General features: G+C 37.0%; 9 protein-coding genes across 20 annotated transcripts; 5 read left to right on the top strand and 4 right to left on the bottom strand.

Annotated features, from left to right (window-relative positions):
* Positions 1-297: 297 nt before the first annotated feature.
* LOC104878825 (cyclin-A3-4) lies at positions 298-3,861 on the top strand. The gene is made up of 8 exons (XM_010649649.3): positions 298-657; positions 1,440-1,672; positions 1,766-1,841; positions 2,164-2,240; positions 2,355-2,388; positions 2,474-2,623; positions 3,040-3,177; positions 3,431-3,861. The coding sequence occupies exons 1-8, from the start codon at positions 424-426 to the stop codon at positions 3,500-3,502; spliced, it is 1,014 nt and encodes a 337-aa protein (XP_010647951.1). The 5' UTR covers positions 298-423; the 3' UTR covers positions 3,503-3,861.
* Positions 3,862-9,667: 5,806 nt separating this feature from the next.
* On the top strand, positions 9,668-19,542 carry LOC100255906 (TIP41-like protein). 2 transcript variants are annotated; one of them, XM_010649650.3, is made up of 8 exons: positions 9,668-9,975; positions 10,602-10,787; positions 14,068-14,158; positions 14,407-14,520; positions 14,619-14,678; positions 14,779-14,820; positions 15,074-15,202; positions 17,531-19,542. In XM_010649650.3, the coding sequence occupies exons 1-8, from the start codon at positions 9,836-9,838 to the stop codon at positions 17,630-17,632; spliced, it is 864 nt and encodes a 287-aa protein (XP_010647952.1). In that variant the 5' UTR covers positions 9,668-9,835; the 3' UTR covers positions 17,633-19,542. The 2 variants fall into 2 exon arrangements, with proteins under 2 accessions (XP_010647952.1, XP_019074561.1); XM_019219016.2 differs by lacking the exon at positions 14,619-14,678 and having other exon boundaries at positions 9,694-9,975.
* A 406-nt stretch (positions 19,543-19,948) lies between these two features.
* Positions 19,949-21,673, bottom strand: LOC100264703 (zinc finger protein KNUCKLES). The gene has a single exon (XM_002270498.4). It carries the CDS (start codon positions 21,039-21,041, stop codon positions 20,334-20,336), a length of 708 nt encoding a protein of 235 aa, XP_002270534.2. The 5' UTR covers positions 21,042-21,673; the 3' UTR covers positions 19,949-20,333.
* A 5,089-nt stretch (positions 21,674-26,762) lies between these two features.
* LOC100260985 (uncharacterized) lies at positions 26,763-30,756 on the bottom strand. Of its 4 annotated transcripts, XM_002270398.5 has the most exons (4): positions 30,490-30,732; positions 30,015-30,133; positions 29,655-29,725; positions 26,763-27,133 (listed from the first exon to the last, which is right to left on the bottom strand). In XM_002270398.5, the coding sequence occupies exons 1-3, from the start codon at positions 30,636-30,638 to the stop codon at positions 29,703-29,705; spliced, it is 291 nt and encodes a 96-aa protein (XP_002270434.1). In that variant the 5' UTR covers positions 30,639-30,732; the 3' UTR covers positions 26,763-27,133; positions 29,655-29,702. The 4 variants fall into 4 exon arrangements, with proteins under 4 accessions (XP_002270434.1, XP_003631688.1, XP_010647954.1 ...); XM_003631640.4 differs by lacking the exon at positions 29,655-29,725 and having other exon boundaries at positions 30,490-30,756; XM_010649652.3 differs by lacking the exon at positions 29,655-29,725 and having other exon boundaries at positions 29,973-30,133; positions 30,490-30,736.
* A 945-nt stretch (positions 30,757-31,701) lies between these two features.
* On the bottom strand, positions 31,702-46,638 carry LOC100266190 (alpha-L-fucosidase 2). The gene is made up of 10 exons (XM_010649654.3): positions 46,009-46,638; positions 45,138-45,283; positions 35,881-36,782; positions 35,343-35,475; positions 34,687-34,845; positions 33,924-34,148; positions 33,715-33,816; positions 33,449-33,584; positions 32,962-33,157; positions 31,702-32,254 (listed from the first exon to the last, which is right to left on the bottom strand). Exons 1-10 carry the CDS (start codon positions 46,226-46,228, stop codon positions 31,951-31,953), a joined length of 2,523 nt encoding a protein of 840 aa, XP_010647956.1. The 5' UTR covers positions 46,229-46,638; the 3' UTR covers positions 31,702-31,950.
* Positions 46,639-53,639: 7,001 nt separating this feature from the next.
* On the bottom strand, positions 53,640-55,366 carry LOC100243866 (uncharacterized). Its single transcript, XM_002270060.5, has one exon. The coding sequence runs from the start codon at positions 55,287-55,289 to the stop codon at positions 53,709-53,711; it is 1,581 nt and encodes a 526-aa protein (XP_002270096.1). The 5' UTR covers positions 55,290-55,366; the 3' UTR covers positions 53,640-53,708.
* A 991-nt stretch (positions 55,367-56,357) lies between these two features.
* LOC100242420 (LYR motif-containing protein At3g19508) lies at positions 56,358-57,287 on the top strand. Its single transcript, XM_059735727.1, has 2 exons — positions 56,358-56,705; positions 56,814-57,287. The coding sequence occupies exons 1-2, from the start codon at positions 56,445-56,447 to the stop codon at positions 56,865-56,867; spliced, it is 315 nt and encodes a 104-aa protein (XP_059591710.1). The 5' UTR covers positions 56,358-56,444; the 3' UTR covers positions 56,868-57,287.
* Positions 57,288-58,538: 1,251 nt separating this feature from the next.
* LOC100249018 (transcription factor bHLH113) lies at positions 58,539-61,270 on the top strand. 3 transcript variants are annotated; one of them, XM_002269952.4, is made up of 5 exons: positions 58,539-59,421; positions 59,530-59,658; positions 59,762-59,827; positions 59,937-60,053; positions 60,454-61,270. In XM_002269952.4, the coding sequence occupies exons 1-5, from the start codon at positions 59,134-59,136 to the stop codon at positions 60,604-60,606; spliced, it is 753 nt and encodes a 250-aa protein (XP_002269988.1). In that variant the 5' UTR covers positions 58,539-59,133; the 3' UTR covers positions 60,607-61,270. The 3 variants fall into 3 exon arrangements, with proteins under 3 accessions (XP_002269988.1, XP_010647962.1, XP_010647961.1); XM_010649660.3 differs by having other exon boundaries at positions 59,530-59,827; XM_010649659.3 differs by having other exon boundaries at positions 58,539-59,658.
* Positions 61,271-64,123: 2,853 nt separating this feature from the next.
* LOC100247553 (DNA repair protein REV1) lies at positions 64,124-86,921 on the top strand. 6 transcript variants are annotated; one of them, XM_010649664.3, is made up of 25 exons: positions 64,124-64,427; positions 65,069-65,213; positions 65,908-66,023; positions 66,101-66,177; positions 66,603-67,123; positions 68,175-68,318; positions 68,556-68,688; positions 68,783-68,871; positions 69,008-69,058; positions 69,144-69,347; positions 70,125-70,244; positions 71,981-72,073; positions 73,472-73,531; positions 73,732-73,818; positions 73,996-74,079; positions 74,173-74,245; positions 74,426-74,494; positions 74,674-74,778; positions 80,219-80,515; positions 80,642-80,712; positions 81,995-82,063; positions 82,154-82,752; positions 83,116-83,176; positions 84,646-84,846; positions 86,287-86,921. In XM_010649664.3, the coding sequence occupies exons 1-24, from the start codon at positions 64,225-64,227 to the stop codon at positions 84,700-84,702; spliced, it is 3,528 nt and encodes a 1,175-aa protein (XP_010647966.1). In that variant the 5' UTR covers positions 64,124-64,224; the 3' UTR covers positions 84,703-84,846; positions 86,287-86,921. The 6 variants fall into 6 exon arrangements, with proteins under 6 accessions (XP_010647966.1, XP_010647963.1, XP_059591918.1 ...); XM_010649661.3 differs by having other exon boundaries at positions 73,996-74,082; XM_059735935.1 differs by lacking the exon at positions 69,008-69,058.
* Positions 86,922-108,302: the final 21,381 nt, after the last annotated feature.

Raw genomic sequence — 108,302 nt, 5'->3', positions numbered from 1 at the left:
ATAAAATAAATTATAATAACTAATTGAAATGGTTAGTTTTTTCATCAATTTTTTGGTATTTGAGTAAAATAATAACATATAATATAATTAAAAATAAATAATAGTTACGATTGATAAGTTTCTAATCATACCCTAAATAAATAAATTCATAAGATCACAAATCTAAAGCACATTTCAAATACAAAAATAGTTCACAAAGGGTTATGAACCCTAGTCTTAATTCCATGCATTGGGTCAAACGACGTCGTATTTGGACGTAAACAGAAAAAAAAAACATAAAAGACTAAATAAAGCTGCAAATATGGGCGCTAAAACATCATTTCAAACCGCAGAAATGGCGGTATGTCTGGTGCCCTACAAATCTGAAACCCTAATTCACCTCAAATGCATTTCTTCTTCTTCTCTATCTGAAATCCTAGCCCAATGGCGGAGCAGGATAACTGTGTGCACACCCCCGGAGCATTCAGGAAACGAGCCTCTGATGAGTGCCCGCAATCTACCACAACGAAGAAGCGTGTGGTGTTGGAAGATATCACTAACTCACCCAATAACGAGTTGATTCAGAATTCTGATCGTGAATCCCAGAAGCCCAAACGTGGAATCAGGAGAACTGGCGGTTGTTCTTCTATCATGTATCAACATCTTCATGCCCTGGAGGTATCTTTTGTCACTATGTTGTTGGGTTGCCGAGAAAATTGAGGGAAGTGAAGAAAATTTATGGATGCATATTTTCTTTTCTTTTCTTTTCTTTCCTATTTTTTTTCCTTTTTCTTTTTTCTTTTTTTCTTGTTGTGGTTGGCTACGGTTTCTCTGCAACCAAAAATAGCAGTAAGTTTTATTCGGTTGCTGAGAGAGGGGGCGGAAGTGAATCTTGGAGTCTTACAAGAGGTTCAGTTGCAACCAAACGGGGTTTTAAGATTTGACGGTTCTTATTTAGGTTTGATTGCTTCTAGGTTTTTTTTTTTTTATTGTGAAGGTTGGGTTTCCACTAGTTCTTGATCAATCATCGGGGTAGGGATTCCGGATCACTAGCTTGCTGTTTGGGCTTTTGGGGTTTTACTTCGGTGCGATTGTAGAGTTGAATTTTGGTCTCTTCAAATTGGATTTGACGTTAATTTATTTTATCCGTAGGTCTGGTTTTCAGTTTATTCTTGATTTCTGATCTGGGTTGAATTCATTTTTATTGATTGAGTGTTTCTTTTATTAATTTACTCTCTGTTTGATTCCTTAGAAAGTAAAGGAAATGATATTGATATTTGAATCTTCTTGGTTTTCAGGAAATGTAAAGTGCAACTTAAATAAGTTTTTAGTTAGCTCTTTTTAAGTTTCCTTGTTGGAAAATTTAAGCTCGAAATTTTGGCTCTATTCTCTCATTATATTTTAGGGTTTTGATAAGTCTACAATGTGGTTGCTTAATTCTGTAATGTTTTGTCAATCAGATGGAGGAAAAAAGAAGGGCACGCCCTGATTACATGGAGAAGGTTCAGAATGATGTCACGCCAAATATGCGCGAAATTCTGGTAGATTGGCTGGTAGAGGTTGCAGAAGAATACAAGCTTGTTTCAGACACACTTTTTCTCTGTATATCCTATATCGACAGATTCTTATCATCACATGCTCTCAGGAGGGACAAGCTACAGCTTCTTGGAGTTTCTTGCATGCTTATAGCCTCGTAAGCACACAAACCTTTATTGATAAAATCCTTTTGTTGATCACTTTTTTGTTGATCCTCCTAATGAAAATTTGTCTATGGTTGATCATATAGAAAGTTTGAAGAGATCAGTCCTCCACATGCTGAAGACTTTTGCTACATAACAGATAATCATTACACAGCAGAAGAGGTGAGTTTCTATTCCTTCTCTTTTCTTTGTTTTGTCTTGCACATTCAGCTTCTTTGTTTCTCCATCTTTATTTGGAATCAGAGGAAACTGGGGTACAAAAAAAGGGAAATGTTTCTGCATTTTCCGTCTTTGTGCAGCATGGTTGTGTCTACCAAATTAGAAAAGCTAAATTTTAAACTAATTGCAGTTTTTTTTACCAATATTGACTTGACAACCAAATGGATAATGATACTCTTTTCTCGGTTTTTTGTATTCTTCTTCGAGTAACTTGTTTCACATTTACTAAACTAAGAAGACTTTTAAACAATGTTGGGGTGTATAGGTGGTGAATATGGAGAGAGATGTACTCAAATTTTTGAACTTTGAGAAGGTTGCTCCCACAACAAAAGTTTTTCTCAGGCAAGAACACTCTCAATGTTTTTCCATTATTAAGCATGGCAAGACTGCTATTTGTTTCACAGTTGCTGCCTGATTATTCGTTGGACTAAGAACAAATTTATTGGGTGCATGCAGGAGCTTCATGAGGGCTTCTGAAGAGGAAAGCAAAGTAGGTCAACCCCCTAATTTGATGTTCTTGTTGGTTATTCATTTTCTCCTTGCTCCTGATTCGTTAATATCTGTGCTTTCTACAGTCTCTCAGCATGCAGTTTGAAGCCTTGAGTTGGTATCTTGCAGAATTAAGCTTGTTGGACTATGGGTGTCTACAGTTCTTACCATCAATGATTGCTGCTTCTTCTATTTTTCTTGCTAGATTCACACTTGAGCCAAACAAGCATCCTTGGGTAAAGAATTGATTGCTTTCATTCTTGTGAATCCTATTAATGCATTTGCATGAAGATTCTACAGATAAAAACATTAAGGATAACTTTAATAGTACAAAAGATCTATATTTGCCAACTTTGTCTGATTGATGCAAAGAAGAATTAAAGAGGATTTTGTGATCTAAGTTTAAGACGATGCTTCAGATATGTAGACATAGAAGATAAGAAACATTGATGCCAGGATCATGTTTGCAGACTCAGGAGCAACCCAAGACAAAATTGTTATTCTGTCAATAAACTGTTTACCAGCACTCAACTATTTTTCCACACTCCAGGCTCAACAGAATCAATTGGGAAAATATCATAGGAAGCGATAGTCACTAAAAGTTTTAGTGAAGTTATTTTCTTCATGGGAGTGACTTTGCTACATTTTGCAGAGTTTGGCATTGCAACGCTATTCGGGCTATAAACCATCAGAATTGAAGGAATGTGTGCTTCTCATTCACAGCCGACAATTGAATAGAAGAGGAAACTCCTCTTTGAGAGCAATAAGACAAAAATACCTGCAGCCCATGGTATCTCTCCCTCAATTCATCTCTAATATACATGTTGATATTGCAAATTCAGCTTCTTAGTAGCTTCAAATCCTGTTTGTGGCTGCAAAGCACTGGTTAAAAAAGAGTGGCATTCTTGGGATCTGTCAGTGAACTTGCAGCCAAATATGGGATTGACAGCTCTTTATGACATGTCTTAGCCAATAATTGTTTTGCAGTTCACTTACAAATAATCATCTGATCTTAGGTGAACTGAATATTTTTCTTGAAACAGTTCAAGTGTGTAGCTGCACATGTTTCTCTTCCAGAGATTCCGAAGCATTGCTTTGAGGCCATAAAGGAATAAACATTCATGGGGATTCTTAAAGCAGTCAGAAATTCCAGCTTTTGAACTAATTTTCTCCAAGAGTCATTACAACAGACCCTATTTTCTTTTGTTCAATGGCATTCCATCTTTATTGGAGGTTGTTGGTACTCAAATCTCTGGACAAGGGCTTCTATGTTCGGTAATGTTGGTGGTGTCATAATGATGGAGAACTTTGTGCTGTGCAGTGCAGTATTTCAGAGGCAGCCATCAGTAAAGAATAAGTCTTTGGATCTTGTTTGTAGAGAAGAAAACAATTGTGTTTCCAAATCCCAAATCAACCTGAGAGGAGGCCCCATTGCTTGTAAATTCCCAGAATAAATCATTATACCTTTTCCCAAGTTGGTCTTCTTCTTTGGGCATTCAGTTTGCATTTGTCACTTACCTGTTGGATGCTGCTGGACCGGGCCTAGCTTAGTCTATATTCTTGAGGGTATCACATTTCTAGTAGTCTAGGAAACTCCATTAAGTAATTTTTCAACATTTAAAAGTGCATTCTAAGTTTTGCAAAAGGTAATTTGTGTAATTAATAATATTTATTTATATAGATTTATGTAAAAGGTAATTTTAATTATTTTTTATGGCAGATTAAATTTATGATAGTTTTATTAATATATATTTTACAATATAAATTTAAGGGAAAACACAAGGAAAAAAAATAAAGAGAGAAAGTGTAAGAAAAAATAAAGTTAAAGAAAATAAAAAGTAAGTTCAATTTTTAAGCTATTTTCACTTATTTTTCTTCATTATATCAAGATTAAATAATTTTAAAATATATAAAATTTTAATTAAATTTAATTATCCTTTTTTTTTCATAGTGAAATCAAGTATGAGAAAACCATTCCTATGCTTTAAAATTCCTGATCCATTGAGATATAAGATTAAAATATTCTTAATTTGCAAAAGGGGTATTTATATATGCTAAATATGTTAGAAACAAATGTTCAAGGTCATAGTAAGCCATTTACCCTACTTCTAATCCTTAATTTTGGATTTTGGAAAATTGTTGATACAAAAACTGGTTCTTAAAAGCTTTATTGTCCAGCTTGACTGCATTTTCAACAGGAAGTTTTTGTAAACTAAAGATTTTTTCAAAGCAAAGTTGTCCCGCCTGACTCCATATATTTTTCAAAAGTAAGGGCAGTCATTGAAAATTTTATAGTATGTTTTGAGAACTAATTTTAAAAGCAATTTTCTACTTTTTAAAACAGAAAATTATTACTCAAAAATATATTTGATGATTTTTTTTTTAATAGAAAACAGTTTTTAAAAAGCTCATTTTGGAAATATGGTATTTTATGAGAACATATTTAATTATTTTTAATTGTTTTCTAGTAGTTGTTTTAAAAAATAATTGTACAAATGATTGGAGCTCACATATGTTCTCTCATGGCACTTAAAAACTATGAAATTTGCAATATGAGATATTCAAATCATTTAACTTAACTTAAATTGATGTTAAAATCCGAGCTATGAGTTTAACTTCTATTTTGAAATTTATCTCAGGTTTAAAGGAAGGAAATGGTGCAAGTTGTAAAAATCATTTTTTGATGTTGGAAGAGCAAAGGAGTCAAACAGGTCTAATGAGATAGTCAAGACTTATGGAACACAAGGAAATCCAAATGAGGGTAAAGATGAGTGAATCATGGGTATGAAATATGAGAAATGAATGTTACAAGGGTGAGATAGAAGACAAACGACCATAATGAAAGAAGTTTGAAGCAAATGCAATCAAGTTTACACAAAAATTTAAAACTCAAAATCTAACAACAACACATTCTAATTTTGTAATATATTTAGGAGAAATTCCTAATGTTGTTTTAGGAAAAACTACATATGATTTCAAAACCGGAGAAGTCAACAATCTAGTTATTCAAATAGTTTGTAAATTTGAGTTGAAATGAGGAAGATATGCACATTTTAAACAAACCAGGTGATCATTGAATTTTTCTTGTATCAAAACCAAATTTATAACCCAATTCAATAATGCTAAAGTAACTTCTGCCCAATTAAAAATGCTTTTAACAAAATTTATGATAGGATAGCATCTTTAAGTATCATCTACTAGAATGACATATTTTTGGTAATTAAGGCTTGAATGAGCTAAAAAGAAATGGTCATGATAAAGTGAAAATGGATTGACAATTCATTATGAAACAAAATTGGCAATGAGTTCAAATTGGAAAGAAATATTCATTCTAAAACAATTAGATGATCAAAGAACTCTCATAATTAGGATTATTTAGAAAACAATTTCTAAGGTAAATAGGTATTGAAATCTACTATTCATCAAGTTCGATTGAAAATACAAATTTTCATCTAAACCTATTTTAGATATGATTTTTCTTCAAATTAGATGGCTTAATCAAAAGGATAATTTGAAACATATATTCAATTCATCTTACACCATCTTATAATGATTTTTACAATGCAACTATTCAATTTCTATTAAATCTAATTTTAAAATTTTAGTGAAAACTACAATCAATTTAAACAATTATCAAACAATGAAAGTAAAGAGACAGAGATAGAGAAAACAAACACTATATTTATAGTAGTTTGAAAATTGTTACCTATGTCTACTCTCCTCAAGTTCCAACTAAGTGAGAGTTCTACTATTCTTAAAGATTCAATCAAACTTCCAATTCTTTACAATTGGACTTCCATCTTCAACAGGCACTACACGTACCCTTCAAGCATACTTCAACTTGAAGCTTTTAATACTCAAAATCTTCAATGACAATAAATGTAAGCACTCTCAACCTAGCTTAATGAAAGAACAAGTTCAATGTGTTAATCCAAAGGTTCTCTTAATCCCGTTTTGATGATAACAAATCATAATTAAGTTACTAATAACTTTAAAATCAAAATAAGTTTTAAGTTATGATTGAGAAAATCTAATGGAAATTTAAGATAATTATCAAAGGACTAAAGGAATGCAAGTTTAAGCATGCATGGAGACCATTCAAACCTAATATATGGATGCACCTAGGTCTTTCATATTAAACCATGCATATCTTAATACTCGGTTTATGTATTAAAATTGAATTTTCATTAAAATCTGAGTATTCTCACTTGAACCTTAGGCAAACCTTTTCAAACTTACCTATTAACGTACTTAAAGACCTTGCCTAGGTGTTAAAAGCGAAAGAATTTGAAAAATATAGGTATTTGGGCCAATTTGGGTGAACCGACCAATGACCTGGTCAACTAGCTCAATCGGATAGAGAACAAGTTGATTGGTTACCTCTTCTTGATCGAGTATCAATTGTGGAGTACAAGTTTTCTTCTCTCTTTTCTAGTGAGTTTACATTCTTGATTGAGGGTGAAACTTTCCCGATCGAGGGGAAGGTCTTCTTGATTGAGGCTCGATCGAGGCCTAATGGTTACTTACTGTGTATTTAATGTCCAACAGCTAGTCAATTGATTGAATTGGAACTCAATTGAATGAGATCATTTTTTGGTGTTTTTGATGTCCAAAACTAGAAACATATAAATTGAGAATTCCACTTTATTTATGATAGAGAGAATACCTACAACTATTTTTTCAATTACTTGTTTCTCATTAAAAGCTCTCATTTTTTATAATCATTTTTTCAACCACTTGTTTGATTTGATCGATTGACTTATTGTTGAACATTTAATGCACTATAGGTGACCATTGAGGTTTGTCTGAACCTTGATTGGACAAGGGTTACCCTCGATTGGAAAGAGAAGCCTTTTGGAAGAGAGAAAATTTTTGTGTACCCTTGACCAGTCTTTGATTGGGAAAAGGGAACTAGTTGAACCAATTCCCAACCGGTTGAACCAATAGGACACAACCTTGATCTTTTAGACAGAAAAGGTTCGAAAACCTTTCCTTTTTAAAACCAATCTTTTCTAACACTTAGATAACATCTTTAAAAAAGTCGTATGACTAATTTTGAGAGAATTTGCCTAAGGTTTTTAAGAATATATTCGGGTATGATAAAACGTTCTTTTTAAGGAAAGAACTGAGTATGGAAAATGATGTATGAACAAGTTAAGATTTCTAGGTGCACCTAAGTATCCATCTTACATTGAGTTCCTAGACGTGAATAATCTTCATGCACACTGGATTTCATACTCTTTTGATCCTTTGATGAGTAAGTTGATTTTTTAATTGAATTTCACATTTAATACCTAAAACTTATCTTGATTTTAAACCATTAGCGAAGTTAACCATGATTTGTTATCATCAAAACTTACTTAAGGGAACCCTTGGACTAATAACTTCAAATAACATTTTTTAGAGACTTACAAATAAAAGCTATAGCCAAAATAGCGAACAACTTTTATAAGGGAAAACCATCTCCATATACTTTTTGAATGTTTTGCATAGGGTTGTGAATTGCGAGAGACGCAGTGTAGCCCATGTGTATACATTCGAAAGTCCACAATTCAAAGCCTTTGGAAATGGCTTTGAAATGCATTGAAGTATTATTCTCCACAAAAGCAATTTGCACCGCTTGAAAATGTCACCCTGTGTGGTTCACAAAATGACAAAACTTACCTATTGAGAATGTGATGACCAAACTTCAAGTAGTTCTTGACTTTTGTAATTTTTCACATGACCATTCACTTCAATGTTGACTGTCATATCTCCATGAATTTTATAAGGCACTACATGACAAACTCCACCTCTTGGAAATGTCTTCATGGTTCACAACATAGTGATGTCTACATGTAGAATAAGATTTCTGTGTTGAGGTCTTGCGTCCCAATGATCCACGTAGTTGCCAAGTGGACGCACCCTTTCAACCAAGATTGAGTTCTGGTTCAATCTTCCCTACAAAAGATGTCCGGACCGGGTGTCCGGACACACCCTCCGATGGTTTAGTTAGCCATGACTCAAGAGATTAAGCTATCAGGCTTTTTCAGGGATAGCAAACTTACCTTACTCCTTGTGTGAAGACTCTTTTATATAGTATCAGAAGCTCTGCCTCCCTCTTTAATGGTGGGAAGACTTTTTGGCTCGTCATGATGCCTCTAGGTGATGGTGGGGTCATCATCACCCTATAGACGGCTGTCAGAGATCGTGGGAGGCGACTTGCCATCATTCCTGTCCTTTCGCTCTGCAGGCGGCGGATGTGGGCTGTGGCAGGCTGTCGGAATGACGTAGCAAGGCTTGCTCACTTTAGTTTATGATCCGGACGACATATCCGGATAGGATATGCTATCGTCCGTATGTGATGTTCGCGAGTGCCCGTGTGCTTCTCCCTAAGGGAGTCCGGATAGGGGAGCGCGCCACGTGTCCTCTTGGGGAGTCCAGATGGAGTTTGCTCCGGATAGCAATGTGCGTCACGTGTCATCAGGGGGAGGGGTCCCTACATTCTGTATGAGCACTGACCCACAAATGCATGGCACTTTTGTAAGCTTGAGCCATGCAAATTCTTCCAGAGCCTGCTCTTTTCTCTACCATTTCCTATCCAAAATGCAATCTTTTTTTAGCCCTTAGGAAATCGCTTCTTTTTTTCTCCTAAGAGCTAGAAAATCACACAAACAAAGGATATTTGCACTCAGAAACAAAAAATTAAAACAAATAGAACAAGGTGTAAAATACATATTTTTTTTTATAAAAAAAATAGAACAATTGGGCTAATTAGTCCTTTTAAAATGAGTAAAATCGGTTTGAGTCTAATTGGATGAGTTTTGGACTGTTAGGCGGTTTAATAATAATGACACGCAATTCTAACTTAGTCTACTCATAATCTTACAAAAAAAATATTACCTAAAAATGATTTTGATAACATTTCTTAAGTCTTCTTGTATCTTATTCTTGATAATTCTAAAAAAATCTTCTTGACTATCGCACTAAATTATAAATCATTGAATCTAATACTTATTTTGTTATCATCAAAATATAAGATTAACCGAACTTCATCTAACATGAAATATTTATACCGTATTTTTAAAGATAATATTTGATTTCAAATACAAACGAGACACTGTTATATCATAGGTTTCATAAATATTTTATATGACTTATTCCTTTTTTTTAAGAATTCCACTTTTAGATCATTTTCTTTATTTCTTATTAATGAGGGCTTGGGCCTCCACAAGGCTACTTAGGATTTCAGTGGGCCCAGGCTAGTTGCATTGTTCGCAAAAGTTCAGATATTTAGCCGTGGGGACACTCTTGGGCCCGCTATGTAAATGGGCTGAGATGGGCCTCAGGCGTTGCAGAATTATTCACGAATATTTGACTCCGCCGATGAGAGATTGTTTGGACTCGCACGGAAGAAAGGAAGCGACTGAGAGAGACTGCTACCGGAAACCAGCGGGCAGCGATCGAAGATGGAGGTGGAGGTCGACGAGAAGGATCTGAAGGCTGCCGGAGCGGAAATGTTGACGGATGGACGGCATGGATTGCGTATCCATGGTTGGGAGATCGAGTCTCGCAAGCGTTCCATTCTCAACTCTCCAAACCTCCAACAGTTTGATTTCTCTATCTCCTTCTCTTTATATGTGTATAGGCTTTGATCTTTCGCATTTTGGAAGTATTTTTCTTCTTTTTTCGAAAGCAGATTGCCTTCCAAGGATTAATAAATTATTGCATCTGTGAAATGTAGTTGTCTGGGTTGTGAATTTAGGGTACTGTCCTCGTGAGCTATGTGCAAGTATTTTTTTTTTTTTTGAGAGAGAAATAGAGGAGGTTCGGCTTTCAAAAAGCAAGAAAATTGCTTCAAAGCGTCATGGATGGTGTGTATTTGCTGATTATTTTTTTTTCCCTTTTGATTTACCCTTGTATTATTTTCAACTTAGTGCCTGGTATCATCAACGTCGACAAACATATACACCATTCTCATGGAATCAACAATTAATCTTCACGATTGTGGTTTCAAGTGAAAATCTTGAAGCAACTCTATCAATAGTTGGTTAATAACAAAAGCGTTAGTAGTTGACATATGGCGGCTAGTGATATGTTGGGTTAATTGGCATGGGCTTAGATCATGCTGTAAAGTTCTTTCATATTTTTGTTTTTTGGGTAACTGGGAGATGTAACAATATTGAAACTTTTTAAATGCGATAAATGTTATATTGATTGTTGATAGTTTTTCAGGTGGGAGGAAAAACTTCAAACATCACACTTGCCGGAGATGGTTTTTGGGGAAAGTTCTTTAGTTCTTAAGCATGTGAACAGTGGCATTAAAATTCATTTTAATGCTTTTGATGCTCTAACTGGATGGAAGCAGGAAGCCTTGCCACCAGTTGAAGTTCCTGCGGCAGCAAAATGGAAATTCAGAAGGTTAGCTTCATCACCCATATGTTTGTCTTTATTGTAACATATAAATCTATTTATACTATGCATCGCTGGATGAGGTTAAAGCAGGAAGTTAGTGACTCGTAATCACTATTGAGCTAGAAGAGGGGAGGTACTGTTGAAGCCCCATCATTATATTTGTCCACTTTGATCACTTCTAATCTTACTTCTTCAAGATTGGTTCACTATGGACATATTTTAAGATCTGGATTAGTTATTTTTGTTAACTTATTTACGATTCTACTGCACTAGCTTCAGGTCTTGCATATGGGCTATAATTTGATTATTAGAATCTAGGGAAGGCTTAGGTGGAGTGTGGAAAAATTGTTAGAAAGTAATCACTCACTGGGGATGGGAACTTGTAGTTGGGCTTGAAGAAGCTGTTGTGTCTCCATAAGGTTTGCTGGGGAATGGTAAATGCGTTAGAACTAAGGGTTCACTCTCCTTGCTAGAACATCTCATATATTGAGGCTGGTCACAAACTTGATGAAGGATCCAGGAGTCCTCTAGTTGAGAGAGAGAGAGAGAGAGGTATCAATACGTGGTAGGTAAGCTAATTTACATATCACATAATAGACTTGATATAACATATGTTGTTAGTGTGGTGAGCCAATTAATGCACAATCTCAAGGGGGTTCAATGGAGACAGTTACTTGGATACTTAGATACTTGAGATTACTCACGGCAATGGTATTTTGTTTTAGAAAACTGGGAGGATGACACTTGAGGTTTATACAAATGGTGATTGGACAGGATCAATCACCAATAGGAAGTCAACATCTGGTATTGTATTTTCTTGGGAAAGAATTTGGTAACCTGGAGGAGCAAGTAACAGTACATGGTTGCCAGGTCTAGTGTTGAAGCAGAATTTCGAGCCATAGGTCTAGTGTTAAAGCAGAATTTTGAGCCATTGCATGTGGGCTATGTGAGCTTCTTTGGACAAAGATTATTCTTACTGATCTTAGAGTAAGTTGGGAAGGCCCTATAAAGCTCTATTGTGACGAAAAGTTGGGTATGACCCATAATCCATTTTAATATGATCAAACTTACCACATCAAAGTTGATCTTCATTTCATCAAGGAGAAACTAAATAGTGGGTTGGTATGCACCCCTTATATATCCTCAAAAAGACAGTGGACCAACATACTGACCAAGGGACTTGCAGCTCAACCATTCCAATCTATCACAAACAACTGGGAATAAGGCATATTTACTCACCAACTTGATGGGTAGTGTTGGAAAATCGGTGTTGTATTGTCAAATCATATAACTTGTATAGGCTGGGATTTACTTTGAATTTGTTTTTTTTTGTATAGTTGACTTAATTTATTTGCTATAATCTATGCTGCATGGGTTTGGTATGAGTGACGGATGTGAGCATGTGTCTACTTATCTAATCTTTCACAACTCAAATTTAAGGATATACTAATATAGTGACTTGGCTTAAAAGGAGCCAAAAAAGGCACAAGTATTGGGATAGGCATAATCAAAAAAAAAAAAATCAATTCAAAACAAATTGGAAGTGAAGATATCCTTTTTAAAAGCTCTTATCTTTTCCCTTTAATCCCTTTTTTCCCCCTTTTATCTCTAAATATTTGTATAAAAATTCAATTTTCATCTAACTTTTTTTTTTTTTTTTCTAATGTAATTATTACTAAGAAAGTTGAAAAAATAAAAGGATATTAACGAGAAAATCAAACAGTCAACTAAAGTAAAGTAAGAGTGTCCAATAGGAATTCCATACCTACACCAACATTATGTCATGTAGTGTCAGTCAATAGGGGTATGTTGAGTGAAATTTAAGGATCCGGTATCATAGCCTATAATCAGGGACTGATTTAGTTGCTGATTTATTTGTTATAATTAGTGGCTGATTTAATAAAGTAATTTTAGGCCTATATTAGTGTAAATTCCTTTTTTTGATAGGTAAGATCATAAAGTATATATATAAAGGGGAGACGTAAAAAAAAAAAAAAAAAAAAAATCCCCAAGTATATAGGAAGTATATAGCAGAAGCCTAAAGGCCCATCCAAGAGGGAAAAGGGAAGAAACAAAAAACATCACATGTCCTTTCTTAGAGTCTAACCAATCAATGAAACTAACAAAAGAATTAGGGCACATATCTACAAATACCCTAGACCAAGACCACAAATTACATATTCAGCCTTTGGACTGATAACTCCTCCTTGTCAAATGTTAACAAGTTCTTTTCCTTCCATATTGACCAAAAAATACATAAAGGAGCTACTTGCCAACCCTTTTTATGAACTTTACCCATGAAGGACCCATGCCACCCAAGGAAAGTCTCATTAATCGAGTAGGAGAGAACCTAAGATACCTCAAAGAGAGAAAAAAGTAGATGCCAAAGAACCTGCGACTTTGCACAGTAAAGAAGAATATGATCAATAGTTTCTTCTTTGGAGTGACAAAGAAAACATTTGTTAGCCAAAGAAAACCCCCTCCTTTGGACCTGGTCCAGAGTTAAGATTCTCCCCCAAGTCGCCTCCCAATCGAAGAAAGCCACCTTAGGAGGTGCACAAGATTTGCAAAAAAAGCTACTAGGGAACATCGGGCTCCAAAATAGAATAAAGAGATTTGACCAAAAAGTTCCCACTCCTCATGGCTATCCAAATCACCTTGTCATCCACATCCTTGTGCACCCTTGTTGCTTGGAGCCTCAATAAAAAGCGCTTCACACTTTCCATTTCCTAATCATTAAAGGGCCTAGAGAACCAAGGGGTCCAACCACCCCCTTCACCTTTGAGGTTCCAAACCTCTACCACCCAAGCTTCCTTAGACAAGGAGAAAGCAAATAGGGAAGGGAAAGAATCACAAAGTGGCTCATCGCCACACCACTTGTCTCTCCAAAATCTCACTCTCTAACCATTTCCCACTTGGAAGGACAATTTGCTACTAAAAAGATCTCTCTCCTTTCTTATGGCTTTCCACAACCCAACACCATACCTCTCTCTCACCTCACATGAATGCCTCCCCACAACATCTTCTCCATACTTTTGACTAATGACTTGCTTCCAAGGAGCCCCACTTTCATTGACAAAACACGAATTCCACTTGCACAAAAGGGCTGACATTAATGATTTGATTTTATACTAATTTGATCCATCATTTCAAACTTTATGTAACATATCATGAGTCTTTGATTTTATATTAATGATTTTTTCTTATCTTCCTCAATCAAATTGTTTAATCTGATAAAACCAAGACATATTGCTGGCAGGTCTGACATTCATTTTTTGAATTGCAGCAAACCCTTCCAGCAAGTGATACTAGATTATGACTATACATTCACAACGCCTTACTGTGGAAGTCAAACACTTGAGATAGAACAAGAGAAGGTGCATACTGAGTGAAAATTTTTCTATATGGTGATAGCATGTGCTTGTACTCTTTATATTTTGTCATGAGAATCCTTCCCCAAGTGTGCATTCCTTACATTTAGTTTCTTACATTTCAGGATGCAGTTAAACTACACATTTCTAAGAACATAAGGGAATGTGCTTATGGCTTTGAATCCAGAGGTTTACCACTATTTTGATAATGCTATTTTGATTGGCCTTCTTTCTTTTCTTCCTTTAAATATCAGCATGGAAGAGGGGAAGAATCACTGGGGAGCTGCACTCTTTGTTGGGAGGAATGTAATGAAAAAATTGATGTGGCTTCACTAGCATCAAAAGAGCCTATTCTTTTTTATGATGAGGTGTGCACCTTGGCTAATGACCAGGAGCTGTGAGATATTTCTGTCCCTTGTATGCATATTTATCTCCCATGACCAAAGTAACAATTTTTACTCAACAGGTAATCTTATATGAAGATGAATTGGCTGATAATGGAGTGTCACTTTTAACTGTGAAAGTGGTAATCTTGAATCTCTTACGATTTGTACCTGGTATGGATCTGATTCCTGCATAATATTAGGATGGCTGAGGACTGATCAAATTATTTTGTGACTTTGTAGAGAGTCATGCCAACTTGTTGGTTTCTTCTCTTGCGTTTCTGGGTGAGTTAGTCTCCCTTCAATTTTGTCATAGTTTTAAGCAAGGAACAGCTTCACTCAAACAATTTATAAAACATTTTTCTATCAAAAAAGGAGGGAAAAGGACCCCTTTTATAAAATATTTGTTGGCTCCAGACTTGAATCATTGAATAAGGGTCCTATCCTCCAATATAAAACACTAAAATATTTATTGTTAGACCTTGTTGCTCCGATATGACTATTTCTGCATCAGCCACTGATTCAGTTCTTCTTTCAGCTTAGAGTCGATGGAGTGCTTATGAGATTGAGGGACACTCGCATGCATTGCATTTTTAAGGATGATGCAAACCCCATCATTCTTCGGGAAAGCTGCTGGAGAGAAGCTACATTCCAAGCTTTATCTGCAGTAAGAATATGATCCCTGTGTGCGCGCAACATTCTATTCTCTTAGTTGAAATGATAGTCATATGTCTTTTCTAGTTGCTATCAAGAAGTTCTGCTTCTGTGGGTTTTTAGGTGGCCAAAGTAATCTGTGTGTGTGTGTGTGTGTGTGTGTGTGTGTGTGTGTGCTTGCAGCATTATATTCCCTAAGTTGATACTATAGTTGTATGTCTATTCTAGTTGCTATTAATAAGTTCCACTTTTATGGGTTTTAAGGTGGCCAAAATAACCTTTCTGTCTTTGTCTGTCTCTGTCTAAGTTGAGACAATAGTTATATATGTCTTCTCTAGTCTCTAAGTTGACTGAGACTCTCTCTCTCTCTTTAAGTTGAGACTTAGTTCTATGCCTTGTCCAGTCTCTCTGTAAGTTAAATCTCACTCTCCCTGCTGCTCTCTGTAGGTCGAGACGATAGTTATTTGTCTTTTCCTAGTCTCTCTCTAAGTTGACTCTCTTTCTCTTTCTCTGTCTCTGTGTTGAGATGTTAGTTATGTCTTTTCTAGTTGCTATTAAGAAGTTTTCCTTCTATGGGGTTTTATGTTGCCATAGTAATTGTTGTGTCTCCTTCTGGGTGTTATGGGAGTGATCACCTGGTTAAATTTCATGGACTTGTTAATAGCTGAGCTAAAAAACTTTGCTAGTTTGAGCCATGGAGGGTGAACATCATTATATATTTGGCCTGTCATGAAAAGGTTCTAATGTTCTCTTTGTAGGACTTGGTGAGTGATTAGAAAGCAGTTAAGGATGATTTGGGGAAAACCAACCAATCTTACCTGGATCTTGAGTTTGTTGCATTTCTGCATTAGCTTGTTTAATCTTTCTTCTGGGAAAGCACTGCAACAATCTTGAGGAATTCTTGGGGGATTTCCAATTTTGTTTCCAACTTTCTGTATGAAAGATTCTTGATAAAAAAAAATTGTTTAGAGCTTTAGTGGAACATTTAAAAGGAAAAAAAAAATTGCTCTTATTCAGGCTGCTTGTTTGGAGGATCAGAATTCATTTAGTGTAAATTCTTTTTGCAAAACTTTGGACTGCTTTTTGGATTTGACTTTGATTTTCTGTTCAAAAGAAGGCCCTTGAGGCCTGGCTCAAGTGATAAACGGATGGGGATAGTTTGTGGGAGGTTTCAAGTTTTCCCAATGGGAAAAAAAATTTACCTATAAAAAAATCTGTTCAAAGGAAGTTAAAACAAAAGGGAGACATTGAACTTCTTTAACTGCATTAGTGGGAAGGAGAAAAGGTTGAGCCTCTTTTGCTTCATAAGTGGACTTGGAAGTTCTAGAAGTATGGAACCAAATATCAATTCGAGTTATATGTGGTTTCAGAAATTTTGTGTAGGTGATCTCTTGTAGAGATAATCTTTTTTCTTTTTTCTTTTCTCTTTCAAATTGACTTTGAATTGTTGCTTAAGTTTTGGCAGCCTTGACAAAGGTCCAGTTTTGCAAATGGTTGTTTTTGATGTTCCCTTTGTTATGTGCCTCCCTTTTCTACGGTTGGCCAATAATATCTGGAATCTCCAATATCACCTGACATACCCGAGTTGACATGGCATGACAAGGGTGTGAGCATGAGTATGGGGTTCTTTTCCAATACCCTTGCTTGGGATATGGCTGTTTGATTTTAATTGATTGATTTATTTATTTATTTTTATTGAATTTCCTCAGTAGACAATAACATTGAGAAGAGAGAATTTGCTATGAACCTTTATAAGAGTATTTTAGGATAAGAAAGAAAAGATAGGAATAAAAAAGATGAGTCCTTATCAAAGATACTTTCACTTTTAATTCATTTCTAATTGATTATTGAGATGGTTTTAGCCAAGTTTATATACTTTAAAATTTGCAAGTATGAAAGATTAAACACCTAGACACATATCCATACCAAATACCCGATACCCAAACCCAAATCAAGGCAACATATAATCAACATTTCTTCATTTTTTTTCTTACAAAAGAAAAGGTACCATCATAAAATTTCATCCTAAATTGAATCTTGCCTGGAAACTTCAGACTAGTGCAGAAGTGGAGGTTTATGGAATTCTAAAACCATGACTAATGGAGTCTAGAGGCATGCCATAGACGTTGTTTAACATGGTATTCCTTGTTGAGGTATGCGAAATCTTTTAGGTATAGATCTGAAAGTGTCATCCAGCATATTGACTTCTGCTTTTGTATTTCCTTTTCCTGTTGTTACCTTGTTTAGTTATTCAAAATGAATTAATAATTGGTTTCGCTTGATTAATATTGTAATTATGAGGGATTTTCAGTTCATTGATTGATCTAATTAAATGATCCAGAAAGGATATCCTTCTGATTCTGCTGCATATAATGATCCAAGCACCATCAGCCAGAGGCTTCCCATCATCATGCATAAGACCCAAAAGCTTAAGGTGGAGTAACTGGTAAGGATGAAACTCATCCTCAAGATTACTTCATCATGGAGGAAACTGTATTTTCTTTTCATGCAAAAGGGGCTCAAATCATACCTATGTTATATTCAGAGAGAATTCAGAAATGCTTTTCAGTGGATTCTATTTTGCATGTATATTCATGTTACATCATCTCTTTTGTTTGATTAGCAAGTTATTTTCTTAAATAATCTAGTCAGGCAAAAGAAGAACCAGCATGCCGTACATGAACAGACACTTAAGAAAACAATCTCCTGTTTTAATGTTTATACTGTGGTTACCAGAAAAAATGCAATGTCGAAAGTGAAAGTGACCAAAGGGGGCATTGAAAATTGGGAAGCAGGAATTTGAATGTGATAAGGATGCGTTGGAGAAGGTTATTAACAAGTATTATGAGAATATAAAGGCAAGGACAGAGTAGATGTTCATAACTGTGATCATTTGTAGAAGGAATTGTACAGATGCCTATGTGACTTTTATCTATCGAAGTCAGGAGCCTTTTTTTCACCTTAAATCTTATTAGATTATAGATTGCACATTCTTCTGCAACTTAGAAGAAAATTAGCCTCAGGTGACATCCCTTTCATTCTTCATGACACTCTCATAAGTCAAACTTCAATCGTGGGTCTGCCCCCTCTAGTTTAACACTATGGTAGTTTGATTTATGTATTTAAAACTCAATGAGATGGGTATGGTCTCTTGGGATCTTTCTTATTAGGTCAAAAAGAAAAGAAGAAAAAAAAAGAGCAAAAATCTTAGCTGAATTTGTTTTCTATGGTGTATAGGTATTGCATACCTTGAGTCGCTCTTTTAATGCTTCTTTTTAGTATATTTTCTTCTTTATCTATCAAAAGAGGGAAAAAATTCTTAGCTGAAGTTGACTTACATGTAATCAAGAGAGGCAAGGTATTTCTAAAATTGCCAATATTGCTGTCAACATCTTTTTCTTGGACCCTTGATCTCTTTGTGAATATCAACGTTTAGGGCCTTATCCTGTGAGGGGGTGATGGATGACTGAGAACCTATTAATTTGGAGCGAAAAATGGTAAAACATAATTAAAATGCTGTTTCAAGAAAGATTAAGATCTGCATCACTGAAAAGAGCATTGAGATGGATGACTGGTGAGTTGAGAAAGGAAGAATGCAGTCATGATCAACTACAAGAAGAGCACATTTTGGGGAGAACTGTAAGTGATGAATTTTGGTATTTTCGAAATAGGAATCAATCATGACTTAGATATTTGCAAAATAAGATTCTATCACAAATGCATCCGATTGAACATGTGGCAGAGCTTGGCAAAGATATAGTGCTGGGAGGATCACTGAACATTGAAGAAGTTATTTTAGTTCAGACATGAAATGCTCACTTACTCTGGCACTGAATGTAGCTCAACTTTCAAAGATCATAAATCCTGAAAGCCTTGCGTGACATAAACTTATCCAACAAAACCAACTATAACCCAAAAGCCATTAGGATGAACAACATCAACCCTAAATTTAGAGTGGGGAGGGGGATGATTGTGTTAGGCAGACAGGTGAATAAAAACTTACATTTAAAACTTTACGAGCATGAATTCTGGACTACCCATTCAATTTGACACAGAATTTATAAGGAGCCAGTGCATTAGTATCCTAGGCATTCCCATCAAATGCTTCTTGATTTTGTTCGTCACACATCACTGTCCTTCATCTATGGTGTCATTTGCGTATATCCCACCTATACGCATACAGCTGGTTTTTCGCTGCTAGATGATTCATGACACGTGATTCCATGTGAATTAGTTTTAGTTTAGGAATGAAAATTAAAAAGGAAAATGCAGGGGTGGACGAGTTTCAGAAGCAAGAGTAGCTTACATCATCTCCCCTCAAAAGATAATTAAAAATAGAAAAGAAAAGAAAAATCCCCTACTTGTCATAAATAAAATAACACCAAAAAAGAGGGGTGGAATTCTTTTCTTCTTTGCCGTCATCCTTTTGGCCTCTTAGGACAGGTTATGGGGTAAGGTATGATAAGGCACTTCTTAATGTTCCTTCTCATTTAGATTACAACCCATGTGCGCATGTTCAGTATGGACCTTTTCTGAAGCTTCTACATACCTATGGAACAATAATGTGTTAATAAATTTCGAAATGTGTGGTCATCAGGCTTCAACCATGGCCCACTCCAAATAATTTGCACATTTTCCCCTTTCAGAATTCGTTGCTTCTCCCCAATGATTAGTTTACAGAGTACGTGTACTGCTCATCTTTTGCAACCCCCCTCTAGCTGGGTAAGCATAGATTGATGAATGATGAAAGAAAATGGAATGAAGCTATAGCACAATACTTATAATTGATTTAAGAAAAAGAAAGAAAAAAAGATACACACATTTACAAACCTGGTTTACATGTTAGGTGCAGCAGGAATTATTTCAGGCATTGAGGAGTTGAGAATAGCTGAAAAGTGTGGTTGAGCTCTAGGTTTCTTGTACTAAAAAGCCTGCATATGCATAAACAGTAGTATATTCCTAGTGTTTCTTCTAGAGATATTAGGCAGAACCCCAGGCATGGATTTTTGACTCTTCAAAGTTGTTTGGCTCATACCTAAGTTAGTACACAGTACATGTTTTTTGATGGAAGAACAAAACAAGAACTGTTATTACAGAAATGAACCGAGATGGACAATTCTGGACAAGGGCTGATGAAGGGTCTGTTAGAGCCGGAGATTTAAGTCGAGCTTAAGTGGCTCTGATGTTTGCTCTGATGGTTGTTGTTCCAAGCGGTAGCTTCCGGGCCACATCACGTCCATCGTTTCCTCTAGTGTGAAGGGTGTCCATGTCATTCCAAAGCCCGTGTTGGAATCATCAAATCTCGCCACAATTGCAGTTCCATCTCTGTTTGGTTTCTGCACTAGTGAATGGGGGCGGACGCCAAGTGACCTGATAGGTGTATTCATGGGCAAACCCATCATGGCCATCATCCTATGAGACTGATATCTTCTAGCTGCACCTCTCTCCCGCTTGTGAGCATTTTGGTGACCCCCTAATGCTTGTGAACTGTAGAACTTCCTCATACAGAAGTTACATGAGAAAACCTTGGAAGAAGTTGGTCTTGATTGCGGGTCTGAGTCTAGAGCTGTAGACGGCAAATTCCTACCCAGGCTTAAATTCAGCCACTCACCTGGATTATCTTCTTCAGCTCCTTCATCTCCGTTCTCACTTATCCTCAGTCCACCTTGCTGTTTGTTGACTGATGTTTCAGCTCCTTCCCCATGGAAAATCATTTCTCCACAACCCCTAAATTGGAAATAAAGTTTGGATGGAAGGGCGTTGTGGACGGATACTACCAACTGGGAATAGAGTTTGGATCCAAGAGGAAAATATAGTAAATAAATGGAGAGGAGAGGAGAAGGGAGAGGCATCACAAAGGGGAAAGAAAGTGAGATTAGATGTTTTTAAAATTTATCTGATTTCTATTCAGTGTCCCCACCCAGTGATGCTTGGTATTCGAGGGGACAATGTTGACGTCATCTTTACTGTTGCCTTTGTCAAGCTTAGGATTCCCCACTTTAATCTTTCTCGCCTTTTCCTTTTTCTCTCCTCAAATCACAGGGACTTTACATGGTTCTCTTTTGAGTAAGTAAAGAATACAAGGTTGACAACCCAACAATTTCCCCCTGCAGTGGTCAATCATAAATCATAACCTCACCATTTATTTAAACTGCCTGCCATCAGTGCTTCTTATCTGCCGATTGAATCTCCTCAAGTTAATGTGATTTTGTAATTATGGTGTCTTTTAGATTATTCTCCATCAAATACCTTCTTATGGGTAGAAACAATGTATATCATCTCTTAATTTCTTTAACCATTGAATCTAAACAGATAGAATCAGAATCATGAGGGAAAAAATGTCTACACTGGCAAATCACTGATCCCCACTTCCACATTTGGCCATTTCCTCTATAATGTCTCCCAATCAGTAAACTCTTTCTTGTCAAGTAGATATACATGGAAATATAATAACTTTCCTGTATAAAGAAGTGAATGAATGACAAGTTTGGATGTAGAATGGAGATGTCGACGTGAGTGGTGGTAGGGATTTTGATCCAGTGCTTTGTGGGGGTTAGTGGGGCACAAACAAGTGCAAATAATGGTGCTAAAGAATTGGAAGAAGATGGTTGATGTCTTGCGGTCTTACCATTTATATAGTGTAGAAGAGAAATAAACCCACACCCTTTTATATATATGTATGTGTTTGCTTTCAAGCAAGAATATCTATGTGGGTGTCTTCATGTTGGGGCTTCTTGTCAGTCCCTTCAAACATGTAGTGGGCAATGTGTATGTACAGTAGGAGAAGTGCATTAAGAGCCACTTGTACTTATTCTGGCCTTTTCTTATAAAAACAAAGGGGAAGACAATAGCAGCCCAGTTTCCCATAAAGGGTATGTATTTGTCGCTTTCTTTTCCACTCTCACACGCGCAAACAATCTCTCTTTCACACACACACACACACTCTTTAACCTTTAATAAGTCAATGGGACGATCGAGTGCTGTTGGCATTAGAGCCAGCTTTGATTCTTAAAGCCCCGATTTTGAGATCAAAATAATTGTGATGTAGAATTGATTTTGTTCCAACTTCCACTGGCACTTTACTGTATAATTTTACCCCTAGTATCACCTGATACGTACAAACACTGGGGACTCTTTTGGCTGCCCAGATAACCCATTTCCCAGTCATTCTCATACCCTACCCTAGGGTTCCGGGATTTTAGAATCACATTATTGGAAAAATGTGTTTTCTCAAGACAGGAACTTGGAATTTAAGGAGTTGTTGGCATCTGACAAATCTGGAAAAGGAAAAAACATTAGAGGGTGGAATGCCTTTTGTAATGGGAATTTTGGGATATACTAAACCAATTTGCTGATGATCAGAAGTGAGTGAGACAACCAAATTTTCCAACACTTGTTATTTTGGCCTTGGTGGGAGATAGCATATCCGCCCAAAGAAACAATAAATGGTGAAATATAAAGATGGATTCCACTGTTTCTGAAGTGCAACAACATTAGGTATGCTATTGGATTCCTTTTCCTTTTCTTGCCCCTTTTGATTTTTGTTGGTTGCAACACACTTTTTCTTCAATTTTTCCTTGGGCCTAAGGGCCTAAAATGGCGTATATAAGTTTATTTTTCTTCCTCAAGCAAGCATAAAGATTGAAGGAGAGTCCGTTTTTAACATCATGGCTACAGAGAAAGGTACGAGTGTTGTCCATTTAATCCAGTCCGATTTAACGTTTATTTGTCAATTTCTCAACTCAATATGCCCTTCCATTCCCTAATGGACAATCAAATCTCCTGTTTATCCTTCAAATCATATACTTGTTCTCTTCCAATTCCAATTCACCCCCTCTGTAATTATCCATACCCTATTTCAATTCAAGTTATACTCCCTGGAAGTACTAATGTTTTTAATCCATACCCCCATAAATAATAATAATAAGGATTACTTATTTTGACTAATTAGGAGCATTGCATATACATTTGGGTTAGTCCAAAAGATGATACAGGATACAAGATCACATTCACACTGAGCAAATCACTATCAGTTTCAGTGTCCTACCTTTTCAAAACAAAAGTCTGTGGACCCACCAATCACTTGAAAGTTGAAAGTTGAAAGTTGAAGCGATAATCTAACAAACTTTTCAAAATTATGGTTCAGATTTAAGTCCATTATTTCAATCTCATCACATATCCACACATCAGAAATATTAAAATACTAAAAGGAAATGGGTTGTGTGTGTCACGCCTATGTGTATATGCATCTAAAGAGGTGTTCATTTGATTTCTATATATCTTCCGCCTGTACTGATGTGGGCTTTATAATAATTGTGGAAAAAGCCAAGCGATGAATAAACAAGGTCTTCCCCACTCACACAGTCCAAAATCTATAAATAAAACCAACTTGTCGGCGAAACATTTGGCTTTTGGGTCCATCGGCTTTCTTCCACTGCATCTTGTGTGTAATCTTCACAACAAACTGTGTCAGTTTTCAAATCTTTCAACCTTTCTCTTTTATCTTCTACTACAGCTCACACTCTTGGGCAATTTATATGGCAAGAACAGATAGAATAAGTGAAACCTATACAGGGCATCTCAAGAGGTAAAATACCATGAAAATTGAAATTTGTGCATTTGAATGGGAACAGAAAGCTCTAGGCTGAAACATCATTGAGAGGCTGTGAAAAAAGGAACAAGATTCAAGCCGCCCAGTACCAAATAGTAGAGATAAGGCATTGGAAAAGATAAAATGATGACGACACAAAGCGATCAAATCCATCCATCCATCCCTCACTTTTGGAGTACCCCTCTGCTTTTGCCAAACTTGGGTTCAAAGAGTAGTTTTCAGAAATGAACAAATGTGAGGAGAAAAAGAGGGAATCAACCAAAGAATCTGTAAAGTAAGTTGCTTTTTGTGGCTAATTCATTGAATACAGCAGAGGGCTCTCTCTCTGTTCATTTCAACCAAGGCAGGTGAAAGAAACCATTCTCTCATCTCTATTAGTTTTGGCTCTCTATCCTTCCTTTTTTAGATCTTTAGTTCAGTCAGTGGAGAAATCTCTTTAAGTTCTGACCAGTTCCAGGCACAAAGAGCTAAAAATATCTTTATCGCCCATTGGGTACCATCATGTCCCAGAAAGATACAGTTTATGGCTCAGGTGGAAGGCATCAAATGGACCACTACTGAAAACAATCTCAAGTACTTCGTGTTCACTTTTCCTTGGGATCAGTTCTCTCCAATATGGTCATCCACAATATATTAGACATTCAACAATTTGCATGTGGCCCCAATACCCTGTCCTTTCCAAGAATGGAGGCAAAACCACCTTCGATTTTTATCCTCATTTCTATACATGAACATCCTCCTAGGCCAATCACCCTTCTTTTTTCTTCTTTGTGTGAGTACTATGGCCATCTTTAATTTCCATTATCGCAGATGAGAATAGTTCCATGCATTATCCTGAACCACCAGAAGTGCCCATCACTAGAGAGAAATGATAACCAGCACACCCCAGTCAAGGAGAAACACGTTTTCAAAAACAATTGATAAATGGACAAAGGAGTAAAAAGGTCAAAAGAATGAAAAGAAAGAGAAAAGATGAGGTAAAAAGAGATGATAACAGGAGTGAAACAACAATCCTAACTTTTGATCAACAGAAAGGAATTTCTTTGCATTCCTGTGTATGGTTCTAACTCTGAAGCCCTTGTTAACTCATGTGAATCCATTTCTTAATTGAGGAATAACAATCATATTCTGGGGACCAATGTCATGATTAATTGCTTCCAGCAGTAGTGTCTTCCATTGAAAGAAAGAAAAAAAATGCAATAGAGTTGAATCAAGCATTCAACAGACTGAATAAAACTATGCTTTCTGACCCCACTAAAATCCTATGACTAACTGTTCCCAACAGTGCTTCAAGATCCCTTCACATGGATTCATAACATTAAACAGCCATCTGGATAGACATAAGATAAAGTCCTTTGGGACATTAAGGACATTCATCCTTTAGCCTTCTTCTCCAGGCTGTTGTTTGGCAGTTGTCTCCTCAAACAGGTCATTCGAGAAGGGCATGCCTTGACTAAAAATGAGAAACCCCATGTGGGTTTGTCACAAGCATTAACAACCCCCATGTGCCCACTCATATGGCATTGACCACGTTGTGCATAAGATATCAAGTGTACTTTGATTGCAAATATAGTCATAGGAACAGTGTTTTGAGTGGTAGCCCAAGTGTGCGTAGCCTAGTGGCCAATGCTGCAATATTTTGCAGGCCACTAGAGAAGACCACATAAAATTCATGACCATGCTTCCCAAGCTCAGTGACGCATTTTCATTCATATTTTACTTCTTTTTTGGTTCCATGTGTATTCTATTTCCAACCTACATCAACATTCTTTTGAAGATGTCCTATGAAGGTTGACTTGTGGTTTTGTGACTACATGTTCTTCAATTTTACTCGTGTTACTTGTCATAAGTTTTGAGTTCATAGTAGATAGAATTTCTTGTCAACAAGGGCCCTAAGAAACCGTCATCAGCATCTAAAATGAAAAAGAAAAAAAAAGGAAAAAAGAATAAAAAGAAAAGGGAAGAAAAAATGTGTTAAAGAACCAACAAAAAATTAACCAATAAAGAATCAATGTTTATAGGTTAGATACATAAAAATATCAGTGATAAATCATGTTCATAAGTTAAAATTTATAAAAATATATCAGCATTGAGTATTTGGAATCAAAATACATGTATCAATGAGTAGAAGCATACAATTGGTTCAAAGCCCCCTAAAATTTCAGGCCAGTGGCCAAACCCAACCTAAAGCAAGATAAGGATTTAAACTCAGGTCTGAAAGCCAAAAACCAAAGCAGCCCCTTTTCACCCAGAGCCATGTTAGCAGTAGAGTTCTATTCTCCCTGCCCCCATTTGCTGCCCTCAGTTTCTTATTTTCCTTCTCCCTGAATCTCAGCACTTTCTTTTGCCAGTCCAGCATGACATTCAATCAGGTCCAACCCTTTTGGGGTTCAAGCCTTGCCCAACGTACACCTATCAGTGAGATTCTAGAAATAAATTATCTAATAGGGCCCCAAACAACATATAAAAGGGAGAAAGGAAAAAAGAAAGGCCCTTGGCTGCATCCTGTTATATGACATCTGTTTTTCCTACTGCCATTGAACATGGACAAGGTTTGGAAACATAAGGCACAACATTCTTATGGTAATGCCAGTTTATCTACATTTTTCCTCCCGTAGAGAGTATTCCCATCAGGTAATTACTATCATTCAGGAACTGTACCCTATCTTCTAATACCATCAATCATGTGTCCAACAGAAGTTCAGTCATACCTAGCTTGTTAGCTGAGTGAGGATCCATGGGAAAATAAATGAAAACAAGGAACTTTTAATAGGTTCGGTCTAGAGTGCAGGTGCTCTAGGACTCCAAGCGTTATCACACTTTCTCAGCAATCAAACTGAACATAAAGACAACACAAAGTTCAAGAGAAACAAACTCTCAGTCCAAGCGGCATCAACTTATAACCACCTAAGTAGCATGCATTTCTCACCCACCAAATATAAAGAAATGAGAATCGATAAAATCCTGCAGAAATAGTTTCTAATGTAGTTGATAGGAAAGTACTAAACAAGATGAATTATCATGCCATAACTGATATAGGTTCAGTGACCAAAAACAGACACAAATTACAAGCTAGAAATATATGTCAAGTAACAATAATCATTGAATTGAAAGCACCCACAAGTATATTTTAACCTTTAATCCTTTATCCATAAGATTATCCCTTAGGTAAAAAATTTCAAGTTTCTTCTTGGAAAGATGAAACAAATGACATACTCTTGTTAATTTTTCCTACTCCAAAAGCCAAAATTCCCACTGGATACACCTACTTGCTATGACTGGCCCAATGAATTTTTGCACCTGCTGTGCTGATCCAACAGCCTATTCAAGTACCTACAATGAAACAACAAAGATGCAAATCCTGTATAAAAGTTCTGACATCATATAATTGATTTTGAAATAAGAACAAGACCCACCACACTGAAAAATATCAGTCATAATTAGTCATGAATTAGGGATGAAGATCTGCAAGTTAATCCTATGCAGTAATTTTCCATCATATAGAATATATACAACACAATTGTTAATATCCCTTTCTAGTTGGAGGTCGGAAGTAAAGGATTTTTACACCCTGGACTGAGAAAATAATGAAAGCAAGGAAAGTAATAACAAGAGCATATTGTAATCAAATTTTCCGTAAGAATGCACAAGAGTTCGTCCAACTGATCATATCATTGAAAAAGCTTAAAGGTTAGATTCTATCATCTTTCTTAATTCCCATTTCCTTTTGAACCAGTTTGATATTGCGACTAAGCTGAAAAGAGAGACAGTCTTCTTTGAACAAAAACCGTAAGAGAATTTCTGAGGAAACATATATTAAACCTAGTGAATGAATTATGATCTCACTAAAAATGCTACCCATGCAACAGCCATATGTACAAACATCCATATACACATCACATACACAATTACATGCATGATACATATACCAAAGGATTAATTCAACAATGACTAACTTCAAGTATGTCCAGGAAATGGTTATTGCCTCCCATCATCGAAGCATTTGGATAATCTACGACAAATTTGGAATAAACTTCACCTCAATTATCTATCCTATTACACCATGAAAACTAGCATATCCAACCATGGTCTAAAAGGAGGTTTTTGGTTATACCGCACTCAACTATTCTTAACCCTTTGTCTACTGTTGCTGATTAACAGGGGTTTCCAGGCCCACCATGAGAGACAATCAAGTGTCCACATCACTTCCCAAGCATCTTCTAGTGCACATGAGATCCATGCATTCAACCCCCTTTGCGACAGTTAAGAAGCACAATATGTACAGCAACACCACTTCCTCCTCTTTGTTTCTCAACAACCAGAAACTCTAGAATCAGTCCCACCATCCTTCAGACACAAATCTGAGAGAATCACATAAAACTGAAGTCATTCTCTTTGTTCTATTTTCTTTTTATTTGTTTTCCTCAATAGTTGTTTTCTAAGAATATTAACATTAAATGCAACAAATCAAAATGCTAGTTTCCAAACAACTTCCATCATACTAGAAAAACAAAGCAACCTTACATAAGAATGCTTTGGTCGAGTAACCCCTTAAAGCATACCACAGAGGGAACATATGATCATAGAACAACGGTTTCCCTTACAAAAAGGACCATACCTTCAACATATTCACAACCTAAGGGCAATAGAATAAGGAGAGTGAGTCGCTGTCGTCCATAACTTTTTCTTTTCTTTTTTTTAATAACCAAGGAACCTTCCATAGCCGAGCCTTTCGGAATTTCCATGGGGGCCTCAAGGTGCTGACTACACCCACCACAACTAGCACTGGGTAATCTAGGACATTCAACTAGGAATAAACCCAAAAAATTACACCTCTACCACACATATTGGCATTTATCCTAACCAACTAGGCACCCACATAAAACACATGTAGGGATGATTTCAATCTTGAAGGAACCATGATTATCTCTTCCCACTAGTGGGAACTGGGAAGTGCTGAGACAATACTCCCCACCTTTTTACCAAAGACCTCCTCAAAACCCCATCCTCTCTTTGCTTTGCAAAATCCTATTCAAAGCAGCCAACTGAAAACTTCTTCAGGTTTTGCCTCACCCAAGGAGCACTAAAGCTACCCAGATGCATCCCAAAAACAGACAATCTCAGCTCTGAAACTTCTCTGGCTCTTTGATTTGGGACAATTCACTTAAGAAAGAGAGCCCCCTATGTGCTATTGCTGAGGACAACCAACCAAAACAATTTGAACCTTTGAGGAAGAGCAACTAAATGTACTTGTCCTCATTCAAAGAAACACAAAAAAAGCATAAATATCAACAATTCAAAACGTACCCCTCTATTCAAAACAGCTTATTTTCAAGAGGAGAGAGCCATATAACCTTCACATGCTAAGTTTTAGATTATGTGTAAATTGCAACACACTTTGGAGTATACACAGTGATGAAACAATTTGATGAAGGAACTAAGATCCAAGTTTAGAATCATGTAATACATTTGCAGGTAAATATGCACAATGATGAAACAATTTGAAGAAGGAAACAAAATTTCTAGCAACTAAGCAAAGAATTAAAGAGAAAACATGATGAGATTCTGACAAATCCTTGGCAAGGCATTCCTGTAAGAATTAACAGCCAAAAAAATACACAAGATTTTCTGTTTGTCACTGAACTATTTGGAAAAGACAGATAAATTTTATTCATCTAAAATGAGAGAAATGGATCTAATAACACACAAAATATTGCATTTATACTGTTTGATCAAATGTCTCCCAATCTTCAATATTTTCCAACAGTCATATCTTTGTTTGCTCACACAAAATCAATAATTTTAATCACATGTATGTTAGGGATTAAAGAAGGAATGAAAAAAAATAACCTACAGTTTGTCATCATTCTCCAGCTTTTTGATGATTGAAAGCCCTTGCGCATCACCCATCTTTTCCATTCCTCCCTATCAATCCCAATCCCAATTCCTCTCATCAACCAATCTTAAAAAACTAACAAACACTTCCTAGATTAGCCCTCATTTCTCCTACCAAACATGACATTAACGATAAATTAAAATCATTCAATTTAAGGGGAAGAAATCAAAGGTTGGTCCTTGAGGCATCAGTATCAGAATAACAACAACTAAGGAAACACTTTTTTTTTCCTTTTTGTTTTCATTTTCGCCTGTCCTTTAAACAGAAAAGACTCACAAAGAGACTACTAGCGATCCTGACAAGTACGGCAGAAGGTACCATGGAACAGCTCGCAGCAAGCCCGCACATCAACACTGAGGTGCGATGTGAGTCGGGGAGAAGCCATCACATTGTGCAGCGGCAGAAGCGATTGCACGCATCCTAGTTCTCCCAAATTCCTACAACAAACAGAAGAAAATCAGAGTAAGTAATGCCCTGTTATAATTGCAAATATATAGAAAGGAATTTTATTCAGGATATGATATTCTCATTATTTTCTACTCAAGAAGACAAAATTCTTCACTCAATTGAGCCTTTAATGGTTGCAGAGAAAACGACGGAAAATAAAAGAAACCTAAAGTCTCCAACTTTTTCATTATCCCGGACCGGAGAAGACAAAAGGACTCAAAACTCATCGGAGCTGAATACAACTATTTCACGCAGCCATCAAAAAACAAGTTCCAAAATCTCATTATAATTTATTTTTCTTCATTTTCTCAGGACATAATGGATGTTAAAGATATGGGCGGGGGACCTTGGATTGGTGAAAGAGAGGCGGCGTGTCTGAAGGCGAGGGGCGGCGAGCGGAGGCGGACGGACGCGGGGGGCAGCCGGAGAGGACCGGAGCGACGAAGCCCTAGCAGTGGACATCAACGATCTGGATAGAGATCCGCGCCAAGCCATTTTTTCTCAAAACTCTTTCTCAGTGGTGACGACGACGTGAACCAGTGGGGGGTTTTGTTTAGGGTTTTAGGTATATATGCTGTTACTAAGGACCATGAGAGTTTATGTGGTTCAAGTGCTGACATCCGTTTGATCGCCGGACTTCTAGGATTTAACGTTATAATTGATAAACTTACCGAATCGTTACCTTGATTAAGGGATCAAGAATTTTAAAGAATTTTGGCCTTGATTTCATGTTTGGATGTCTATTTATTCATTTTAATTTTATGGAAAATTTAGCTCAAAAAATGGTACAAGTAAAAATTACCAAATTTTGGCCTAATTTTATGTTTGGATGGTATTTTTTTCATTTTTATTCTATGGAAAATTGAGCTCAAAGAATAAAAAATTTTAAAATATCAATTTAGGTTGTGTTTGGTTCTTGAAAAATACTATGGAAAAAAAAATATATATATAAAGTAAAATAAATTTTTCATATTTGATTATACTATGAAAAAATATAAAATAAAATAAAATATAATTAAAATTTATGCATGTTTAAATTAATTAATCTTTAGATAGACGAATTAAAATAAATAAAATGAGTTTGAAGTAATAAATAAAAATAATTTATCACTTTTAATCTATTTTTTAGATTTCTTCACTTTTTCTTTTTTTCTATTTTTCCTTTATATTTTCGTTCCTTTTTCTAGGAACCAAACATAGTCTTAGTGTTTTTAAAAAAAAAATGAAAATTATGTCTTAAAAAGTTAAAAACAAAAAAAGGAATTAAATCTAGTAAAAAATTATATTATGAGACCCTAGAATGAATAGGAATATTCCAAATTTAATATGAATAAAATGCTATCCCTCATATTTGAAATCAAATATTATCTTAAATAATTTGTTTATACATTAAAATATAGATTATTATAAGTAGATATATTTTTATATTAAAATATTTTATTTGATAATGATAAGTATATTAGAATATTTCATTAAAACATTTAAAAATAAAATATATATTAATTCAGGCATCAATTCCTATTTTATCTCCCAAAGGCATGCAAAAAAACACAGCAGATGAAAGAAAAACAGGCCGTCACAAATGGATTTAGACTTTAGTGATGAATTTTCAAAGAAAATACAACAATCAACTGTCATAAGATAAAAGGTCTCACAAAATTCTTTAACAAACTCCCAAAGAAATCACACGAAGTAAGAGAATTGGGGGGAGAAAACCAAAAGAAATTAACAGAAAGGAAACCAAACTGCTTTGCAGGTTTTATTTGGAAATATGAAACCAATGCTCATCAAGAAAGCCTCTTTCTCCTCAGAGTGTGTATGTTTTCACACATTTTAACTGCCTATCGAATGTGTAGACTCTGCCAGCCAACATTTTCGCTGTTACTATACTTCCTCTATAATGTAATCTTCTAGTAGAATTCTGGTCTTTTGACCACACCCCAATCTGGTGAAGTTCTCCTTCTTTCCAGCATACATTGACTGTAACACCACCACGTGCCTTCAATCCTTTGACACAACCATTCGCCCATTTGTCCCGGGGAAGAGCAGGGAGCAAATAGAGGTCTTTTGAGGTGCTCTGAACAATCATTTCTGCAACTGCTGCACAGAAACTGGCACCAACAATCACAGGATTAGCAGCCCTCTATGAATATCAATGTTGTTTGTTCATAATAGACTGACATAAGTTTTTAGTTCACCTTTGATTAAGTTTTGTTACTGCAGAAGAGGAATTAATCCATTTTCTTAGGGCCAGTGTGTTCTATGGAGTTAAAAATAAAAATAGATAGCAATAAAGAAAAAAAAAGATAAAATCGGAAGCTGTCATGTAATTTCAACTGAAAACTCAGTGGTCTACCTAAAAATGTAAGAAATTTCCACCTTTCTTGTCTTTTGTTTTGGAGGTTGTACAGAGTGTGCAATCGACTTTCTCATAGACATATTGTGACCTAACGTTTGGAACCACCTAGGGAGTAGAGCACATGAATACACTGTGGAGATAGATATCCTTTCTTCAGCTAGCCAGTGAAGTATAGAGTTATTTACAATTGAATCCCAAAATGATTAGATAAAGCCATTTTAAAAATGTCTTCACTTGAACAAAAAGAACATTCAAGAAAAAACTACACTGTTGTTATGATAACTCATCTACCAAGTTTATGACCAATGTGACAAGAAAAAAATTACCCCAATAAGCTATTGCCAGCAGCACAACATAATATACTTGTCACTAAATTTCAGTAAATCAGAATGGAATTGAATTTATAGCTAAAAATGATGTTTGCTACAAAAAATATCATCGACAGAAGGAGCTCCTTACCCGAAGTTGGCATCAATCTGGAAAGGAGGATGTGCAGTAAACAAGTTACTGTATAGTCCACCTTCAAAATCAGCTTCACGAGCAGGATCCACCAGGTCAAATAAATGCTTGACCATCCTATATGCATGCTCACTGTTGTGGAGACGTGCCCACAGAGCTGTTTTCCATGTAGTTGACCATCCTGGACCGTCCTCCCCTGTCCAAAGAAGAAAATATAAGCAACACTACTGGACAATTATTTCTGTTGTTCTAGGCAAACTAACAGATCAAAGTAAATTGAAGTTGCAAATATGACAATTCTGTAGTGTTAGGTTACTAATTTGAACTCAAAGCTCAAGTGATAGTGTTAGGTAATGGGCTAGCAATATATTCAATGGAGAACCAAAAATCAGAATAATTTGCATTAATTTAGTGTCTAAATGTCGATCCAACTGGACGGATACTGCAAGACCTGAATAATCTACCAAGACAGATATCAAGTGCAAACCTCTTTTATAGAGGGTATAGTCCACAGCTTTACAAAGGTCCGGGGTTTTCTCTACTGTTATTGTGTGCCCTGGATATAGGCCAAATAGATGGGATACATGTCGATGATGCACCTCTGGGTCCTCAAAATCTTGTGCCTGTCATTACAAGGACATAGAACTCGGTCAATGAAATTCAGCAGTTCTTTAAACCACTGCAGAATATATCCTTCCTTGAAGAATAGGAAGCACAGGAAATTGGGAAACATAAATTCAAATTCCTCAATACCCATTCCATAATGGAACCATCTCTAGCAATTTTTGTTGGAGGAAGTTTTGGTTGAGCTTGACGGACTTTCTGAACGAGCTCATCCTCATTTTTTCCCAGCACCTGTTTGTAAGAAAATTAATTGTTCAAAGCATCTTCATGTACAGATCAAAATTCCTATGAATTATAATAGAAAGGTAAGAACTGCCAGTATAAATTTGGAGGTTCACCTCAGCAGCAGAAACTACTGCGGAGAAAACTTCTCTTATGATTGCAATGTCCATGGTTGTTGAGTAGCTCACACTAGCAGGCTTACCATCTGGAGCAATAAACATATGTTCTGGAGAAGTTGATGGATTGGTTTCCAGATATCCTCCACGTCCTTCAATCAACCAGTCCAAGAGAAATCTTGCACATCCTTCTAGTAAGGGATATGCCTTATTTTTCAGAAAATCCTAATCATGTCAAAAATATTAACAATTATCAGCTCCAAGAAGGGATAGATTTTATAAACAGAAAAACCATAAACAGCATATCACAAGATCATTACAACTGTATCCAAGAAAGGTAAACAATGAAGTCCTCGATTCCCACACACAAAAATAACTCGAATCAATTCTAGGATAAGAATTCCGACAACAATAAAGAGAATAACAATGGGGAATGTAAAAAAAAAAAAAAAAGTCCGACTCTTACGAATAAGTAGAAAACTTGAAGTAATGGACAGCAGAAAAAATTTTCTGCAGATATTACCATCATATTAAGATGAATGAGGTCTTCCCCTTGATCATTGGGTTAAAATATTCTCTAAGACTTGCATCTGGTAATGCCATATCAGCATGACTCACAAAGAATGCTCCAGTCCAGGAGCTCTAAAGGAAAGCCAGTTGTGAAAGGGATCCCTCTATACACAATCTTTCTCTTACAAGAGATTTTCATGCAAATACCTAACTGGGACAAGGCATCAAAAGTTAGGGAAAAATAAGAACTTACCTTGTCCATTGTGAAAGTATAATGTTCCCATAGATGGGTACAAAGCCAAGCTCCACCCATTGGCCATAATGCCCACACAGCCTGGCCTCGATCTGGTGATGTTTTTGCCCATATATCAGACACTTGATGTGTAACCCAACCACTAGCTTCGTAGTTCACCTGCAACATTCTGTGATTTACTAAGAGAACTTCTGTGTAGAGAATGAAGAAACAATGAGAAAATGTTCTATCTTAGAGAACACAAAAATCTCAGATTGGATCCTTGGTCTTGCTCCTTACAGACATCATAGCTAGTATCAGGCCAATGATTTATCTCCAAAGGTATGTGGCCTACACTGCTGTGAGAGCTTAAAGGCAGGAATTAAAGCATGACATTGTTTTAAAGACAACAGAATCCACAATCCCTGATACAGTGTTTCCTAGCAATGTAATTTTGTCGCACAACCATATGATGTACTTCGAAACCCCCATCTTTGTCCTGTACTACATCTAAGAACTTACAAAATTTCAACTATTGGTCCTACATCCCATTCATTCAAATCTTGTTGGGACTGTTATGACCAATTAGACAAAATAAATCATAAAACCGGATAAATAAAATCAATAAGTGCATAATGGAACCTTCAATATAACTAGAAATTGAAATAAATTCTTACTTTTGCAGTTTTACTCCCATTGATTGAAAGAGAGGACATGTAATCAAATAAAGGTTCTTGGCACTCGCTAAGGTTGCATGGAAGGGAAGGCCAGTAATTCATTTGAAGATTTATGTTCAAGTGAGGAGCCCCACTGCAGAAAGAAGGGAAGGTCAAATAAGAAACTGAAAAGGGAATACAATCAAATTAACAATTTGTGAAACCTAACACTAGTTTTGCCAACATAGAAGTATTCCTTGCAAACTAAATGAAATTATTTCCTCATATCTAAATGGAAAAATTACAGCTCCAAAAGGAATAAATGAGAAGAAGGCCAGAGGAAGCATGGTTAAAATAATCCAAAAATAAATGCAATATTATAGAGCTATCATACACACAAAAGACTAGATGGAAGTAACCATCTATCTCAAATTAAATAAGCTCCCATGTAAATAGTATAAATACATTTCTAAAACAAAGTGAGGGATTGTCTATATGTAGCATGGTATACCAAGAAGGGATGGAAAAAGGAAAGGAGAGAAAAGAACACAGAACATACTCCCATGCTGGCTCAATATCCTTGTTCCAAATTCCCTGTAGGTTTGCCGGCTGACTTCCAGGTCGAGAACAAGAGATGAGCAAATATCGACCATACTGGAACAGAAGCTCCACTAATGAAGGATCTTCATCAGTTCCAAAAGATTTCACCCTGGCTGCAGTTGAAACTCTGTCTTCACTTCCTTTCAAATACAAACCAGTCCTGGAGGACATAGGTTTCTTCATTTCCAGAGACCCATCACTCATAACACTTTTGGAACTTTTTGAAAGCTGTAGTGAAACTCGATGAAAAAGGTTTTGATAGTCATTCAAATGGCGTGCATAAAGATCAGAATATGAAAAGTTTCCTATTGACTTCAATGTACTGAGAGCCTCTGAAGTAGGATTTATTTTAGAGTCTATAGGCTTAGTGAATGGACCGTCAAATGAAGACGATGCCACCAGATACAAAACAGCCCAATCTGAACCTTCAACCTTCAGTTTCTTATCATCCAAAACATTTATCACTCCCCTGCCATCACTAATTTGTAAATCAAGGACAGCAGAAAACAGAATTCCCTGTGGGTTATCATTTTCATACACTTTTGGTGGAATTCTTTTACCAGGACAACTTCCTTCCATAATAATCTGACTTTTGCCACTTGAGTTTGAATGATGATGTGACTTGCTGTCTAGTGATACTGTAAAAGAAACTGACCCTGGTTTGCTTCCAGAGATCTTCGTCACAATCACCTGATCTGGATAAGAGGCAAAATGCTCTCTAGTGTACTCTACATCACCCACAGAATATTTTATCGTTACTGTTGCAGTATCCAAGTCTAGCTCTCTACTGTATGTTTCTTCAGCATATGCAAGATGAGAATCCTCAAATTCTAGATTAATATCACCTAGAAGCTGATAAACCTTCATTAACACAAGAAAATCAAAATCATTAGGATATAATTATCAAGATAAGATGATACCAAGCTTTCTTCTTAAATTCAGTCATTTATATTAATATGAAATAAGAAGAATACAGAGAATATAAATCCAGGGAAATTTGGCATACCAAAGGCAAGTTGTTAAAGGGAAAAAAAAACATTTAATTAACCTATAAGAATAATAACTGATAAATAAGTTTAACATTAAGGGATGAGCCACAGCAGGTACATAAAAGCAATTAATCCTCCACCTAGCCATTAGCCAGAGCATATTCCACAGCCATGAGGTCCTAGGTAAATTGTGTTAGCCAGGTGCAGGCCAAGCATTAAAGCATTATGCCACCAAATAACCCCCAACTGTTGCATTAAACTGGGGGTTGCTGCACAGCCCAAAATATACCAATATTTCTTTTTCTTTTAAAGACAACAAATTCTTGCACCTAAACAAAAACCTAGAGGAAGGATAAGGTATCTTCACAAAAGGACCATATAAATGTAACAGTTTTAGCCTAAGTGTAGATTGGCATCATATAGAGTTGGCCTACTACCTAATACCTTAACTTTTTAGGTGGATTGGTTGCTTAATACAGCATCAAATCTTTGTTTTATATGATATCATGAGTTTGAACTTCATTTATATATATATATATATATATATATCCCAATTTATTAAGTCCACATACAAGCAGCTTAAAGACAATGAGGAGGGTATTAGGGCTTTAGCGTAACTGTAAATTGGCATGAACCATTTGTGGTGATAGTACTCCTGTCTCTCTGTCAAGCAAAAATGGTCAAACACACCTAGGTAAAGCTCTAATCACCACTCCACCATAATTAGAAAAATCTCCATCAATCCATATTTAGCCCAAATTACCCAAAGAACAAACACCAAAATTAAACTTCAGGTATCCCATTAGTAATGGAGCATATTTAACACAAACCTCTAATCCAACATGATCACAATCAACTAGGATCCTGGAAATTCAAGGAATTTAAGTTAACACCCATAACGAGGTGAAGAAGTAGATCAGCTCCCACAAAACCTCCACCAGCATCCGCCAGCCCTGAAAATTCCAAGCATTCTTCTCAAACTAAAGAACCCAAAGTAAAGTAATGATGGCCACACACCATAATACACTGCTCCTCGCATGTCTGCCAAAGTCCCCATAAGCAATCACCATCTCATCAACAATCCCTCACCAAATACCCACACACTCTCACGCCTAAGCCTCAAGCTAAACATAGATTTTTAAGCACTAGAGTTGGATGCACATGCAAACAGTGGGATAGGCCCAATCCAAGATGGAGCTCACTAGCAAATTCATGTAGTGGAAACATCAAAATAAGTAGATCTGATTTTTAGACATCTCCAAAAACCTTTCCTTTCCTCAATAATTTCAACAGTAAGAGAAAGATTTTCCAGGTGAAGTCTGAAGATTACAATGGAGGAAAATGGCTTTCAATAACAGAGAGAAGCCGAGGTTTTGTGGTTTCTTTAGATTTTGGAGAGGAGGAGACGGGTTGGCTAGTGGAGCAGTTAGAGAAAGCTGTGGAGTTGGAGGATTCGAGGGGTTACATTCGAAAAATGAGGGGCAAGACTAGGACTCATATGATGGAGATATGTTTTAATAGCAGAGGGTGTTATATGAAAATTACAGAATACAGTGCAAAGAGAAAACCTTTGGTCTTAGTTATTCCAAGAGGTGTTAATGGCTATGGGTGGGAAAACCTCAGGAAGGTGATTGCTTCAGTCTAAGAGATCTCTGTTCAAGTTGGGAGAGAATCGCAGGAGACGCAAAACAAGCTTCAAGAGAGCAAAGGAATGTACAGAGGTGAGAGGACCTACGCTGAGGTGGTTGCAGAGAAAGGAACAAGGAATGGTGCAGGGATGCCAGTTGGAAAATGGGCAAGAGCGGTGGTTTGTGAAGGCAAAGGAGAAATACGAGACTGGTGTGAGGTTGGAAAAGCTATAGCGAGAAGGGTGGGGATGAAAGGAATGGTATCTGTAACACCCATTTCTGCTTACAAAGGGTGTTTTTTTGTGGAAAATGCAAGGAAAGCTCAGTGGTTTCAAGAAAGAGGTAGTTTCACAGTGAGAGGAGAGGTTTTTGCTCTGAGGAGATGGTCGCCAGAAGAGAACTCAGTGGTTAGGGGAAAATTTAGCCGGGGGTGGCTGGAACTAAGAGGTCTCCCTTTCCACCTGTGGGATGAGGTGCAGTTGAGTCACGTTTTGCAACAGTGGGGGAGGGTAACGAAGGTGGCAAGAAACTCCTTGAAGTTTGTTGATTTGTCGAAAGTAACATTGCGGGTGGAAATGCTTCCAAAGGTAGTGCTTCCAGCGCTATTAAAGGTAGAAGATGGAGATCGGACATACACGGTTGCAGTTACAGTCACCGGAGAAGATGACGGAGAAGACGACGGAGGAGACTCTATAAAGCCTGAGTCGAGTCGCAGCAAGGACGAGCTAAGGTCAGCCGGGGGTTGCGTCTTGCAGAAGCCACAGATGGTTGAGGGGCTACGAGCTATTGACAGGACCAGTGACTGCCAAAGATGGATGCCCCGTCATCGTCTCCATTTTAGCTCTTCAGATTCAAAATCGGCTAAGGGGGAGAAAGGAAAGGGAAGATGGGTGTTGGGCCCAATGGCGGGAAGCAATTTCGGGCCAACACCAGACGTCCTTGAAGCCCGTTCTGTTTGGGCCCAAGTTGGGGCGAAGGATTTTGGGCCAATAGCGGGTCCAGCCCATAAAGGATCTTCAAATGGTGGCCCAGCTGTTTCTTCGTCTTCAAAGCTCCAAAGACCAGGGCTCTCTGCAAAGAATAAAGCGTCGGAAGGTCTTCCTCAAGTGTCGTCAAAGACGAAGGGATCTCCAGTCTCCGTTAGGCGCAGAGCAAGAAATGGGCCGCCGAGATTTGACGAGGCGTCTTCTTCCCCGAAGAGTAGCTTTGAAGGAGGTGGCTCACTGGAGACAAATCGAGACATTTCTCGGGGCAAATCTCACTCCAGAAAGAGCGATTTCTCCACTGGTTTGGAAACATCCAAAGTTTCCACCGGCGAGACAGAGGGAGAAGAGGGGATTTTGCAATGCAAATTGATCAATGAGGTGCGTAATCCTATCTCAGCTGTTTCTGAGCGAGATCTTCCTCTGTCTGGGGCTTTTGAGCCAAATCTTATTCCCGAAACCTCGGTTTCTTTGGTTCATCCTTTTTGTGTTCACTCTTCTTCTTCGTATCCGTTGGAGTCAAGCCACGCTTTTCAGCGTGGGTTTGTTTCTATCTCTCCTGTGGTGTATGATAACCATCGTGGTGGTGCGTCCTGTTCGAACGGTGTGGTGGTACCCTTAGAAACCTCTAACCAAAAATCTAAAGACCGACCTTTCCTTAGGGAAACTCTTAGCAACCTTGAGGTGCGTGGTGTCTTAGGTGAGGCTTTGTTCCCAGTGCAAGAACCTTCCACTCTCCCACTGGAAGGTTTTCAGGTTGAGGGGCTTACGCCTCGGAAGATGGTCAAGGTTCAGTCGGTTCTGGAGAGTTTGAGGGTTAGAATTGTCAGGGATAATGGGAAAGGTGTGGAAGGAGAGAACAGGAATCCTCTCTCTGCGGACAAGGTTTATTCCAGAAGAAAGAAGAAAAAGGATTCTGGAACTCGAGGAGAGGATTAGTCCTGGGTGCGGGTTGTGTTGGGTTGTGATTGTTCTCATGAAGATTTTAAGCTGGAATACAAGAGGTTTAGGTTCTAGGAAGAAAAGGAGGACTGTGAGAAGGTTTTTAAGTACTCAAAACCCAGATGTGGTGATGCTTCAGGAAACAAAGCGTGAATTTTGGGATAGGAGGTTAGTGAGTAGTATTTGGAAAGGTAAAAGTCTGGATTGGGTTGCTCTTCCTGCTTGTGGGGCATCGGGGGGGGATTGTGATCTTGTGGGATTCAGTTAAGTTCAATTGTTCAGAGAAGGTGTTAGGATCCTTCTCTGTTACTGTAAAATTGAACTCTGATGAGGAAGAGTCTTTTTGGTTAACCTCAGTGTATGGCCCGAATAAGGCAGTGTGGAGGGAGGACTTTTGGTTGGAGCTTCAAGATCTACATGGTCTGACTTTCCCAAGGTGGTGTGTAGGAGGGGATTTTAATGTGATCAGGAGGATATCTGAGAAGATGGGTGATTCTAGGCTAACGGTCAACATGAGGCGCTTTGACGAGTTTATAAGGGAAAGTGGTTTGTTGGACCCCCCTCTTAGGAATGCGGCTTTTACATGGTCAAACATGCAAGTCGATCCTATTTGCAAGAGGCTAGATAGGTTTTTGTTCTCTTCTGAGTGGGATTCTTTTTTCTCTCAAAATATTCAAGAGGCCCTTCCTAGATGGACCTCTGACCATAGCCCAATTTGCTTGGAAACTAATCCTTTTATGTGGGGGCCGACTCCTTTTAGGTTTGAGAATATGTGGTTGCTCCATCCTGAGTTTAAAGAGAAGTTTAGAGATTGGTGGCAAGAGTGTACGGTTGAAGGTTGGGAAGGTCACAAATTTATGAGGAAACTAAAGTTTATTAAATCAAAGTTGAAAGAGTGGAATACAAGGGTCTTTGGAGATTTAAGAGAGAGAAAAAAGCATATTCTTACGGACTTAGGCAGAATTGATAGAATTGAACAAGAAGGGAATTTAAATCTTGAGCTGGTTTCGGAAAGGTTTTTAAGAAGGAAGGAGTTAGAGGATTTGCTATTGAAGGAAGAGGTACAATGGAGACAAAAATCTAGGGTTAAGTGGATTAAAGAAGGGGATTGCAACTCTAAGTTTTTTCACAGAGTGGCCACTGGAAGAAGAAGCAGGAAGTTTATAAAGTCTCTGATTTCTGAGAGGGGGGAGACTTTAAATAACATTGAGGTTATTTCTGAGGAGATTGTAAATTTCTTTGGGAATCTTTATTCCAAACCCGAAGGTGATTCTTGGAAGATTGAAGGGATTGATTGGGCCCCTATTTCTGAAGAGAGTGCAATTTGGTTGGATAGGCCGTTTTCAGAAGAGGAGGTTCGAATGGCAGTTTTCCAATTGAATAAGGAAAAGGCCCCTGGCCCTGATGGCTTTACCTTAGCAGTTTATCAAGAGTGTTGGGATGTGATAAAAGAGGATCTCATGAGGGTGTTTTTTGAGTTCCACACTAAAGGGGTAATAAATCAAAGCACAAATGCGACTTTCATTGCTATGGTGCTTAAGAAAAGCCAAACTTTCAAAATCTCAGATTATAGACCTATTAGTTTGGTTACAAGTTTATATAAGATAATTGTTAAGGTCTTATCAGGGCGTTTACGCAAAGTTCTTCATGAAACAATCTTTGGCTCGCAAGGAGCCTTTGTGGAAGGGAGACAAATATTGGATGCTGTATTGATAGCCAATGAAGTGGTGGATGAGAAAAGAAGGTCAGGAGAGGAAGGGGTAGTTTTCAAAATTGATTTTGAGAAGGCCTATGATCATGTGGAGTGGGGCTTTTTAGATCATGTGCTTCAAAGGAAGGGGTTCAGCCAGAAATGGAGATCTTGGATGAGGGGTTGTTTATCTTCTTCTAGTTTTGCTATCCTAGTTAATGGGAATGCAAAGGGTTGGGTTAAGGCCTCTAGAGGATTGAGACAGGGAGATCCTCTTTCTCCTTTCCTTTTTACTCTAGTAGCAGATGTTTTAAGTAGGTTGATGATTAGAGCTGAGGAAACTGGGATAACTGAGGGTTTCCTTGTGGGGAGGGATAGGACTAGAGTGTCCTTGTTATAGTTTGCTGATGATACCATATTTTTCTCTAAAGCCTCTTTGGATCTTCTTCAAAACCTTAAGATTATCCTTTTGGTTTTTGGGCAAGTATCTGGTTTAAAAATCAACTTAGAAAAAAGCACCATTTCAGGTATTAACACTAGGCAGGAAATGTTGTCTAGTTTGGCTTTGGTTTTGGAGTGCAGAGTGTCAGAGTGGCCTTTGTCTTATTTAGGCCTTCCTTTAGGAGGGAACCCAAAGACAATAGGATTTTGGGATCCAGTGGTTGAGAGAATTTCGAGGAGGTTGGATGGGTAGAAAAAGGCCTATTTGTCTTTGGGAGGGAGGATTACTCTAATTCAGTCTTGTCTGTCTCACATCCCTAGCTACTTCCTTTCCCTCTTCAAAATCCCTGTATCTATAGCTTCAAAGATTGAGAAGATGCAAAGGGATTTTCTTTGGTCTGGGGCCGAGGAAGGGAAGAGAGATCACCTAATCAGATGGGAGGTTGTCAGTAGACCAAGGGAGATGGGAGGTTTGGGCTTTGGGAAGACTTCTATGAGAAATAGTGCCCTCTTAGGGAAATGGCTTTGGAGGTTTCCTAGAGAATGGAGCGGTCTTTGGCATAAGGTTATTGCGAGTATATATGGGACACATCCTAATGGATGGGACGCCAACATGGTGGTTAGATGGTCTCACAGATGTCCTTGGAAGGCTATTGCTCAAGTTTTCCAAGAGTTCTCCCCTTTTGTTCGCCTAGTGGTGGGCAATGGGGAGAGAATTCAGTTTTGGGAAGATCTTTGGTGGGGAAACCAAACTTTGTGTGCTCAATTTGCTGAACTCTACAGAGTTATTTCTGTGAGAAACCTTACTATCTCAAATGTCCTTGACAATTCCTTTCCATTGTCTTGGAATTTTAACTTTCGCCGCAATCTAACGGATTCAGAAATTGATCTCCTTTAGAGATTAATGTCCTCTCTTCATTCTGTGCTTCTTTCCCCTTCCTCATCAGACTCAAGAGCGTGGTCTTTGTCTTCGTCAGGCTCGTTTTCAGTGAAATCTTTTTTCTATGCCTTGTCAAAAGATTCAAATCCTTTAATGTTCCTTCCGGCCAAGTTTTTATGGAGCTCAAAAGTCCCTTCAAAGGTTAAGGCCCTCGCTTGGTTAGTAGCACATGGGAAGGTAAACACTAATGACAAGTTGCAATTGAGAAGACCCTACAAAGCCCTCTGTCCTCAATGGTGCATTCTTTGCAAAGGAAATGGAGAGTCGATTGACCACCTTTTTCTTCATTGTCCCGTCACCATTGGACTTTGGCACAGGTTGTTCAATCTAGTAGGTGTGATTTGGGTTCCTCCAAGGAGCATTGAGGATATGTTGGTTATTTCCTTTAAAGGCTTGGGGAACTCAGTAAGAGGCAAGATTCTTTGGCAAATTGCTTGCCTTACTTTGATTTGGATGGTGTGGCAAGAAAGGAATAATAGAATCTTTGAGGATAAAGGGAGAACGGAAGAGGTGGTTTGGGATTTGATTCGGTTTTACTCTTCTCTATGGGCTTCTTGTACTGAAGCTTTTAGAGGAGTTCCTCTAAGCATTCTACAAATCAATTGGATTGGGGTTTGCGTTTCAAGAGTTTGAAGTTTGTTGGGTTTTCTTTTGTTTTTAGATTTCTATTGTTGGGTGTTTTCCTTGGTTCTTGTGTAGGAAGGACCTCTCATCCTTCCCTTGGTTTTTTTCTCTTTCTTTTGTCTCTTTTTTCTCTTATGTATTTGTTATTTTATTAATATAATCTTTTTCGTTTCTGATCAAAAAAAAAAAATTAACAGAAAGAATCAAGTAGTAAACTTGGCAATTCATCCTAACATTCAACCAAGCAAATACCATAGCTACTATGCATTAATTATTAGCCTACAAACTCCTTTTTCATTACAATGCACAATAAACATGCTGAGGGGTCCTCTCTGTCTCCCTGCACACACAAATGCGCACACATAAACAGAAACATGAATAACTGGTTTCAATAGTTCCCAGGGTATTTACTAAAATTATAATAAATTTAAAAGTCTTCGGAGAGGAAACCTATTATTTTCCCAAAAAAAAATACAAATGGCATCAAGCCATAAGTACCCATATAGGTTGTTTAAATTGCTAGAGCAATTTAAAGTTGAAACATGAACCAATGATCATACAACCATATATCACATATGCCACATTGCCACCTAACCAATTAAATTGAAAATCCTAATTCAACTCAAAGTCAAAAGGGTTAATGGCAATTCCCATAACATCTACTAGAGTTTTAGAAGTTAATTGGTATCTAGCTATCAATACCTGTACATATTATTTAGATTACGAAGTAGTTTAAAGTCAAAAATTGAACAGATGGATATAGAACTATATATTATGTATCTAACTAGCTAAATGGGGGATCATGGCACCAACTCAAAGTCACAGGTTTGATAGCAAGTTTCATGAGACATTCTATAATATTAAAATAAGTTTTACTATTCTACAAATTTAAAAGAGCCCATAATGAATAGAATTGTATCAATTAAGTTTCCAGTAAAGTGAACATGAACAGTAATAACAGAGATAAGAAGCATTATACATCGGAAGGATTCCCTGACAACTTGACTGCTGCTTCAGTAGCTGCAACATAGTCACCATTATCAACAAGTTTTCTGACTTCTGATAGCGCTTTTGGAGCATCTGGGTTTGTGTAGTTTCCAGGAGTCCCAGTCCAAAGGGTGCCCTCTACAAAGGATTCCAAACCATATGCTTGGTTATTAGGAGATCAGTGAAATGAAGACTTTCTTTCATAGGAAAACAATGATAAAACATAAGATTCCAAATGTTACTTCTTTCCTCTTCCTAATTTTGAAACCAAACCGTCTTATTTGACAGATCTTACGTATGAATTGAAAAATTGCACAATGCCAGATCACAAGATTCACTATGCTAATGGTTCAGACCATATTTCTTAGATTAATCTTAGCCTCAGATTATATTTACTCCAAGCATTTCAAGCAACTCCAATTACAGTTTACCATCACATTTCGTCTGCAGGCAAGACTAAAGAATTCAGGAAAGAAAGAAATAGAAATTCTGAATATTGCATTTTCCACCTCAAATCTTCATTTAGTTGCCAACAACAGGAAAAAAAAAAAAAATCTCAAATTTCAAATCTCAATTTTTCATTACTTATCACAAAAACGCAAATCAACTTAGTTGACTCTGTTGAGTTCACAATTTCCTTCTCAAAAATGACACCAACCAAACACTAAAATATAACGACACTTTACTCTCTTATCGAGAAACCAAAATCACGAATCTCAAAGTGAAGAATCTCAAAGTTTCACTCTTTATCCAAAAACCAAAGCAAAACAAACCAAGCGGAAATGATTTAGCAGTCTCACTCCAGCTGACATTCACTCTCATTCCTTTCCTCAGCAACCAGACACTGAACAAGGGACTCTTACCATTAAGCTGAAGCGTCTCCGATGCGACGCCGCCCCAGACCATAGCCCCGAGGCGGCCATTACCGATGGGAAGAGCGTCGGTCCAGTGCTTGGCCGGTCCAAAAAATCTAACCTTGAGCGGGTCAGAGGAGCCGCCCTCATCCTCGCCCCCGCCCCATCCGGGGCTCCAGCATTCGATTTCTGTGGGTGGCCTCACCAGAACCCACTCCCCATCTTCCATTCTCGAAACAACAAAAGAAAACAAAAAAAAAGAAAAAAGAAAAAGAAAAGCCGTCGAAAAAGCTTGATTGGCGTTCTCTCGCTATCTATCTTTTAGAACGTGCTTCGTGCTCCTTTGTCTCTCTAGATCAATAACTTTAAGAGCGTGGAGAGAGTACGAGACGGTGGTTGCCTGGTTGGCAGTGACGGAAGCCTGCATCAGGAGTCAGGACCATCACTCGCTTTAATTTCACAGGGACCCTCTGTTTCTCTCTGCCTCTGGCCTTTTTCTCCTTCAAACGCGCCATGTTTTTTTAAAGAACGCGGCGTCACGGACTTCACAGGCTCCTTTGGTTTAAGGACTACAACTATTATATTTAACTTTGGAAATCCTGAGTGCTCCGGAGACATTGGCGTCTGTTTGCTTTGTTTTTCTCGAGAAGATTTTTCATCACATGATTCTTAATGGCATCGTCTAATTGTTTATGGCATAAATGTCCTGTTTTTTTTTTAATTCATTTTCCTTTTACCTTTTGTAGTAACTAGTTACGTTTTTGGTAAGTATAAGTGTATAACATATGACGATTTTGAGTATGTCAAAAAGTCCTCCGCACTTATGTTTGAAATTCCCCTAAAAAAAAAAAGGAAAAAAAATATAGAAGAGTTGATTTAATAATTTAATTTAAATTATTAAATATATTAGGTAAAATAATTTAATGATATGAATTGAAAAGGTAATAATTTAATTTAAGTCATTAAATAAATTAAATATATTTAATAAAACAAATTAATGATATAACTTAAAAAAAATAAAAAACAATTTTTTTACTGAACTAGTTCATGTTTTTATTTTACCTTTCTATATTTCATTTGTTCTAATTATTTTTACGATCTTTTCTTTTTTATTACTCTACGACCTCTAAGGTTACTTGACCTCTTTTATTTAGTTATAATTAGTTTTAAGTTAATTTCATCAAACAATCTTAATATTTAAAAAATAAAAAATTAAGTCGATGTTTAGCCGAAAATATTATTGGAGGTGGTGCAACATCGATCACAATCTTCGCCCAAAAAATTGACTCTATGCATAGGCAAGCATTCCTAGTTTTTTGGGAAGCCCTATTTTGACAAAAATAAAAAATAAAAAATTCATTCTTTTATTTTTAATTATTTTTCATATTTGTTTCATTAATTATATTTATAAAAATTACTATCACTTCACTTTATTTTATTTTATTTATATTTATCTTTCTAATTTTATTTATTTTTAAATGTTTTTATTTAAAATATTAAAAATATAAATTTATTCAAAATTGATAAAATAAAAAAATTAAAAAGTTCTAATACTCTATAAATTAAAATTAATTTGATAAAATAAATTTTTAATGTAATTTTTAATCATTTAAATAAATTAATGCTAATAGCAAAAAATTTAAAAATTAAATCTTAAATAAAATATTTTATGTAAATCAATTTAATTTCTTATTTAAAATGTAATAAAACATGTTTTAATAAAAGTAGTTTTTAATTTTTAAAATAAATGAACATAAATATATTAAAAGAATTTAAGTTAATATTTTCTTTAAAAATTTGGTAATCATTATCTTTGATCATATCTATGTTAATTGCATTTACAAAATAACTTTAATATATGTATACTTATTTATTATCAAAATTTTGAAGTTTAAAGTATTTTCATGAATTTTTAATAACTTTTGTTCCACCATATTTTTGTCAAAATATACCGATATTTTTAATTTATTCGTAAAATCCAAGTACCAATATATTCATATTTATTGTTATTTCAAGTCTTGGTTTTAAGTCAATAATTTAAGTATAATTTAACTTAAAGTGAGTTTTGTACGTAATAATATGTATACGGTATAAATGGTTATTATTATTTTTTTTCTTCACAAAATTAAATGGAGAACAAACTAGGATTTTTAAGGAGGTTAAATACAATATTCTAAAATATTTTATCAAAAGGAATAAAATAATTTCCTATTTAAAAAAAAAAATCATAACTCTTTAACACATACAAATCAAAAAGTAAAAAATATGTTTTATTAAGTATTTTTTTAAAAAAAATTAAATAAAAATTATGTTAACAAATACAAATCAAAGAATAAGATAAATATAAAACAATATTTTATACTACCATTTCAACATTATGAGTGGAATGTAATGTTTTGGTACGGAAAAATATACCTTTAAAATTTCTAAATATAATGAATAATATTTTTAATCCTTATAAAAAATCTTAATTATATACATAATTGTTGTATTAAAAAATTTATGATAATTATTAGGATTCTATCTATATTAGCTTAAGGTAATTACTTGAGGGTGTGAATAGGGTAATGACTACTTTTTACAAATTTAACAATTATGAATATGGGCGATAATATAAACAATAATATGATAAAAATCAATGTAAGAATAATTGCAAATAAATAGAGTTAGAGAAGAGAAAAACGCAAAGACTAGTTTTTATAGTGGTTTGGTGTAACCAGTTTACATCCATTATCCTCAAACTCATATTTGAACGAGGGTTCCATTAATGAAGGCCCTCAAGGTCATCACTATTTATTAATTATGGTTGTAATCATAAAAATAAAAAATAAAAAAACATAAGGAAAATATGATAAAACTAGGCATACATAAGGTGATATATAATTACCTATTTAAAACGTTTTTAATGCACAAATCAAGCTTAAGATATAATCATTGTACCTATTTTATGTGAAAAATACGGTATTAATCGGTCTTTGAGAGACATTAGCTCCTTTTTGTACTTCATACTTGAGATACTCAACAACAAAAGGTTGTAGTTTAATATGCTCATTTTGTAGGTCATTAGCTAAGGCATGGTATGCATGGATTTGAGTTGAAACATTTGTATTCTCAGTCATCTAGAAATTTATAGTTTAGGTTTTCACATACTCTTAAGCTATGTTTGGTTCCCAGAAAATTTGAGGGAAAATATAAGGGAAAGAAAATACAAAGGAAAAGTAGAAGGAAAGAAAAAGTGAAGGAAAATAAAAAATAGATTAAAAATCGATAAATTATTTTTTTTTGTTACTTCAAACTCATTTTATTTATTTTAACTCATCAATACAAAGATTAAATAATTTAAAAATATATAAGTTTTTAATTAGTTTTAATTATATTTTATTTTCTTTTATATTTTTCATAGGATAACCAAACATGAAAAAATCATTTTCCTTTACATTTTTTTTCTTTCCTTAGTATTTTCCGGGAACCAAACACAACCTTAAGATATATTTTTTTTATTCAAAATTTCTTAAATATCTTTCATTTCATAGAGTAGTAAACATTAAATAACTTGTTTGATGGTGTACTCAAGATCGCATGGTGAACTCATTTGTTTCCTCTTTCCTAACCAACACAATTTTCAAAAGTTTCATTAGGTTTTAGTTGAGTCAAAATATGTTATATTTTAAACGTATCAATGCTAGAGACAACTTTTTTATCATCTCCTAAAATAAGACTCATTAAATAGGTCTATTTTAAATGTGTCAGGTTTGACTAGTGTTGTGAAAATTTTCATGGTCTTGGATGTACTCCATGATTATTAGAAAATAATTGTAGAAAATTATTATTGAACCAATGTTACTGCTAAATGGGTAAACAAAAACAATGTTTTTAGAATTGAAACGAATAATGAATTGAAAAAGTAACTGGTTCACAATTTTTGAATTTATTGATTGGACCGATGGTTAAACCGATAATATCATAAATATATCATTTATATTTTATTAAAATTTAAAATAATTATAATAAATTTATGTATATGTATAATATTTTATTTTTTATATTTGATATATCAAATTAAATGATAAAAATAAAAATATTAATATATTAAATTTTATTAAATAAAATAGGTATAATATTTAAATATGAAAGTGAAAAAAAATTATAATATTTAATTTAATTATATATTTATGTGTTTTGTTATTTTAAAAATTATTATTTTATATTATTTTCATATATATCATTAATAATTGTTGGCGTATGACCAACAACAGTAAAGTTTGGCTAGATCCCAACGGACAAAGTTAACACAATGTATTCTGTCTAGCTTTTAAGATGTAAACGAAGTTATTGCCTACACAAAAAGATGTCCGAACGGATTGTGCGGGCACGCCCCTCCGAAACTTAAGTCAGAGAGAGAAGGTTTGAGTAAGTAAAGAAATGTCTTGGAGAAATGACAATGTACCTTTCTTATGGTCAAGAGCGGCTATTTATCTTTACTCAAATGTAACGTCTTCTCAAGTGCCTTAATGATGCCTTTGATTGTGCCTTACTGTCTTTAATGTCAATGATTGTCAACTCATAATGTCTATCACGCTTTGATGAGCCTAGAAGCGTTTTAGCCTTGTAACGATTGCATCAATCAAGACACTTAATTCTTATTGTAGTTAATGCTTGTCAGACGGTGTATGCAATGCTCGATTGGTTTTGTGTCCATTTAGTACCATAAGGTCAGACAGACAAGACTACATGGCTCTTGTACAGAACATGCATCCCTCTAGACTGTGCGTCAGGATCATGCTAAGCGACGGTGAGTGTATCACAATGCTAGACGTCATTTGTCCATTTGATACCTAGACAAGAAATAGATTTATGCCTAGATGGATGTGGGGTTCCACAATGCCCCCTAATTCTCTTAGTCGAATCCCTTTAGAAACTAGATGGGCGGTTGAAGAGAATTTACTATCAACTTATGTTGGAAAATTTTTTTGCTTTGTTATGCCAGGTTAGGTTTCGATTTTTTTTTACTTGTTTGCACCATTTTGGCATCGCGTTTAAGCAATGGGATAAGGGCTTATGTCGTTTAGGCTTTTCCATTTAGAGTTGCCATTTGGCTTACTAGGTTTTACTGTTTGGAGTTGTCTTTTGGCTTTGTGTGCTTTGTGGCTTATGTTGTTCAAGCTTTGCTGTTTGGAGTTGCCTTTTAGCTTTGTGTTCGTTTGGTTTTGTGGCATATGTCATTTAGGCTTTTCCATTTAGAGTTTGCCTTTTAGCATTGTGTCTATCTGGCTTTGTGGCATATGTTGTTTAGCCTTTGTCATTTGGAGTTGCCTTTTGGCATTGTTTGTGTCCATCTGGCTTTATGACATATGTTGTTTAGCATTTTTCGTATGGAGTTGCCTTTTGGCTTTGTGTCAGTTTAGCACATTGGGGTGGACGAATAGTGCTTTCAGGGCCTTAAACATGCACGATGGTCCTAGTGCTGCTTTGTCTTGAGGCCCAAGATGGACTTTCAAGGCGTCAGAGAGCCACGGGCCCTATTCATGACTCTTTTTTCCTTTCTCTTTGACTAAACTTACAACCTCTTTTGCTTGCGTTCTGTCAACCGCCTATTACAAGGGTTCTAACAAAGTCGGGGAATTGTTAGCAAACAGTTTCTTGTCTGCTTGTAGGGACAACTCAACATAATAATGAAAAACTCTCTCTATTTGGCTTCGATCTCGTTTTCAAGCTGTCTATTGGCTAGTAGGGGTGTAGAGACTTTTCAAATGATGCCCCATGGTCATTTGAGCCCATAGCTCTTGGTTTTCTTGTTTTAGCTAGGGTTAGACAAACAAGGTTACATGGCTCTTATGTAGAACATGCATAACTCTAAATTGTGCATCAAGATCATGCTAGACGACTTTATTTGAGCTCATAACTCTTGGTTTTCTTGTTTTAGCTAAGGTTAGATAGACAAGGCTACACAGCTCTTGGTTTTCTTACTTTAGTTGTTCTGCCAACTATATCAGTGATTGCATTCGTTGCTCGTTCTCTCCTTGCCTCTTTTCCATCTTTTCTTGCCAAGCTTGGAATTGCTCGTCGATATTAGCCAATTAAATTGCAGGAAGCGTATTGGCCATTGTGTTTTTGTGAGCTTTTGCATTTGCTTTCCTAGAGACAGCGCCATTGTTGGCCCACGACCAACAACAGTAAGGTTCGGCTAGATCCTAACGGACAAAGTTAACACAATATATTCCGTTTAGCTCATAAGATGTAGACAAAGCTATTGCTTACATTAAAGGATGTCCGAATGGATTGTCTAGGCACACCCCTCAGAAACTTAAGTTAGAGAGAGAAGACTTGAGCAAGAAAATAAATGTCTTGGAGAAATGACAGTGTACATTTCTTATGGTCAAGAGTGGCTATTTATCTTTATTAAAATGTAACGTATTTTCAAGTGCCTTAATGGTACCTTTGATTGCGCATTACTGTCTTTAATATCAATGATTGTCGACTCATAATGGCTATCACACCTTGATGAGCCTTAAAACTAGTGTTTTAGCCTTGTAACAATTGCATCAATCAAAACACTTAATTCTTATCGTAGTTAATGCTTGTTAGATGGTGAATGCAATGCCCACTTGATTTTGTGTCCGTCTAGTACCATAGGGTCAGACAAACAAGGCTACATGGCTCTTGTGCAAGAGCATGCAATACTCTAAACTACATGTCGGGATCATGCTAGATGGTGGTGAGTATATCAAAATGTTAGACATCCTTTGTCCATTTGATACCTAGACAAGAAATAGATTTATGCCTAGACGGATACAGGGTCTCACAATAATTATTATAAAATAAATGTATATATATATATATAATCGTGTTATCTATCAAAGTAGGCTGGATGGGGTCCTTAGTATAGTATTTTTTTAATATCACCAAAACCTATCCCACATGGGAAACTAACAAACACATCTTTAGTAAATTGCAAATGATATGGTAGGTTTGCAAGGAAGGAAATTGGGTATTTACCGTGTCATCTATCAAAGCAGCTATGTAGTTGGATGGGGTCTTTAGTATAGCATTTTTTTAATATAACCAAAACCTATCCCATATCGGAAACTAACAGACACATGTCTAGTAAATTGCAAATGATATGGTGAGGTTGGGCGAATGATATGGGAAGCCAAGCATGCTTTTGGTGAATCAATGGTTGATAGGTAAAAAATGTAGGAAACTAAAATAAAAATATGAAGAAAAAACTTAATAAGATTGGTTGAAGCATGTAATCATTACCCTAATAAAAATATGAAGAAAAAACTTATTGACATTGGTTGAAGCATGTAATCATTGCCCTTAAGAGTATATTTCCCTCCTCCATGATAGTATTTTAGTGCCACAGAATCACCTACAATGATTTACCTTCAAGGTGCTTGTAATAATGCACTCTAAGCACGAGCAATAACGCAACTACTCAAAAGCACTCCTCTAGGCATGGGATTAAGATTTAATTTCACGTGGAAGCCCAACAACACCTGATTGGCAATGGCTTTGGGCTTTTGCTAACCTAAGAGCAAACAATTGGCATGGCTTGGGCCAACATTGTCAAGCCCTTGAGATTGGATCGATCCAATATAAAATTACAAAATGGTGACAAATAATTTTCATACACTAAATTAAGATAAAGTAGTTGATTAGCTCTTATATTAATATAAGTAGGAGTACATATGAATCCCTTTGAAAATCTATTTACAAGGAATTAAAGGCAAATCCACCTCGTCGCACCATTCCACACATCTTGTTTCAAAGTATGAAGTCTTGATTTCATTAGGCCAATAACTTAACCAAATTTGACCTCCTATTCTCCATTTCAACACACTCCCTTCCATTTCTTTGCTCAGTCTCCACTCTACCCCTTCTCCATACTCATCCCCTGCAAAAACTAACCCCCCACTCTTTGAAAACATTCTATTCGCTCCAGAGTACCTCTTTCCCAACCCATTCTCCCATTTGTCACCCTCACTAATAGTGTTAGGTGGCTTGTTCGTCGCTACTTCCATACCGCTATTGTTTTCGCATAGAACTGCTTCAAAAATGGCAGCGTTCCCTTCCGCGTCCTGATCCCACCTCCAATTCTTCGTCCTTGTCCTCGTCGACAACCTCGCTGTTGCTTTTACCCTTGATATTTTCATTTTTCCAAAATTACCCTTTACTGTTCTCTGCGTTTTCACTTCTTTCTCTATGTTTTCTGTAGACCGGCCCAAGCTCAAACTTGCTACGTAAGTCGACCCAATCTCTGGCCCAATCCAAACCCTAATCCTCGACGGGAAATGCCTCTCGTCGATGTAATCCATGTCATCATTTTTAGAAAATCCTAGTTTTACGATGTGGAACCGCAGATTATTGACACGTGTATTAACTTGAATATAGCCGTCATGGAAGGCAACGGAATATTCCAACTGAATCACGACCTCGAGCTGTTGGTGGGCTAGGGCATATCTCAGAACGGACTCCTTAGCCTCGATTGCGGAGTACTGTTTTTCTTGACCCTTGAAGCGCGTGCGAGTCATCGCCATCACCGGAGCGTAGGCCTTCAGAGTCCACAACCCATGAGCTTCCATTGCGTATGAAAATCCTAGCTTCGGCACTGGGGTTAACATTTGCAATCCTACGCCCACCTCCCTTAAAATCAACCATTTTGCTAACATGTACCCAACGGAGCGCATAAAACACAGCTCAGCGTCCACTCCGATGGAAACCAAGAACGTTCGCAGCACATGCGCGTGGTTGCAGGAGAACAGTTCGATATGGGGAGTCAGGAGCGAGTCGAAGTAGAGAGAGCCGACTTCACTGGGCGCATCGCACACACAGAGCCAGAAGAGGCGCGTGAGGAAGACGAGGTTGAAGAAACTGGAGAGCGACTCGGGCGAGTGCGAGTCAAGGACCCACGCAACAGGTTCGGGTCTGAGTTTCTGGAGCTGGGAGCGGGGGCAGGTGCTATCATGCGCGGTGGGTGAACGGGACACGATCTCTTGGACCAATTGAAGAAGCAGTGGGAGGAATGGCTTGTCAGATGCGAGAGGACACGCGTCAGAAACCCAGAGGGTCTTCTCTGCATTAGAAGGGTGGAAGCCATGCACGTAGACGGAGAAAGTAACCAAGGCTTCCGAGTTAGACCCGGATGTTCGTTCAGCTCTGAGTTGAATCGACTGGGTTGTGTCGGCTTTAGTTGGTTTGGAGCTGACGAGTTGGAAGGTGGGAGGTGACTCCGACTCGACCCACTGGTCCGAGTTAGGCAGCTCGCATATCCAAGACCAAATATCCATATCTATTGGTTATTCAGAAACAAAATGGTGTTTGGGGGGTGAGAAAATGTGGGTGGTGGTGTAGGGGCATATGTAGGGAAAATGCGTGATGGGAAGTTTGCCAACTCGGAGATAAGAATAGCCACGCATGAGAATGAATGAAACTAGCGGTTCAAAATGAAACAGTTGTGCCATGCAGATTTTTTATTTGTCTTTCATATTTAATTTTGTTTTATTCTAGGAAGGATGGGAGCCTGAAAGCGAAGTGTTTACATGGATTGTGCCATTCAGGGTAACGGGAGACATACGTGGAACTTTCATGGGTTTTTGAGGTGATGTGGTTGACACGTGTAATTACATGAATTTAAATATTTTTCCAATATCCAATTCAAGGTCATTTAAGCGAAAATAAAAATCATATCAAACAGAGTCATTGGTTTTATAAAATCAACATATATATCATATTAAAGACGTCTCACCAAAAACCATATTTTGAAAAATAAATCATTTATGATCCACCACCACCAAATTACAGTCTGCGTGTCGAAGGAGAGAGCCGCATACTGGTACTGATACAGTGCCTTGGAAAGGTTGGTGAGACTATGAAGAGCAAAATACTAGTCAGTTAGTTGTCATACGTGGACAGTTGCACCACACATTATCTACTGGTGTGCTTCTAAATTACACCCACACAAATTGCCTATACATTTACTCCATTTTCAGGTTCTATTAATTAAATTGAAAGATACACTTTGAAGTTTCTTAATTACATGGAAAAAGACTCTTGGATCGGGTTTTGAACATCTCATCTTATCTAATGGTAATAATAGGTTAAGCCTTTTATGATTGGACTAGACTTATGAACTGATCCTATTTTTTATACCAATTCTTGGATCGGGTTTTTTAGTACCATCTGAAAATCAATTGATTTTTAATGAGAATCCTTTTATGGCATTGGACCGGACCCATGACCCTCTTTTTTATACCAATTCTTGGATCGGGTTTTCGACCCTCTCATTTGAAAACCGATTGATTTTCGTGTGGGTCATCCATTCCGGACTTGAGAGTTGCAAGTGGACTAAAACCTGCAGCATATGGTTTAACAAATGGGCTTCGAACCCACTCTACTTGGGTTTCTTTTAAACAAAACTGGACCCGGCCCAAGTAAGGCCCATTATGTACCAAGAACAAGTGAACAACAGAGAGCGGGTGTGTCGTTGGAAGTTTGAAACTTGGGAGAGAATGAAGAAGGCTTTGAAAGCATACGGCGCCGTTCTGAGGCTGGTGAGGCGGCTGCCCAAGGATACAAGGCCATACTACGCCAAGTACGCCAGAGAGAATTTCGTCAACTACAGAGAAGTCGACGCCGCCGACCCTAACGCCCTTAATGACCTCTTCAATAGAACTTACACCCACTCTCTTTGGGTTCTCAACAAGGTCACCTACACTACTACACTCCCTCAGTCCCTCTCTCTCTCTTTCCCTGGTGCTATTTATGTTTCTTTGTTGATCTAGAGACCCACTTGTAGTTTATTCTGGTTACAGTATTCGGTGGACCAAGCGGCTGCTGATAAACTGAAAGAGATCTGCTGCAGTTAATATACTCATGTGCGTTCCAGGTGTTTGTTTTTATTCCCAAGAGAGGGCAAACTTGAGCTTCTACTGATTTTTTATTAAATGGGTTGCGAATGGATTATGATGTAGTTAACAGAATGCGGCATGTTGTGTAGGATCAGTGCCATGTCGCGTGACTAATGCTGGAAGGAGGTATTTTTTTTGGCTTTCATTCCTGCTTTTTCCGGTGATAGTCTTGACTTTTGAGAAGGAACCATCAGCTTGGATTGGAGTTCAATGTGTCGGCATTATCAGAGGACAAGGACACAGTTCTATTTTTTATTTCTTTTCTTCGATTTTCAGTCTACAAACAGGGTATTTAGCGGAAAATCCAAGGATAAATCTTTATGATAACTATGTTTGGTTTCAGAAATTACTAATAAAAAAAAAAGTTGATAAGAAAAACTTTTCTTGGTTTTACCGTAAAATACAAAAAAATAATAATAAAAAATCAAATATAATTAAAAATAATTAAAATTTTATATATTTTAAAATTATTTAATGTTTATTGTTTATATAACCAAAAAAATAAAAAAAAAATAAAAAATTTTATAAAAATAATTTATGAACTTTTAATTTATTTTTTATTTTTATTTATTTGTTTTTTTCTCCCATTTTTTATTATTTATTTTCTTTCTTTCACATTTTATTTCAAATTTTTTTAACCGAACATAATATTAAAAATTCATTTTTTATTCTATCCCATTTATTGTTAATATAACTCTTTATAATTATTTTTATTTTAAAATCCATTTATTTGTCAATTATTTATGATAATAATTTTCTGTGGAAGAAAAAATTGCCTTAACATAGGTTACATTTTTGAGGCCAGTGGCATTTTCGTGAATTAAGAGAGAGGGACCCCCATTTAGAAAAGCATCGAAGGGCGAAGAAGAGGAGAGACACGCGTGTCAACGGCGCCAAACGACCGGCGAGGTGTCGGAAGACGGAGCATGCAATGGAGCAGAGATCGAACAATTGACTGACGTGTCGGTGACCACATAAAGATTTTCCCCACGTGTCTTTTCTCGTGCCCGATCCGCCACGTGGAAAACATGTGTCATCTCCCCCTGCTCTTCACCACCTCTTAGTGTCCTACGTTTTTAATATTTTTATTGATGAGAAAAAACCTAGATTTAAAAAATTATGAGTAAATTACAATAATAGCATAACAAAAATAATGAATATAATTTACAAAATTAGAATAAATCATTAATTTTTTTTAACATTTATTAGAGAAAAAATAAAAATAAAAATAAAAATAATAGAAAAACCCCGATAGTAAGCCAATTGGAAAGGGGTAGAATGCTTTGTTTTAAAGATCAAATTGTATAATATTATTTGGTACACGAGGGATAAGTTATAGATGACATCACTCACATGAGAGTACAATGAAAAAAATGAAAAGATGCTTTAGTGGTGGTGGCTTGGACCCACCCAACAGCTTTCAAACCCGTATTCGGCTAAAGTCAAGCTGAGACACAACTTTGGGCGTGACCCTCGCGTGGTGACCCATCACATCCGGTTCGGTTCTCTTGGAAGTCACTTCTGGGTCCAACTAAAAGCAACTCCACTATCAATCAATTTTGCGAAAGAATGACCAAAACGTCCGTTGGTCCAGTGGTCCATGGTGCATGAATCTGCTGGTTCATGGGTCATGGGTTAAGACTGTCATATAGTTGATTAAAGAGTTTAATGTCATGGACCTAGGTATTTTCGAAGCAATATGTGAAACTGAAACTGCTAAAGTGCCGGCCTATGGGAGTAGCCTAAGAAGGAAAAACTGGTGCGTGTGGGGTGCAAACCGGGAAGAAGAAAACCGGGTTAAACGCGTTGGAGGGCGAAACCACGGTTTTCTCGGGGCGAGGTGGGTTTGACTGAAGACAGCGAAAACCAAAGCCTTGGAAAGCCCAGTGTGTCAAGTAACGGCTGAAACGCCACTACCACCACCATCACACACAAACTCAACACTCTCTCTACTTTCTCCTATGAGCAGACAGATAAGAAAGAGAAAACAAAACCGATAACCCAGAAAGAAAAAGAGAGAAGAAAACAGTGCTGCTAGCCTGCAACAGCGGGCTCTCAGCTCTGCCACACCCTCCCTCTTTAGACTCTAAAGAAAGCGTCCGCTGTTTACTCCTAAAACACACCCTTTTGGGTTTGGGTCCTTCCACTCTCTCCATCTTCTCGGGGTAAAAGGCTCTTTCAGGGATTTTTTCTGGGGTGGGGGTTTTTGTGTAGGTTTCCTCCAATGGCGGATAGTGAGGGGTTCGGTGAAGACCATCTGAGCGGTGGAAGCTTTTCTCAGCTACTCTTCTCGGACGACGTTGTGGGTCTTGATATTGATGAGAGCTTTGCCTATTCTCCTTCTTTTTCTAACGAGAAGCCTCCTAAAATGCTGTGCTTTGGGGGTTATCAGAGTGAAGTGGGGTTTGCTGAACCCACCAAAACTCCTCAGAAATCTGGAGTTACATGCAGTGATTCCTCCTCTGCTTCTTCCACCAATAACACCAACATCAACAAAGCCTCCAAATCTAATGTCTGCAATGACTGCTGCATGCCCAAAAATTTTTCTGTTTTACCTTCAATTCTTTTGGAGATTAGAGAAAAAGCATCTGGTTTGATCTTGTTTCCTCTTTGTTTGCAGAAAAAACGAAATGGGTCAGGCAATATGTCGGTGCCAACCTCGAGCGGCCTCGCCAAAGCTCCGGCGGGAGGTCAGAGAAACTCTAAGAAGACCAAATCGGAGAATCCCACGTCCGGCGGCCATGTCAAGGTCAGAAAAACAGACTACACCCTTTGCATGTCGTATATTTCTTCTGGGTTTGCCACTTTCTCTGCAATCAACGTCTCTGTTCTCTGCTAAATTCAAATACCAGGTAAAGAAGGAGAAACTAGGAGAGAGAATCACAGCATTGCAGCAGCTAGTTTCTCCTTTTGGCAAGGTAGAAATTCACATGAAAAACCTGTGGTTAGATGCCAATCAAAATGAACATTCTCTTGAAAGAAAGTGAATAACAAGTACTAATGCTGGGAAATTGAAATGTGGAACAGACGGATACAGCTTCAGTTCTTCATGAAGCGATGGGTTATATCAGGTTTCTGCAGGACCAGGTTCAGGTGTTGTGTTCTCCATACTTGCAAACCCTGCCTTCATCGGCCCACATGTCTGTAAGGACCACCAACTTTATCAATTACCCCTTTCCTTTATTTTACTGTTTGGACTGTGTTTTCCTCTGTTACCCTGTCTCCGAGTCAATGCAATTTTATCACTCTTAAAAACAAGGAAAAAAAAATAAACATTCCAAAAGTACTATCCAAATGAAACACTTGAGGTTAAGAAACAGTAATTCTGAAATTGCAAATGGGTCTGCCTTTTGGGTTTGGTTTCTACCCATTTCCCCATATTCACCCACTTCACAGATCATTTTTCCTGTATTTACAATGAATTAGCTCCCTTGTCATTCTTTTGAGAATGAATTCTGTCATTTTTTCTTGATTTTGACTATGGTGAAAGTGGGCTTTATGGGTGACAGTCAAACTGTACTTTTCCCCATTTTCTTTTTACTAGGAGGGCGGAGAAAACGGAGAAGAGAAGTCTAGCAAAGATCTGAGGAGCAGGGGCCTGTGTCTGGTCCCAGTCGAATGCACAGAACACGTGGCTAACAACAATGGTGCTGATTACTGGTCTCCTGCCATGGCCAACACCTCATCCAAGAAGTGAAAAAGAATTTTCTTGCCAAACTTCTCTCTACTGTACATGCATGTATGCCAAGTTGCCAACTGGGCCCTTTGTCACTAGACCGACTACCCACACAAGCTTTGCACAGCTCATATTTTGTTCCTTTAAATATTCCCAAAAAAAAAAAAAAAAAACCCAAAGTGCCAAGTAGAAAGATCAGAAAACAACACTTTGATTTGAGGACACAAAGGCTAGGTGAAGTGAAACTGTGTTTTTGGAAGAGCATGGCCTACACTTTTGTGTAAATATTTATGAAGGGGGGGCTTTTTAGCTTTTGAGTTTTTACTTTTTAACCAACACCCAATGCAGTTTTGGGAAGAGGGTTGCTGGTGTCATTGTTCACTTTCCTTTTCTGCACTTCTTTGCTTTTCAAAGCCATTTTTGGCTTCTTGTATCAAATGGGCCTGCCGGGTTGGTGGTGTGGTGGGTCTTGTGCAAAATAAAATTTTTGTTAGCTTTTTTCAGAAAAAAAACTGTGTTGGACCCAATAAGAAAGGATGGTGATGGATTATAAGAAATGGGGAGGCTTTGCACCTTATGTATGTGTATTTATTGTATTGGTTTCACTGTTGTGGGTCTTAATTGGATTCGATTTTAGTGGAATGTTGTTTGGATCCAATCTTAAATGAGAACCCATTTTCTCCTAGATGTGTTATCTTCATTTGGGTACTTCACCAATTTAGTAGAGCACATTTTGGGGTGATTTTGTATCATGCTATGGATAAGGAAAATAAGGTTATGAAGCATAGGTAATCAAGTATGCTTTACAGTTGTTTTGGGCCAATGTGGAATTGTTTTTGTGGGATAATTTTTTTGAGAATTTGTTTTGTTTCTAAAAACATGTTTTAATTGTTTTTAGTTGAATTTTTTTATTTGTTCAAAAAATAATAATTGTATAGATACAGATAAATTTATTTATAAGAAATATTTAAAAACATTAAAAATATGTTGATAATATTTCAAGTTTTTGAAAATATTTTATTTTACAAAATATTAAAGAATTGGTTTTAAAAATTATTTTCAAAAATTGTTTTGAAGAATTGTTTTTGAAAATATTTTTAAATAGTTTCTTTGTATTAGTCTAAGAGTTTTATTATTATTATTATTATTATTAAGTTTTAATGATAAAAAAATAAGGTTAAAGTTATTAACACTTCAAATTGGAAGATCATTGCATTGGAGACTCGAGCTTATTGAAGGCTTAAGAAGACCAAAGATATGAAGATTGTTGGTGGTGCATTTGAGTCATCAAAATTTTTCATTCACTTAAAGTTTCAAAAAATCATCTTTGTTTGAACTTAAATAAATCACATCTTATCATCGAAAGATTTTGTTTTTTTTATGAAACTTTAGTTCTAATTCTTCCAAAGTGTGCTTAAAAAGCTTTTTAGAGTTAAATATGTCTTGTCGGAGGTTTCCAACCTTATGTTTTTGCACTTTACAATACAATTGGTTGAGTCTATTGGACTTGACTCATTGAGGTGTGCTTTGTCTATTATTCTCTCTCATCTAGTGGTATGCTTTTAATTGGTTGAAGCAAAAGTTCCAATGGATCAATGATTGGTCAAATTGATTGTTCAATTAGTTGAGGTCCTAAACTCTAACAATCACCTATTAGTACATTAATGCAATAGATTGAGATTTTAAAAGATCGGTTGTTAGTACATTTAATACATAACAACTAGTGAATCGATCAAATTGGTTGTTTGATCAATTAAGTTTTTTTAAGGGTTTCGAGGATTTAAGGTTGCATACATATAAATTGAAATATATAAGAACATTTATAAACAAGAGACTCACTTAAAGCAATTCCTAACCTACTCTTTTCTCTTATTCATTGTTTTTTCAAGTCTATTTACTCAATTTTCAATTTTTTTAAGTGCATTTTCAAATCAACCCCAATTTCCATTGTAATGTGAGCTTAATTTGCTATAATAAGATTTAAGTGTTCATCCCACCTTTTATTCATCTTGTAATAGGTGTTTTTTAAGTGAGATAGGTAACTTGAGATACAAATGAATGTCCATTGGAACATTGGAATCCAAACATACTTATTGAAAGGTTGAGTTTCAAGTTTTAAAACTTTAGTGGAATCCTTAATTAAACATTTGAGGAGAGTGAATGTAATCGTACATTATCGAACCACTATAGAAAGAGTCGATATTTTTTTTCCTCAATTTTGTTTATATTTGCTCTTTGTTCTTTACTTTATCCGTCTTTAATCATCCTTAATCATTTTTTTTAAATGACCAACACCCAATTTACTTAATATAAGTAGACTTGAATTACCTTGTCTTTACACTTAGTTCATTTAAATCTGCCCTATGGCCGCTTTTGTATGAGAGCATAGCCCTTAAATGAATTGAATTTATGTTTTTTTTCTTATTAGCACCATAGCCATTTATCACATTAAATGCATGCAATCTTGTGAGTGACAACAAATGCTATTAAAAAAAGAAAAAAAGAGCCCTACATGTGAGTTGTAAGTTAGTCTTATTATAACGTACAACCAGATTGATATGTTTATCTTTGGGTTATTTGATTAGAATGTATATTAAAAATGTAATGTATTAAATAAAAATATATTTTTAATAATTTTTAAATCATTAATTCATATTAAATTTTTTTTTTCTTATAAAAAATTTAATAATAAAAATACCAAAATGAGATTATATGTATAATTTTTAATATATGAAAATTGTTTTCCAAATATGGGTTCTTTGAATACATTTACATTTCTGGCATGATGGTCTCCTTTTGTATACTTGAAGATGTGACATAAGTGGAGAGGTTCGGTGGAGAACCAGTCAATAGGAAAAGTTATCGGTTTAATTAATCAGATTAGTAACATCATAAATATATATTTTTTATATTATTAAAATTAAAAATAATTTTTAAAAATAAATTTTTATATATTAGTAAGTTACTTTCAAATAAAAAATTTAGATTAAAATCCAAATTATAATTTAAAATTATAAACTTATTTTAAAATTAGAAAATTTAAATTTATTTAAAATGATTGTTTTCATAAATTTATTTTGATTCCTAATGTTTTCAATGATTTTATTAATTTAAATTCAAATAAAAAATTTTAAAAATAAAAAAGTTAAACAAATTACAAATGTGAAACAAAAATAAATAAAATGAAAATAAAGTAAACTAAAATATAAAATATAAAGAAAATGAAGAAATGCTACTCACTGTTGGAGGGCTATCACCGACATAGTCATTGGGCTGTCAGCGGCGTCGGCACCGACGGTGGACCTAGAGCAGCAGCTTGTAGCTGGAGCCTGAAGAGGAAGCAAACATAACCTAAATTTCTTTATTTTGACCCCTATAACGAAATAACCCTCAAACAAACATAGCCAAATTTGGAGTCTAAGAAATGGGCCGGGTTTGATTGGGAAAAGGCCAAGTCCAAGCCCAATTAACAAAGCTTAACTAATAGTCAACTATTAGGCCCATGTATAAGAACGAGTCGGGTATAAAAGGTTCCATTTTGCCGCTTCATTTGAATCATCAGCAAGCTTCGTTCGTCTTCATCGGCACCACCTGAAACCTCAATTTATCTTCTCTCCTTCCCCGGAAAAAAGAAAAAAAATGAGCCTCAATTCATCTCGCTCCGCCAACTCCGGCGAAAGGTCAAAGAGAAGCCTGAACTCAACCTCTTCAAACCCTTCCAACAATAGCGGGAAGAAGAGAAAAACCGGAAACCAGAAAACCCTAGGCATGGCTTGGGGCTCCAATTCTCGATCATCTTCCCGCTCTTCCTTCCGTAATTCTCCCTTCTCCGATTTCGGCAGGTAATGTCTCTTTGAATACATAATTAATTGACTGTTTTGCATCTTTCTCTGGGTTTTGATTAATTTTGGCTATTGGTCGTGTTGAAAAACCAGAAACCGGGTATGTGTATGTATGAAAATTTATTGATCATAGCAATTCTAGGGTCTCATGGCGCCTCTCATTGAATTTTGATGAATTTTTTTACTGTCGATGATAAATAGGAAATTATTGAGCCGTTCTTGATAAATTTGGAGCCAATAAAATAAAATAAAATAAATGGTGGAAATTTTTTTATCTGTAAACTCATGGTACAAGAATCTAAGCACGAAGTAGAAATAGTTTAAGCACGAGGTACAAGTGTTTTCGAGGTGAACTGGAATTTATTTATTTTGTTTTGAGCAGTTATAGATATCCCCTGATTATTGTCTTTGAATTTTGATAGTAGTTTTGTGAAAATTAATCATCAAATCATGAAAGATTACCTTTATATCCAAAAAATTACTGTAACATTTCTAGCATAGGGTACAACTCACAAGCATCATAGAGTGGTATTGGATATGAAAGTTTTTCACTGGGTTTTTGCTTGCTGCTTTTTCCTTTGGTTTTTGATAGATTCTTTTATAAGTATCTTGATAATGCACTTGATAATGCTATATTGTAGCTACATGGTGGAGAAGAACAGGAAACTTCAGAACCAGTTTGACGCTGGTGCTTCAAGTTCTTCTCACAGTGCTTTGAGTTCTGGGAAGCCTATATTTCATGGAGTTTCCGTTTTTGTTGATGGGTTTACCATTCCTTCTAGTCAGGTTTTGAATATTTATGATGATATTTTATCATGCTTATTTGGTTGCTGATAATTTGTAGGAGAATAGAACAGGAAAATTCAATCCTTATATTTTCTATTTCTCTGGCTTCTGGAAACAGAAAAATGTTCTAGATTAGCATTTGTATTGTTATTTTCCTGGGCTAAAATGCAAGCTTTGAGATTGATGAGTGGCAAGACAAGAAAGGGCAGAGATAGAAATGAATACAAAGTTAGGGGTAGCACCAATTGGGAATGTTGATAAAAATCTTGATTACGATGGTTTGGTTTAAACTAGTACACTGACTTGGTTCAAATTAAAGATGTTGCTAAGATGAAGGGAAGAAAGGATGTGAATTAAAGTAGTTAAGAAGACATGCTGGCATAAGATTTTATAGAAATTATTACTCTATTAATAGAATTGAATGGTTAAACAGGATTAAAGTGTCTGATCAAATAGCTATAGTGAGGCTTTATTGAGTTGGGCTTTTGAGACATGGAAACAATAAATCCAATGAAGTCTTTTTGAAAATTATATTGGCTGTGTGAAGTTGAAAAGTTTGTATCCTTGAAAACTATCTAATGGAAAAATGTGAACAAAAAATTCCATTTTCCCCCTCAGTTTTCTCAGCATTTAAGCTGGGGATCACTTTGATAAATATGCAGTTTTCATTGACATTGATAACAAGTTTTTTCAGGAGCTCCGAGGCTATATGATGAGGCATGGAGGACATTTTGAAAATTATTTTTCGAGGCATCGAGTTACTCATATCATCTGCAGTAATCTGCCTGACAGTAAAATTAAGAATCTGAGGTCTATATTCTTTATCTTAATCACGTCTTCCAAATTAATGACTTAGAATTTCTTATTGTTTGGTATCTTTAATATAGGTCATTCAGTGGTGGACTTCCAGTTGTGAAGCCTACATGGGTACTGGATTCTGTTGCTGCTAATAAGCTATTGAGTTGTAAGTTCTTTTTAGTTAACTTTTACATGCATTTATTGATTTTGATCCAAAAAGCTGTCAATTTTGATAATTCTCTGGTTGTTTAGGTACTTGAACTTCTCTCCATTCATTAAATAGTTCTATCAAATGCAGATAAAGAAAGAAGCAATGATATAAAATGGATTAGGACTTAAAGGGAAGTTTTTTTAAGAAATGATTTATAGTATGGAGTTCTTTATGCATCTTATGTTTATATATTCCTTCCAAATTATTCAGCATTTGACTATATCAGTGGTCCTACTTTGAAAATCTTCATGATATTCTTGATTCTATTTATGGATTGTTTCAGGATCCTCAGGATTCTTGATTTGAGTGGATAACATCAATTTGTATTACTTGTGTCATTGGTTCACAATCATCATAGATTTGGTTTTGCTCTTTTCCAGGGATTCCTTACCAACTTGACCAGCTTGCTAATGAAACTCGTAACCAGCCAAAGTTGTCTGCCTTCTTTGCTCTAAAAAGCATCCCAGTCTTTGAAGATGCTGTAACTCATACTACTTATCCATTAGTACCTGAAACTGAGGACTCAGTGTTTAAAGGTGGCACATCCAAGGATGCTGTTTCATCTGAAGGGGGTCAATATTTAGAATACACAAGGCAATCAAGTGGAGAAATTGATGATCACCAATGTGAGAACACCAATGAAACAATAATTGAGAAGCCATTTTCCAATGATGAAAAATCTTCTGAAATTAAAATGGAAGAACAGAGTTTTTCTAATCAAGAAGAAGAGTGTAGCATAAAAAATGAACTTCAGTCTAGTCCACATCGACCTTCTGCTTCAGTTAGTAGCTACTACTTGGACAATGCAAGAAAAGAATCATCAAGTACAACAGTTGTTGGGTGTTCTAACAAGGGTCATTCAACTCTTGAAGATCCTAATTTTGTCGAAAATTATTTCAAGGTAGTGAGATAGAAGCATGTTGGCTAATCTTTGGTGGCACATTGCATTGGTTTTCATTAGATAACTGTTACTCTTGGTCAAATGATCTCTGACATATGTTTTTTTTTTTTATTAGTACTTCCATGTATTTTATTTAGGGTATTTTCAAATTATTCTAGCAAGAACTCTGCGTATTCCCCTGGCTTTATAAAAGTAATTGGGTTGTTTTATGAATTTCTTTTAAAGAATTTTAGATGTTAATAGAAGCTACTTGTTTCTGATTGATATGTTTTGAATGTGATTAATGTGTATTTCACATGTTTCTATGATCCAGAGGATCAGAGTTACATAATACATTCTTCTGAGCATTTTGGGCTGGTATTTTTATTTTAATATGCGTTACAAAAAGGTTGGCCCAGCATAGGATTATTTGGCCGGAAAGAGAATTAGTGGGATGTATATTCATCATTGATATTTCCAGTTCATCTCAGACTGTCCTTTTCTAATTATATGGAGTCTGCATTTGGATCCTGTTTTGAAATCATGTTAAATTTTTCTTAAGTTTGAAGCCTATATCTGCAGTGATTTGCTTAGTAGTGTACTCTCTTTTTTAGCTTTCTTCTCCAGCTATTGGGGCTTTTCTTTCTGCTAGCAGACTATAGACATTTTTTTTCTTCTTATAGGCAATTATATATATATATTTGATTTATTTGGACTTGAGCCCAGAATCTCCACTTCTCCACTCCAACATCGGCACCTGAACTATTTAGTGATATATACTAATCATTCAAATTACATACCTATGGTGGTGATTAAGTTCAGTACCATTGTCTCACAGTACCTTTATCGATACCATTTCTGCATAACTTCTAGTTTTGAATAACTGAGAATACTGCTCTGTGAATTTTCCCAACATGATTTTCCACTGCCACATGATTACTGTTAGATGTTATATTTCATGGCTATTTGATTTTTTTTTTTTAAATCATTGAATATTCTCATGCAAGCCCTTAACTGTATCCTAATGAGCTTCTTTTCTTTTCACTTTTGTTTAAATAAATATTTTTTACAGTACTCAAGGCTGCACTTTATAGGAACCTGGAGAAACCGATATCAGAAGCGTTTCCCCAGATTGTCTAATGAGTTCAAGCATACAAGTTCAGACCTTAATGCTTCTGGTGTTTCCCAGAAGAATGTTATCATCCATATGGACATGGTAATCTCCATATGCAGGGCTTTTGAATATAATATGCTATCTTTTTTTTCTTTTTTTTCCTAGTGATACATAGTTCATTTAGTATGGTTATCAATTCTGCTGCTTATGGTATAAGTATGAAACACTGCAATATGAAATAGCTTCTCTTTTGGAAGTTCACAGGGTGAGCTGTTTGGACCTTTTTTTCTCCCCCCTCATTTTATGTACTGATTTGTTGACACCATGCTGGTGCTCCAGGATTGCTTTTTTGTCTCAGTGGTGATCAGGAACAATCCAGAATTACAGGATAAGCCTGTAGCTGTGTGCCATTCAAACAATCCAAAAGGAACTGCTGAAATTTCATCTGCAAACTACCCTGCTCGAGATTATGGTTGGTTTTTGTGCCAAGTAGCCTCTATGTCAATCATCATCTATTTTTATGTTGTGGAGTTTTATGTAGTTGATATTTAATTCCTGTCTTTTAGGAGTAAAGGCTGGTATATTTGTTAGAGATGCTAAAGCTCTTTGTCCTCACCTTGTCATTTTTCCTTACAACTTTGAAGCTTATGAGGAGGTAAGCATGCATTTAAGTACTGTTTAAATGGCTTATAGAGGTTTGAAAAGTAGGCTACTTGTTTTATGCTTCTTGCATATTATCTTTGCTGCCATGTGGGTTCCATGAAGCTATAAAGTTGTTGGATAACTTGCAGGTAGCTGATCAGTTTTATAACATATTGCACAAGCACTGCAACAAAGTGCAGGTTTGCTCCTTTAAGGACATCCTTACAGGCCACATGAATTATCCAGCTGTATTCTTGTTGAATTGGTAACTGTTATTGGAAACAGGCTGTAAGCTGTGATGAAGCCTTTTTAGAAGTTATGGACTCAAAAGAGGGGGATCCTGAGCTTCTAGCTTCAATCATAAGAAAAGAGATTTTTGAGACCACAGGATGCACTGCAAGTGCTGGGATAGCCGGGAATTTGCTTATGGCTCGCCTGGCCACGAGAAGTGCCAAACCAAATGGTCAGTGTTACATCCCTGTTGATAAGGTATGTTTTATGCAGTGTTCCATTTCTTTGTGTGTTTGTTTTTAATGCCCTTTAAACTTTAATATTATGACATGCTAAGGGGCCCATCATTTTTTTTTTGGGAGTCAATGACTTCCAGTGTTATTTATGTTTGTCATGTAGCCTGTAGTATCATGTCTGGCAGCTTCTGGCTTTTCAGATGATTTTGCTATAGAATTATTCTTTTCATTGGTTTTAATTTGTTCATACTTTGTCCTTTGTTGTTCTTTTTCTGTAGGTACTAGAAATAGAGGTGTCTTATATATGTGGTCCAACAGCAAAGGAATCCTTTGTCACAATGATGGGGAAAAATGACATGCAGCTTAATTTTGACTAGTTCTGCCACCAAAGAACCATTTCTTTCTTTCTGCTTTTTATTTTTTTTTAATTTTTTCTGAGCATCAAATAGCATGTTTTATTCCAGCAACTTGTTGAACAAATGATCTAAATTAAGATTTCCAATAGAACTAGTTGAGTCTATTTTCTATTGTCCTTTTGCCATGTTGGAGTTATATATATAGACTAGTAAAATTATCTTTTTTCCTATATATGATATATTTTTTACTTTGTACCATGTTAAGTAATGCTGATGTTTGATTCTTGTTTGATGATAATGTTGATGCTTTTGCTTGGTTATGGAATCTATATATTGTATTTTTGTTTATTTATTTATTTTTTTTGTGAACATTTCTTCAAAAGATGTAATTAATGGAATATTTTGAATGCCTTTATTGACCACAAGTAGTTTGGGTACCTCAGGTGGATGATTATTTACATCAACTTCCAATCAAGGCACTTCCAGGAATTGGGCATGTTTTGGAGGAAAAGTTGAGAAGGAGAAAAGTTCACACCTGTGGCCAGTTGCGTATGATTTCCAAGGTTACTTCATTTGAGGCATAATTTTCTTATTTTTATACAATGCAACTGTTGACCCCTAACGTTAGTAACTTTGAATGAATTTTGATGTGATTAATAGCATCTGTTTTAAAGGTTTTGATTCTAATTATTGATCAAAAAAAAAAAAAAGGTTTTGATTCTAATTGGTTTGTGGCGAATGGGTTATTCAACTGTCTTGTATACTATGAAGCACATGTTGGATGAGATAGGTTTTTAGTTTCTTTTGATTTTTTAATCATACAGCAGTTTTGGTCTTTTTCTGAAAATGTTGCTTCATCCCTGGTTAAAGGATTTTATTTTAAAAATAAAACAAGAAAAATCAAAATTATATATATATATATATATTAAAATAAAAAGATTTTATCACCATGGAATTCTTCTTTCTTCTTTCTGTGGGTGAATTATAATTTAGTTGAGGTGAATTAGAATTTAGTTAAGTGCATGCTTTAAATCTCAATACTTGTGGGCCTCAATGTGACTCCATGCTGGCTGAAATACAGCATTTTGGAAGTACTTCAAAATTCCAAAGTAAACATGAAAGAATCAAGATTAATGGAGAACATGAAAGAAAAAATAACTACATTTTTGTATATAGGCACCAAAGATGATCTACATATGCTACTTGCCTGTTGATCTGACAACACCATTGCATGATACTTTGATGCTAAAGGCCAGTACAAGGACTGATCATCATGACATTCATCTTCTTCATATTTATCACTTTGTATTTTCATTTATTATGATGATTGGATTTTGTTTTCCTTTTTAAAGCTATTTCATAATTGAGAAATAAGTAGAGAACTTACACAAGGATGCACCTACTTTAACAATCTAATTGAAAAAGATGGAGAGAAGTATCTGCTCAAGCACATTTGCACACACATATAGAAGAGAATATCTCAGTCAAAAGATGTTCTACAAAATCCAGCTACCATATAACAGTTTGACTTGCATACACATGTATAACAGAAGATCTCAGTCAAGAGAAGTTCTATGAAATCCAGCAAAGCATATAATAGTTAGATTTACATACACATGTATAAGAAAAAATCTGTCAAGAGAAGTTCTTCAAAACCTAACAACTATTACCATATTATTAATTAATCTATTGCTGAAAGTAGTTAATACAAACCTTACAAACCTGATTTTACCAGAAACTGGAAAGTACTAGTGAGTCAGATTAGTTTTGTCATCTTTCTCTCTGATCATATTTCCATTTTGGGGTCAACCCAAACCGATAAAAAACATGTACTGATTTCTATAACTACTTAAAATCATGATTAGGAATGGATGAGTATAATGCAACAACAGAAGTAAATATTTGTTATCTTGAAGTTATAATTATAATTTAGGGTGTGCAAAATTGAGGTTTTGTGCGACTATAATATGTGCCTACCATCTTGTTGTAGGAAGTTTAATGGGGATGGTTCAGTTTATACTTTTATGTTTGTGTTGTAATTTGTAATAACCTTCTCATTCATGAGAAATTAAGGTTTCTCTTGATTTATACTTGCAGAATTCTTTAGGTAATTAGTAAACCAAGTATTTTTCATTTTTAGGGATGCATAATAACATTTTTGAAGTTCTGTTGGTTTGTCGTCTACTAGGAAAAACATATATTAGCATTTTCTATGAAAAGAATTGCGTATTCCAATAAAAATATATATTATGATGAATGGGTTTTAAGTTAACTATGCTTGTTATCTTGGTCTCTCCAGGAATCTCTTCAAAGGGACTTTGGTACGAAAACTGGTGATATGCTGTGGAATTATTGTAGAGGAGTGGATAACCGGGTGGTTGGAGTGATTCAGGTCATCAAAGACTGGTTTTGTTTGACTAGCTATAGTTTCAATGGTTGAATATTCTTATAGTAGTATTGCATGCATTGTTGCATGATAGCCATTTACTCCAGCTAATGATCCTTGTTTCAAATAAACTTTTCACATGCTTGCTAAGTAAATAATTCTTTTACTCTCATTGGTTTCTATAGCATTATAATCTTATTATTGAAGTGCAGTGTTGCTATTATTTGGCATAAGTGTGGCCTAGTATAATGTGAACGGAGTAAAATCAAAAAATGGTATAAGGAACAGAAGTGAAAAAATTAACTGCAAGAAAAGTTTCTTTGTAATAGATTTTTATCATGAAACACCAATAATTAGGATTCAGGGAGTGGGTTTTGGGGCGCTTGGAATCCCAGGCTCTGGAGGAGTTTCCATGAAAGGGAGGTTGGTCTCAGGTTACCCTGTTTTGTTTGAGCAAACTTGAGGACTGGTCTGATTGTCAAATTTTAATTTGTTGCAAGTGCTTGTGGTCCTTGGTGTATTGACTGTTTGGGGTGTATTGGACCTTCCTGTTTGGTTGACAATGTCCTGCTTGGACAGCATGGTGGCTTTGTGGGTAACTCACAAGTTAGTGTGTGGATGACCTCTTTATATTTGTTTTGGAATATCTGAAAAGCAAGGAATGGAAGAATTTTTGAAATCTTGGGAATTGACAATGAAACGTTTGCTTCTTAAATCTTTATTTTGCTGTTCTGAAATTTGGTGGAAGATGTAAATTAATCCCATTTAGTCTGGTAATTTTCTTTTTCTGATTTAGACTTTACTAATAGCCTGGGTATGGGTTAGGCTGAGTTGGTGCTAATTGTTTGTTCTGTTTCTTTTGGGGCTTGATGCAGCTAGTATACGTCCTTTGTACCAGGATAACCCTCCTTTTTTTTTTTTTTGGCTGGGCACATATTAATACAAATATTTAATTTGCCTACAAAAGAAATAAACTACATATACATAGGAGATTGGATAGAATATAAGTCTAGTATGTGATAATTCTGGTGAGGTCAGAATAATAGCAAACTGGAAAATTTTCAGATAATTGGGATGAAAAGAGTGCTACTTACCCTTTCAGGAAAACTTGATCTTGTCTGAAGTCTTGTAGATAACTATGGATTAGAGACCTAAATACCGATCTTTTATATAAAAGGGCACTTGACTTCATAAATTACATGACCACTTCATCATCTCACTGCGAAAGATTGGGGTTGATCTTGCAGAAAATCCTTTTACTGTATACTTGTGGATGAAAGGGAAATGTAGTTTTCAGTCCAACTATATAAGCTGTTCATTATTTATCTAGCTTTCTTATTCAGATTATTCTTCAACCTTTATTTTTAGTGTAACTCAGTCTGTGTCGTATGATGTAATCTGCAGGAAAGCAAGTCCATTGGTGCTGAAGTAAATTGGGGTGTGAGGTTCAATGATTTGAAAGATGTGGGTATTTATATGCATTATAGAAGTTAAATATTGCACCTTTTTTTTTAAAATATATATGTGGGTATTTATATGCATTATGGAAGTTAAATATTGCAACTTTTTTTTTTTTAAATATATATGTGTGTTTATATATATATATATATATGCATGTATGTATGTATGTATGGGTCCCAATATTGACATTTTACCAATTCCAGAGTCGCCATTTTCTTGTGAATCTTTGCAAGGAAGTGACATTACGCTTAAAGGGATGTGGAGTGCAAGGGCGTACTTTTACACTGAAGGTAGTCAGTCTGGTTATTGTTTCCAGTTAACACCACCAATTTTGAGTTAGATGGTGGGCTTCTTCCATTATGCTTTCTCATAATTCTTCAACAGATTATTACATTTTGAGCTACTATTTGAAGCTTTAGATCATGAGAAGAAATAAATTGGAAATAGTCTGGTTTATATGTTACCAGATGAAGAAGAGAAGAAAAGATGCTGGGGAGCCTGCAAAGTATATGGGTTGTGGAGATTGTGAAAATCTTAGCCACTCTATGACGGTAGTAATGGACAAAAGCTCATCTTACTTAATGTTTTATTTATTTAATGTGGTTTGATATGTAATAGTTTTTAGCTTATCAATGATATAATAGGTCCCACTTGCTACTGATGATGTGGACGTGATTCAAAGGATAGCCACACAGCTCTTTGGGTTTTTCCACATAGGTAATTGAAATATTAAACAATGGTAGTAAGGGCAGTCAGCTTCCTACCTTATAAGTAGTTACCGAAACAACTGCCAGTTTTTCAAAATACTCCTAGTGAACTCACAAAGGAAGGAGCTTGCTAGAAATTACTTTGCTTTTGTCAATAACATCATCTTAACTTTTAACCATTTCTTTGTAGATGTCAAGGATATCCGGGGTATTGGCTTGCAGGTTTCGAGGCTTGAAAATGCAGATACTGCTAAGCAAGGTTTTTTTATTGCTTTATATTGTCATTTGAGCCATGTTTATTTTATTTATTTATTTACATCATATTCTAGTGTATTTCTTGACTAGATCTCATGAATTAGTTACTATTGCTTGCTTTTGTACTATCTCTAATATTTTTTAAAATTGAAAACTGCATTAATTGGTTTTATTGGTTTGAAGGGCATCAAAGAATCTCCATAAGATCTTGGCTCACCTCTGCCCCTGCAACCAATGAAGAACTATGTAAAACCAGTTGTCTAGTAAGAAAGGAGAGGGCTGTTGCAGGTATTTTAATTATTGTTTTAAGTTTCATGTGTTTCAAAATTTTTTTATTCTATAGGAGATACAGGGTTATTATATACTAAAAGTTGTGATTATAATATTTGATGCTGATTCTGGTGCAAACAAAGACTGAATTGTACTGTTGTATCTGTCATTATATTAATCTCTCCTTTTTGCCCCCTTAGGCAATTGTAAAATCCAAGAAATGTTAAAAAGACATAACTTGGAACGGTGTATAAGGAAACATATTAATATTATGCTTATGTTTATGAAGACATAGATATTTTTTTTTTTGATAAGTGCGCGCAAATATATTATAAGAAGCAAAAAGCCACAAGGCATACAGGACGTATACACAGTAGCCAAACCAACAACCAACACTCACCACCCCTTAAGGAGCGGTGAGCCATTCCAAAAAACCTATAAGCGAAGAGGACTCCTCTCCCATATACACCCTAACCCAACTCCACAAGTTACAAACAAAAGAATTCTTTAGCTTCTGAATAGCTAGAGAGCCCCCCCCTAAAAGCTAATCTATTTCTCTCCTTCCAAACCGTCCAAAAAATACACAACGGAATGGAAGTCCAAATCCTTTTCCTCTTTCTCCCCACAAAAGGGCCCCTCCAACTGACTAACATATCTTTGACTTTCTCTGGGAACACCCAATTAGCCCCAAACAAGGCCAAGACAATCTCCCAGAGAGCCCTTACAACTATACAGTGTAAAAGTATATGATTTACATTTTCCTCTTCACAACCACATAAAAAACACCTGTTAGGAAACTGCCATCCCCTTCTTTGAAGCTTGTCCAAAGTTAAAACTTTCTCCCAAGACGCCTCCCAAGCAAAAAAAGCAACTTTGGTTGGAACCTTATCCACCCAAATGCCCTTTTTCGGGAAGCTAATGACATTAGACCCTGCCAAAAGCTTGTAGGCATCTCTAATCCGAAAGAGGCCGTGACTCTCTCCTTTCCAAATCACTGCATCCTCTTCAAGAGAAGTCCTCAAATCCCTCAACAACTGCAGTAGCTCTCCTAAAGCGTCCAACTCCCAATCATTAAGGTTTCTGGAGAGTCTTATATTCCAACCTTCTTGGCCGAGGCTCGAATCCCACATCTCATTTACCGAGGCGTTCCTTTGGACTGCCAATTCAAACAACTGGGGAAAAGTTTGGGCCAGCTCCTCATTACCACACCAATGGTCAGTCCAGAAACTCACCTTAGTCCCCTTTCCCACTTTGAATTCAATATTATCCCAACACCAAGACGACTCCTTCAAGATATCCCTCCAAACCCCCACCCCAAACGTTCCGCGGGCCTCCTTAGTTCTCCAACCAAAACCCAACCGACCATACTTCACCTCAACCACCTTTCTCCAGAAAAAATCTTCCTCAATGGCGAACCGCCAAATCCATTTCCCCAACAGAGCCTTATTCAAAAGATCAATTTTCCGAATACCTAGGCCCCCACTCTCCTTTTGGGTACACACCACCGCCCAATTGATAAGATGAATCTTTCTTTCCAAACTTCCCCCTCCCCAAAGAAAGTCCCTTTGAAGCTTTTCAAGCCTTTTAACAACCAGCTTAGGCATGCGAAAAAGAGATAATTGGTAAATCAGCATGCTGGCCAAAGTGCTTTTGATGAGGGTAATCCTCCCACCCTTTGACAAATATTGTCTTTTCCACAGTGCAAGCCTTCTTCTCATTCTTGCTTCAACCCCATCCCACATAGCCATGGCCTTATGCTTGGCTCCCAAAGGCAGCCCCAAATAAACCGAAGGGAGGGTCCCCACTTTACACCCTAACTCCACCGCCAACAACTCAATGTCTTCCACCTCTCCAACCGGGATTACTTCACTTTTAGCAAGATTTATTCTAAGACCAGAGGCTACCTCAAACCATACCAAAATCCAGCTTAGGTAAGTAATGTGATCTTGCCTTGCTTCACAAAAAATAATCGTATCATCAGCAAAAAGTAAATGGGACACATTTATCTCCATTCCCCCCCTCCCTTGGATGCTACAACCTGAAGTGAAGCCCCCATCAACAGCCCTTCTCAACATAGCGCTTAGAACTTCCATGCCCAACACAAAAAGGTAGGAGGAGAGTGGATCACCTTGGCGTAACCCCCTAGAGTTGGAAAAATAACCAGCCGGCACCCCATTGACCAGAATAGAGAAGCTTGCCGTTGAAATACACCACCAAATCCATTTCAACCACCGGTCCCCAAAGCCCATCTTCCGCATGACCTTCATGAGGAAGTTCCAATTAATACTATCATAGGCTTTTTCAATATCCAGTTTACATATCACCCCTTTCTCCTTGCGTTTAAGCCAATAGTCAATTACCTCATTGGCTATGAGTGAAGCATCTAAAATCTGTCTTCCCTTCACAAAGGCATTTTGGTCCGGCGAAACCACCTTGTCTAGCACTTTCTTAATTCTGTTGGACAGCATTTTGGCCAAGAGCTTATACACACCCCCAAGCAAGCTGATTAGTCTGAAATCCCCCAAATCCTCAGTCCCCCCTTTCTTAGGAATGAGGACAAGAAAGGTAGAGTTAAGGCTCTTGGCAAACGACTTATCTTCATAAAACTCCTTGAACACGTCCACAATTTCCTCTTTCACGAACTCCCAACAGAACTGCCAAAAGGCCAATGTGAACCCATCCGGGCCTGGGGCCTTATCACCATTCATCCCCATCAGAGCCAAATGAATCTCTGCCTCAGTAAAAGGCTGCTCCAAACCTTCAGCTTCAGCATGGTTTAAGCTTTTGAGCTGCAGCCCTTCTATATCAGATTTCCATGATTGATCCTCTGACAACAACCGTTGAAAGGCATTCACAACCCCTTCTCTCACCTCCCTCTCCTCCTCCAACCACCTCCCATTGATTTTAATCTTATCCATGGAGTTATTTCTTCTATGAGCATTAGCCATCCGGTGAAAGAAACCCGTATTCTTATCACCTTCCCTCAACCACAACTCCCTAGAAGATTGTCTCCAATGCGTTTCTTCCAGAAGAACCCAATTTTTGAAGGCCTCCTTAGCCTCAGTTTTCAGCTCTGACTCCCTTTCAGTTAGGCTCCTGTCACTCTCCACCCTATCCCAAAATTCTACTTGTTGCAAGGCTAGATTTTTGTTGACTTCCACCCTACCAAACACTTCCCTGTTCCAAGATTTAATTTTATCCTTCAGAAACTTCAATTTTGAAGCCACTCTGAAGCTAGCCCTCCCCCTCCCCCCCGCCTCCTGCCACCACCCCCGAAGGAGATCCTTAAACCCCTTAACTTTGAGCCACATGTTTTCAAACCTAAAAGGGGAGGGGCCCTTTCTTACCCCCCCGCCTTTCAGTAAAATGGGGAAATGGTCAGAAATGGGTCTGGGCAGCCTGCACTGAAGGACCCCACTGAAGCAGTCCAGCCAATCTTGGGTCACTAGAAACCGGTCTAGTCTAGCCCAAGCTTGGTTATTCCTTCCCCCACTCCAGGAAGCCACCCCCCCATGCAAAGGAATATCCAAAAGCTCTAACTCATCCGTCACCTGGGCAAATCTTCTCATGGCGCCAGTCAGCCTCCCCTGATTACTCCTTTCCCCAAGGTTTAGAGTGACGTTAAAATCACCCCCAACACACCAAGGATCATCCCAGATTCCCCTAATCGCCCCAAGCTCCCCCCAGAAGGTGTCCCTATCATCTTTGGAAAACGGCCCATACACACCCGTAAAAATCCAGATCTTCCCATCCTCAACATTCCTAAGTCTGCAAGAAATTGTGAATTGACCCATTTCCATCTCAAGAATTTCTAGGGTTCTTTTGTCCCAGCAAATTAGAATCCCTCCTGCTGCTCCCTGAGCATCCAAGGCACCCCAATCCAGGAACCTCCCTGACCCCAAACTCCTAACCATACCCTCATTCATGGATTGAATTTTCGTTTCCTTGATACAAAACAAGTCTACTTTTTGCTTTCTAATCAGTGCTTTAATCACTTTCCTCTTGGAACTATCATTGACCCCGCGTACATTCCAGCTCAAAAGCCTTATTTTCATTGGACTTCCATAATTTGACACCCTCGTCCTTGCACAGTACCCTTTCTCTTCTTCCCCCCCTCATAGTTGACTGAGCATTCAAGTCTTCTCAACTCCCTTTCAAATTTCGATTTCTCCAACATAGCTTTGCTGTGAACTCTTTCTCTTCTCTTCCTAATTTTAACCATGAACTCCAGAATGTCTTTCTTTAAGCCCTCTGTCGAAAATCCCAGGAATTGACTGAACCTAGCCAAATCACTTTCTTCCCATCCTTCATCCACCCATGCACTCTCTTCTTGAGAAATAGGCCGAGCTAGGCACAGAGCCTCTCTATCATCCTCCATGCTATCGTTACTGATCTCTACCAAGTCCCAACACTTCCCCACAATCTGCTGTGAATGCCCAATTTCCTTGCATAGACAAGCCCCCTTGGTTGACTCCACTAAAACTCCAGAACGGTCGAAAGACTCCTTCCTAGGAGTCCGACCACAAGAAGAACAGAAAGGAGGAGAAGGATCCAAAGTCACCATTCCAGAGGAAGACGGAACATACCTTGCGTCTTCCTCCAGCAGAGCACTATCGGTTCTGGAGATCCCCCCCCACTGTGTCTCGTCTCCACGTCTTAGCCCCCACTGATCATCCTTCCCCCAGCAGTTAGAGATGCCCACGTCTGGGCTCCTCAGTGTGCCTCGAATGCGCTCCATAGCAGAGGAGCCCTTCTCCATCTGGGCCTTAGAAGAAATAGGAGGAGATGAGCTTCGAAATGCAAGCCCATCCCCTTTTAGTAAACCCACAGGCCCGGCCTTTTCCTTGGGCTTCCCATTGCCATTCCCATAAAACACCAGCCCAAGCGGACTTGGCCCAGTGGAAATGTAAGCTTTAGGCCCTCAAGAAGAAGATGCTTGGCCCAACAAACCCAGCCCACCCGATGCATGGGACCCGACTGGAGGCCCGTCTTCGCTCCGAGTTGGATCCGAGTTCTGACCCGACCTACTGGCCTGACTCTGCATCCCATCCTCAGTCATCAGGTACCTGTCTAGTGTGGAATGAACCTTGGTGTCTTCATACTTGGATGAGTTGACATGTTCGAGATGGTGATTTTCCATTCTATTTCAGATATTGAAAGTATTTGCAACTTTTTTGTTTTAAATTTGTGTGAACTTTTGCATTGCAAAAAGTACTTCTAATTGAAAGTTAAGAATTTCTTGCCGAGTATGAATCTTTTTGACTTCAAAACTTCAATATAAGGCATTTGCAAATCATTTGAAACTTAAGGCACAAGAAGAGGGACTCACTAAGTGATGGGGCAGTCAGAGATACTCTTCTCTAGCTAATTTTTTGTGTGGTTGGCGTATATACTTATATATGGTTGATCTGTGTATAAATGCAATGAAGTTGCACTATTAAACTGTTTTATCTTACAGATGGTGAGAAACAGAGCACTGATATAAGTTTGGGTCAATTGTCGAATGATTCCAAGAGGCCTTCTTTGCAAATGAGCCCTAGTTCTTCCAACAATGAAGCTCCTTTAAACCAGGTTTCTGAACTGCCAGCATTGTGCGATCTTGATATGGGAGTTTTAGAGAGTCTTCCTCCAGAACTCCTTTCAGAAATAAATGATATGTATGCGGGGAAGTTGTCTGATTTCATCAGGAAAAGGAAAGGAAAAAATGAAAATGTTAGTGGTACTATGTGCACCACATCATATGAAATTTATGAAGGTAATATTATCTTGTTTTCTTATGCAACAACAGATTCTGCACTATATATTCAGAAGGATAAAAATTTGACCCCATGCTAATTTAATTTTACAATTTTCCAACTGACATGTTGATTTGTCAATTTAGGTGCCATAAATAATGGAAAGCAACTTCATTGCTCTATTGTTCCCATAAGAAAGACCCCAGTAGAAAATAAGGTACCATTATTCCTTAGTTTTCATAGCATTCTTTCATTTCATGGTGTGTTCTTGCCTTTTCTTCTATTAATGCTTTATATTTTGCTTTAGCAGCATTCTTTTAGAATCTCATGAAAAAAATATCAGAATATCGACATACTTTGGAAGTGGTTACAAATAAAGTTGATATATCTATATCTATATCTATATCTATATATATATATATATATATATATATATATATATATATTGTTGGGGCACCATCCGATAGCTTAAACTTTTTGGTCAATTGGTAGCTTAACATGATATTGGATCTTTGTTTAATGTGAGGTCATGATTTAAAACCTCACTACATGTTTATTTTCTCCAATTTATTGCTTGGCGTACTGATATTCAAGTTCAGTATTTTGATGAATCATGAAATGACTTGGTTGAATCAGAGACGAATTGATGGTCTTGAATGAGACTCAGAGTTGACTTGGAGATGACTCAAACTCGGAGGTGAAATGCTACATCTCTGATTCTTCGGATGTTGTCTGTTGGCTGAAACATCCATTTTGAGGCTAGATCTTGTCTAGCTCTGCCAGTAAAATGAAACAGATGGAGTTGAGGTGTGTAGTGATAGTGGTGCTGGGTAAGGTTTAATGGGTCTTCAGGTTGTTATGGAATGGGTAATTGGTAATGGGTAATGAGTATTGGATAATGGGTATTTGGGTGCTGGGTAATAGGTGATGGATTTTTAGTTCTATATGAAATAAATAGGATATGCATATGAGTATAAAATATAGATATTGATATAATGTCAACATGTTCATCTATACTGACTCAAATAAAAATAAATTTAGTAAGTCTTTATTTTTTATAATTGTTTTATTTTGAGTATATTTGATATGAAAAATGAAGATTTTTTTTAAACATTCCGTACTTTTAAAGTGGTTGCATTTTTTATTGATGGAAAAATATAAAATTTAATGGTCGCACTTTTATGAACACTTGTCTGGGCGATAGAGCAGCACATGTTCATGTGCAGAGTTCTCTTGAACCAATAATTTGAATGAACCCATTAGGTTTTCTTATTGTTAAGCAGATTAAGCTGTGAGCCTATCACCAGACTGTCCGGTTTTCTTAATTCAGACTGTTTGATTTCACTCTGAGCTTTACAATTGTTTTCTTATTCTTGGTCATTGAAGAAAAACAGATACTTATGTTAGTTTTACCGTTGTATTCCTTTTCAAGTTTGTCTGTCAAGTTATTGCATGCTTCACACTCCTCTTTTAAACATACAATTGTTTTAATTCTCAAGGTGGAGAAAACTCTGGACAGAGAAATTGCGACTGAGAATTCATTGTTACAATCATCTGAAGTAGAGAAGGTAGCTCAGTTTTTTTTTTTTTCGATTTTGTATACATTGTTCATCATTCTTTCTGGCCATTATATTGACACATAAGTGATATTTTGTTAGGTTAAGCAGTATAAAATTGATGAAATTCAGGAAGTGTCTGTTTCTGGGGCAGTATCCTTAAATGTTGTTGATCCCGCTTCAGCGCTTGAAAAAAGTGATCTAATGCCTTCATCTCTAAGTCAAGTAGATATCTCAGTGTTACAACAGTTGCCCAAGGAAATGTGGGTCGACATACTTGAGCAGCTTCCTGTTCACAGGAAGCCAGAACATTCCTCAAGTGCTGCCTTGGATCCTCTTATTGCCAATGCTCAGGAATCATTATGTTTCAAGCATACTGAGAATAATTCTAAATCAGTGGATTCTGTTTTGGGAAACAACCTTTGGATTGGGAATCCTCCACAGTGGGTCGACAAGTTCAAAGTTAGCAATTGCTTGTTGTTGAACATTCTGGCAGAGATGTATTACAGATCAGGGTCAACTGGCTGTTTATCTTCTATTCTGCAGTGCACTCTTTCTAAGTTTCTGTTGCCTCTAGATGCAAGTAGTGATGGATGGGATGAAACAATTAGTAGCTTGTGTGATCTTCTTAAGCAATATATCAAAATAAAGATAGAATCAGATATTGAAGAGATATATGTTTGCTTTCGTCTTCTTAAAAGGTATTATATATAACAAGCCAGTTGATAGCATCCTGCTGACTGAAACTTGCTTAGATATTATTTTACATGGTAATTTTTTATTGTCAAAACATATGCTTCCATTGAATATGGGATTTAGATCATATGAGGTTTACTTTTTATTATCCTCTCAAGTAATTAATCCTCATTGTAGAAGGGTAAATCTTTACCCATCCGCAAATTGCTGTGTTCAAATTGTTCAAGTATGAACAAACTTACATTGACAAATGACAGTTTATGTGTGGCATTGGTAGGATTCATGATTTCATTCCATTTACTACCTACTCTATCATCTCTTTTTATTGTTAAAGAATTATTAATTGATGTTTTATTTTTTTTCATCAGGTTCACAATGAAGTCAAAACTTTTTTTAGAGGCATACAATGTTGTTTTCCCTTATCTCCAGGTTTGTATATCTGCTTTCTTATTGTTCATTTAATTTTTTTTGGATAGATGGGCATATAAAAAGTAAAAATTATCTTATGGTAACAAGCATGTGTTGGTTATTTCAGGGTACTATATTTTAGTTAAAGAGTTACACAAACTCCTGTCACGGAATGAGGATGTTGTATAATGTTGGCTTCTGTTGTATAAACACCCGTGGACACTGCATTTTCCTATTCGTGAATGTGACTAGGGAAATCCTTTTAGAACCTATAGCATAGTAAATGTTTTAATGCCTTGTTCGGGAGACTTTTCAAATACTAAAAGCAAAGTTTGAAGGTCAAATGTAACTTTTATGAGTGTTTGAATAGAACTCTCAACCATGAACCCAACACTTCTCAATGCGATTTATCCATGTTTTGGAGAAGTAGGAAGACTGACGCTTTTCTTTGTATGTGATGCGAGAAGCTGATTTTTATTTAACTGTAATTTTTTAAAATGTTATAGTTATCTTTATTTTTAATAAAAGCGTTTTTAAAATATAGTTTTCAAAATAAAATTCAATTGCACCATAGTAGTAATTACTTTTCCTTCTACTTCTACTGCTAGATGTAGAACTTAAATCTCTATCCTAAACAGGGCTTAAGTATCTCATGATCTCTATGTTGGTCTGGGGAAAACATGTTTTCATGTTGGTTTTCAGTAAATTCCACATGAACTATTAGACCACAAACAGTTTTTACTTTGAAATTTCTTTTCTTTATCAGTGGTAATTTCAAATTCAAAAGATTCCCCCCCCACCCTCTCTTAAGTTGGCATGGCATGGCATGATAGAAAATGAGAATCTTTGTTATGCCAGAACCTATCACAAGAAGCTACACCCATGATGAAATTGCCTTTTGATCTCCTATAATCAATGCAGCTTGCAAAGTGTGTCATACAAGTTTCTGTTGTGTTAAGATCAGTTCCTATGTTGGATTCATACAGCACCAAGCTTGAAAACTGGTCTTAGACTAGGTGCATTTGAGGAAGATAGAATTTGTGTTATGTCAGTATGATGATTCAATGAAAGAACTTGCTTGCAAATGTGCCTTGATACACTGCACCTAATTCTTCGAAAATTTGACGTAGATGGAGCATATTTGTATTTTTTAAAAAGGAACATTTTCCTTGCCTATAAACCCATGGAGGCACTAGTTTGTCAATGATTTGGTCAAATTTGTTGCCATTGGAAGTTCAAGCTAATTTCTAGTGCAACCAAGTCACCATAGCTAATCTGTGTCATGTGCTCCTCAATATGTTTTGCTGTCACCGGAGAATGACTGGATGCTAACATCAGTACTGATTTCTTGAGAATTTGACAGGTTGGATGTTTGTATTATCAGTATGTTGTGTTAGAAGCATGATCTTTTATATGTCACCAGCTGATCCTTTCTTTGAACTGAAATTTATTTTGAGCTATGTTCTCATGTCTAGTTACTCAATCTGTAGGCTTCTGCTGGTGAGAATTATGGAGGAAGCTTGCAGCTTTCACATGCAAAGGAATAGTGTCTGGTCATTTGATCTTTTTGGATAGTTACCCTGATTCATTGCCCAAGGATCAAACCATGCAAGTTTGCTGAAGGGAGAACTGTATTATGTTTGAAGCATTGTCCAAGATTCTGGGTATCACAGGCATTTCGAAGTGTTCAAGTGAGAGTTCTTTTTCCCCTTTTTTGATAGTCCTATAGTTTAAGCATTATTTGCAAATTTTTTAGGAGTTGAAGTGTGATATATGAGTTTAACTGTGCATCCATGACTTCGGGCTTGAACAATGCAAGCATGTAGCTTGTTTCCATAAAAAACCAATTTATCCATTATTTTAAATTGTTGTCTATTTTGATACATATGGGATTGCAATTCTATGGCATAAATCCTTTGATAATAAAGAAATGCAGCCCCCTAGTAGCGATTTTTTTTTCTTTTTTGTTTCTTTTAAACAACATTTTAGTAATTAGGCAGTTTGTTTCAGCATTACTCAATACCTAACTTGATGTTTTACAACTGGTAGAAAAGTTTCCCTAAGTTTATGTTTGGAATGCTGGAATAGAGAATGAAAATGGGAATTCAATTCCATTCATATTCACTAATGTGTTTGGATTTTTTCGAGAATGGGAATATGAATACAAAATTCATTAGTGTGAAATTATGGAAATCAAAATTCACTCTTACTAGGATTTTGATTCCTCTCTTCTATATGGTATTATGAGTCATCTCTATTCTCATCCCATTTTCATGTGTTTTACATGTGGGAATATGGATGGAAATAAGATTAAAATGGAGATGAATCACAATACCATGTAGAAAAGAGGAATCAAAATCCTAATGAGAGTAGGATTTGATTTTCATAACATAATTTTTTTATTCCTATTCTCATTCTAGAAAACAACCCAAAAATGTTAATGAGTGAGAATGGAATTGATTTCCCATTTACATTCTCTATTCCAGCATTTTAAACATGGCCTAAGTACGCTAATTCTCTTATAATGCAGATGGGAAGAGACATTTTGGATAATGGACTAGGATTTCTTTGTCATGCTCTGGGTATATATGGGGCTATTTCTTTTTTTTCCCTCACTTTTAGGATTGCATGCTTTTCATTAAAGGCTTTTCTTTTACAGAATTCCGGGAGACAAAATAGAGTAATAGTATAAAATTAGAAATGATGACTTCTTAAAAGTAGGAGGCATCTAACTCAAGAAGAAAGAAAAAAATGTTTTTGTGGTTGTAGTAGGTGCCTTTTGTGCAGCAAAGTGCCATTTGACCTGTCATTGGTGGAGATGATTGCCACACCATTATTCCTTATAAGTCATAAAATTTTCCAGTATGAAATTTTATCGCAAGAATTCTGGATTAGTGTGCTGTCATCTGCCTGTAAATAAGAACTGTTCAAACACATCTTTTACTTTCTTTCCAATAGAAACTGCCATGATCAGAACTACTCTGGTTTTTGGTTCTAATTCTATTGGCGATATATTTCTCTTTGAACAAATTTTCTATCTATGAGAATCTTGAAGTACATTTACATTATCTTCTTTTTTGCTTCTTATTTTATTTTCAACTGGTCATCTCATGCATATTATCCTTTTCTAGGGAGCTATCTTTTTGAGTTCACTAGCTCCATTCCAGTGAAACTGAGACAACTGATGCCTTGGAACTGATATCAGTGCAAAAACACCTACTTGAATCTTGCTGGAAGTGGCATGGGTTGATAAGGTTCTTAAATCCAGGTTTTGGAAACCATGCGCCAATTTGTCATGGTCCCTACGAGCACCTATTTTTCAAGCACGAAATGGTTGGAGGTCATAGACATCATGAACACTTCAGGTTCTTGTCATTTGCAAAATGGTTTGGGCAATAATCCTTTGGTTTAGTTTTCAAAAGCACTGCCCTTCATTTGGTTGTGGATGCATGCATTCAATGTTGGTGTTGAAATTGCAGGAACTAACATCTCTCTTGTCCCAGATCATATCTCAGATTGAAGATTTGTATTGATGATATATAGGGATTGACTGCTGCCAAAAATTCATTGATCTTGGATGGATTTGAATTGGCTCAACAGTTCAAGACTCCATTAATGTCTTCAAAATTAATTTCTGCAACATTATGTAAATTTTTTTGATTTCAATGTATGACTTCTTTTTGTACAATAACATATTGCTTTAACAATGTCAACATCTAATATATTTCTTGAACAATATTCTTATAAGGTAGGTTAGATTACTGAATCCTACCAGTCCCATCAATCTCAATTCTTTTCTCATTCATTCCTTTGCCACATTGTGATTCCACCCACCTTTTGCGATTAGTCCAACTTGGAAAGTCATGATAGGTGATGCCTGCTTTATTAACTCTATCAAAATTAGAATAAAATAAAATAGAAAATAGCAGGTCATTTAAAGACACCCAATGGGGTCAGCATAAATGGAGCGCAGTTTGTTACAAGGGCGGACGGTGGACCGAGTAAAGCGGGGCCATGCTACATATTGGGTGCGTAAAACCATAGGCAAACAGACTACAAGTTGCGGCCACCGTTCAACACATAAATTAGCAAGTTACCATGGAAAATGGACTCATTCAACTCCCACCTCCTCTTCCATGTGTAGGTGGATATGTATTCTTGACTTGAATAATCCTACCTTCATTTGACTGTTTTCGTATCCATCCTATCATGTATTATTAGCATTCACATTACTTCATCTATTAATCTCTGCTGGGTTCCCTAATTTCAGCATATTGGTCAATATCACGTTTCCTCTTACTTCAAATTTCTACAACTACAATTTTTTCAAAGTTCTGTCCAAGTTTTATTTGGCCAAAATATGGTTAGACTAGGCAGAAAAAATGTTGATCAAGGAAAAGAGGCGTGGAGTTCTGGTGCAATCCACCTTGTTTTCACGTCAACATTTTTATACTTGTAAAGAACTTTTGATAGCATCAAGGAGTGAAAATGTATATAGCAAACAACTATGGCACATGGTTGAATAAAGAAAGAAGTGAGGGAGCTAAAACCATAAAATTTTTGCAGGGTTTACAATCAAAGTCAAAGCCAACTAAGTTGGTCAAGTATATTGTGAAAGGGAAATGGAACTCTGGGGTTGGTGAGGCGAAAACTTTTGAACAAGAGATTTTGTTAATGGTAGTAATTAACACGTACCCTCCTCCTTCCTCTTCCTTCCTCTTCCTCCTCCTCCAAACCGGTCAAATATGTGTGTTTAGAGTTTTGAAAAATACTTCCCCACCAAAAAGAGTCCATGTTGTAAGTATTTTCCTAGTGTTTGATTTCCAATATTTTATGTGGTTGCCGTATTGCTTCAAGGGAAAGAAACGTATGGAAAGAAGTACCGAATATCAAGTGGAGAAACAATCTTAAAACTTTCTCCAAATCCAACCACTCCATCTAAAGACACCCTAGTACAGACGAAAGTTTCTAGGTTTGACTAATGAAAAGGCCAATGTGCTAGTTTTCATTCTACGTGTGAGATGTGTGTTTGACCCATTAAGGGTCTCAATGGGAAAGGAAGGTGGAGAGAGTGGAATGAGTCGGGGAAAGGGGACAACTTTACGTTTATCGTTGGGTTGTGACAGTACGGAACTTAGTTCCAAGTTCAAGATAAATAACAACCAAACATATTAAAAAAGCTAAATTTGTAGCCTACCAAAAGACTAACAACGTAGTTATATTTTGCCCGACATTGACTTGGCCATATGTTTTGATCCACCTACATTCCTATTTTCAAAGTTTGAGCTGCAAATTCAAATATTTCAATATACAAAATACACCAACAATTACCAAAGTCAAGAAAAACACACAAACGCCCTTCTTCATTTCCTTTATATACAAGTCCCTATTTCCATTCTCCCTACATACCATATCTCAAAACTCCCAAAACCCAATAGCCTAACCACACACAAAGGCCACCACAATGAAGAGCCATTCTCTCATTTTTGCTTTCAATACCATTTCCATCATCATCTTCTTCCTCTTCCTCTCCTATGCCATGCATGTTGATGGCTTGAGACCTCTCAAGGACCAGCCTTTTCCTTCACCCATCAAAGAGTTCTTCACAAACCGAGCCTATTCCGGTCCAAGTCATCGTGGAAAGGGTCACTAATGCAAACCAGGACAGTTTTGCATAACCCATATTTGTTGATTCCTTGAGATTTTATTTGTTGTAGACATTTCCTTGTTGGAGAATTCGATGACCGGGTTCTTTAAGGAGCATGGCATGCTTAGTTCCAAGAGTTTAGAGGTAGAGTTATCATAGCATTTTTATGGTGGTACTTCTTCAACTTGGTCTCCTCAAATGAAGGAAACTCAGGGTTTCAGTAGAGCTAGTCCACCCTCAAATTGTAAGGGCTTTTTGTGGGGGTTGAAGAATACATCAGAGGGGTTGCTTGGAGTTAGAAAAGGAAAAGTCCATCTTTGTTTGTTTTGTTTGTGTTCATTTTTGCTTTCTTGATTATTCAACACAGTTATCATGTAAATTCTTACATCAATATATACATTCATACTTTTATTTTTTTCCCTTTTCATACTTATGGGTTTGTACTATTAAGAATTTTGTGCTCACATGATTCTGAAAAAGCATAAAAAGCTTACACGGCTAGCTCCTAGTCATATGGTCAACGACTGAACATATTGGTCCAAAGCACATCATCTAAATTGGACAAAAGCAAAAAACATGGCTAGACGTATATATCCTCAGTAATATACCTGATCTATTTTTGCAATAGCCCAACTGCAAAATATCATGAATATGTGAATTTGCATGTACATATGGTCAGTTGTTAGAAATGAGGGGTTTCCAGCTTCATGTTTCCAACCATGAAGATGTAACATGTATGGAACCTTCAAATCTCAACTACCAAAGATAATTCCTTACATAATGATTCAGAAAATACCAAATTCCCACACACACAAGCAAGTTGTTGATAAAACTCCAAACACTTATTATTGTATCAGCTTAAAACCCGATCTTTATGATGTTTTCTTTATCAATTGGATTTAAATGATTTATCCATAAAATAAAGTATTTAGACATATTTATTTCATTATAAAAAAAATATTTTATGTATCAATCCTTACATCTCCTGGTGGGATGATATCAAGTTTTGACATGTTTGGGAGATATTATTATTATCGAACCCAATTCCTACAATCCACTCAAGAATTCCTTCATTTATTCACTCTATTTGCCTTTTTTCTAAAATCAAATCCTGAATGAAGCTTGGATAAAATTGTTCGGAAAAAGATTCTCTCATTTTATTTTATTAAGATCTTATTCTTATATAAATTACATATTTACATTACAATATATAATTTATATTATTTTAGTATAATTTAATATTTTATGTAGTTAAGAGTTGATATTAAACTTGAGTACAAAACAAGGAAACGTGATGATGGATTCTATTTTTAGTATGTATTAAATCACTGTAGTAGGTTGCATGATTAAATATCTACTTATAGGGACCATGCATGGGCTGGGCTTGAGCTTGCCATAAGCCCAATCCTAAATAATTTATTATTTATTAAACCTTGTTGTACATATTTTTCTTTATTATTTAATATATGATACTTTATTTAGATTTTTTTAAATAATTTATTTATTTACAAATTCTTTTGTTTACATTTTTTTATATCATCTCTTTCTTTATTTCTAGAATATATATTATTTATTTTTTAATAAAAAATTTAAATTATTTATTTATTAAAAATTCCTATTATGTTCCATGTGTTCTTTTTATGATTAATAATTTTTTTTATTAAAATCAAATAATTTTTTTTACTAGAAAGTCCTATTATTTTTTTTTCCATATTTCTTTATTTTTTAATATATATTTTTATGGAAAATTATATAATTTATTCACTAAATTTCTTAAGGATGTACCTAGGATTCCAAAGTCCTTTTCGGAGTGGGGGAACACCTTAAATTACTTCCCGAGATTTTCAAAGGAATATATAAGTCATAATAAGGGTGATTAGGGTCTCATTCCCTTATAATGAATGTACTTATTTTTCTTAAGGCTGTACTTATATTTTTTAAGAATGTATATAAGGTTCCAAAGTCAATTTCTTAATAATATACTTATTTTTCTTAAAGATGTAATTATATTAATTTTTCTTATTTTTCTTAAAGATGTATGTGAGGTTCCAAAGTCCATTTCAGGGTGAGAGGATGCCTCGAATCACTTCTCAAGGGTCCTCAAAGGAATTTATAAGTCATAATAAAGATTTGGTTCTCCTTGAAAATAATGTATTTATTTTTATTTTTAAAGATTGTACTTATTTTTTTTAAGGATGTACGTAGGGTTCTAAAGTTCATTTCGGGGTGAAAGAAAGCCTCAAATCACTTCCCAAGGGTCCTTAAAAGAATATATAGATCATAATAAGGGTGATAGAATTCTTGGTTCCCTTTGGAAAAAAAATGTACTTATTATTATGAAGAATATACTTATTTTTCTTAAGGATCCCATTTCAAGGTGGGGGAATGCTTCAAATCACTTTGTAAAGGTCTCCAAAGGAATATATAAATTATAATAAGCGTGCTTGAAGTCCTGGTTCCCCTTAGAAAAAATGTATGTATTTTTGTAAAAAATGTACTTATTTTTCTAAAGAATGTATGTGGGGTTCCAAAGTCCATTTTGAACTGGGGGAACGCCTTAAATCACTTCTTAAGAGTCCCCAAAGAAATATATAAATCATAATAAGGGTGATTAGGGTTTGGGTTTCTCTTGGAAAGAATATACTTATTTTTCTTAAGGGTATACTTATTTTTCTTAAGAATGTATATGAGGTTCCAAAGTCTATTTCAGGTAGGGGGAATGTTTCAAATCACTTCTTGAAGATCCTTGAAGAAATATATAGGTCATAATAAGGGTGATACGGGTCCCAGTTCCCATTGAAGAAAATGTACGCATTTTTTTTTTTTGTGAGGAATGTATTTATTTTTAATAAGAATGTGCTTATTTTTCTTAAGGATATATATATGTGAGGTTTCAAAGTCCATTTCGAGGTGAGGGAATGCCTCAAATCACTTCTTGAGAGTCTCCAAAGGAATATATAAGTCATAATAAGGTTATTGGGATTTAGGTTCCCCTTGGCAAGAATGTACTTATTTTTCTAAAGAATATATTTATTTTCATTAAGGATGTATTTATTTTTCTTAAAGATGCACGTAGTGTTCCAAAGTTCATTTCGAAGTGAGAAAACATCTCAAATCACTTCCCAAGGGTCTCCAAAGGAATATATAGGTCATAATAAAGGTGAAAAGATTCCTGATTCCCCTTGGAAAAAATGTATATATTTTTGCAAAAAATGTACTTATTTTTCTTAAGGATGTACATCTGGTTCCAAAGTCCTTTTCAAAGTGGGGGAACGCCTGAAATTACTTCATGAGGGTCATTGGGGTCCTTGTTCCCATTGGGAAAAATATACGAATTTTTGTAACGAATGTCCTTATTTTTCTTAAGGATATACGTGACATTTCAAAGTCTATTTCAAGGTAAGGGAAAGCCTCAAATCACTTATTGAGGGTCCCTAAAGAAATATATAGGTCAAAATAAGGGTAAATGTGATATAGGTTCCCCTTGAAAAGAATGTACATATTTTTCTTAAGAACGTACTTATTTTTCCTAAGAATGTACGTGGGATTTGAAAGTCTATTTCGAGTTAGGGGAATGCCTCAAACCACTTCCCTAGGGTTCCCAAAGGAATATAAGGTCATAATAAGGGCAATTGAGGTCTTAGTCACCCTTGGAAAAAGTGTACATATTTTTTTTTGGTGAAAAATGTACTTATTTTTCTTGAGGATGTACGTATGGTTCCAAAGTCCTTTTTATGGCAGGGGAATACCTTCTCAAGGGTCCCTAAAGGAATATATAGGTCATAATAAGGGTGATTGAGGTCTCGGTTTTCCTTGAAAAAAATGTACCTATTTTTGTGAAGATTATACTTATTTTTCTTAAGAATATACATGAGGTTCCAAAGTCTATTTCAGGGTGGAAGAACACTTCAAATCACTTCCTGAGGGTCCTTAAAAGAATATCTAGGTCAAATAAGCGTGATTGGAGTCCTAGTACCCCTTGGAAAAAATTTATGTATTTTTATGAAGAATATACTTATTTTTCGTAAGAATATTCTTATTTTTCTTAAGAATGTATGTGGGGTTTCAAAGTTCATTTCGGGATGAAGAAATGCCTCAAATCACTTTCTGAGGGTGACCGAAATTTCTCTATTATACCAAAATACTTAGCCTTTTTACGTAGTAACTCTGGTCAAGAAAAACTAGAGAAAGAGTCACTACAACTTTTGTAGTATTCCGGGTATCGTTCTCAAGGACTGGCTTATGAAAATTGTCAATACTAGAATAAATGAATTGTTTTTGTTTAAATCCTTAAGTGAAAAACAATATGTGAATAATGTGAAACTAAGTAAAAGAAATTAAATTAATAAGAGAAAATGAATATTGATTTTAAATTCAATTGATTCAAGTTTGGGGTTTTCCACAATCCAACCTAGGGTATAGAAATTATAGAAAACAAGGGTATTTTAAGTAATATGATCTTAGGGTTTTGGAATCCTTGGCCACTCGCGATCAAGTTGAGTTCTATAACTCAAAATTGCATCCGAAACCTAATTTTTCCTTTAAAACAGATTCCTAAAACCATCAAATGAATGAGATTGATTATTAATTTAAGATTTGGCTTTTTAACTATTCCTACTCCTTATAGCTTTGTTTAGGGGCAAATAACGGTAGGTAAGATGAGGATAACTAATGATCAAGAATTACCAAGAATTACTAGTATCAAGTAATAACCTATCGTATCATTCCCTAAACGAACTCACAAGGATAGGATAAAAAAATTGATAAATTGTCACTCAACCAATAATTAATCTCATTGTTATAATAATTCACCCATTGTCCCTATAGGTTTCCTAGCCCTTAAGTTTTCATGCTTCAAGCCCCAAGTTGGATCTTAGCCTCTCATGGGGGTGATGTCACATTCACAATCCATAGTAGGGTAAAAATCCATAATTTGAATCAAAAGAAACTAAAAACAATGTATTCAATAAAGAAGAAAAAGAAAACAAACCAAAGTTCTCGTCTTCTTCCTCCTTCAATGTCAAAAACTCCAGAAAAAAAAATCCAAGATCCCAGATTCCTAAAACCTAGAATTGAGAGAGTTTATATAATATCCTCAATTACCTAACATGTGGCACACTCTCATTGGCCACTTATTACAAAATAATTTCCTAAAAATGATTAAAAAATAATAAAATTGTGATTTCTAGTCTTGTGGGGTCCACCTAGGGCGGATGGAGTGCTTTAGATGCAATTCCCGAGGTAGAGGAGGCGGAACATCAAAGTGGCAGTGAGTGAATTTGAAATTGGTGTCATTTCGAAGTGGATTTCGAATTCATAAGTTGAATTTCGAAATCATAAGTTGAATTTCGAAATCATTTCGAAATGACCCTCCAGCTTGGTGCAGTTGTCTTCAAATGGCCATAATTTCTTCATTTCAGCTCCGATTTGCAAACCGTTTGAAGTTTTGGACTCCTGACTTCTCGAGCTTCGAAATGATATATAGTATGTATATAATGGACTCCAGAAAGTGCTCCAAATTTGTCCTCAAAGTCAAAGTATATAATGCCATCAGATTTTTGAGTTCTAAATTTCCATGCAACTAAATCTTGCTTCATGCCTCATTTCCCATTCTTTCTTGCCTTCTTTCTTACTCCATAATGGTCATTTATCATCCTCCAACCTCATGATATCCTTGTTTTGCCTTTCCTTGCATTTGATGAATCTTGACTCACTTATTTCCTCATTTAGCCCTTTCTTGATCTTTCAAAATTTAAAGTCATTCAATTTGCACAATTTTCTTCCCTTGAACCTGAGATAAATCTCCAAAGTATAGATTAAACTCATGGCTAGGGCCTTGCATTGATTTAGGTCAATTTGGGTGATTTGGATGTCTTTTGGTGTACAAATCATATCGAATATGTACCATTAGAGCACATATTTTGGCTCCAATCAGAGGGTCCCCAAAGGAACATGGTCATAACAAGGGTGATTGAGGTTTCGATTTTCCTTGGAAAAAATGCGTGTATTTTTATGAAGAATACACTTATTTTTCTTAAGGATGTATGTGGGGTTCCAAAGTCCATTTTAAGGTGAGGGAATGCTTCAAATCACTTCTTAAGGGTCCCCAAAGGACTATATAGGTCATAATAAGCGTGATTGGAGTCTTGGTTCCCTATGAAAAAAATGTATGTATTTTTGTGAATAATGTATTTATTTTTCTTAAGGATATACATGAGGTTCCAAAATCCTTTTTTGGGTGGGGGAATGCTTAAATGACTTCTTGAGGGTCCCAAAGGAATATAAAGGTCATATATCGGACTTCCCCCACCCTGAAATGCAATTTGGAACTCCACGTACATGCTTAAGAAAAGTACGTATATTATTCACAAAAATACATACATTTTTTTGGAGGCCAACCGAGACCCCATTAGGCCCTCTTTGGGTTTAAATATTCATTTGGGGAACCTTGAGAATGGATTTGAGGCCTTTGCCCACTTCGAAATGTGATTTGCCACTCTACGTACATTATCCTTAAGAAAAATATGTACATTCTTCACAAAACTACATACATTTTTTTGGAGGCCAATCAAGATCCTATTAAACCCTATTTGGGTCTAAATATTCATTTGAGAAACCTTGGGAATGGATTTGAGTAATTTCCCCACCTCGAAATACGATTTGAAACCCCATGTACATCCTTATGAAAATGTGTATTCCTCACAAAAATATATATGTTTTTTTGGAAGCCAACTAAGACCCTGTTAACCCCATTTGGGTCTAAATATTCATTTGGGGAACCTTGGGAATCAATTTGAGGTCTCCATGCACTCAGAATTTGATTTGGAATCTCATGTACATCTTTAAGAAAAATACATACATTCTAAAAAAATATATATATGTACATTCTTCACAAAAATACATATATTTTTTTAAATTTTCAACTAGAGCTCCGTTAGGCGCTATTAAGGATTATATATATTTTTCTAAATGATGTACGCACTTTAACAAATATAAGAAAAATTAATATAAAATAATTTTTTTTAATGAAAAAATATATTTTCTTTTATATTTTATGTTAATAAAAATTTAAAGATTTTAATCAAGCAAAAAGTTAAAACTATGATCAAGTTAAAAACCATAACAAAAAGGATAAAAACACCATCACTTATTTTGATTTTGATATAAAAAATTTAACACAAAACAAAAAACAAAAATAAAAATAATAATAATAATACAAAGATATTTTTACTTTCCCATGTGATAAGATTTACAAAATAAATAAATATTTTATTTATCGTTAATATAAAATATCTTATATCATAAACATCTAAATAATAAAATATAATTTTTAAATTTAAACCTTAAATTATCAAACGTGTTACTATAATTAATATTTAAAATTATCAAGTATATTATTCATGAGATAATATTTTCATTTTTGTTCAATATATATTTATGTTTTTATTTAATTATTTATTATATGTTATCATTTTAAGTTTAATGTGTTTAAAAATTAAAATCAATAGGTATGGAGAAATTAGAGGTGAAAAAAAATTGAAATTAAAGAGGTTTTATGAGAGAATACATGAGCATATTAAAAGAAATGTCAAAGGAAAGAGAGAAAAATAACAATAAGAAATATGATAGGGGACAATGGATATGATGGTGAGAGGAAAAGAAAAAAAAAAAGAAGGAAAATAATGGGAACATGGCTTGAATCGAAGGTGTGAGAGAGTTGATATAATAGAGAAAGAAAAAAAAAAGTGGTAGGTGTACTTGCCATAGAAACTTTTGAGGATAATTTTGAAACAAATTAAAAAACACAATAAGAATTTTTTATTTTATTTTAAAGATACCCTTCTTGGTTGGCATGGTTCCTTTATGGGCAAGAAGCTTAGAAATGTTTGGATGAAGCCTCCATTTTGTCTCTTTTGGTCGGTTTGGAAGGAATGAAACAAGATTGCTTTTGAAAATGAGGAGTTTTCGATTCAAATGATGAAAAATTCTTTTGTATGTAATTTTTTGCCTTGGACTAAGTCATTTATAGATGAAGGACATTTACCTTTAAACAACTTTTTTGATTTGTTGGTTTCTAGATGAGAGCTGGTGAGATTTTTTGTATCCCCTTTTCTTTTTTGTTATTGTCTTTAGGCACTTCTTGTATACTCCTTGTATGCTTTGGGTTGGCCTTTAGGTGCCATTTTCTCTTTTTATATATAAAATTTTCTGTGCGTTTACCTATAAAAAAATATATATATTCCAATTGAGTAAATGCTAGCTAAATCAAATATTGCAAGGAAACAATAATTTTTTTTCTATAGTTCTTTATAGAGGATCCACTCCATGCTTTATAAATGATGTACTTTCAGCTAAATCCCCTGACCCATAATTATTTGAGATATGGAACTATGGATCAGATTGGATGATGATATTACATTCAACAAGTGCCCCTAAATCTGTAAAATAACCCAAAGCTTAGGATGCTTGCAAAAGATAAAGGACACTGATGCAAATTTGTATGCATTAACAAAATAAATCCTTAATGTTGATGCCTTGCGTCCCAATGATCCACGTAGCTGCCAAGTGGATGCACGCTTTCAACCAAGATTGAGTTCTGGTTCAATCTTCCCTACAAAAGATGTCCAGACAGGATGTCCGGACACACCCTCCGATGGTTTTGTTAGCCATGGCTCAAGAGATTAAGCTGTCGGCCTTTTTCAGGGATAGTAAGCTTACCTTCTTCCTTGTGTGAAGGTCCTTTTATATAGTGTCAGAAGCTCTGCCTCTCTCTTTAATGGTGGGAAGACTTTTTGGCTCGTCATGATGCCCTCAAGGTGGTGGCAGAGCCATCATCACTTTGCAGGCGGCTGTCAGAGATCGTGGGAGGCGAATTGCCATCGCTCCTATCCTTTCGCTCAACAGGCGGCGGAACGTGGGCTGTGGCAGGCTGTCGGGGATGACTCATCAAGGCTTGCTTACTTCAGTCAATGATCCAGACAGCATATTCAGATAGAATATGCTATCGTCTTGACATGATGTTTGAGAGTGTCGTGTGCCTCCCCTGGGGAGTCCGGATAGGGGAGCGTGCCACGTGTCCTCTTGGGGAGTCCGGATGGAGTTGCTCCGGATAGCGATGCGCGCCATGTGTCATCAGGGGGAGGGGTCCTTACAATGCCCCCCCTTTTAACTTGCCGATTTTGCCCTGGCAGAATAGGCGGGTTAAAAATGATTGTTTTTGAAACTTAGGTTACTTTTTGTGCTCATTGGGTCACGTGGTGCGCGGAGGCGAAAAGGAAGAAGGGCATTTATGACGAGCCGCTGTCCCTGGGAATTCCCAGGCAGCGTGTCTTTTCAATAACGGTGCGGCTGGGCATTTGGGATACCGAGGGGCTGTCTCTCTATAAATAGCAGACCGAGCTCCCTACTCCTGCGTTTTTTCTTTCTGCATTTTCTGCTGGTAGTGTTTTTCTTCGGCCTCCTGCGTATCTTCATCTGCAAGTGAAGTTCTAGGGCTTCTGCTAGCAACATTCGTGTCGTGAGGGTGATTGCATCGTGGACTTCATCTCCGTTTTACCAGTTCACGCGAGGTAAGTTCTCTATTCCTACCTTCTCCTCGTTATGTTTGTTTTGTAGCTGTTTCTGGCTTGTTGGGCAAGCTATTTGCGATTGGGGGTCAGTATGGGTGTTTAGGGCTTTTCCAGGGGGTTTTGGTTCGTTTTGGGTGCGTTAGGGTTTCTGTTGCCCTTCTGCACCTTTTGCGGGTTATCAATCCTGCTTTGGGGTAGAGCCAGGGTTTAGGATGGGGATGCTGACTATGTTAGGTTTTCTGGGCGTTTTTGCCGTTAGGGTTGTGGGGCCGGGTCTTTGTTTTTTACTGTTGGCATACTACCATGTAGGTTCCGTTTTGGCCCCACTCTTAAAAATGTCTGCGAAAAAGGACGTTGCTTCGTCTAGCGCGGTCGGACAGAGCGACAAAGACGCGTCCGGAGTGGTCTATGCGAAAAAATCTGTTGACAAGCTGAATGTGAGGCAATTCTGTGAGCGCTTCTGCATTCCGAATGGTGTGTCCATTCAGCTTGTGGATGGAGAGGCGGTATCCACTGAGAAATCTGCAGACAACGCTATCTACTTCACCAAGGAGCAATTCAATGTTGGGCTCCGGTTTCCCCTCCCTTCCTTGTTCAAAGAATTTCTTCACTCCACCCAGATCCCCCCGACTTACATCCATCCCAACATAGTCCGGGTGCTGATGGGGTGCAGCATTCTGAGCATGCTGTTCAACCTGGACTTTTCACTATTGGAGGTCCTTTTCATATACTCCATAAAGAAGGGGGGAACTGACCTCTTCAGCCTGGCTGCCTACATGCCTTCCCTCCAATTGGTGACTCATCTTCCGGATTCAACGAAGGGGGGAGCCAAGGGGTGTGTATTAGTCCGGGTGTCTGGGCTGGGCTATTGGAGCATCCGGAGAGACCGTTTTCCCCAAACAGTTTGCTGGTGCTTCCGGGTAGGGCAGCTTGTGGGGTTTGTTCGGCGTTCGTCTGTTGTTCTTCTTATTTTGGGGTTATTAGATGGCTAACATCTTTGGTTGCTAATAATGCAGGTATGAACAAGAGGGGTCGCGTAGTCGAAGCGTCCTTCGACCGATTGAACAAGTTATTCGAGATTACTGCAGTTAAGAGGCATCATCAGACGCTGCTTACTGCACGAAACTTGCTGGCCATTGTTCGGGAGCCCCAAGCGTACGTAACCAACATTCTCCCTAGGCGGTTTCCAAAACAGGTAGTGCCTGGGGAACACTTTATATTGAAGGATTTGCCCTTCTATGAGAGGGCCCGCAAGCCTGACGCAAAGGCGCGCCAGAAGCTCCTTGACGAGCGAAAGGAAAAGAGGCAGGAGGGGACGCTGAGGAAAACACCTGGTGAGAAGGGACGCGACTCTCCTCTAGTGGCTCGTCCCCCGGCCAGAAAGGAAAAGAAGAAAAAACAGAAGACGAAGAAGACACTTTCGCAGGTACTTTGGATTACAGCCCCCAATCTTGAGGCTTCGTCTTCGTCTTGTAGGTCCGAACCCAGCTGTCCGGACCATACTATCCTAGAATCTGACGAGGCCGAGGAACCTGAGGCTACTTCTAGTTTCCTCCAGCTTGTAGTCTTCCACCCGGGCCCTAGCTCTCCCCAGCCTAAGCTGGAATCTGTTGGTTTGCCAGTCGCGGACAAGCCAGAGGAGATGAGGAGCCCAAGCGAGATTAGGGAGAGGTTGATGCAAAGACATGGCAAAAGGTTGCATGTCCCCATCGACCTCGGGCCTCCCCCAGCTAAGAAAGTTTGTTTGGATCAGGGTGGGGAGGCTTCAACGCCCGAGGTTCCGGCTCCAGCTACGAGTCGTCCGGATAGGGATGGTGCGAGCGCGAGTGCCCCAGTTCCTCTAGATGCCGTAGGGTCCAGCACAGCGGCTATGGTTCATGCCGATGGTCCGGGGCGTAGCTCCCCTGTTGTGGTGGGGATCCTTATGCTAGAGGGGGCTCCGGAGGCACCGAACGGTGAGAAGGCTCAAGTCGAGAGGAGCAGTTATCCTACAGCAGTTCCTCCAAGCTGGGAGGAACTGATGGATATGCTGAAGGGGGTGCCATGCTTCACAGACACAGAAGCGCGACATCCTCTTGGTATTTCTAAGTCCGCTGTGCCTTCCGTATAACACCTACAGGAATGGACGATGCCAGAGGCCGCAGAAGTGGTAAATACTTTTTTGCTGTTTTTCTCTTGTTTTTTTAACAGTTACTACTTTTTCATGTAATTTTGTCTACTGTTTTGTTGTTGTTTTACCCAGGTTATGTCCGACATCCGCTACATGATGCGTTTGCACGAGCAGCTTTTCGAGCGACTGAAGGTGGAGGAGGCCATGCATGCCTTTATCTCCCAGCCTCCGGGTGGCGTTGATAAGTTGCGCGCCCAGTTGGAGAAGATTGAAGCCGAGCTGGCTTCTGCGCAGGAAGCGGTATCGGATGGGGCGGAGCGGCTATGCCGGGTGGAGGGGGAAAGGGAGGCTATCCGGGCTGAAGCTGATAGTCTAAGAAAAAAAAAAAAAGCCTTGGAGGGCCAAGTCAATGAAGCTGGGCAGGAAAACCTTCAATTAAAAAGAGAGATGGAAGAACTCCGAGCTAGCCTCGCCGCCTAGAAGAAGGAGTCAGAGGATTTGCGGGCGGGTATGGCGGCTCAAAAGAAGGAGATGGAGGCTAGCTTCGCCGCACAGAATAAGGAGCTGGAGGAGGAATACTAGCAGCAGGCGGATGAAATGTACTTCTTTGGTTACCGCTGCTGTATGAAGAAAAACGAAATCATGCATGATACTCCCTCATTTCCTTCTAATGAGGATGACGAGACGCCCAGGGGCCCGTCCAACTGAGATTTCTTCTTTGTGCAGACTTTACACCTTTTTTTTTCTGTTTTGCTGCGTATAAGGCGGCTTTTTGTAAAGACAATTTGTCTTTCTTGCTTATTCTTCATCTGCTTTCATTGATAATATTGCTTAAGATTGGATACATTCCATGGTCGGAGCAATGGGGTTTCGTCTAGCTTCTGTAGATGATAGGATCCATTTTCACTTGTCTTGGACACTATATAGGGGTCTTCCCAATTGGCTTGAAACTTTCCTGCTCCTGTCTCAGCAGTGTTTTCGAAAACCTTCCTAAGGACCAACGTTCCACTTTTGAAGCTCCTAGGCTTTGCCTTGCGGTTGTAGTGAGCGGCTGCCTTTTGTTGATAGTCGGCCATCTGGATAGATGCGGTCTCTCTTACTTCGTCTGCCCAGTCCAAATTTCTTCGTCTGCCTCGGTCCGGATAGTGGGTAGCCCTATTTATGTAGGAATGATTGCGTCCATACCATATGCGAGGGTGAAGAGAGTATTTCTTGTCGGTCGTCCTGGTGTGGTTCGATAAGCCCACAGGACGCCGGGTAGCTCCTCCACCCACTTCCCTTTGGCTTGCTCGAGCCTCTTCTTTAAGGCAGTTATTAGGGTCTTGTTTGTGGCTTTTGCTTGCCCATTGCTTTGAGGATAACGCGGTGTGGAGTATGAATTCCGGATGTTTAGTTCCGAACAGAAATTTCAGAAAGTGATGCTATCAAACTGTGGACCGTTGTCAGCTATAATGGTTTGGGGGATTCCAAAGCGGCAGATGATGTTCTTCCATACGAACTTGGTGACATCTTTGTCTTTGATGCTAGCGTATGCTTCAGCTTCCACCCATTTACTAAAGTAATCCGTGGCGACGAGTAGGAAATTTTTCTGGGCAGCTGCGGCTGGTAAGGGTCCTACTATGTCCATGTCCCACTGCGCGAAGGGCCAGGGGCATGAAATTGGTTTTAACGTCTCCGACGGCACATGTGGTATGAGGACATGCCTTTGACACTTGTCACATTTTTTGACATAGGCTGCCGCATCATTTTTCATTGTGGGCTAGTAATACCTTTGCGAATGGGCCCGGTGCGCTAGAGATTGACCTCCGGAATGGTTTCCACACACCTCCTCATGTAATTCAGCCAAGACATACAGGGCCTTTGAGTGGTTTAGGCACCATAGGTAGGGGTTTGTAAAGGACCGCTTGTATAAGTGCCCCCCGATCAGGGTGAAACGAGCGGCTTCTACCCGGGTCTTGTGTGCTTGCTTGGGCTCTTCGGGCAAAGTGCCCATCCAGAGATACCTTATAATATCCCCCGCCCACTCTTGGCCATCTGCTTAGTTTGCCTCAATGGTATTGCAAGTGGAGGTTTCCGTGATAGAGGGGTTGGTTTGCACATATACAGGCAATAGTATGACTTCTTTGATGGGGAGGGAAGCGACTATGCCTGCCAGGGCGTCGGCACGTCCATTTTCAGTTCGTTTAATTTTTTTGATCGTTCATTCAGTGAACGGTTGTAAGGTGTCCCTTACTTTAGTCAGATATCGTGCCATGCGCTCATCCTTAGCTTCGTATTCCTTCTGGACGTGCCTTACCACGAATTGGGAATCATTATAGACCCAGAGCCTGGAGACGGATAGAGCTAGGGCGAGATCCAACCCAGATAGGATGACCTCATACTCAGCTTCATTATTAGACACAGGGAACCCCAGTCGGATAGCTTGCTCCAGATGTTCTCTTGTTGGGGATTGCAGCAGGAGTCCTACCCCGGATCCTGATGACCAGGAGGCTTGTAGGGAATTAAACCGAATTCCCAACCCGTGAGAAACAAAAATTAGAGAAAACACACGCCAAAGAAAAACAATCTCACGCACAAGACAGTATTTACGTGGTTCGGCAATTTGCCTACGTCCACGGAGTTGCAGGGATATCACTATTATCAGGGAAGAATACAGAGTACAACTGAGCGGCTACAATATTCTCTATATATATATATAGCACGGCAACCCTACCATACTAAAAAACCCTAATTACAAAAGCTGGTTCCACAATGGGCTAAACGGGCCCAACAGGCCTCAATAAATCTCCCATTAAAAAAGCCATGCAATATTATTCGGGTCGGGTCGTCAAACCAGATCAAACAAAACTAGGCTCCACAAAGCCCAACAAATCTCCCACTTGGAGACTAGTCCAATCACCAACATCAAACCGCTATCCTCCAAGAAACGATCCCTCATCCCTACAACTCATCCTCCTGTCCTCAAGCTAGAAGACCAATTGAAGCTGCGCACAGCTTCAACTTCTCAATAGTGACACCCTTAGTCAACATGTCTGCAGGGTTCTTAGATCCACAAATCTTCTCAAGTATTACCAGTTTATCCTCAACAAGATAACGGATAAAGTGGTATTTTGTTTGTATATGTTTCGACTTTGAATGAAAAGCCGAATTTTTGGCAAGAAAAATTGCACTCTGACTGTCACTGTGTAGAATGCCCATCTCCTGCTTCTTACCCAATTCATCTAAGAAACCATGTAGCCAAATCATCTCCTTTCCAGCTTCAGTTGCTGCAACATACTCAGCTTCTGTAGTAGACAAAGTAACAATCTTCTGTAGATTTGAAGTCCATGATATAGCTGTACCACCTAGAGTAAAAACAAACCCAGTAGTACTCTTTCTACTATCAATATTACCAGCAAAATTAGCATCTACATAACCCTGCAGTTTCAAACTTGCACCTGTGAAGCAAAGACATGTATCTAATGAACCCTTCAGATATCTTAAAATCCACTTGACTGCCTCCCAATGCTGCTTTCCTGGCCTACTCATGAATCTGCTCACAACTCCCACTGCATGTGCAATGTCTGGTCTTGTACACACCATAGCATACATCAAGCTGCCAATAGCTGAGGCATAGGGCACCTTGCTCATATGGTCCCTTTCTTCTTCTGTCTTTGGTGACTGTTCTTTGCTTAGTTTGAAATGACTACCCAAGGGTGTGCTCACTGGTTTAGCTTCATTCATGTTGAACCTGCTGAGAACTTTCTTCACATACTCTGACTGTGAAAGCTTCAATGTACCATTAGCCTTATCTCTAATGATTCTCATACCAAGGATTTGCTTTGCAGCTCCCAAATCCTTCATTGCAAACTGTTTGGACAATTGCTTCTTCAGATTATTAATCTTCTCAATGTCAGACCCTACAATAAGCATATCATCCACATACAACAGTAATATGATGTAAGAGTTGTCAAAGGACTTAACATAGCAACAATGATCAGATTCACATCTCTTGAACCCAATTCTATGCATAAAATTGTCAAACTTCTTGTACCACTGTCTAGGAGCTTGTTTAAGGCCATACAAGCTCTTTCTCAGTTTGCAGACTAGATTCTCTTGTCCCTGAACAATGAACCCTTCTGGCTGAATCATGTAAAGGTCTTCCTCCAAGTCACCATGAAGGAATGCTGTCTTCACATCTAACTGCTCAAGATGTAAGTTTTCTGCGGCCACCATTCCAAGTACAAGTCTAATTGTTGACATCTTCACAACTGGAGAAAATATCTCTGTGTAGTCAATGCCCTCCTTCTGCTGGAACCCTTTAACAACTAATCTGGCCTTGTAACGTTTGCTACCATCATGCTCATTCTTTATTCTGTATACCCACTTGTTGTGCAAAGCCTTCTTTCCTACTGGCAATTCAGTCAGTTGCCATGTCTGATTCCCCAACAGGGAATCCATCTCATCCTTCATGGCTAACTCCCACTTGCTTGAATTCTCATCTTGCAAGGCTTCATCATAACACTCTGGCTCACCACCATCAGTCAACAGGAGATAATTTAAAACAGGTGAATAACGCTGCGGAGGTCTAGTGTTCCTAGAAGATCTGCGAACTTCAACTATAGGTGTACTCAGATCTACCTGTGAATTTACATTCTCCTTATCTTCTTCACCCCCTTTTTGGACAGTACTTTCAGTCAATTCATCTAAGTTGACAAACTCAGATTTCTTTTGATCTATCTCTGTAACATCTGACGTTACAGTTGACCTATCCTTGTACATAACCTGTTCATTAAATATCACATTTCTACTTCTGATGATTTTCCTGTTTTGTTCATCCCAAAACCTATAGCCAAATTTCTCATCACCATAGCCAATGAAAAAACATATTTTTGACTTTGCATCAAGTTTACTACGAGCATCAGAATCAATATGAACATAAGAAACACAACCAAAAACTTTTAAATGTGAAAACTTCACCTCTTTACCGCTCCAAACCTCCTCAGGAAGTCTGAACTCCATGGGAACTGATGGTCCTCGGTTTATCAGGTAAGCTGCAGTGCTAACAGCATCAGCCCAAAAAGTTTTTGGTAGTCCAGCATGCAACCTCATACTTCTAGCACACTCATTGAGAGTTCTATTCATGCGCTCAGCCACACCATTCTGCTGTGGTGTCCCAGGAATGGTCTTCTCCATCCTAATTCCCTGTGCAGCACAATACTCACTGAATCCTCCATCTATGTACTCTCCTCCATTATCTGACCTCAAACATTTTACTTTCAAACCTGTTTCTGTCTCAACCATGACCTTCCACTTCTTAAAAGTTACAAATACATCAGATTTATTTTTCAGAAAATAAACCCATACCTTTCTACTTGAGTCATCAATAAAGGTGATGTAGTACCTTGAACCTCCTAGGGATGCAACCGGAGAAGGCCCCCACAAATCAGTGTGTACTAGTTCCAATTTTTCAGCCTTCGGTGTCCTGCCAGTTTTCAAGAAGCTCACCTTTTTTTGCTTTCCTAAGATGCAACTTTCACACATGTCAAAATCAATGGACTTCAATTCTGGTAGTTTTCCTTTTGACAGCAACATCTTCATTCCTTTCTCACTCATGTGACCAAGTCTGCGGTGCCATAGGCTTGTATCAGTACTTGCATCAGCAACTGCAATTGTGTCTCTTGGACATGAGGTCATATACAGAGTGCCAGTCTTCTTTCCATGAGCCAATACCCTAGCTCCCTTTGTAACCTTCCAAGTACCACCAACAAATAGTATTGCATGTCCTTCATCATCAAGTTGTCCAACAGAAATCAGATTCCTCTTCAGGTCAGGAATATGTCGAACCTTCTCCAGTAACCAAACAGACCCATTGGGCAATGATATCCGGACGTCTCCCAGACCCACAACATCCAAGGCTGAACCATCAGCCAAATATACCTTACCAAAATCACCTGCAACATAATTCTGTATGATTTCTCGGTGTGGAGTGGTATGAAACGAAGCTCCTGAATCCAAAACCCAATCATCAAGTGGACTGTCTACTGCAAGAAGTAATGCATCCTGTACCTCTTCTGTTACAGCATTAGCAGAATCATCTTCATTCTTCTTCTTAGGGCTTTTGCATTGCCTTTTAAAGTGACCTGTTTTCCCACAATTCCAACATTGTACTTGTTGGCCTGATCTAGATTTGCTTCTGTTCCGATTAGAATTTCTGGAATTTGATCTACCCTGATTTGAATTTCTGTTATTACCTCTGCCTCTTGTCTCAAGGTTTAGGGCAGAACCAGATCCTGAGGTTTCACCTGCATCTCTTCGGCGAATCTCCTCAGCCAGAATTAAATCTCGTATATCATTGTACTTGAGCTTTTCCTTTCCTGTAGAATTGCTTACTGCCATCCTCATTGCCTCCCAACTGTTTGGCAAAGAAGCCAAGACAATCAGAGCACGAATCTCATCATCAAAATCAATTTCTACAGACGACAATTGATTTGTGATTGTATTACATTCATTCAGATGTTGTGCTACTGATGCATTCTCTGCCATCTTCAAATTGAACAATTTCTTCATCAGATGCACCTTATTGTTTGCGGATGGCTTTTCATACATACCGGACAAAGCCTTCATCAAATCTGCTGTGGTCTTCTCCTTTACAACATTGTGTGCAACAGACCTAGACAGAGTTAACCTAATAACTCCTAGAACCTGTCTGTCAAGAAGCGCCCATTCCTCAGCCTTCATACTCTCAGGTTTTGTCCCTAAAAGAGGCAGATGCAATTTCCTCCCATAGAGATAATCTTCAATCTGCATCCTCCAATACGCAAAGTCTGTGCCATCAAACTTTTCTATTCCAGACGCCTTTCCTGCTTCCTCTACCATTGCTCCCACTCAAACCTAACCCTAGGCTCTGATACCAGTTGTAGGGAATTAAACCGAATTCCCAACCCGTGAGAAACAAAAATTAGAGAAAACACACGCCAAAGAAAAACAATCTCACGCACAAGACAGTATTTACGTGGTTCGGCAATTTGCCTACGTTCACGGAGTTGCAGGGATATCACTATTATCAGGGAAGAATACAGAGTACAACTGAGCGGCTACAATATTCTCTATATATATATAGCACGACAACCCTACCATACTAAAAAACCCTAATTACAAAAGCTGGTTCCACAATGGGCTAAACGGGCCCAACAGGCCTCAATAAATCTCCCATTAAAAAAGCCATGCAATATTATTCGGGTCGGGTCGTCAAACCAGATCAAACAAAACTAGGCTCCACAAAGCCCAACAAGGCTCCATCAACCTACAAAGTCCACCACTCCTCTCCGCTTGGTTCCTTGCGCTAGGTAGATCTTCGGGAGTATTCCAGCATGAAGTCAGCCATCACTTGGCCTTTCATGGACAACCTGGGTTGGAACTCGATTCCATATTCACTCAACTCTATGGCCCATTGAAGCATTCTTCCGGTTAGGTCCGGCTTGTGCAGGATGTTGCAAAGGGGCTGGTCAGTTAGAACGACCACCGGATGGGCTTGGAAGTAAGGGCAGAGCTTCTGGGCTGCACTTCGAAGGGCTAAGGCCGTTAGCTCCATCTTTGAATACCTTGTTTCTACGTCCGCCAACGCTCTGCTAACGTAGTAAATAGGTTTCTCCTCCTTGCGCGAGAGGCAGCGAAATAGAACAGCGCTAATTGCCCACTCCGATACAGCCAGGTACATATACAATTTTTCTCCAGGGAGGGGGCTGCTTAGAATGGGCGGTTGCATGAGGCAATGTTTAATTTTTTCGAAAGCGCTCTGACAGCTGTCCGTCCATCCATTCGCTCCAGCTTTTCATATTG

This window comes from Vitis vinifera, chromosome 3, assembly GCF_030704535.1.
Source record: "Vitis vinifera cultivar Pinot Noir 40024 chromosome 3, ASM3070453v1".
NCBI classification, from domain to species: Eukaryota; Viridiplantae; Streptophyta; class Magnoliopsida; order Vitales; family Vitaceae; genus Vitis; species Vitis vinifera.
Note: the sequence above shows the minus strand (reverse complement) of the source record. Positions and strands in the feature narration are given on the sequence as shown.

Bases quoted from the DNA above. Each gene is read 5' to 3' on its own strand.
- LOC100260985 (XM_010649651.3), bottom strand. From the start codon at position 30,638: ATGGCTTGGCGCGGATCTCTATCCAGATCGTTGATGTCCACTGCTAGG. The intron at 30,134-30,489 runs GTCCCCCGCCCA...TGTTTGTTGTAG, and splicing joins CTCTCTTTCACCAATCCAAG to GAATTTGGGAGAACTAGGAT. The intron at 28,162-30,014 runs GTACCTTCTGCC...TGATTCTCTCAG, and splicing joins TTGCTGCGAGCTGTTCCATG to ATTTGTGTCTGAAGGATGGT.
- LOC100255906 (XM_010649650.3), top strand. From the start codon at position 9,836: ATGGAGGTGGAGGTCGACGAGAAGGATCTGAAGGCTGCCGGAGCGGAA. The intron at 14,159-14,406 runs GTGCATACTGAG...TTTAAATATCAG, and splicing joins TTGAGATAGAACAAGAGAAG to CATGGAAGAGGGGAAGAATC. The intron at 14,821-15,073 runs GTGAGTTAGTCT...TTCTTCTTTCAG, and splicing joins TTCTTCTCTTGCGTTTCTGG to CTTAGAGTCGATGGAGTGCT.
- LOC100243866 (XM_002270060.5), bottom strand. From the start codon at position 55,289: ATGGATATTTGGTCTTGGATATGCGAGCTGCCTAACTCGGACCAGTGG.
- LOC104878825 (XM_010649649.3), top strand. From the start codon at position 424: ATGGCGGAGCAGGATAACTGTGTGCACACCCCCGGAGCATTCAGGAAA. The intron at 1,673-1,765 runs GTAAGCACACAA...TTGATCATATAG, and splicing joins TCTTGCATGCTTATAGCCTC to AAAGTTTGAAGAGATCAGTC. The intron at 2,624-3,039 runs GTAAAGAATTGA...TACATTTTGCAG, and splicing joins AGCCAAACAAGCATCCTTGG to AGTTTGGCATTGCAACGCTA.
- LOC100242420 (XM_059735727.1), top strand. From the start codon at position 56,445: ATGTACCAAGAACAAGTGAACAACAGAGAGCGGGTGTGTCGTTGGAAG. The intron at 56,706-56,813 runs GTCACCTACACT...TTCTGGTTACAG, and splicing joins CTCTTTGGGTTCTCAACAAG to TATTCGGTGGACCAAGCGGC.
- LOC100266190 (XM_010649654.3), bottom strand. From the start codon at position 46,228: ATGGAAGATGGGGAGTGGGTTCTGGTGAGGCCACCCACAGAAATCGAA. The intron at 33,158-33,448 runs GTTTGCACTTGA...TTCTTTGGACAG, and splicing joins CTATACCCTCTATAAAAGAG to GGGAGGACGGTCCAGGATGG. The intron at 32,255-32,961 runs GTAAGGAGCTCC...TGTTGGTGCCAG, and splicing joins CAGATTGATGCCAACTTCGG to TTTCTGTGCAGCAGTTGCAG.
- LOC100264703 (XM_002270498.4), bottom strand. From the start codon at position 21,041: ATGCCTCTCCCTTCTCCTCTCCTCTCCATTTATTTACTATATTTTCCT.
- LOC100249018 (XM_010649659.3), top strand. From the start codon at position 59,134: ATGGCGGATAGTGAGGGGTTCGGTGAAGACCATCTGAGCGGTGGAAGC. The intron at 59,659-59,761 runs GTCAGAAAAACA...TTCAAATACCAG, and splicing joins CGTCCGGCGGCCATGTCAAG to GTAAAGAAGGAGAAACTAGG. The intron at 59,828-59,936 runs GTAGAAATTCAC...AATGTGGAACAG, and splicing joins TAGTTTCTCCTTTTGGCAAG to ACGGATACAGCTTCAGTTCT.
- LOC100247553 (XM_010649661.3), top strand. From the start codon at position 64,225: ATGAGCCTCAATTCATCTCGCTCCGCCAACTCCGGCGAAAGGTCAAAG. The intron at 68,689-68,782 runs GTTGGTTTTTGT...CCTGTCTTTTAG, and splicing joins CTACCCTGCTCGAGATTATG to GAGTAAAGGCTGGTATATTT. The intron at 73,532-73,731 runs GTGGGTATTTAT...TACCAATTCCAG, and splicing joins GGTTCAATGATTTGAAAGAT to AGTCGCCATTTTCTTGTGAA.